The sequence below is a fragment of the Pseudorca crassidens genome, chromosome 2 (assembly GCF_039906515.1).
Source record: "Pseudorca crassidens isolate mPseCra1 chromosome 2, mPseCra1.hap1, whole genome shotgun sequence".
NCBI lineage: Eukaryota > Metazoa > Chordata > Mammalia > Artiodactyla > Delphinidae > Pseudorca > Pseudorca crassidens.
Window position 1 is genome coordinate 47,738,016 of NC_090297.1, and position 144,179 is coordinate 47,882,194.

General features: G+C 43.7%; 2 protein-coding genes across 3 annotated transcripts; one reads left to right on the plus strand and one right to left on the minus strand.

Annotated features, from left to right (window-relative positions):
• Positions 1–2,394: 2,394 nt before the first annotated feature.
• On the plus strand, positions 2,395–67,803 carry C8A (complement C8 alpha chain). Of its 2 annotated transcripts, XM_067726311.1 has the most exons (11): positions 2,395–2,581; positions 21,345–21,447; positions 26,837–26,981; positions 27,966–28,113; positions 33,460–33,649; positions 36,061–36,261; positions 38,289–38,529; positions 57,736–57,867; positions 59,002–59,159; positions 63,477–63,699; positions 67,386–67,803. In XM_067726311.1, exons 1-11 carry the CDS (start codon positions 2,505–2,507, stop codon positions 67,535–67,537), a joined length of 1,770 nt encoding a protein of 589 aa, XP_067582412.1. In that variant the 5' UTR covers positions 2,395–2,504; the 3' UTR covers positions 67,538–67,803. The 2 variants fall into 2 exon arrangements, with proteins under 2 accessions (XP_067582412.1, XP_067582413.1); XM_067726312.1 differs by lacking the exons at positions 2,395–2,581; positions 21,345–21,447 and adding an exon at positions 26,187–26,276.
• A 10,823-nt stretch (positions 67,804–78,626) lies between these two features.
• Positions 78,627–119,273, minus strand: C8B (complement C8 beta chain). Its single transcript, XM_067726313.1, has 12 exons — positions 119,063–119,273; positions 112,712–112,868; positions 109,623–109,764; positions 107,262–107,403; positions 104,267–104,399; positions 101,539–101,736; positions 97,183–97,423; positions 94,795–94,923; positions 92,350–92,513; positions 83,364–83,517; positions 81,094–81,162; positions 78,627–78,941 (listed from the first exon to the last, which is right to left on the minus strand). The coding sequence occupies exons 1-12, from the start codon at positions 119,152–119,154 to the stop codon at positions 78,790–78,792; spliced, it is 1,773 nt and encodes a 590-aa protein (XP_067582414.1). The 5' UTR covers positions 119,155–119,273; the 3' UTR covers positions 78,627–78,789.
• Between the last annotated feature and the right edge of the window lie 24,906 nt (positions 119,274–144,179).

A 144,179-nucleotide genomic window follows, 5' to 3' on the forward strand; every position in this document is an offset into this window, starting at 1 on the left:
GTATGGGGGATTATTGGAGGGTTGTGGCTGATAAGGTTGCAAAGATGGGTTGGGACCTATTTCTGGAGGAATTTGGACTTCTAATCTTTTTTTTTTTTTTTTTTTTTTTTTTTGCGGTACGCGGGCCTCTCACTGTTGTGGCCTCTCCCGCTGCGGAGCACAGGCTCCGGACGCGCAGGCTCAGCGGCCATGGCTCACGGGCCCAGCCACTCCGCGGCATGTGGGATCTTCCCGAACCGGGGCACGAACCCGTGTCCCCTGCATCGGCAGGCACTCTCAACCACTGCGCCACCAGGGAAGCCCTTGGACTTCTAATCTTATAGAATATGGAGGATCCGTGGAACATCTTTGAGCAGGAGAGTGATATTTTCAGAGCCAGCTTTCCTGGCGATGAATCCAGCTGTAATGTACAGGGAGGTTTGGAGTGAGGACAAACAGAGGCTCCCTAGGAGTCCGTTAGGAGAGTTTCGGAGAGAGCCGAGGCCTTGAAATGGATCAAAGGGTGCGAATGAAGGCGGGAAGCTTGGAGGGAAAATATTACAGAGGAAAAATGACAGAATTTAAGGGATCAAGTTGTGGGTGTGGAGGGTAAGAGGGGTCCTGAGTGCCACTGAAGTCTTGGGTGAGGAGAAAAGGCATCAGAGAAATCTCAAGAAGGAACTGGTCTAAGGAGGAAGATAATATTGCCTATATGTAAGAAGAAAAATAATTCATCAGAATTCCAGGGGTCAGGGAAAGGCAGACCAGCCTTTTGGTGGTGTTTCCCAACCTTGGCACTATTGACGTTTGGAGCCAGAGAATTCCTTGTTTGGGGAGCTGTCCTGTGCATTGTAGGACATTTAGCACCCACTAGATGCCAGCAACACAACCCCCAAAGTTATGAGAACTTTGTGATAAATGTCCCAGGAAATTTTCAAATGTCCCCTGAGAGGCAAAATCATCCCCACTTGAGATCCCTGTTGTAGCGAGAAGTCTGCTCCCCATGAGAAACACTGTCGAAGTGCTGAAGAAAAACCTGAGTTACACTCCCCAGGGGGCCGATAGACCTGTGTCAGGAACTTGGACTTTGGATGGAACGAGGAGGTAGAAGGGAGGCGGCTAGGGAGCTGGTGGAAAGAAGTGGGTTCCAGATGTGCCACCCTGAGCTGCCCCAAGGGTGTCCAGACATAACCCCCCCCCCGTCACACCCACAATTCAATAAAAGCACTGTGAGTTACTGGATTACTTGTGGATAAAGGAAAAAGGACAGTTTTCCAAATGGGTCAGAAGGATTGTAAAACTGCGGCCAAGAGGACCCAGGAGTCAAAACAAAGAGAGGGAGGGACGAAGAGACACACAGAAATCAGGGGCTGGAAGGGCTTCCTGGGACCTGGAATGGGTGTTCACTTTTGTCAAATTTTACCTAAATCTCTGAAGAAATGGAGACAATAACAAATGAGTGCCTTATTTAAATCTCCATAATTCAACCGGGTACACATTCCTTACACAGGCAAGTTATTCGGTACATTTTTTTTCATAACTTTGAGATTAATAAGGATAGTACTGGCCAATCCTGCTAATGAGAGAATTTAAGTATTGCCAAGGACATCAAGATAGCTGTCCATTCCTGAGCAACTTAGTTAATTTTTCTGGACCTTCATTTCTTCAACTGCAAAATGAATTGAATCATTTTCATCTCATAGACTTGTGGTGAGGATTAAGTAAAATAAGACAAATGAAATGCCTGCCACATGTTCAATTATTATCTGTCTTTCGATCTATCCAACTCTCTTTAATTTATGACTATGTCATAATTTATGACTATCAATTATGACTAAGAGAATGTATGTAGATATGGGTGTGGTTGTTATTACAATTCTAGAGGATGCTTCTGGAGATGTCCATTTAAGGCATGTGGTTCCCTGAAGACACAAATATGCTAGATGGTAATGATACCCAATGTCTGGACGAGAAGCGGAACGTTCATTCAATTACCCCCATTTCTCGGGCTCCAGATGTTTGACAATACATTGGAGAACTTCCCCATGTAACTATTAGCATTTCCTATATTTTCCTGGCTGTTTACGGCAGAGCTGAAACACCAGTAGGAGCCTCGTTTCAGTCTTGCAAAACAAATTGATCTAACCTCAGAAGTTCCAAGAGCTACTCCAAAAGACCATGAATTCTGGAGCTATATCTTGGTTTGGCTTTTGCCTCGTTCTGAAAATACGATCCCTTTGCTTAGCTGAAATTGGTTAAATATCCTCCTTTCCTCAACCATATGGATATTTTGCTTTTCCAAAGGTCTGAAGGACAGTGGCCTTTGGTGTCTGGGATTTTAGGGCGTTTGGCTAATCAATACCCCGGTAAGTAATTAACCACATCTGAATGAGAATCGAGCGAGTTCTGTTCATTTCAAACATTAGGTAGATCTTATAGATCCCAGCCCGTAGATTCTTTTACTCCAACTCCCTGAATAGTTTTATTCCTCTCTAGGTAATATAGGGTGGTGGCTTCTGGATGAGATGTTTGCTGTTGCTTTTTTCCTCTTGTCTTTGATGACTTGTCAGCCTGGGGTAGCCATACAGGAGAAGGTGAACTGGTGAGTTGGCCAAAAGTTTCTGCAAAATTTGCAGTGAGGGGTTACTTGGTGGGGAACTGAGACACTCTCATGTTTGCAACAGGCTGTTTTAGGATGGAATGTGACCTCTTTCCACATTATTACTAATTCAGTGAAGGAGTCCAGGCCAGTGACAAGAGCGTTCACTTGGTGTCAGAGGGACCTGTGTGCAAATCTCAGCTCCAAGACTTAGGAGCTGGGTGATCTGCAGTAAATCAGCTAATCGCTTTGTGCTTGCTTCCCGATCTGTAAAATGAGAATAATAATGCCTCTTCTATAAGAGTTAATGAACATGAAATAAAATCTTGGATATAAAGTATACTCAACTTAGTAAATAATAGTTCTCTTGAGTTATATTGGACAATTAACCTCTGCTTATCCATTTGTGTGTAAGAATACCCATCTCATAGTGTTTTGGGAAGGATAAAATTAGGTAATGTATATAAAATTATCTTGGGAAAAGCAAGAGACTGTGAAGATGCTGAGTCATTTCATTCTAGAAAAGACGTAACCTTTTGCTATGGAGTAACGAATAGAAGTGATATTTTCATATGTACATTGCATTTTACCCATTCCATTTCCTTGAATATCCCAAACTGGCTTCACGGTCGTCTTTTTTTAAAATCTTAACACTAAGTATTTTGTGGTGCTTAAACAGCCTCTTATTTTGCCTTTGTGATAGCTTTAAAGAAGTCCCTCTCTCCGAAACATTGAAGATTTTAAGTAGAGTTATTTTATTCAAATTCTTGTTGGATGATTCAATCTTGAATCATTATTGCTTTTCAATGCTAGACTAGAGATTTCCTTTAAGTAACAGTTAAGAAGGGGGAAAGGCATTTTTCTAAGCAGTTAATTTGCAACTTGTATTTAAAGCGAATACAATTTTGAAAAATCAGAAAATTCATCTCTAATAATTAGAAGATAAAGGCAAGAGAACTGTGGCAAAGGAAATCTCTGCTGAGATACTCTTAATTATAAAAGCTTATCATCGTAATCCTTTTTGAAAATGAACAAAGAGTCTTGATGTTTGAACTTATCAAATAAGAAAGACCAGTGAAGAGGCAAATTTGAAGTCAGGGCAAAAGAGAACCAATTAAATACGTTACAAAGTGCTGAAGTAGGAAGTCACAAGGTCTTTTTGTCTAATGCCAGCTTGCCTGACCCTGGCTTTGCAAATGCTAAACTACATGGTGAAATAACTTTACTGGGTTCAGATTCTGGCCCTGGCATTTCCTATTTGTGTAATCTTAGGCAAGTTATTTAAGTCTTCTGGACTGTAAAGTGGGAGGCAAGTAAGAGGAAGAATTAAATGCATAAAAAGTATTTAGAACAATGCCTGGTACTTAGTAAGTTTTCAGTGAAAGCTGTTGCCAGTAGTGGTGTGTGATTGTCACGGTCGTTTTTTGGGTATTTTTCATCTCTCTGATGGTTGATAAAAACTAGAATAAATTTGTAATGTGCCTACACATTATTGATACAATGTATAAAATAGACAACTGATGGGAACATACTGTATAGCACAGGGAACTCTACCTAATGCACTGTGGTAACCTAAATGGGAGGGAAGCCCAAAAGGGTGGGGATATCTGTATGTGTATGGCTGATTCATTTTGCTGTACAGTGGAAGCTAAAACAACATTGTAAAGCAACCAGACTCCAATAAAAATCAATGTAAAAAACTAAAATAAAATTTAACAACGAAAAAAAATTGCAATGTGCCAGTCAGCATGGATCTTTTGGATTAGCCTCACTTCAAACTTTAAAAAAAATTAACAATGGCAAAATAACTAACAATTTTTTTTCTCAAATAAAATATAAACACTAACATTGAAAACAGATGATATACATTTACATTTTTAATGGTATACATTTATTTTTATAAGCTCATATTTACCATTATTATAAAGTATATTGCCTGTGTGTTATTATACCATTACTATAAATTCTTAGAAAAGTGTGGTTGTTTGAGAAAAGTATTTTAAGACGATGTTGATGAAAAGACGTTATATTCAGCCTTAAAAAGCAATGACTTGCTCTTATGTGTTTTATACAAATAATACATTTTAGCATGTGTGTTGCTTTAAAAAGTTAAAAAAAATTTCAATCCTTTTAATTTATTGAGATTCGTTTTATGACAAAGAATATATCTTAGTGAATATGTCACAGGCACTTCAAAGTGTGTATTCGTCTGTTGTGTGTAGTTCTAAGTCATTAAGTTGGTTATTAATGCTGCTCAAGTTTTCACCTCCTTGTCTATCAAATACTGAGGGGGGAATGTTGCATCCCCAAGTATATTTGTGGATTTGTCTATTTCTCCTTTCAGTTCTATCAGTTTTTGTTTCATGTATTTTGAAGCTGTTATTATCTGTTTATCTACTTGTCTTTCTATGTCTATCTATCTATCTATCTACATACAGATTTGTAGATGATCTGCCCCTTTATCATTATGAAAGGCTTTCATGGTCAATTTTTTTCCCCAATATTTTATTTTAACCTATCTGACTCTTTATATTTTAAAGTATGCCTCATATAGATTGCATATAGATGGGTCTTACTTTATTACCTAGTCTAATAATCTCTGTCTTTTAATCATAGTATTTATACAACTTATATAAGATGTAATTACTGATATGCATGGGTTTGGGTTTGCCATCCTTCTATTTGTCCCATCTGTTCTTTGTTTCTCTTTTTCTCCTTTTTTTGGTCATCTTTTGCATTTCATATTTTTTCTAATTCCAAATAATTTGTTAGCAATTCTACTTTGTTTATTTATTTATTTTGGTTGTTACTCTAAGCTTTGCAACATTCATCATTAACTTATCACAGCCTACCTTCCAATGATATCATACCACTTCTGACACCATTTTTATTCTTCCTGAGTAACTTCTTCTGACCTTTCTTATAGTGCAGAATGAATTTTGGTGAGGGAGTTATCCATTTTTGTTAGTCTGAAGAACTCTTTATTTTGCCTTTATTTTGAAGGGTATCTTTGATGAATATAAAATTCTAAGTGGAAATCTTCCTTTTTTCCTCCCACATCGCTTTGCAGACATTAATATCATTCCATTATCTTCAGCTTGTATAGTCTTTGAGGAGAGATCCACTTTGTTATGGACTCCTTTACTATTTTATCATTGATTTCTAGCAGTTTGATTATGATGTACCTAGGTGTGCTTCTGTGGGTTTATAGTTCTCATCAAATTTGGGGAAAAAAAATTTGCCACTATTAATTCAAACATGTTTTCTGCCACATACTTTCTCCTCTGCTTCTTATCGCAGGTATGCCCGACTCCCTGCTATTATTCCACAGGTCACTGAGGCTCTGTTCTTTTTTTATTGTTTTTGGCAGTATTTTTTCTCTGTTTCATTTTGGATAGTTTCTATATCTTTAAGTTTACTGGTCTTTTCTTTTGCAGTAGTTAATCTGTTTCTTAGCCCATCCAATGGATCTTTCATATTGGTTTTTATAATTTTTCAGCTTCAAAACTTTCATCTGGTACTTTTTTATATCTTTCACTTCTCATCATGTCCATGATTGCCCTTACTTTAATGTACTTAAAATAACTCAAAATCCTTGTTTGCTACTTCCATCACTTTTATTTCATAGGTCTTTAGAATTAGGAAGGACTTTGACATCTAATTTAATCCACTCATGTTACAGATAAGGAAATTGAGTCCCAGAAAGAGAAGGGGAATATTAAATAACAACCAGACCACTCCTCTAGGCATTTTATGAATATTGACCAATTTAAACCTCATTATGTCCCTCTAAGACTGTTGTAATCATTATCCCCTCCAGTTGAGAGCCAGAGAGGAAACAAAGCAATTTGATATGTCAGTCACCCAGTTTCCTAGTTGTACAGTCAGGCCTTCTAATCCCCAGATCAGTGTTATTACACCATTACTGCTACCCTCACCCACCAGAAAAAAAAAAATCTTTTCAAAACTGAGCACCCATTTTGATAAGCACTATTTACAACAGCCAGGACATGGAAGCAACCAAAATGTCCATCAATGGCTAGAGGAATGGCTAAAGGAATGGCTAAAGAAGATATGGTACATGTATACAATGGAATATTACCCAGCCATAAAAAAGAATGGAATCATGCTATTTGCAGCAACATGGATGCAGCTAGAGATTATCATACTGAGTGAAGTAAGTCAGACAAAGGCAAATACCATATGATATCGCTTATATGTGGAATCCAAAAAAATGGTACAAATGAACTTATTTACAAAACAGAAATAGAGTCACAGATGTAGAAAACAAACTTATGGTTACCAGGTGGGTAAGGGGAAGGAGGGTAAATTGGGAGATTGGGGTTGACATATACACACTACTATATATAAAATAGATAACTAATAACGACCTACTGTATAGCACAGGGAACTTACGCAATACTCTGTAATGACCTATATGGGAAAAGAATCTAAAAAAGAGTGGATATATGTATATGCATAACTGATTCACTTTACTGTATACCTGAAACTAACAAAACATTGTAAATCAACTATACTCCAATGAATTTGTTTTTTAAAAAAGCAAAACAAATATTTAATTTGGAATTAGGACACCCAAAGGTTTTGTGGGGTTTTTTGTTGTTGTTGTTGTTGTTTTTTGCGGTACGCGGGCCTCTCACTGTTGTGGCCTCTCCCGTTGCGGAGCACAGGCTCCGGTCTCGCAGGCCCAGCAGCCATGGCTCACGGGCCCAGCCGCTCCGCGGCATGTGGGATCTTCCCGGACCAGGGCACGAACCCGTGTCCCCTGCATCGGCAGGCGGACTCTCAACCACTGCGCCACCAGGGAAGCCCCCCTCAAGGTTTTTATAACATTTCCAACCCAACATTTCCACTGATGAAGAATGAACAAAATACCTTAGGGGGGATTAAAGAAATATGAGTAAAGACCTCAAACGTAGAAGATAATCACAGGGATCTGTTTGCTTCTTTAAATAGGTCATACAGGCAGTGGATCCTAAGGAAACTTAAATCACTATCTTCCTTTGTATTTTATTGTTTCATGGGCCTCAGAGTGTTCACCAAAGTAACCCAGGCCAGGGCCGTGCGAGTATTTTCTATAGCTGTCCAGATGCCTGGAAATGAACATGAATTCAGGCTGCATGAAATTTCAGCTAATATAAACAGAGTAGTGGATGTGACTCAGAGCGAGTCACAGGACTATGGACACTTTTTTTTTCGGGGTAACTAATCTTTAGCTATACTTCAAGCAGCATTGGGTGTGGGCTTTGATGTGAGATCAAGCTGGGTTTAAATCCTGTCTTCACCACTTAGTGGCTATGGAACTTGGGTAAGTTACTTAAACTCTCTAAGGCTTAACTTTCTCATCTATAAAACAGAGACAATACATATTTCATAGAGTGCTTGTCAGGAGTTAAGACAGTTAATATAAAGCAACGAGCATAGAAACTGGCACATGGTACGCTTTTAGAAAATTACTTTTATTACTCTATTTCCCTTTTGTCAGAAATCCTTCATAGTATTTCTTGGAATGTGTTTTTATTTTTTATTTTATTTTATTTTTTTGCGGTACGCGGGCCTCTCACTGCTATGGCCTATCCCGTTGCGGAGCACAGGCTCCGGACGCGCAGGCTCAGCGGCCACGGCTCACGGGCCCAGCCGCTCCGCGGCATGTGGGATCCTCCCAGGCCGGGGCACGAACCCGTGTCCCCTGCATCGGCAGGCGGACTCTCAACCACTGCGCCACCAGGGAAGCCCCTTGAATTCTTGCTTTACCTCTTACTATCTATATAACCTTAACCACATTATTTCATCTTCCTCTGAATCTGTTTTACTTATCTATAAAATACGTATAATAATTCCTACTCCACAGGGGTCTAGTAAAATTTAAATTATATAACATAAGATCAAATGAGATAATATATTCATACAAAAGTTTTTATTGAGCTCCCACTGTATCCCAGGTACTGTGCTCAGGGGACTGTGGTGATCAGCAGAGTCATGACCCCTGCCTTGCAGAACTTGGAGTCTAAGGGTGGGAATAAAGTGTAGGAGGCTCTACATATGTGGCATTTGTTAGCATAGGGCAAGGCAAACCGTCTGGAGGACATGAGACTTAACTGAACTGGGAAGGTCTGACCAGATGGATGAGGTGTGATTATTCAGTGTGGAGGAAAGAGCATTATGCGTATATTGGAGGAGAGCCTGGAACATGCTTAGAACCAGAAGTTCTGTGTGGAATTCTATGTGTACCTGGAACACAGGAGACACTTTTTTTTCATTTGTTCATTCATTCCTTCATTCCTTTTGTTCATTCATTCAATACATATTCCAGGTATGCTACGTGATGAGCAAAACAGATAACGTCCTTACCCCCCTGGAATTTACAGTGTAGTGATGGAATCAGTCAATAAACATGTAAACCAAACATTTCAGTAAAAATTGTGATAAATAGTATGAAGGAAGCAAACAGGGTCCTTTGATAGAGGCTATCGAGCAATCCAAAAATAGGCAGGTTGGGGCCTTCTCTACGGAGGCGGATTTAAGCTGAGATACGAAGGATGGTGAGGAGAAACCAAGTGAAGGGTAGGGAGAGTGGAGAGGTCAGCACATGCTAAGATCCCCCTGCAGGAAATGGCTCATCACATTTGAGGACCTGCAGGATGGGAGCAGCGTGAGACCAGGGGATCGAGTCCTAAGAGGATGTCAGAAAGGTGGGCAGGGGCCAGACCACAGAGAACCTTGGGCACCATGGTGAGGAATTTTGATTTTAGTCTATGTGTAGTAAAACAAACAAACAAACAAACAAAAATAACTGGAGGATCTTATACAGGAGGGATATTATCTGATTTCTAATTTTAAAAAATCATCCTGTTGTCTGTGCAGAGAAGGGATTGGAGGAAATTGAAGTGGAATGTCTTGGACCATAGGAGGCCATAGCAATTATCTGGGTGAGAGATAACGGTGCCTTAAATTAGGACGGGGGCAGCTGAGGCAGGCACAAGGGAAGATATTTGAGATATATCTTGAAAGCAAAATTGACAGAAATTTCCAAAGGACTGGATATGGGGGTGAGGGCAAGGAAGGAATTAAAGACCACTGTCAGGTATCTGGCTTAAGCAGCTGTGTGTTAGGGTAGTTCCACTTACTGATGTGGATAAAATTGAGAGAGGAACAGTTAAAAGGAGAAAATTAAGAGTTTCGATTCAGAGCCATTAAGTTTGCCATGCCTGACAGGCACCTAGTGGAGATATAAAACGGGGCAGTTGGATAAACAAAACAGGATTTCTGAGCAGTGGTCCAGGTTGAAGATCTAAATCTAGGAGGCATTAGAATAGGTGGTATGTGAAACCCAGGAAATGGGTATCACCTTCTTAAGAGTGAGAAAAGCAAAAAAAGAAAGGCAAGACTACACCCTGAGGAATTCTAGTTTTCAGACACATCAAAGAGAACTGGCCACAGAGGTGGGAAGGGGGCAAGGAAGTGTGGTGCGAGGAAAGATTTCAAGAAGGAGCAATGGTTAACAGAGGGGAATTAAGACCAAGCTGGAAAACTTTGCACTGGATTTAGCAACATGGAGGTCACTAGAGACTCAGCACTTTCAAGGTCAAATTTTAAATACGTTTCATGATGTCATTCCCATGTAACTGAATGGGAGTAGCTCCAGGTTATATAATTAGTGACAATCAGTCTTGAATATAAGCTGAGCCTATTAATTAGGATGACCCACTGGAAATAATCAGTGTTGGGCCTTCGGACCTAGCCTGGGATGGGTAGCTAATTAATTATTTTGTGATCTAAATTGCTGAGGTGGCCACATTCTATGGTCAAGCATTTGACTCACAGGTTACATGTTCAAGTCTAGGTTTTAGGCCATTTGAGGCCTTTTGCCCAAAATGCCACCCTATCTAAAAAGGCAGATGGAAAGCATCTCACTAGTCCCCAGCCCTCCACAGCACAGGCATTCAATATGTTTTTGATGAAGATGGAGAGGTTTAATGCGCATGTCTGGGGTTGAGATGGTTAGAGAGAAGAAACTAACATGTATGTCAGGCTGATGCTTGGGGCTTTCCATGCTTTGCATATGTAATCTCACTCCATATTCAAAACAGTCTCACAAGTTATTATTATCTCTGTTTTTTAGCTATAAATAGCAGAAACTGGATTTAAATACATGGAAAGCCCTTTCTGTTACATCAGTGCTTCTTCAACTGTGTTAAATAGTCTTACAGATATTACATGAAAGAAAAAAATGACCTATAGTCACAAATTGGGTAAATGCTCTGTTAAGTAAATTAAAATGCAGAACTTTTCAGAGCCTTAATGTGTTGTTGGGCATTTTAAATCTCCAAGAGCAGTATGTTGTATACAATTTATCCAAATGTATTTGACCAGGTAACTTTACTTCTTTTCCTCCTCACCTCTGGTGCATATCTCAGGAACTAGTACTCCACAGAGCATACTTTGAGAACCCTGCACATAGCACTATATTCCCTTGTGGTGATTCTACAGATGAAAAACTTAATAGCCAGACAGTTAAAGAAACTTGCTCATAGTGGCACAGCAAGGTAGATGCCAGCTGAAGACTAGAATCAAAGACTCCTGAATCTTACTGCTCTACATTAACTCTCTCCCTGCTTGAGTAAATTTTCAGTAGCTGGAAGATGCTTTCAAACTATTTGCCAAGATTTACTAGGCCACAGATTTATTAAATGTTCCTGAAGTAATTGAAAAATTGATGCGGTTCTTTTGGAAAGCCATTTGGCCGTATGTGTCATAAGCTTTGAAACCATTTGTATCCTTCAACCCAGCCATCCTATTCTACAGGAAGTATCTTCAGTAAGTAACTTAGAATACAGAAAAACTGGGTGCTCAGTACTCTAATTGTTTAATGTTAGTGGAATGGAACAATGTGCAGTCATCATAAAAAGTTTACATTTCTCTGATAATATTAAATGGAAAAATAAAGATATAAAAATGTAATAGTATGACCTCAACTATGTTATAAAAATTAAGAATGAAAGGAAATATAACAAAGTATTAATGGTGGTGGAATGTGGGGCAATTTTTTTCTTTTATAATCTTTTCGATGTTCTCTTTAGGAGAATGTATGACTTTTATAATCAACAAAAAATAAACTACCTTAAAAAATGCATTGGAACGATAAGAGAAGATGCCCGTCATACGGATATTGGCTAAAAGGTTGGAGCCCTGTAATGACTTAATGAATGGTCCTTGTGTACCTTCTGTAGCCTTGCTTCAGTGATAGCATGACTGTGTGTTCCTCTGTCTAGACATCACGTCACAAAGCTTTTAAAACTACAGCAACACAGCGCTGCTCTAAGCTTTTGCTTCCATCTATTAACACTGTTTCCTTCCATTTTGACACCATAATGCAGTCTCTATGGGCTTACAATGATATTATCTTGACAATTCTACAGTGAGACGCAGAACTAACACTAGAGTCATTTTCTGCTCCCAAACCTCCTCCCTGTAACTTCTCTCCCACGTTTTAGTGATCAGAACTCTTGTTTTTCTCCGTGTTTCTATGCTTCACACTTTTATTATTAGGACAATCTATCAGAAAAATGACATATGGACCAAACCTTGAGCCATCTGAATGTCTAGACACCAGGATAATTTAATTAGATTCTAACTGGAAATTAGGTTCAAATAAATTTCTAAACAATGTCATTCTATTTCCCATACATTGGTTTCATTCCTTCTATCCTCTTTTTATCCTTTCTTCCTTCCTTCGTTCCTTCCTTCCTCCCTTCCTTCCTTCCCCCCTCTCCCTCCCTCACTTTCTCCCTCCTTTTCTCCCTTATTTTCTTTCCTCTCCTAAATATTTACTGACCACCTTCCTTGGGTCTGGCACCATGATAAGTGCCAGGAGTTCAGTAGCAAACATATGAACAGTACAAGTACCTGCCTCCATAGAGATTATGATCTGGTGGAGAAGGCAGAAATTATACAAACATTATAAGTATGAAAATTAAGTGTTGAGAAGAAGATGTGCAGAGATTGACAAATCATATGAAGGGAGATATCTATCAGTCTGGGTGCTGAGAAATGTTTTCCTAAGGAACCGATGTTTATGATGAGACTGAAAAATACCTAGGAGTCGCCCAGGAGAAAGGTAGTTGGATTCTTTCACGATTGGGTTTTACAGGTAGTTGTGATCAAGGGAACAGTGGGGTCCAGGAATTCAGGACATAATTAAAATTTTAAAATGATGGATCATGAAATCAAAACTGATTATAAAGGAAAATGAAGATAGGAGAGGTCTTACTGATAGAGAGAAAGCTTAGGTGTCAATGGAGGCCACAATGAGGTCCAAGAAAAGTGCATGGGAATCCTTGAGCATATAGATATAGAAGGAGATGAGGCTGTGGAGCCCCAGATAACTATTTGCAGGTGACTCATGAATTAGTGATTTGGAGGAGAAGCTGTTTCAGACAGTAAGAAAGTCCAGGATGAAAACATGGAAGATAATAGAGTGAAGAAAAGGGTCATTGGAGAGGAAGAAAAGGAGCAACTGAGAGTGCAGAGCATTGGATGGTTCATTTGTAGGGATGCTGAGGTCTCCCAGCATGATGAGAGGAACTGGAGTAGAGAGGAAGATGGTGAGCTGAGCACTGAAGTTTTTTTGAAGGGATAATAGGGCTGGCGCTCTATACTAGCATCATTTTATAGATCAGATTTTCTCAAAGTGTGGTCTACAGACTCCAGGGAGTCCCCAAGATCTTTTCAGGGTGATGCCTGAGTGTTCAAAACAATTTTACAATAATACTAAGACATTATTCGCTCTTTTCACTGTGTTTATGTTTGCACTGACAGTGTAAAAGTAATGGTGGACCAGTCCCTCCCATCAGGAAACTTGCACAAGCCTCTTAGATAGCCTCATCCACCAGAGGGCAGGCAGCAGAAGCAAGAACTCCAATCCTGCAGCCTGTAGAACAAAAGCCACATTCACAGAAAGATAGACAAGAAGAAAAGGCAGAGGGCTATGTACCAGATGAAGGAACAAGATAAAACCCCAGAAAACAACTAAATGAAGTGGAGACAGGCAACCTTCCAGGAAAAGAATTCAGAATAATGATAGTGAAGATGATCCAGGACCTTGGAAAATGAATGGAGGCAAAGATCGAGAAGATGCAAGAAATGTTTAACAAAGACCTAGAAGAACTAAAGTACAAACAAACAGAGATGAACAATACAATAACTGAAATGAAAACTACACTAGAAGGAAACAATAGCAGAATAACTGAGGCAGAAGAACGGATAAGTGACCTGGAAGACAGAATGGTGGAATTCACTGCCACAGAACAGAATAAAGAAAAAAGAATGAAAAGAAATGAAGACAGCCTAAGAGACCCCTGGGACAACATTAAACGCAACAACATTCACATTATAGGGGTCCCAGAAGAAGAAGAGAGAGAGAAAGGACCCAAGAAAATATTTGAAGAGATTATAGTCGAAAACTTCCCTAACACGGGAAAGGAAATAGCCACTCAAGTTCAGGAAGCGCAGTGAGTCCCATAGACGATAAACCCAAGGAGAAACACGCCAAGACATATAGTAATCAAATTGGCAAAAATTAAAGACAAAAATTATTGAAAGCAGCAAGGGAAAACTGACAAATAACATAAAAGGGAGCTCCCATAAGGTTAAGAGCTGATTTCTCAGCAGAAACTCTACAAGCCAGAAGGGAGTGGCATGATATACTTAAAGTGATGAAAGAGAAGAACCTACAACTAAGATTACTCTACCCAGCAAGGATCTCAGATTCGATGGAGAAATCAAAAGCCTTACAGACAAGCAAAAGCTAAGAGAATTCAGCACTACCAAACCAGCTCTACAACAAATGCTGAAGAAACTTCTCTAAGTGGGAAACACAAGAGAAGAAAAGGACCTAAAAAAAAAAACCCAAAACAATTAAGAAAATGGTCATAGGAACAAACATATCGATAATTACCTTCAACGTGAATGGATTAAATGCTCCAACCAAAAGACACAGGCTTGCTGAATGGCTACAAAAACAAGACCCATATATATGCTGTCTACAAGAGACCCACTTCAGACTTAGGGACACAACAGACTGAAAGTGAGGGGATGGAAAAAGATATTCCATGCAAATGGAAATCAAAAGAAAGCTGCAGCAGCAATACTCATATCAGATAAAATAGACTTTAAAATAAAGAATGTTACAAGAGACAAGGAAAGACACTACATAATGATCAAGGGATCCAAGAAGAAGATATAACAATTATAAATATATATGCACCCAACATAGGAGCACCTCAATACATAAGGCAATTGCTAACAGCTATAAAAGAGGAAATCGACAGTAACACAATAATAGTCGGGGACTTTAACACCTCACTTACACCAATGGACAGATCATCCAAAATGAAAATAAATAAGGAAACAGAAGCTTTAAATGACACAATAGACCAGATAGATTTAACTGATAATTATAGGACATTCCATCCAAAAACAACAGATTACACATTCTTCTCAAGTGCGCACAGAATATTCTCCAGGAGAGATCATATCTTGGGTCACAAATCAAGCCTCAGTAAATTTAAGAAAATTGAAATCATATCAAGCATCTTTTCTGACCACAACGCTATGAGATTAGAAACGAATTACAGGGAAAAAAATGTAAAAAACACAAACACATGGAGGCTAAACAATACGTTACTAAATAACCAAGATATCAGTGAAGAAATCAAAGAGGAAATCAAAAAATACCTAGAGACAAATGACAATGAAAACACGATGCTCCAAAACCTATGGGATGCAGGAAAAGCAGTTCTAAGAGGGAAGTTTATAGCTATACAAGCCTACCTCAAGAAACAAGAAAAATCTCAAATAAACAATCTAACCTTACACTTAAAGGAACTAGAGAAAGAAGAACAAACAAAACCCAAAGTTAGTAGAAGGAAAGAAATCATAAAGATCAGAGCAGAAATAAATGAAATAGAAACAAAGGAAACAATAGCAAAGATCAATAAAACTAAAAGCTGGTTCTTTGAGAAGATAAACAAAATTGATAAACCACTAGCCAGACTCATCAAGGAAAAGAGGGAGAGAAGTCAAATCAATGAAATTAGAAATGAAAAAGGAGAAGTTACAACAGACACCATAGAAATACAAAGCATCCTAAGAGACTACTACAAGCAACTCTATGCCAATAAAATGGACAACCTGGAAGAAATGGACAAATTCTTAGAAAGGTATAACCTTCCAAGACTGAACCAGGAAGAAACAGAAAATATGAACAGACCAATTACAAGTAATGAAATTGAAACTGTGATTAAAAATCTTCCAACAAACAAAAGTCCAGGACCAGATGGCTTCACAGGTGAATTCTATCAAACATTTACAGAAGAACTAACACCCATCCTTCTCAAACTCTTCCAAAAAATTGCAGAGGAAGGAACACTCCCAAACTCATTCTACAAGGCCACCAGCACCCTGATACCAAAAGCAGACAAAGGTACTACAAAAAAAGAAAATTACAGACCAATATCACTGATGAATATAGATGCAAAATTCCTCAACAAAATACTAGCAAACAGAATCCAACAATACATTAAAAGGGTCATACACCATGATCAAGTGGGATTTATCCTAGGGATGCAAGGATTCTTCAATATATGCAAATCAATCAATGTGATACACCATATTAACAAACTGAAGAATAAAAACCATATGATCATGTCAATAGATGCAGAAAAAGCTTTTGACAAAATTCAACACCTATTTATGATAAAAACCCTCCAGAAAGTGGGCATAGAGGGAACCTACCTCAACATAATAAAGGCCATATATGACAAACCCACAGCAAACATCATTCTCAGTGGTGAAAAACTGAAAGCATTTCCTCTAAGATCAGGAACAAGACAAGGATGTCCACTCTCACCACTACTACTAAACATAGTTTTGGAAGTCCTAGCCATGGCAATCAGAGAAGGAAAAGAAATAAAAGGAATACAAATTGGAAAAGAAGAAGTAAAACTGTCACTGTTTGCAGATGACATGATACTATACATAGAGAATCCTAAAGACGCCACCAGAAAACTACTAGTGCTAATCAATGAATATGGTAAAGTTGCAGGATACAAAATTAAGGCACAGAAATCTCTTGCATTCCTATACACTAATGATGAAAAATCTGAAAGAGAAATTAAGGAAACACTCCCATTTACCACTGCAACGAAAAGAATAAAATACCTAGGAATAAACCTACCTTGGGAGACAAAAGACCTGTATGCAGAAAACTATAAGACAGTGATGAAAGACATTAAAGATGAAACGAACAGATGGAGAGATATACTGTGTTCTTGGATTGGAATAATCAATATTGTGAAAATGACTATACTACTCAAAGCAATCTAAAGATTCAGTGCAATCCCTATGAAATTACCAATGGCATGTTTTACGGAACTAGAACAAAAAAATCTTAAAATTTGTATGGAGACACAAAAGACCCCTAATAGCTAAAGCAGTCTTGAGGGGAAAAAAACGGAGCTGGAGGAATCAGACTCTCTGACTTCAGACTATACTACAAAACTACAGTAATTAAGACAGTATGGTACTGGCACAAAAACAGAAACATAGATCAATGGAACAAGATAGAAAGCCCAGAGATAAACCCACGCACCTATGGTCAACTAATCTATGACAAAGGAGGCAAGGATATACAATGGAGAAAAGAAAGTCTCTTCAATAAGTGTTGCTGGGAAAACTGGACAGCTACATGTAAAAGAATGAAATTAGAACACTCCCTAACACCATACAAAAAAATACACTCAAAATGGGTTAGAGACCTACATTTAAGACCGGACACTCTAAAACTCTTAGAGGAAAATATAGGAAGAACACTCTTTGACATAAATCACAGCAAGATCTTTTTTCATCCACCTCCTAATGGAAATAGAAACAAAAAACCATAAATGGGACCTAATGAAACTTCAAAGCTTTTGCACAGCAAAGGAAACCATAAACAAGACGAAAAGACATCCCTCAGAATGGGAGAAAATATTTGCAAACGAATCGACGGACAAAGGATTAATCTCCTAAATATATAAACAGCTCATGCATCTCAATACTAAAAAAACAAACAACCCAATTCAATAATGGGTAGAAGACCTAAATAGACATTTTCCAAAGAAGACATACAGATGGCCAAGAGGCACATGAAAAGCTGCTCAACATCATTAATTATTAGAGAAATGCAAATCAAAACTACAATGAGGTATCACCTCACACCGGTTAAAATGGGCATCATCAGAAAATCTACAAACAACAAATGCTGGAGAGGGTGTGGAGAAAAGGGAACCCTCTTGCACTGTTGGTGGGAATGTAAATTGATACAGCTACTCTGGAGAACAGTATGGAGGTTCCTTAAAAAACTAAAAATAGAATTAACATATGATCCAGCAATCCTACCACTGGGCATATACCCAGAGAAAACCATAATTCAAAAAGAAACATGCACCCCAATGTTCATTGCAGCACTATTTACAGTAGCTAGGTCATGGAAGCAACCTAAATGCCCATCGACAGATGAATGGATAAAGAAGTTGTGGTACATATATACAATGGAATATTACTCAGTCATAAAAAGGAACGAAATTGGGTCATTTGTTGAGACGTGGATGGATCTAGAGACTGTCATACAGAGTGAAGTAAGTCAAAAAGAGAAAAACAAATATCATATATTAATACATATATGTGGAACCTAGAAGATGGCACAGATGAACTGGTTTTCACGGCAGAAATAGAGACACAGATGTAGAGAACAAACGTATGGACACCAAGGGGGTAAAGCAGCGGGGGCAGGGGGTGGAGATGTGATGAATTGGGAGATTGGGATTGACATGTATACACTGATGTGTATAAAATGGATGACTAATAAGAACCTGCTGTATAAAAAAATAAATTAAATAAAATTCAAAAACTAAAAAGAAAAAAAAAAAGTAATGGTGGCTAAAACTACTGTAACCTTGATGCAAATCAAGGCATTGACACCAAACTCACAGGAAAGAAATTGTTTCACTTAGAAAAGTCCTGAAAATAGTTTAAATTGTTAATTTTATTAAAACCCAATCTTTGAATACATGTTACTTAAATATTATTTGTGGCAAAATGGAAAAGATGCATAAAGAACTTCTACTGTACCTAAGTATGAGGGTACGGTACATGTTTTTTCTTGAGAAAAAACAATTGTTTGAGTTGTAAGTCAGTGTTGATGCCTTTTTCCTGGAACACTGTTTTTACTTGACAGATTAACTGCCAAACAAACTATGGTTATTCAGGCTAAGATACTTGGCAGACACTGTCTCAAAAATGAGCAGAGGGCCTATTACTTCCAGGAAAACAAACGGCATTATTTGTTACCAATGACAAAATTTGGGCTTTCAAATGAAAATTAAAATTTTGGAAAACATATTCACTACCATGAACTTGAGATCACTGGTAATATTAATAAATTTGACTTATTAATATGTTATAGTGAAATGTGTGAGTATTTTTAAGATATGTACACTCAGAGAACCATTGTTTTGTAAATTTCCAATGTCTGATGTTATAAAAATCATGTATGGGTACCAGATACATTTAAAGGATACATAGATCAATGGGTTTTAATGTAACAGGGTATAAAAAATTCACTGATAGGATTTCAGGTTCCAAGTGCAATTAACATTTAAGAAATGACTGCTTTTCAAGATTTGGTGTAGCGTCAAAGAACATCCAAAATTATCTGAGAAGACTATTATAACACTCCTCAACTACATAATTTTTTTCAACTACATAACTGTATGAGGCTGGAGTTTCTTCATAGATTTCAACCAAAGCAACATAAAGCAACGTACTGAATGAAGAAGCAGAAATGAGAATCTAGCTGCTTTCTACTAAACCAGACATCAAAAGAGATTTGCAAAAACATAAAACAGTAACACTCTTTTCAATAATTATGTTTCTTGGAAATGGATTTTTAAATAAACATATATGGTAACATGTAATGGTTTTGTTGTAATTTTAAATGGATAAATAAATATTTCGAAATTTCTCAGTTTTGATGTTTGGATTCTGTGACTGTCGATCGACCCAGTCCCGTTAAACAAAAGCTCTTCAGAGTCCTCAATAGTTTGTTAGAGTATAAAATGTTCCTGGGACCAAAGTCTGAGAACCAGTGATAAAGGTGAACATCACTTTCCTGATGATCCTAGAGCTTCCTGTTTGGGGTTTCAGCATAGGGGGCATCATTCATCGCGTGCAGCAGTTCACAGCATAATTAGCATGAGTTCTGAAGTACTACAGCATCATCCCTGCATACAGTAGAGGCACAATAGATTTTTATTCTTCATTTCTTTTTTTTTTTTTTTTTTGCGGTACGCGGGCCTCTCACTGTTGTGGCCTCTCCCATTGCGGAGCACAGGCTCTGGACGCGCAGGCTCAGCGTCCGTGGCTCATGGGCCCAGCCGGATCTTCCCGGACCGGGGCACGAACCCGTGTCCCCTGCATCGGCAGGCGGACTCTCAACCACTGAGCCACCAGGGAAGCCCTATTCTTCATTTCTTAAAACTGGAAATGATCGGAGGGAAAACGTGCACAACTCTTTTGCTGTTGTTGCTTAAATTTTACATCTCAAAATTGATGCAGGGAAAGGAAAAGAGTTCTGAAGATGGAAACTGGTGATGGTTGCACAACAATATGAATGTACTTAATGCCACTGAACTGTAAGCCTCAAAATGGTTACGGTAAAATGTAAATTTTATGTTACATGTATTTTGCCACAATAAAATATTGGGGAAGAAAAGAGCATTAGGCCATCTAACTTTTGTTTTAAAAACAGCACATGCAATTCTTAAGAAGGAAGATAGAATCATTCTAGTATTAGAAGTACCCTTACAGCCCAGTGTTCCAAGTAAAAATAACTGCATTTATGGACGTTCCTCTCCTTTCCCTGCTCCATCCCCACTCCCACTTCCAGATAACTTTAAGGCTAAGGGAATATATATTGTGATATTGCTTCATGTTCTACAGCTACAGGTACCAAGATGCCCAAATCAAGGGGTAACCTTTATAAATTAAAAAATTAAGCATCCATAAAAAAAGAAAATCCTTCCATCTGTGACAACGTTAATGAACCTGGAGGACATTATGCTAAGTGAAATAAGCCAGACAGGAAAAGACAATACTGCATGATCTCACTTATATGTGGAATCTAAAAAAGTCTAACTCATAAAGCCAGATAGTAGAATAGTGGTTACAAGGGGCTTGCGGGGTCAGGAACATGGGGAGAGGCTGGTCATAGGATATAAACTTTCTGTCATAAGCTGAAAAAGTTCTGGGGTTCTGATGCACAGCACAGTGACTATAGTTAGTAATAGTGTATTGTACACTTGGAATTTGCTAGGAGAGTAGATCTGAAGTGTTTTTACCACACACACAAAAAAAAAAAGAAAGAAAAAAAAGGCAACTATGGGAGGTGATGGATGTGTTTCCCTTGGTTGTGATAATCATGTCACAAAGTATATGTATGTCAAACCATCACGTTGGTCATCCTAAATATACCATACGATTGTTGTCAATTATGCCTCAATAGAGCTGGAGAAAAATTCAGCACCTGTTTTCATATTATTAAGATACTGTCATGTTAAAAGACATTTTTGAATGTATAATTACAAAAATTAAAATGATCATGATAAAAAGTTTAAAAATTGAAGCAAGGGGTCTCTTCTCTCTTTAGGAGAGTCAGTCGGGCTGTTCAGAGTTCTACTCCCACAGCTGTTTCCTGCCAGCTGGGCAACTGGGGAGAGTGGACAGATTGCTTTCCATGCCAGGAGAAAAAGGTGAGACATTTATGACCAATTTTGGAGCATTTAACATTTAAATTGTGTACTAGGCATTCAAATGGAGATAAACAGTCACGTCTATAAATCTAGAGGCCTGGGGAGAAAAGGGTATTCAGAAGCCATATGCATGTGGCTGGTGGAACTTATTTCTGCCTCTTCTGATTTTGTTTGTAAGGCATTTGGATGAGGTTGCAAAAGATGTGTATGTTACGGCTTAGATGCAGAAAAGTGGCACTCCGGACATGGGCACACTGATCCCCACTGGCCACTCTGGGTCCTGGCCTATGTATTACCTTCCAATGAGGGTCATCTGGAGGGACCAATTGCTTAGGAACAAAATGCCAAGCTGTCCATGACCTATGAGGAACTGAGATAAACCAAAGCGTGTCACACAGGGTGTTCCTGAGGATTTCACTTTCATGCACTGAAAAGGCTGACATGCCCAATGAACAGATGTGTATCTATCTTGCCCATCTAAGTGGTTTTAATTGGTCCAAGATGATCGCTAAACTCAGTGGCATAAGGGGGATGTTGAGAGCACTTGGCTCTGTCAGGGAGGAGTATTACAATTCTGTCTTTGTTCGGAATCACTGGCTCATGGTGACAATAGAAAGAAGAATAACTTCTATTCTGTTTTCTTAGTATTTTATCTTTTTTTTTTTTTTTTTTTTTGGAGTATGCGGGCCTCTCACTGCTGTGGCCTCTCCCGTTGCGGAGCACAGGCTCTGGACGCGCAGGCTCAGCGGCCATGGCTCATGGGCCCAGCCGCTCCACGGCATGTGGGATCTTCCCGGACCGGGGCACGAACCCGTGTCCCCTGCATCGGCAGGCAGACTCTCAACCACTGCACCACCAGGGAAGCCCTGCTTTCTTAGTATTTTAAAATCTCTGCAGACGACACATGCCTTCACTGGATGCACCCAGGGTGGGTGCAGCCCAGACGTGGTACACCACTGCCGAACCTTGTCTATTAGCCTATTGCTGTCAAGCCTGTTTTTTAGCTTCGATTCTGCAGCTTAGATTCTGGCTTGCACCTTATTTGCTGTGTTACTCTGGACATAATTTTTTACCTTCTCTGTGCCTCTGATTCCTAATCTATAAATGGGAGTAGAAACAGTACTTACACCATAGAGCTATTGAGAGCGTTAAATGAGTAATGCATGCAAAGTGCTTTTCATGGCATCTGGCACAAAGTAAGTGTTCAATAAATGTGAGCTGTTTCTATACTTCCTATCTGTGCCCTCCTCTCCAACCCCACTCCCACTGCCTTGAATCAAGCCCTGCTCTTCTCTCACTGATAGTCCTCCTGCCTCCAGACCCCCTCCTCAGTTAAATGCAAAAGTGCCCTGTGGGGCTTCCCTGGTGGTGCGGTGGTTGGGAGTCCGCCAGCCGATGCAGGGGACATGGGTTCGTGCCCCGGTCCGGGAAGATCCCACATGCCGCAGAGCGGCTGGGTACGTGAGCCATGGCCGCTGAGCCTGCGCGTCGGAGCCTGTGTTCCGCAATGGGAGAGGCCACAACAGTGAGAGGCCTGTGTACCGCAAAAAAAAAAAAAAAAAAGTGCCCTGTGAAGTTTTGATGACACTGGCAGAACACCATTTGGAGCTCGTTTATTCAACTTTGAAGGCTAAAATTTATGATTTTGCCTCTCCCATCTCTAGGATATGCCAAAGAATCTTAGACGTCCCAGTTTAAAAATATCTGGCCCCCAATTCTCATTCTGCTTTGACATCCTGGATTCGTTTTCTGAGCCTGCTGTAACAAATGCCAAAAACTGGTTGGCTCAGAACAACAGAAATGTATCCTCTCAGAGTTCTGCAATCAAGGTGTCAGCTCGGCCAGGCTCTCTCTGGAAGCTCTAGGGGAGAAGCCGTTCTTGGCTCCTTCCAGCTTTTGGTGGCTGCCTTGCTCCAATCTCTGCTCCTGTCTGCATCCCCCCTTCCCTTCTCTGTGTCTCCTTTATGTGTCTATGTGAAATCTCCCTCTGCTTTCCTCTTATAAGGACACTGTGATGGCATTTAGGGTCCTCCTGGATAAGCCAGAGTAATTTCTCCAAATTAATGATGTCTGCAAAGATCCTTTTTCCAAATAAGATAACATTTACAACTTTCAAGAATTAGGACTTAATTTCTTTGCATGGCCTTTAGTCAACCTATTATACATTTAAACAGCATCCTAAAGCTACGTTTTTCCCTTGTGCTGCAGTTTAGATAGCAGAGAGCACAGGTGAATGACTTACAGTTTAAATCAACGTTTATTACTTTCTTAGGGACTCAAAAAGACATGTGTCTTTAAAGTAATCCTTAAAATAATTAAATTCTGTTAATTTTTTAACTGAAAGGCCATCTGAGTTTCTTTCTATTAATATTTTTCTTCCTCTCAAAATCACGCAATCAATGACGTGCACTTCTGGAAAGAAACATTTTCTACTAGCTAGAAAAGAAAATTATGTCTTAATGATACCAACCACGGGTAATGGCATGGAGAGGTCCCTAGGGACGTATCCTTACCAACCTTTCTGCAATACAATGTCTTCCTTATTTGATAACAACCTAGAAAATAAGGAGCGGGTGGGAATGAACCTCATGTCTGCACCATCATTCCAAGTACAGAAACCACAGGAAGGATGATAATGACAATATATAGTCGCCATTATTAAATAATTTCTGTATACCAAGGACTGTGCTAATGCTTTAAATAAATCATCTTCTTATTTGACTTCCACAGCCAACAGTAGGTGACAGACACCACTCAATCCCTTTGCTTAGTTTGCCCAGTAAGAATGTGGCAGAGCCTCGATTTAAAACTCGGTCTGTCTGATTCCAAAATGCCCGTGAACCTGAGCTATATGCCTCTCCTGCCTCTCCCGGAGCTATATGGAGAGTAGTAAGTGATATTAGAGGTCACCTAATCCAATTCCCACTCAGTCATAATCCTTCCAGAGTAGCCCAACAGCTGGCTACGAGGATGATGACGACGTTGATAACTATTATTACTAAGCGCATACCAGAACCACGCAGAATGCTGATGTCTTTACCTGTGTTATCACTAATCTTCAGAACACTCTCATCTCTCTCATCTTACAGATGAGAAAACCGAGGGTCAGAGACGTTAAGTAATTTACCCAGTGACACATATACCGTAAGTGGCAGAACTGAAATTCTAACCCAGCTTAAAATGGGATCATTAATAGTACTTAACCCCCTAGACTTGTGAGGATTAACTGACATAAAGAATGTAAAGGGTTTGGGCCATAATAAGCACTCAATAACTGGTAGCTACCATCACCATCATCACCATGATGGTAACTTCAGGTCTTATAACTGATGAATGTTTTCAAGGTTGAGAAAGAGAATTGGCTATACATTTGTATGATGAGCTCTCTTTTATTTACTGCATTGTAGGGCAAGAGAGTGGGTAGAAAATGAAAATATCCTCCTATTCCCACACTGATCACTAATTATAATCTCTTCTCACCTAGTTTACAAATCTTTTATTGCTGTTATTAACTAAAAGTCAGGGAAGGTAAATGGGCAGGTTGGATCCTCACTTCTTTTTGCTACCTCTGCCTCTTTGCTAAGAGGCAGTTAAGTAGGCAGAAGTGGGCAGGAGGAAAGGGAGGGGAAGCTTCACACTCAGCCCTGGAAGCATCTGGAAAAGGCTGCACTGATAATGATGTGGAAACCACTTCCATTTATTGAGCACCAGTGATATGCCAGGCCCAGGGCTAGGTGTGTCCTCAGACCTTCTCTCACTTAGTTCTCACAAAACCCTTTTGAGGTAAGGTCCCATCATACCCATTTTACATACTAGACAGTGGTCGCTCAGAAAAGATAAGTGACTTGCTCATGGGCAGTTGGTCAGTGAATCCAGGATTTGGCCCTAAATTGGTCTAATCTCATGCCTGTGCTCTTTCAACTATAGGACACAGGTGAAGGAATCATAAGTAATTGTGATTAGTGAGGTCAACGAAGCCACCTCATTTTATAGATTTGGAAAGTGAGGCAGAAAGTGCCAGGCTCTGATAACTTTACCCAGCAAGTAATAAATAGATTCAGGTCAGGAACTCAATTCGCTTACTTCTCAAATCATTGCCTTCCTATTTACTTATTAACAGTTTTGAAGCTAGGGCCTATGGGCTAAGAGACGGCAGAAAATATGGTGCTGACTGACACTCCGTGTGAAGCTCTTCATACAGCATGTTTTATATTGTTATATTTTTTATCTCCTCAACCATCTCTAAGCTTCTTAAAGACAGGGATGGAACTTCAATTTCTTGGAATATCTTACTGTTCAGCTTCTTCCTGATACTCTAGTATCTAACACTGTACACCCTAGAGAAGACAGTGTCATAAAAACATTGAGCCCAAGACTGGTATGCATTTTTTATTCTTTCGCTCCTTCTTTCAGTAAGTATTTATTCATCTGCAGTCAGAGCTGGACACAGGGTCTCAGATGATGTCTTCAGAGCTCTTTTTGTCTCTCTAATTGTTGGATGGGCTCTTTCTATAATAGGCAAGATGACCACTTGATACCCACAATTCCCAGCAACTTCAGCTAAAAAGAAACTATCTTTTCCAATAGTTCTGAAAGAAACTTCCCAGAGATGACTATGATTGCCCTAAGGTTGAGTCATGAACCAATCATTGCAACTTGGCAGATGACTGGTACTCTGGTTGCCCTGCCTCGTTCACATCCACACGTCCTGTGACTGAGGGGGTGACGTCACCCCCACCTGAACCATACGAGACATGCCACAAGGAAAGAGGAAATGCCATGACCAGAAGAAATTCTTCAAAGGAAAAGTGATAAACATCTTTTTAAAGGTGACTACCATGTAACTGACCATAGATCAAGTGCCAAGTATATGAAGCCAAATAAGACGTGGCCTCCCTTTGCTGACCCTAACCTTATGTGCAAATTGTTCCCAAACTAGTGAGAAACGTAAACAAAGAAGTGGACAATCAATCACAACCTTATATGACAAGTGCTAGGAGAGAGGGTACATAGGGAACTGAGAATATATTACTTAGTTAGGGAAGTCTGTTCCCGTGGAGGTAAACCGTGAGTCTTGAAAGATGAATAGGTACTAACTGGCTTCAGAAGGGGGAGACAGAGGTTGTTTCTAGCAAGTAGGAAGACCCTAGAAATAACTAGTCCAAACCTCTCATTTGATGTTTGGAGGTCCTACTCAATATTCCAGCTGGTGACAGTGCCACCTCTGGTTGAACACCGCCATTTATGATCACTCATCCCCGCAAAAGACAGCTTTGCAGGCAGCTCTCAATCATTAGACAGTCATTCCTTATGTTAAGCTGAGACCTGCCTGCACCAATCTCAGTTGATTGATAGACAATGAATGTGTCTGGTTCCAAATCTGATTTAGTACAGATACCGGAGCCTCCTGCAGCCTAACAAGTTCGGGGGAACCATCTGCAGTGGGACTGTCTGGGACCAAGCCAGCTGTCACAGTCCCACAGCTTGTGTGAAGCAAGCACAGTGTGGACAGGATTTCCAGTGTAAGGAGACAGGTGAGTAGCATCTCAGAAGGATAACAGCTGTGCCTGTCAAACTTAATATGCAAAACAGTTCTCCAGGAGCTTGTTAGAATGCAGGCTCTTGAGCCCTTCCCCTAGAAGTTGTCGTTCTGGGGTTTGGGATGGGACCCAGGAAGCTGAATTTTAAGCCAAGTCAGCAGCCCAAGTAAATTTGAGGCAACTTTGCTGGAACACCCGTTGAGTTGGAAAAGGTACAATTCACTCATCCATCCATTCATTGAGTAAATGCTGATTGGATACGTATGATGGCCAGACAATGTGCTACCTGCTGGTGATGCAGAGGTGAAAAGTCCTTGTGCCTGATCTCAGAGTACTCCTAGTCTCTTTGGGAGACAGACCTATAAGGAATCAATGACAGTGTCCTGTGATAGCCAGTGTAATGGGTGTATGTACAGGGTCCAATGTACGGAGTCTGGCAGGGGGTGCCTAAATCTGCTTTGGGCAGTCAGGGCAGGATTCAAAATGGTACTTGAGCTGAGACTTAGAAAATGAAAAAGAGTTTGCTAGGAGACAGAATGTGCAAAAACGCAGAGATTTAGGGACTCACAACGAGCCCAGAATAAGTGCTTTGGGAAGAGAGGCAGGGGATGGGCCAGGTAGGTTACCGGGGGCCAGACAGTGACATTTGGAAGCAGAGGAATGGGGAGATCCGGAAGGATGCAGAGCAAGGGATGACATGGCCAGACTGGAATTTTAGAAAGATCCCTGGGGCTGCAATGTGGAGACTGAATTAGAAAGAGCAGGCCTGGGGCAGGGTCTGAGCTGGGGGGCTACAGGTGAGAGACATGGGGGCTGGAGGGAGGGCAGAGGCAGTGAGGATGGAAGGAGGATGGAACAGGACTGGGAGGAGCGAAGGGCTATTTCAGGGGTGGAACAGACATGGTGACTATGGATGCAGGTCATGAGGGAGGGGGAGGAGTCCCGGACACTCTAGAAGCATCCACGGCCTCTCCTCAGGTCGCTGCCTGAAACGCCACCTGGTGTGTAATGGAGAAAATGACTGCCTGGATGGCTCTGATGAGGACAACTGTGAAGACATCAGGGTCTTGGAAGATGACTGCAGCCAGTATGACCCGATTCCAGGATCAGAGAGGGTGGCCTCGGGGTGAGTCGCTGCCGGCTGGCTGTCGGGAGCAGGGCACGATTTCTCTCCAATCATGAGTATTAGTTTCAGGGAAAGAAGAGGGTCTTTGGGGGGAATCTCTCTGGAGTGTATCCTGTGAGGCCGTCCTCACCATCCCTCTAAGTGGCTTGGTCCATCTGGGCTGCTCTAACAAAATACCACACACTGGGTGGCTTATCTACAACAGAAATGTATTTCTCACAGTTCTGAGGCTGGTAGTCTGAGATCAGGGTGTTAGCCTGGTCAGGTGAGGGTGTTCTTTCAGGCCGCAGACTTCTCGTTGTGCCCTCACACGGTGGAAGGGGCTAGGGAGCTCTATGGGGTCTCCTTGATAAGAGCACTGATGTCATTCACGAGGGCTCCACTCTCATGACCTAAGCGCCTCCCAAAGGTCTCCCTCCAAATACCACCACATGAGGGGTTAGAGTTTCAACATATGAATTTTACAGGACATAGCTCATGTTTTCCCCTTTATGTCTCTGCCCAAGGGTCCTCCTTTCACCCTTTCCCACTCTACTGCTCATTCCTCCTGCCCCAGTTCCATTTCCAAGGCCCTTTTAAGAGGCTACACCTTCCATGAAGGCTTCCAATATCCCCAAAAGACAGCACTTCTCTGGCCCAAGTGCACTTTCCAGTAGCCCTGTTCTTACTCTGCTTTGCACAGTGGTTGCTGATATAACCAAGGCTTTAGGGTGAGATGGGGTGGGGCTTGAATCTCCACTTTGCCATTGCTGGCTTATAACTCTCAGGCCAGTTTCTTTATCTGTTGAGATTCAATCAGCCTCAATTCTAACTTTACTTCACTGTGCACCTTATGTTCATGTTTAGTCCCTTGCACACATAATACTCTTTTCTTCTCACTTCATAAAGTTAGTTCCTTCTTTCTGAAATGTCCTTCCCTGTATTCCTAACTGGTTAACTTTTTGCCTAGTGTTGTGCCCTGAACTGTATCCCCCTAAAACTTGTATGTTGAAGCCCTAACCCCCAATATGGTCGTATTTAGAGATAGGGCCTTTACAGAGGTAATTAAGGTCAAATGAGCTCATAAGGGTGGGGCCCTAATCCAATAGGACTGGTGTCCTTGTAAGAAGAAGAAGAGACACCAGAGAGCTCTCTCTCACCTCTCACCATGTGCACAGAGAAGGGGCCATGTGACACTATGGCGAGAAGGTGGCCATCTGCAACCCGGGAAGAGAGGCCTCACCAAAACCAACCCTGATGGCACCTTTCTCTTAGACTTCTAGCCTCCAGGACTGAGAGAACATAAATGTCTATTCTTCGAGTCATCCAGACTTGGGTATTGTATTGGGTATGGTACTTTGCTATGACAGCCCAGCTAAGACACCTAGGCATCACTTCCTCTAGCTGGTCTTTTTTGACACCCCCTCCCCTCCTCTCAACACTGTCTAGGCTGGCTTAGTCCCCTCCTACTGTTCCCAGCGTCCCTGTGTGTCCTACTCTCCCAGGATTTATCCAACAGGGCAGAGACATCTGTTCCCCAGGCTAAGGGGTCCTCATCATTTTCTGCTTCTCCAGCATCCAGCACAGGGCCACACTCATAGTGACACATGGTATTGTTAGTTCCCTGACACTTTGCTTTGAGCCTTGTCCCCTGACTTGAGTATAAACTCTTTGAGGGCCGAGGTTGCTCTGATTCATCTTTTTCATCTCCTCAGCCCTTATGTCAGAGCTTTCCCCATAACAGCCTCTCACTGAGTATTGATTGCAGTGAAACAAATCAATATGACCAACTGGACCTTTACAGATGAGGAAACAGAGAGAGACAGTACTCATCACCCAGTGACCCAGCCACATGGCAGCCCACTCTGGGTCAGGTGTGGGTGCTGTAAAATGCAGCTCTCATTCATTGAGGTTTAATTACGTTCAGATCACAGCCCACAAGGCCCAAAGTATTTACTATCTGGCCCTTTGTAAAAAATAAAATAAGATTTTAAATTAAAAAAAATAAAATAAGATTTCCTACAAGGTAGGACAGAATCCTGTAAATGCATGTAGACACACACGTATGAAAAGATGATCAAATTCCTGTTTCTTTTAGACCAATAATATTAGTTTTCTTGGACTGCCATAACAAAGTGCCACAAACTAAGTGGCTTAATCAATAGAAATTTATTTTCTCAGGAGGCTAGAAGTCTCAGAATCAGGTCTCAGCAGGATTGCTTTTTCTGAGGCCTCTCTCCTTGGCTTGTGAATGGCCGTCTTCTCCCTTTGTCGTCACATGGTCTTCCCGCTGTACATGGCTGTGTCCTAACTTCCTCTTCTTAGAAGGATACAAGTCCTACTGGATTAGGGCCCTCCCTAATAACTTCATTTTAACTTAATTACCTCTTTAAGCATCCTATCACCAAAACACAGTCAAATTCTGAGGTTTTGGGAGTTAGGACTTCAACATACAAATATTGGGAGAACATATTTCAGCCTCTAACACCAATAAAAGGGGATTCTTGTTGATTTTGAAAGTGACTGTGGGATAAACAGACTACAAGCATGAAATATTGAGGTTTTGACTTGAAAAACAATTCCCTCATAATTGACAAAAATATCACAGACCATGACCCTGCTCTCATATGATTCAATCAGGAGATTTCAAAGGTACTTGCTGATCCGTGTGCTTTGCCACACCTAACACTGAAACCAGTAGAATGGGCCCAGCTCCACTCCCAGCAGCTGACATTATGGTGGTTTCTTCATTCATCTCAAGATCTCAGAGGCCTTTCCTGATATCTTATTTTTTCTAATTTAGGCATTTCCCAGTTTTTAATTTTTATTTATTGTTACAGAAGTAATGCCTATTTGAGGTAAAAACTGAAATTCTTCCTTCACTATCCCTCACCTGCTCCCACCCACTCACCCTCTCTCTCTTCCCTCCCTAGAGCTGACCCCTGTTACATGATTTCGCAATCATGTAAAAATGCATTGACAACATACACTGTATGGAAGGTATGCCTATCAGGTGTATTGTGCATTACAGACATAAGTGTATTTTACATAAATGTGATCAGACTACATATTGTCCATAACTTGCTTTTTTCACTTAATAATATATTTTGAAGATTTTCCTCCCATATCTTCTATTGTCTTTTTCTAGGCAGCATAGTGTTCCTTAACAGGGGTCAGCAGACTATGGCCTGAACACTAAATTCAGCCTGCTGTCTATTTTTAAATAAAGTTTTATTGAAACACAGGCTTCTGCCCTACAGTGGAAGAGTTCAGTAGTTGCAACAGAAACCTACGTAGCCTACAAGGCCTAAAGTATTTACTATCTGGCCCTTTGTAAAAAATAAAATAAGATTTCCCAATTCTCCTATAGTATAACTATATAATTTATTTAACTACCTCCTATTGAAAGATAGATTGTTTTCCATTTTTCTCTTATAGACAGTGCTGCAATGAACATTCTTACATACATAATTTTATACCCATGTGTGAATATTTCTAAATTCCGAAAAGTAGAATGTCTTTCTGTATTTTCACTGGGGCTTCTGCAATCACATTTTTAAAATATACATAGGATTTACTTACGGTTAGAGGTTACATTACAATCTTAGGGCTTATTGTTCTTTAGAGTTTTTCTTTGGCCCATTAGAGGGCCTGTATTCATCAGCTACAGGCAGAAACATGTTCCACAGGGGGAAAGATAGAAACTGCAGGGTAAAGACTAAGAACCCAGATTGTAGTGCCCAAAAAAATCTAGGAAAAAAATCCAGCTATGACTATAGGCAAGGTACTTAATTTTTCTGAGCTTCAATTTTTGCATTTGCAAAATTGTCATGAGGTTGAAAGTTAATGTATGCTAAATGTCTGGTGTAGTGTGTATTCAATTCATCAAGGCTATTATTACATCACTTCCACTAATGTGAAGAAAGAGATGGGGAAAGGAAGAGAAGAAGGAAGTGAACTTACACTGAATTTCTACTATATGCCAGGTGCTCTACAATTATCCATTTATTCCTTTGAAGTAGGTTTTATTCACAGTTTTTCCCCTGCTCATCTGCCTTTGTGCCCTTTCACAGAGGACATAAATGAACATGACAAATGCCATGCCAGAGGCGATCACTGAATGCCATGGGAACACAGAGGAAGGACAATCGTCTGTCCAGGATAATCAAAGAAGGCAATACAGAGGACGCAACATTTGAGTTGGGTCTTAAAGGCTGAGTAGGAGTTTGAGAGGCAAAGACATGCAATCATTTTATTATCCACAACATATGAGGCTTAGATTGTTAGGTCTTATAACTCTTAGCCAACTTTCAATGATTTGTTCGGTTAACTTTCTCTTTGTATGAGATTAAAGCAGATTTTCACCTGTTTCACATGATTTTTACCTAAATATGGTTAAGCCATCCATGACCTAAAACAGAGAACTTGGGCAGATAGATTTGAAATAGCCCAGAGAGGAAAGTATGGGAAATATTTCTGGAAAGGTATTGGGCTAGGGGAAAAGAAGTATTACTATCAACTGTACTTCTGTTTTATTCTGATACTCTCATTTAGACTTCACAAAACCCAGGAGAGGTAGTTTTACTATGTCTGTGTTTCAAATGAGGAAAATGAGCTTCAGGAAGTTTCTAGAATGTGTCCAAAGTCACACAGCTAGTAAATGACAGAGCTGGAAATTAAGCAGGCGTCTCCCTGACCTCCACACTGTGCCTCCTCCACGCCAAGGCCTTTCTGAGGATTAGATCCTCAGCTTACCACTATGAACTACACCCAATATTTCAAACCTATTTTTTAGCAGCAAAACCTTTTCTGAAATCATACTAACAAAAACAACAGCGACATTTATTTAACACTTCATATATGCTAAGTACTGTTACTTGTTTTAACTCATTGTTTAACTCTGTGAGGGCAGTAGTATTAGCTGCTTTTTACAAATGATTAAACTGAGGCACAGAGAGGTTAAATGATCTGCCCGAGGTCACACAGCTAGATGTGGCAGAGATAGGAAACGGGTCCAGACTGTCTGGTTCCTGTGCTTGGACTCTTGATAATCATGCATATTCTTCTTCAATTTACTCAACAAATATTTAGAGGTGCCTCCCATGTGGGAGCACTGTTATAGATGCTGAACGGAGTTGTCTGGCTGATCTGGTCTAAGGGAACCTGGGGGCCCAGGCCCAGTCCACTCAGTCTCCCATTGTTGCCCAAAGTGGCCCTTAAGGTACTTCAAGGAAATCTGGGGTTCCACAGAACACAGTTTGAGAAATGCTGCTCAGCCCACCAGCTACTCATGGTCCAGAGGATATTTTGTGCTATCTCTGCTCTTCCAATGCTCTCTCCCAGAAGCTGCTTGCCTTTTCAATTTAGGTATAATGTCCTGACCCAGAAAGAAACTCAGAGCGTATACGATGTCAGGTATTATGGGGGCCAGTGTGAGACCGTATACAACGGGGAATGGAGAGAGCTTCGGTACGACCCCACCTGTGAGCGTCTCTACTATGGAGATGATGAGAAGTACTTCCGGAAACCCTACAATTTCCTGAAGTACCACTTTGAGGTAAGTCTGAACAGGGGTGCTCACAGGCCACTGGGTGGGTGCAGGGAGGGGAAGCTGTTGGTGGAGATAGCTGCCTTGCTTTGGAAGACCTTATTTCCTGTGGGGTTTGCTGGTGGCTGAAGGTCCCACTGCACTTGCCCTCACGCATGCTTAGTGCTGAAGAGGCAACGGCAGGGCCAGTGAGCCGCATACTGTAAATGGGACCAGCCCCTGCTAGATCTCGGCTCCAGTCCTAAGTCAATAAAATAGATTCGGGGCCTGATTTTCTAGGCTGCTTGTCAGAAGACCTATTTCCAGGTTTTGACTCTATTAGAATAGATGTATATCCGACCTTGAGCAGCTCACTGCCCCTCCACGGGCCCAGGTTATTAAGATGTAAAGTGGGGGCAGGAGAGGAGGTGGCTGGGGGTTCTGAGAACTGTGCTCCTGCTTCATCGGGAGCTGGTCCTCACTGGTGACCTTCATCTCTTGACTTTCTGTCCATGATTTTGTTGGAAGAAAGGGTTCCGCTATTGCAAAGTGCTTGCAAACTGTTGATGATCCCTAAGAGTCTCTCTCTTTAAAATTCTGCAGTCTCCTGGTCACCCTGTAGCTCACAACAAGCTCCAGAGCCTGGCCATTCCTTTCTTCACCCCTCACCCTCTGGGTAAGCCGTCTACACAGCAAACCTCACTGGAGGCTTACCATGTGTCAGCTCTTCTATTTTCACACAAATTCTCCCACCGAACCCTCATCACAAGACGATGCGTCAGATATTATTATTGGCCCATTTTAGATATTAAAAACCCCAGAGACTTAGAGGGATAAAGCGCCAGGCTCAGTAGGTAAGCCCAGACAAGATTTAAATCCAGATCTATCTGAACTAAGCCTGGCTATACATCTTTTAGAAGGGAGGCTAGATTATGCAAATTCTATCTATGAGTCATCCACATTCTATCTATAGAGAGAGATGATAGGATGCCAGTACTCTGAACAGTTATCTAGTCACATCCTCCCTCCCCCAAGTTTCTCAAGAGAAAAATATTGACAGAGGATAAGGCCAGGCTTATTGAGTCTGTTTTTAAGAAACCGGCTCTCACTATTCACAAGAGCCAAGACATGGAAGCAACCTAAAGGTCCATCATAAAGAAGATGTGTTGAATATATACAAAGGAATGTTGCTCAGCCATAAAAAAGAATGAAATGTTGTCATTTGTAGCAACATGGATGGACCTGGAGATTATCGCACAAGTGAAGTAAGCCAGACAGAGAAAGACAAATACTATATGATATCACTTATATGTGGAACCTAAAAAAATAATACCAATCAACTTATTTACAAAACAGAAACAGACTCATAGACATAGAAAACAAACTTAGGGCTACCAAAGGGGAAAGGGGGTGGGAGGGATAAATCAGGAGTATGGGATTAACAGATACACACTACTATATATAAAATAAACAAGAATTTACTGTATAGCACAGGCAACTATATTCAATACTTTGTAATAACCTATAATAGAAAAGAATCTGAAGCTGTATACCTGAAACTAACACAATATTGTAAGTCAACTACAGTTTAAAAAAAAGAAATTGGCTCTCCCCACCCCACTTCCACCTCTGCCATCAGGCTCCGTCTACGAGCTGGAAGGCATAGACGGTGTCATTTTTCTAAATTGGAGGACAGTCTAGGGCCTACGTGTCAGGCAAGAGAGACTAGGTTATGCTGTGGCAAAAAGGATTCTGAAATCTCAGTGCTTTAAAGCATCAATGCCCTACTTATTCTACTCATCCTTCCTAAGGTGGAAAAGAAACTCTCATCATCACAGACTCTCAGGACCCAAACTGATGGAGCCTCCAACTCAACACATGCTCTCGTGATTACAGAGCAAACCCCTCATAGGCTCCTATCCCTCATTTCCTTGGCTCACGAGACCACGCCTCAGGTCAAGCTAGCAGAGAAATGCAATCCTGGAATGAAATAATCAAACACTTGTGGGTGGTCCCTAAGCATACCTCTGCTTAGAACTATCTCCACCTGCATGCCTTTGCCCCTTTCCTCCCAGGTCCACGCCTAGACATGGCTTTCTGTATCTCTCCACTGCAGAGCCAAGCAACCATCTGTTCAAGAAGGATAAGCCCGCTGGAAAGAAATGCATGCTCAGAACAATATAGCATTTTATCAGAATCGTGTGTGTGTGTGTGTGTGTGTGTGTGTGTGTGTGTTTAAATAAATATTTTAGCAGTACCACTAAATACTAAGCACTGCTGAATTTTCTGTATTTTCGTATCAATTTGGAATAGCCTTTTAAAAGAGTTATTTATAATAATCTGAAACTTCGGATATTTTACAAAGCAAAGATTTAAATATTAAGTATGAACTGGAATATAATGCTAGTGCACAAGGCTAACATCTATGTGATGCTTTTCAGGCCCTGGCAGATACTACAGTCTCCTCAGAGTTCTACGATGATGCAAATCACCTTTACTCTAAAGTGAAAAATGACAAGTTTGTGTCGGCTGGAGTGACCATTGGTGTGGGCCCTGTACGCAGCCCATTTACTGTGACTGCAGGTGTATCTGGGTCACGAGGCAGTTCGGTCTTGAATATGTTAAGCAAGTATAATCAGAAGGTATTAAAACATAATGCCCGTGTCACACAGTATTCCATAATCTATGCTGAACACGTATTACCTTAACTGCATTGAAAAGTACAGTAGTAATTGAACCTTCATTTGCTTGTGTAATTGGACATGTCTGATCAGTAGTAATCATGTTTGTTTTTCTTCTTACGCTTTCCCACGCAGAATCATCACAAAGGGAATAAAATTGCACCATAAGACTAGTACTCTTATCACTTTGCCCATCCTTTTTCATGGTTACCTGGAGCACAGAGGGAAATACTTAGAAGGGTAATGTCTTAAAGAGAAACAGCCAAGCCCTCTAAACCAGACTTGGAAGAATTCTAAAGCAAGCCCGGCTTTTCCAAGTAGATGGGAGGGCTGGCCTGCTTAATGAATCTTTCATTTCTTCATCAAACATTTACCATTAACTGCCTATTATCCGGAGAGGTCAGACAGTGCACCCTTGAGGAAGTTAGGAAGTCTGTCTAAACTGAGATCTAAAGACTAGTTCCAGTTGTCCAGATGAAAGGGGGCAGAAGTTAACAGAAGGCTGCTCTAGGTCTGGGAAACAGCACGTGCAAAGGCCTGGAGACGAGAGACTGCCTCACACAAATGTGGGATTGAAAGGACTTCCGCTGGCTGAAGTGCAGGTGGGAAGGGAAAGGAGGGAGTGATGAGGATGGAGAGGTAATCAGGAGCTGGAGAAATATTCACTGAATTGATCAGAAATTTACCAAAAGCCTCAAGACACTGATACCAGAACTGGGGATTTAGTTAGGGCTCAAAACATTATTTTGGATGATGAAAATACAGTTATAAAAATTAACTTCCTCAACAAATATAAATGACAGGGCTTCCCTGGTGGCGCAGTGGTTGGGAGCCCGCCTGCCAATGCAGGGGTCACGGGTTCGAGCCCCGGTCCGGGAAGATCCCACATGCCGCAGGGCAACTAAGCCCGGGCGCCACAACTATTGAGCCTGTGCTCTAGAGCGTGTGAGCCACAACAACTGAGCCTGTGTGCCACAACTACTGAAGCCCGCATGCCTAGAGCCCGTGCTCCACAACAAGAGAACCCACCTCAATGAGAAGCCCCGCACCTCAAAGAAGAGTAATCCCTGCTCACTGTAACTAGAGAAAGCCCATGCACAGCAACAAAGACCCAATGCAACCAAAAATAAATAATAAATTTAAAAAATTTATATATATAAATTACATTCTGGAGCTTTGCCATGAATAAGCTACTGATCTGAAGGGAAAGTACTGTTCTGAGATCTGACTGTCACAGATTCATGTGGACTTTTCTAAAAGCAGGTGGCTTCTTCCAACTTTCACTATCACTTTGGATCAAGGTTTACATTCCCTGCAAGTAAGGCTCGTACATGACCCCCTTCCTCTTAAACCAATCCAACCTCACCCTGTCCAGTGGATCCTGCTTTTCTTGATTACCGAACAGTACAAGACTACCACTAGAATGTAATCTCCATGAGGGCAGGGGCCTATCTCATTCAAGATCATGTCCTGTGCACCTAGCATAATGCATGTGACCGTAGGCACTGAAAGGTATTTGTTTAATAAATTAAGTGATATTGGCATTTCCTCATGTCATCAAAATATTCCTAAGCCTAATTTTTAATGGATACCTAACACTTGTGTAGCAGGTTGCATAATGCAGTGCTTTAATTAGAGCAGGGAGAAATGTGGAGGTGAGAATGGACTGGGGGCCGGACAGAGGAGAGGAGCACAGTGAAACACATTGTAGTCACCAACCCAGCGAAAGTTGATGAGAACTTGACCTGGACAGGGGCAGTGGGAACAGAGATGCAGACGCGGGAGAAGAAGCCAGGCTGGTGTCTAATATGTGTTTGCAAAATGTAATAATACTCTGTTATATGTATTTATGTTCATACAGTTACATGTGAATATATTTATATTTCCCACAGGTACTAAATACTGCCCTTTTGCATGATCTCATGTAGTAAAATGTATACTCTCTTTGTTCTCTTCCTTCATTCAATGGCGGTTGTTGTTACTGGCAGAAATATACCTTCATGAGAATTTTCACAAAGGTGCAGACTGCTCATTTCAAGATGAGGAGGGAGAATATCATGTTGGATGAAGTTATGCTGCAGTCATTACTGGAACTTCCAGAGCAGTACCATTACGGCATGTACGCCAAGTTCATCGATGACTACGGCACCCATTACATAACGTCTGGAACGATGGGTGGCATTTATGAATATATCCTGGTGCTTAACAAAGAAAGAATGGAAACAGTTGGTAAGTAGAGCGGATGCTTGATGCACGCAGTGTTCGATGCGTACGCCAGACATGGTTTGCAATTTTCTAGGCACTGACTGTCAGCCACGCATGAACTCATTTAGCCTCCATGACAACTCTATAAGGTAGCATTAGTATTATTATTTACAGGGACTTGAGGTTCAAAAGGGTGAAATGACTTGCTAGTAAGCACTACAAACAGAATTTGAACTCAGACTTGTCTGGTTCTCCAGAACCACGTGTTTTCTATTGCACCATAGTTACCTCTTCAGTAATAAAGGATCTCTGGGGTTTTGCTATTTAAAATGTTAAAACATTTTAAATATAGATTCTTGGTTAATGGAACTGCCATCCAATCAGTCAGTGATGACAGAAACTTGGAGTCATCCCTTCTTCCCTTTCACCCCTGTAGATCTCTAAGACCCTTCAGTTCTCTCTCCTGAGCAGCTCTTGTCAACATCCCTTCTTCTGCATCCCCTCCTACAATGGTAGGCTGGGTTCCCATCTTTCACTTACTACTGCATCATCTCCTAAATGGTCTCTAAGGGAAGATTCACCCCTTCCAATCCATTCTCAACAACTGCCACTAGAAGGATCCTCTGCTTCACAGATCTTATGACATCACCTCCTTGCTTAATATCCTGACTGGCTAAACTAAAGTCTAAACTCCTTAACACTGACATCAACAATCTTCATGGTCTCACTCCAAACTGCTAGAACAGTGGTTCTCAACACGTGGACTCCAACACACAGTATTAGTGTCACCTGGGAACGTGTTAGAAATGCAAATTCTCAGGCTCCCATCCCAAATCTGCTAAATCAGAAACTCTGGGAGTGGGCCCAGCAGTGTGTTTGGACAAGCCCTCCAGGTGATTCTGATGCTTAATACAGTTTGAGAACCACAGATCCAGACAACGACTGAGTAGAAGGGTGAGAGGTGTATCCATATTTCAAAGCCAAGTTCAACTTCCAAGTTTCAAGAAGTCTCCCTGACTCCACCAGCCCAGGCTGGCCACTTCCTTCCTTCAACACATTCATATCCATTCCACACTGCTTAGTCTTTAAAAACAACTTTCCAAATGTTAATATTTCTCTCCTAATCTAGACAGCAAGATCCTTGAAAGCAAGCATCATGTCTGACAACTTTCCACCTCTTTAGCACTCAATGCAGGGTGAGCGGACAAAACAAGACATGGAGTTTGAAAGCGGGCATTAGCTGAGATTCCTGGCTAGGGTCATTCATTAACTCATCCATCTATTCATGTATCCATTCTTTTATAATTCAAATATCTATTGGGTATCTATTATGTGTTTGTGCTAGGGATACAAAGGTGAGCAAATCTAAATACGGTCCTTAACATCTTGTAGCACAATACAAACTGCAGATTGAAACCCAAGAGTAGGTCTTTTTTTTTTGAGTGGGAGAACTTTACGGGGTTTTTTTCTTGAATTTTATTTTATTTATTTATTTATTATATAGCAGGTTCTTATTAGTTATCTATTTCATACATATTGTGTATATATGTCAGTCCCAATCTCCCAATTCATCCCAGCACCACATCCACACCCCCTTCTTCCCCCCTTGGTGTCCATACATTTGTTCTCTACATCTGTGTCTCTCCAATAGTAGGTCTTGATATCAATGTATGGAACACAAACATTTTGAACAACACAGAACAGAATAAAAAATATCATAGTGGGCTGTAGGTAGTGAAGATAAATTATTGCTTCAAGAAAATGTTGCCAGTTAAAGACATGTACACATGGACAGGGTCATGATACAAAATAAATAGTTCAGGAGAGATCAGTGTAAAAAGAGTTTGAAAAAGTTAATTCAAGTGGATCTTTTTAGAGTCACTCAAAAACATGAGGAAGGAAAAAGAGCTAACGTTTGCTGAGTACTTACTAAGTTCCAGGACTGTTGTATACATTCTCATTTAATTTTCTTGACAACATTTGGAGGTTAGTGTAATTCTAGTTTTAGCCCCAGAAATGCTGAGGCTCCTTAGGGAAGTTAATTACTTGGCCCAGGGCGGCAGGAAGCTGGCGTCAGAGCCCTGGACATGGGGTCTTTCCACCACATGGCTGTGGTAGACCCTTTCATTTAGGCTCCGTCTTTGGTGGTGGATTACTAATTAATTGCCTGGGGTATCTCGAGCCCCTCCTCTTTAAAATCTGTGAGGCAGAAATGGGCTTCCAATGTGGTTAATATTCAAAAGGAGCCCACTAACGAATTGTCCCAGGGATAATTACCTCAGCTCTGTTTATAGAAAACCATATGTCGATAATAGCACAATTTGCTATTTGGGAAGAGCTGATTTTCTATAAATCCGGAAGGTTAGTGTTGCTTTTCTATAAATATGGAAATGTGCTAATCATCACCTCATCTGCTGGAGACTGCTAATAAATCAGAATGTCATTTACATATTAACCTACAAAGAACAAAAACATCTACCTTCTTTCCCTTTGACAAATAATAGAATCATGCACACCCTTCTCTCTATGTTTGATGTTTGTCTAATTTTCTCTTTGTCGCTTTTTCATCCTCTCTCTCACTCCCTTTCCCCTCTCCCTCTCTCTCTCCTCTTTTTCAATGTCTTTTTTCTCTCTGTGTATCTTTGATCTAATGACTTTAACAATATTTATATTCTATCAAGTGCTTGTTTCTAAGAAATACCCCGTGTGGTATACATTCATGTCCTCAAAGAGCTGAGCTTGGAATGGAATGATTTAAGTGAACACATGGGCTGGTTTGCTCTGGGGGGATCTTTTGTCCTTGGGTTTGCCTCAGATTCTCTATGGGTTCATCCCAGAGGACGCACAAGGCTGTTTTCTTCTAATGTGTTCTTTAGATAAAATGCTTCTCCCCCAAAGAGAGCATGAAACCATCCATCAAAAATCAGGGGATGTCTTGGATGTTGGGGAGGTGATGTTAGACTTCAGTGGGACCCTAGACTTTCCTCAAGGGCTGCTGCTAAGAGCTTTCTACCTTCTACAGGAAACAGTATGGATTGGGGCTTGAATTTCTGGATTTAGATTTTTTTTCTCCTTCATCCCTTCTTTGGATCTCCTATTATTTGTCTTTGTATAAAGATCTGACAAAGAGAATAGTGCATTCACCATCTGGCTGCTCTGGAGTCTGGCCCTATTACAGAGCTGATAATTTACCTAGGACAGGGCAAGTACTTCAGTGACACCATTCTATTCATGTACGTTTCCTGCCTTCTTTGGCACATGCTGTGCTGTCAGCCTCCAAAGCACTTTCCTGTCTTGCCAACCTGACAGATTCCAACTCATTCTTTTGAACTTGTATGGGCAGCCCCACCTCCCTGAAACCTGCCCTGATATTCCTCTGCACATTCTTCCATAGTTTTGTTCGTTCAGACATGCATTCATCAACCATGTTAACTGAGTTTGTATCATGTGCCAGGTGAACAAAATCGACATGGTTCCGGTTCTTGCAAAGCTCACAGTCTAGGGGAGGAAACTAAATAAACAGCCAGAACCCCAGATGTCATCCTTGGTTCCTCCTTTACTTCTTGCCCCTCATCAGTGAGACCTGTCATCTTTACTTCTAAAGCATACGTGGCATCTGTCCACATCTCTATTACCATCTAACTGGTCCAAACAACTATGACCTCTCATCTGGCCACTGCTAGAATATGATGGCTTTTTTTCTTTTCTTTCTCTTTTTTCTCTTTCCTTTCTTTCTTTCTCTGTGTTCTTTTCTTGTTGTTGTCATCGTTGCTGTCCCGCTCACACTCTAACACAGCAAGCTTATTTTAGCCTACAGCCTTGGTACTAGCTATTCTCTCTGTCTGGGCTATCCTTCTCTCTGATGTTTGCATAGCTGTACTCTAATCATTCAGATCTCAACTTAAATGCCCCCTCTTCAGAAAGGCCTTTTCTGACCATGTGGCAAGTCCCTCTTTGTTATAGCACCCTATTTTAATTCTCAGAACATCACTATATATTCTGTAATTACCACGCTCACATGCCTTTTTGTTTATTGTCAACCTCCTCCTTCTAGTATGCATGTTCCATGAAAGCAGGGGTCTCATATGTTTTGTTCACTGTTATGTATTCATCTCCTAGAACAGTGCCTGGACTTAATAACTTCTGTTGAGTCAGCTAATGAATAGATACATATAAAATTGCAAACTGTGATAAGAGCTGGCTAGAAAATGAACAGGTCGTAGAAATAGAGAATAACTGTGAGAGGAGAAGGAGAAGACAATCACTTAGTTTAGGATTATCTGGGAAAGTGTCTGGGATTAACTGGGATAAGGTCCAAAAGATTCAGAAGGAGACTCCAAAGACAAGAAAGAGGGAGGATGTCCTGGGCAGAGTGGACAGCCTGCCATGTTTGAGAACTGAAATAAGCAACGTGTGGCTAAAGCCCGCAGGTGAGGGGAGGATGGAGGGAGCTGAGGTTGGAAGAAGCTGCAGAGCGTCTTGCTGGTCATGGTAAGAAGTATGGACCATGTCTGCAGTGAAACGGGAAACCACTGCAGGGTTATCAGCAGGGCACTGCCAGGGTCTAATCTCTGTGTCAGCAGGTCGTTCCAATACTATACAGAGTACAGATTACATGCGTTGAGAGTGGACTCAGGGAGCACAGTTAGAAGACTCTTGTTGACATCCAGGTAGGGAATAAAGAATGGAGATGAAAGAATATGATTGATTAGGGACATATTTTGAAAGCAGAGTTTAGATAATTTGCAGATGGCCTGGGTGTGAATTGTGAGGTGTACTCCTTCTACATTACATTACATTATATTTACATTACATTATATTACATTACATTACATTATATTTACATTACATTATATTACATTACATTACATTATATTTACATTACATTATATTACATTACATTACATTATTTTCGTTCTACATTATATTTCTAACACACACACACACACACACACATTAGGGCAAGAAGAACATGATGAGTTTGCCTGGGAGGGCCAGCTTCCTGGGAGAGATGTCTCTCAACATGCAACATGAAGTAGAGTTTCTTAGCAGTTAAGGAATCTAAGTAAATCTGATAAGATACCTCCATCAGGGATGCTGTAATAGAAACCATGCATGGAATAGAAAGTAAACTAATAGCCCTCAAGGCTCTAAAAGTTCATGATTCTATAGTTTGGGGCCATATTGAAAGGGCTCTGCAAAGACCTTAACAAAACATGACTTCTATTGATGCTCTGCTGGTGAGAAGCCAGTAGCATTTCATGGCCCCATATAAAAGCCATTAGGCAACGCGGTAGTAAAAAGAGTTCTTTTTACAAAGATGTCTTTGCTTTTCATGTAGGTCCTGCCATTTAAAAGCTAAAACTTTGAATCTCTGAGTCTCAGTTTTCCCATAACTAATGTGTGGATAATAAACTACTGCAAAAGGCTCTTATGAGAATTGACTCTAAAAAGCACGTGATAAATAAAACACGGTCTAAACGGTAGTTACTATTATGGTTTACAGTTTTAGGTGGGATTGTAAGTAGCAAATATCATTTGATCAAGGACTGTGGAATGAAAAAATATGCCGGCAGATGGTAGCAAGGAATCCAGATTTTGGAGTCAGACACATCTGGGTGGGGATCTTGGTTCTACTAGTTAACAGTTGTATGACCTTGATCAGGGTACTTGATTTCTCTGAACCTTAGTTTTTTCAAGACCCAAATAGGAATGATAACAAGGATTTGTTTGAGAATAATTCCAAGTACATCTTGCATGATAAGTGTTTAAGCAGATAGCTTTCCCTTTAATGCAGGATATTAGGATAGCTTAGTGTTTGAAAATATGGGTTCTGTCACTTATTAGCTGTGTGATTACCAGCAGATTATTTAATCATTTTAAGTCTCAATTTTCTCACCTGTTAAGCTGGAGGTATTAATGGCATTTAACTGATAGAGTAATTGTGAGGAATAAGTGAACTTATCTACAGAAAATATTTAGTGTAATGCTCAGGCTCTAATGAGCACTCGATAAGCATCAATTGCTGAACAAGGTTCTAATTTAGATTCCTTGGGCTCAAATCTCATCTCCATCACTTATCAACCATGTGACCCTCAGGCAAATTAACCTCTTCATGCCTCAGTTTCCTGTTTCCCTAAATGAGACAATGACAGTAATACTTCATAGGATTGTTATGAATATGAAATGAAACAGTCTGTGTGATCAGGTGGCCCAGGGCCTGGCATAGAGTAAGAGTTTAAAAATGGTACCTATTATTGCTGCACTATGTTGATGTTACTATTACCATATTTATTATTCCCTGCTTTCCAGTTATTAACTCTATAATGTTAACTGTCCTCTCATCTGTAAAGTGGGGACAATAAGACAACATATCTCATAGGGCTCTGCAATTGGTCAGCTCTGAAACACTGTTCAAATGGAAGGGAAATCATTATCATCATGTCCAGCCTGCAGTGGGCAATATTTCCGCTGTAGACTTGGAGACTCATCAATCATGCCTCCTCCCCCACCTGCCCATTTTTTAAATCAAAGTCATTCATTTCTTTCTCTAGAGCTTCATCCCGTTTTGGAGGGACTGCTCCTCCCATTGATCAAGGTCAATTTGAATTCTCATCACTATCTTTCAAGGTGGTAACAACTCTGCCTAAATCAGTGCCTGCATTCCATTATGCCTCCCCTTGATGGCTGCCAGATAACAGTGACGCTGGAAAAGATCCTTCTAGTGAGAGTACAGTACGTTCAGCCAGTTACTGGTCATTGCCCTCTAGCTGGGGTCCTTGGCCAACTGGTCTACCACCTAACACACTGGGTAGAAAAAGTCACAGCGACATGACTAAAATCTCACTAAAGCTGATATCAATTATACTTCTACATTCTCTTCCTCCATCTTCCTTTTCTCTATTTATTCATTCCTTCAGTTTTTCATTCAACATTTATTAAGCCCACATAACATGGTAAGCACTGTCTAGTTACCAACATGGGTCCTCTTATCTCATATAGAAGGTAATGGGGTTTCTCTGTTATAATCATCTGATTATAGTCAGGATGACTTATTAAAGGACAACCAAATTGATTACTACCTAAAATGGATTAACAAATTATCTTTTTATTCACTGTACTTAGAATTAACTGGTTCTAATAAAATATATTTACATATAAAAACTCCTAAGGTTGGTAAAATGTAATCATTCACATCTGGTATTGAAGATGATCTTCATAATAGCTTCTGAGGAATTATATTATTATTTTTCCCAATTTTATAGAGAGAAAGCTGAGGTCCAAAGCCCCAAAGTAAATGGCTCAACATGATTCAGTTAGTTTTTAACTAAGGTCTTCTGATGTAGAGCTTGTGTATTGTCCCACACCATTTCCCCACACTTCTGTCATTCATTCTGATACTATATTCCAGGGGCTTAGACTCTAGCAGCACTGGTAAGATGGCCAACAGTTAATGAACATTTCATTATGTGGCAGACACTGAGTTAGGCACTTTAAATGCACTATCTCATTTAATCCTCAGGAAAGACTGGGGAAGAGGATACTATAATCCCCAATTTACAAATGAAGAACTGAAACTCAGCAATGTTAAATAACTTGTGCAAGGTCGAGGTCATCTTGTTGTTATGGGTGGAGCCAGACGTCCACGTGAGAACCTGTGATGTAAACCAACACGCTGTAATGCCTCAGAGATGTTTTACCTAGGATTTTTCAAACTGCCGGCCACAGTCCATTAGCAGATTGTAAGAGAAATTTAGTGGGTCATGACCAGCATTCAACAAAATGAAATAGAATACACTAAGAGGGAAATCCTCAGAGAGCATCACACAAAGCATGGTTAAGTATTGCAACTTATTTCAGCTGGATGTCAGTGGGCTGGGTCATGATCTAAAATGTATTGCTTACTTTTGGGGGTAGTCAAAAACGCATTAGACACACTGTCTGAACCCAGTGTGCTCCACGGACTGTGGACATGTATCTAATCACTTTAAATAAAGGGAAAATCATCAATAGCCATAATGAAGGCATTAGGAAGTATATTAGCTGGGGTTCTCCATACACTTTACATATATATGTAAAGAGATTTATTATTAAAAAAAATTAGCTCACATAACTGTGGAGCCTGACAAGTCCCAAGATCTGCATTTGGCAAGCTGTGGACCCAGGGGAGTTGATGGTTTAGCTCCAGTCTGATTTCGAAGGCCTGAGAATCAGGGGAGCTGAGGGTGTAGTCCCAGTCTGAAGGTTGGCAGGCTTGAGACCCAGAAAGAGCTGACGTTTTAGTGTGAGTCCGAAGGCAAGAAAAAAGCCAATTTTCCAGCTCAAGGCAGTCAGGCAGGAAGAATCCTCTCTTACGCGGGGGACGGTAAGATTTCTGTCTATTCAGAACTTCTGCTGGTTGAATGAGGTCCACCCACTTTAGGGAGGGCAATCTGCTTTGCTCAGGTTACCGATTTAAATGTTAATCTCATCCAAAAACACCCTCACAGGAACACCCAGAATAATGTTGACCAAGTATCTGGACACCCTGGCCCAGTCAAACTGACACATAAAATTAACCATCACAGGAAGGTGGTCAAGGGGGAAAGGTAGAGGCAGATGTGAGTAATAACTGCCAAGGTAGGTGTGTGAAGTCTCATGTAATGAAACAGCTTATCTAAATGAAGATGAAAAAAACAAGCATTCACTGAGTTCTAACTCTGTGGCAGGCGGCATACTGAGTTCTTACATGCATCTCATTCCATTTAAGCTTCCTGGCAATGCTTTGAGCTGTGTTTTATGGCTGTACCCATTTTACAAATGATGAAAACCAGGCACTGAAAGATAAATGACACATCCAAGGTGACACCACTGGTTAGAAGCAGAGTAAGGTTTGAAATGAGGATTTCTAATTCCAACTTCAGTGCTTCTTGTGGTACCCCTGGATATTTATTTCACTTATTTTCTTTTTTAAAAAAACTATTAAACTGCTTGTGATAGCTTTGAAAGTGGATAAATCAGGTTTTAAAAATACCTAACGGAGTATTATACTCAATATTCACTCCTAAGGGCAATATTGGGTCAGCTTGACCCTTGACTGGGAATTGTCACAGAGAACTGTTAAAGGTTAAACTGACCAGCTTGTGACGGTCTGTTCCGAAGCTTAGGTACATTCACAGAGCCAAGAACAAGCATGGTGTGCTGGCACCCAAGGCACTCAATAAAGCGAAACTTAAAGACCTATAGGCCAGAAAATGTATCTAAGCCACCAATGGCAGGTGGTTTCAATAGCAAATGCTACCGGGACCACTGAGTTGAGGACCGTGACACCAGATATGGGCTCAGGCGGAAAGAACTGATCAATTAGTGATGTCTAGCCGAGGCAGAGGCTGACCCATGGTAGAGCCTCAGTATCTTTCCGGCTGGGGTAATTCAGAATCCAAGCCCATCAATCCTGGGCATCCTCTGGAGATTTCCTTACACTCTGGAGAGTCGTGGATTCCTAATGGGTCTGAGCAGGGATTAAGGGCCCCTGAGCTATGTGTTTTCTATTCCTTTAGTAGAATGAGACAAAGGCAGCCCAGATGATTAAGCTGTGTATGGACAGTAACTGGGATGAGATGGGTGTATAAATTAAGTCCCTCAAATTTTTCATACATTCCATCACATTTATATATTATTGATGTTGTTTGCTGACAATTCCCTTTCAGGAAGGTTCTAAGCAGAGCATTTTCCCTTCTTACCCAAAGTAGCAGGCAGGAAACAATCTCCGAGGAAAACCCTTCTCATAATCTAATCTCCACCCATCCATCCATCCATCCACTCACCTAGTAAATACTCAGAGAGAACCTATGATTTCCAGGGACACAGGAGTGAAACACACAGATTCCCATCCTGGAGAAATGTGCAGTCAGTTGGGGGCTAAGAATAATACAATGCGATAAATGCTTGACTAGAAATAAATACAGTAGAAGCACAAAGGAGGGAGCAACCCACCCTTTCTTCCCCTCCCATTTTCTAGACTCCAGAGACATTCACACCTGATCTTCTGACGTTAGTAGGAATGGGAGCTTGCCTGGTGGAGAACGCAGCTGGAGCTTTCTAAGAGGAGAGAGTTGCATGGGAGTGGCTGAAGCAGCAAGTGGTGAGGGTCAGTAGTAGGAGATGAGTGATTCACCCAAAGGCCAGACTCTTTGTAGAGGGCTTGCCCCTGAGGCCGGTGCATACGTGAGAACAATCCAGTGGCTGGGTTATGGCAGGACGAGTGCTGATATCAGTAACCTGGAAACGGAGTCAGTGTTGGCCTCCAGGGAGCCACAGAGAGGATGACAAGCTGCAGAACGGCAAGCTGCTCGAGCCACGCAAAGGTGAACATTGAGACAGGAGGGTCCCTGCCACCGGACCAGATGCGCAGCCTTCAAGGGAGCGTGCACTGGCCCTGCTCTACCCTCCAGCCCACTGCTTACTGCGGGGCTAGGCTGTACTGAGCTAAATGCTGGTCCCTTGACTTAATCATACTCACTTTCTTCTTGCTGCTGTTCCTTCTACCTAGAACACTGCTCCCCTCTCCTCCCCACCCTCTCTTCTTCACCTGCCTAATGCTTATTCATCTTTGGTCTCTGCTTAAACAGGGTTTTCCAGACAGTCTTTCTGTCTCCCCAGTTCCAGGTTGGGAACATGTCTTAGGTATTGGGTCGGCCAAAAATTTCATTTGGGTTTTTCCATAACATCTTATGGAAAAACTCGAACGTACCTTTTGGCTGACCCAATACTTCCGTGTACCCAGGACACAGCTCTCTGTATATCACACTATTACAACTGCCTGTTTCCATAGTGCATCTTGTGAATGATGTGTTTCTGGAGTTTTGTCCACAGGCTGAGGCTGACTCACAGTAGAGGCTCAGTGTCTTTCTGGCAGGGCTGGTTCAGAATCTAAACCCATAGGTGCTGGGCGTCCTCTGGAGCTTCTCTTACACTCTGAAGAATCAAGGGTGGATTTCTAAACAGTCTCAGCTGGACTGAACAGTGAGGATGGTGAGGTGGGCAGGAACCTGATTGTGAAGAGTCTTATACTCATGGCTAAGTAGTCTGGGCTGGCCCAAAATGTCTTTTGCTGTGTCTGCTAACCAACCAATTATCCTGAACAGACAGGCACTAGATTCTAACAAGCTCCAGGCTTTACCCCAGTTACCATGACAACCAGGCTTCGCGGCGATGGATGGTATTGAATGACTGACAGACTCCTGGTGTCTTGGCTCTGTCCCCACCCCCCTTAAGTCACTTGCATACACATGGAACTGAGACTCTCAGCACCCTCCTCCTGAATTTGTCCTGATTTTGACTTTCCACCTCTATCACTGAAAACAGCCTCAGCCTGAAAGGAGAAAAAGGTGTGATAATGTCAAAATTACTCCCAGGACCACCCTTAGCTCCCTCTCCCCAACTGATATAATGTGGCAAGAAGAAAATGGGCTTTGGACACAGACCTTGGTTCAATCCCATTCTACTATTTACTTATTGTATCGTTTTGGGCAAGTGACTGAAACTACCTAAGCCTTGATTTGCTCATCTCTAAAATGGGAATAATTGTACTTGCTGTGGAACGATGTGTGAATATTAAATAACGCCTGGAAAATCTTTGCCCAGCACATGATGTGGACATTGTTCCCTCCATCTTCTTCATTCACTCCCTCTCAGTTAATAGAACAGTTTATCCTGCAGAGAAGTTGATTAAGAAAATTGGTGTTCACAGACTCCTCAGCCTCCCGTATTCTCCAATTTTTCCAGTTCAGAATCAGGAAACAACAGCCCAGTCTAGGGATGCTGTGGCCTTTCTGGCAGCAGTAATGATAGTAATACTTGACCATTATTGCTAGTTTCAAGCCAGGGAGTATCCTAAGCACTGTACATGGCATGGATTAACTCATTTAACCCTCAGAGCAACCCTATGAGGTAGACAGTGTTAAAATCCCCATGTCATAGATGAGATAACTGTGATACAGGGAGGTTCAGACAGTAAGTGAGCATGGAAATTTCCACCTCAGGCAGTTTCCATTTCACAGCCTGGCCCTCAGCTATACTGCTGCCTCCCATCATGACCAAAATCATCTAGCGGGTCAGAGTCCCTGAAGGTAGCCCTTTATCAGGTGGAGGGAGACCTGAGACCGCAGCCCCAGCATTGCCCATTGGGAGCATGGATTCCTTTTTCTGAGCTGCTTTGTGGAATGAGGGGTTTGGGGAGGCCACTGCTACTCATGGCCCATGATGAACAGTTTCCTGCAGAGTAAGACTGGCTTGATGAGATGGCGCGGGCCCCGAGTTTGGATACGGCGCACCTGGCATCAAACCCCGATTCCTGGCTTGTTAGTCATGGAACTTTGGGCAAGTTACCTAACAATCATAGCAACAACTAATAAGATTTGTTGAACACTTAATTGTACCAGACACCAGTTTTAGAGATTCATGTATAGAAACCATTTTCATCTCCATTTTCAAATGGGGAACATGAGGCACAAAGAGGTTCGGTCACTCATCCAAAGCCACACTCCCAGTGAAGGGTAGAACTCTGGCTCCAGAGTTCACACACTTAACCACCACAGCTCCTGCCTTCTCCAACCCCAGATTGCCTGCAAAAGGAGTAAATCCTCCCAGCCCCATTGTGAGCTTCCAATGAGATAATGCAGATGAAAGAGCTTTATAAAATATCAACTCTTAATCAAGCATGAGATATTACAAGGATATGATTTATACTGTCACCCAAAAGAAGATCTGTGACTCTCAAAACATTTTAGAGGTACTGTCTAGATGGGTTGGAATCAGCCCATCCCTGAGCACTTCTGGGGGCTTGTTACATGCCGAGCCTTGCAAACCCAAGAGATGACTTCATAAGTTTGCAGGATAATTGGAAGAACAGACCAAGAAATTGACAATTACTATAGTGTGCTAAATACTGTGCTATAGGGAAGCATGCGGATACCATGAAGGACACACAGGGATACTGTGGGGACACAGATATAGGGCCCTTGTGAGTGAGGGAATGTTTTCTAGAGCTGAGTGGGAGAAACTCAGTGAAGGAGGTAAGGGAACTTTCTAGTCAGAGGGAACAGCACATGCAAAGGCACAGAGGTACCTGTACTATTATTCTCAGGTGGTTGGGAAAAAACATGCATTTTTTTAACATTTTTATTGGAGTATAATTGCTTTACAATGTTGAGTTAGTTTCTGCTGTATAACAAAGTGAATCAGTTATATGTATACGTATATCCCCATATCCCCTCCCTCTTGAATCTCCCTCCCACCCTCCCTATCCCCCCCTTCTAGGTGGAGAAGCATGTGTTTTAATGGATACACAGAAGCACCTGGGGGCAGGGAAGTTAGCCAACGCTTCCCAGCTCATCCAGTCACAGATTAAACAATCATCTTTTCCAATGTTATGGCATGAAATAGGCTATATGATTCTTCCTCTCCCTTGAGGGCAACCAACATAGCAAAGCAACATAGCACACAGATCACAGCAGCAACCTAAATGGCATCTGTTTGCTGCACAGAGATAAATAATGCATCACACCTGCTCTTTTCCACCTGATGCTTGTCATCTGAGGAACGGCAGAGACTTGCTGATTCTGGCACCTCAGAAATAAGGCTGCTTGGCTCTGCCTTAGAGCCACATGGATGCAGTATCTCCACGGAGGTGTGAAGACAGCTCTCACACCTGCACCACAGCCCAGACCAGGTGTGAAACAAGCAGTAGACATGGTGGCCAGAGACGTGTCCCCCGGGCTCCTGGCCTGCCAGGCGGGCACAACAGCTCCTCTGGGGACCACACTAGAGTGGGAAGGACCCCAAGGGTCTCCCAGTACTTCCCTGGCTGATTTGCACCTCCTTCCTTTCCACTCTGGAGTTCAGACCATGTTGGCCTTTCTGAGCAGACTCTTGCTGCTGGGGGCACAAGGCCTTCACGTGGCCTCCCTTTGCTCTCAATGTTCTCCACTTTGTCTGGCTAATCCCTACTCATCCTTTCACACTTGCCTCTGGTATCCTTCCTCTGACCCCCTAAGGAAGATTGCCCCGAGCTTGCTGCCTTCTTTCAAAGTCCTCAACACACAGTACAACAACTATCAGCTTACCTGTCCATGTCTCCACACTTGGCTGTAAGCTCACTGACAGCAAACACTCCCCTTAGCCCTCTTCACTTCCCAGATACCTGGAACACAATAAGAAATCATTAAGGACGTAACCAAGTGATCTCAAATGCTCCTCAAGTGTTCCGGTGTGTTTCTTAAAGTTTCAGAATCTTGGCTTTAGAGGAGCTCTTAAAAGACATCTCGTGAATTCTGCAAATGCTTCTACTCACAGGCAAACAGCTAACTTCTGCTTGGGACCCTCCAGATACGGGGAGCTCACTGCCTCCTGAAACAACTCCTATCTCCTTGGCCTCTGAGTGTTGCGGTGATTTACCTTAAGCTGAGCCTCAATCTATCTCCCTGTAGTATCTGCCCTTTTGGTCCTAGTTCTTGCCCTTGTGACCACACAAACAAGCCTAATTCCTCTTCCTCAAGACAACCCTCTGGAGGGCTGAATCTAATCCTACTGACCTCTCTTAAAGAGAAACCTCTCCTTTCTTGTTCAGGTAAACATCCTGCATCCCCTCAAACATTCCCCAAAGGATTTGGCTTTACATTTGTTCACCCTCATGCTCATTCTCATTCAATCATTCCCCATTTTCTTCTTTTATTAAATCTTATTGTGGTAAAAACACTTAACATGAGATCTAATCTTGTGACAAATGTTTAAGGGTACAATACCGAATCCTTCACTATAGGGACAATGTTCTGGCAGATCTCCAGAACTTACTCATCTTGCATAGTGGAGATTTTATGCCCGTTGATTAGCAATTCCTCGTCCTCCCCCAACCCCCGGCAACCACAATTCTATGCTCTGCTTCCATGAGTTCGGCTACTTCACATACTTCATATAAGTGGAATCATGCAGTATTTGACCTTCTGTGACTGGCTTCTTTCACTTAGCATGATGTCCGCCAGGTTCATCCACGTTGTTGCACGTGGCATGATTTCCTTCTTCTCAGAGGCTGGATGATGTCCAGTGAATGTTCTGTTTTCTTATTTCCTTTTAAAAGTGTGGCTCCCAGAACTCGGCACCAGGTTCTGGGTTTCTCTAACCTGCGCAGAGGGAATGAGATTATCCCCGCCTTTACTTTATTGATCATAATTTTCACCTGGCTTCATTGCCCTCCGGAGCTGAAAGTGATCTAAAACCCTTGGGCCTTTTCTCTTGTTCTCCGGCTAAGCTGGCTCTCTTCCTTACTGTGCTCATGCACTTGGTATTTTATCCCCAGGACAGGATGTTACAACTTTTCCAACTGAGTCCCATTTTGCTATGCTTGGTCTGTCTGTCCATCAGCCCTTTGAGGGCTTTTTGGACCCTGATTCTTTTTCTTCCTCTGGGTAGATACAGTGAGCGTGGCTGCTCAGTCCATATCCAAGGCATTGACAAAGGCACCGACTAGGTTAGTATGGAGGCCGGCTTTGTGACAGGCCACCAGAGGTTCTCTGTAGGACCGTGGTACTCAGTATCTCATCCCAGATGCACTGCATAGGCTTCATCTGGGATAGTTATTTAAAATACAGATTGCTGATTACTCAGAAATACAGAATCAGAATTGACAGAGGTGGGGCTCAGGAACCTGTGTTTTTAATAAGCCCTCCAGATGATCTCAATATGTAGCCAGGTTCGGCAAACATCAACTCCTGTTTACTGAGCACGAAAGTCTAAAACAAACGGCAGTTTGATCTGGTCCAAAGCTGACTCTAAGGAGCTGATGGGATGGGGTGGAGCCCTGGCAGAGCACCACCTGGTCCTATAGTCCAGGGATCCCCAACTCCCGGGCCATGGACTGGTAGCGGTCCATGGCCCGTTAGGAACCAGGCCGCACAGCAGGAGCTGAGCGGTGGGCGAGGGACTGAAGCTTCATCTGTATTTACAGCCGTTCCCCATCACTAGCATTACTGCCTGAGCTCTGCCTCCTGTCAGCATTATGGTGAGTTGTGTAATTATTTCATTATATATTACAATGTAATAATGATAGAAATAAAGTGCACAATAAAGGTAATGCGTTTGAATCATCCCGAAACCATCCCCCCACTCCATCCGTGGAAAAATTGTCTTCCACGAAATAAGCAACTCTCAGGACCCAAATCCGTCTCCATTTACTATGTTGCCCCACACCTGCTAGCTTCTCAAGGCCAGAACCTTGTAATTTAGATTTGCATCATATTCATACCAGTTTTATTCTCACTGTGTCTACCTTGTCCAACACACGGTATGCCTGGGATGGTACATAGTAGATGCTTACTAAATTTTTCAGCAGAATTTAGTCTGATGCAATAAATAGAATTAGCTAATTCTTCTAAGCAAGAAAGATGAGTTTGAATCTCAGCTCCACTGTTCTTTTTAGCTATATGGTTTTGGGCAAGATAATTAATCTTTATGAACCAAGGGCATCACAAGTAAACATAAGAAGTATGGGGTAGGTGACTAAGGATAATTTAGCCCTCATGCTGTATGATTCTCAGGTCACAGACCTCCCCTTGCTGGCTGGTACCCTCCTTCAGGGTCCTCGGGAGGCGATCCTTTGCAGTCAAGCCGTGCTGCTGAGATCAAGCTGGAATTCTCTTCTCCAAGCAGCGCGTGGCAGGCTGTCTGCAGACCCCTCATGAGTATAATCACTCCACAGGCATCCTCCAGCCCCCACTAATCGGCCCGGCCCGTCACTTTAATTGGGCAGCACTACACCACTCACCTAAGTAATCACTCTGGCTTCTGCCCATGAATTCCTTTCATCCACTTTTGTTTATCACGGTTGAAGCGTTTTTTAATCAAAACAATTAAATATGCTAAATCTTCCTCAATTAGTAGTGCACTAAAAATTAAAAGTACTTGAACGGAAATGGCAGAAGAAACCCTGTGCTCGGCGCTGAGTGCTGATGCTTAAAGCATCACTTCTCCCAGGCACTCTCACCTCGGAGTTATCCAGAAGCTGCTGTGCACAGAGGCACAGAGGGCTGCAGCCGAAAGGGGACTCAGGACGAGCAAGTCCAACCCTTTCTCTCCATAAATGGGAAACTGAGGCCCAGTGAGATCATGGGCCTTTTCTAAGCTCATACAGGGTGTCAGGGACTGGGACGCGTTTTGTTTTACTTTTTAAGAAAAATAAAATGTGTATATATTTAAGGTATATAGCACGATGATTTGATACAAATAAAGTGAAATGATTATTACAGTCAAGCTAATTAACATATCTCTCGTTACGTGCGTATGACGAGAGTACCTGCAATCTACTCCCTTGGCAAATTTCCAGTATTCAGTACAATATTATTGATATTAACTGTAGACATCAAGCTGTCCATTAGATCTCTAGGCTTATTCCTCCTACGTAACTACAAGTTTGTGCAGCATCTCCCCTTTTCCCCCACCTCCTCACCCCGGGCAGCCACCGTTCTCCTCTCTGCTTCTATATATCGGACTTTTGTAGAGTTCACGTATAAGTAAGATCAGGCGTTTTTTTTTTCCTTATGGGTATGGCTTATTTCACTTAGCATAATGTCTTCGAGTTTCACCCATGTTGTCGCAAATGGCAGGATCTCTTTATGTTTTAAGGCTGAATAATTATTTTATATATAAATGGGATCTATGCGATATATATATAGGGTATATATGTGGAATATATATATATGGTATATATGTGGGATATATAGAGAGTATATACATATATACACACAATTGTATATATAATAATTATATATTTGTTATATATAATTATTATATATTTATTTATATTACATATAATAATTATGTATTAAAATTATATATAATTATATCTATAATAATTTCTTTATCCATTCATCTGAGTGACTGGGACTTAAATTCACGATTCCTGACTTGTAAGATTCTTTCCATTAGAAGCCCTTACCAAAGGACTCTTGGCATTCATTTATTCACTCATTTTTCTCATTCATCAATCATTTACTCTGAGAATACTCACTGAGCTCCTCCCCCATGGCAGACATCGTGCTGCTAGGTTGACAAGAGAGTGGTGAATAAGATGCCAGTCCTTGACCCCATAGAGTCTGCAGTTTCATGCAAAGGCTGGCAGGTAAACTTGCTGCCTGATACTCCCTTAAAAATATTGAATCTAATCCTTAGCTTAACTGAATTACAACCTAAATTATTTTTCCTTTGTGGTTGCCAGAATAAGACACTGACTGGTCATAATTATTGTATAGTTGCAGTGAAAAGTAATGACATGTTGCCAATGCAAACTCCAGTTCACAACCTTCAGAAGACTTCAGCTACTGAGGGAGCTGAACTCTGCAGCAATGGTCAATATCTTGCTCCAGTCTGCTTTTGTAGCCTTATCTTGCCAGCTGACCAAGGGTTGGAAACCTAGTTCTGTTCACCTACAGGCTGTGGGATCGGGGAAAAATGATGTTATGCCTTTGAGAATTATGTTCCTCATCTGCAAAATGCAGATTCCTCAGCAACTCCTCAGATAGAGACAGAGACAACTAATGTAGGCCTCACAGTTCTCATGGGGCCAGAAGCCAAGCAGCCTCCCCAGGGAGATCTATCCACCTTCTGACAGCACTCTGGCCTCTCTGGGGTGCAAAGAGGACCTGGGCAAAAAGAACTGGGACACATATGATCATTCAGACCTAAACAAAGCACATGGGTAGCTCTGAAGAAAGAGGGAAGTGTTCTGATCCAAAAATGCTTCATGGAAGAAATGATATTTGAATTGGAGCTTGAGTAGACTTTAGAAAGATGGTGAAAAAGGAGAGAGGAAGGGGCAGCAAATGCAAAATTGGTGCCAATCTTGGGCCAGGCACTGTGCTAGGCACAGGGGTATATGGAGATGGATGAGATAGAATCACTGTCTCAAGGAGGCTCCGTGGAGAATGTGCAAAGGAAAGGGAACAAGCACTTTTCACCAACTAGTGTGTGCAATACATATTCCTTCTCATTTCAAGAATATTTGCACTGGAACCAGACAGAAGAGAACACTGAAACTGGGTTAAAGAACTGGGACTTCAACCCAGACCTCTTAGACTGCAAAATACAAGCTAGCTTTTACTACTGTGAGCTAGTGAGCTGTGAGCTACTACTATGAGCTGGTTGTACATATTCATGGTCTTTCAGCGTCTCAGCATTCTGTTTCTCTGCTCCCTGTTGCAGGTGTTTCCAGCAATGATATCAAGACATGCTTTGGAGGCTCTTTTGGCATCGACTATGAGTACACAGATACAACACAAATTGGAGGACGTTTATCAGGAGAAGATTGTAAAAAATTTGGAGGGGGCAAAATAGGCAAGTATTTAGTAATGGGCTTCCCAAAAAAGAGAAGCCAGATTTTCCCTTGGACACAAAATCGGGGCATGTACGCTATTCCCCCCACCACCACCAACTGATTCCATTTCAGTCAATGGTCACACTGCACATCTGCTGAATACCCCAAACCAATGACCTGTAGTGGGCTTATTTTGAATTCTGCATAGGCTGAGATCACCTTAGAAATACTTGACTTCATATGGTGCACCCTCCTAGATTTCAAGCACTAGACAAAGATCTAAGTAAGAGCTGGGTTGAAAGGAATGTGCAGATGGAACTTGGAAAGTCGACTGTTGGATAAAGTCCCATCAGGTACAGTCCCGAGGGAGGAAACAAGTTTGCTGAGAGAGAAAAATGGGTTATCAAGTCCAAGCCCAAAGAATAATTATTAGAGAAAGATTGTACAAGAATATTCTGTAACATCTCCCACACAGGTCACTACGAGTGTTCATTCATTCATTCAACCTGTATTGAGTAATTTTTTCCAGGTGGGAGACACAGAGGATGCAGGGATGACGAAATAGTTTATAGTACAGTGGATGAGTAGATGAGGTTCAAGTTACTCCCATTGCATTGGGCTACTCATGTCTCAGGGCCTTAAGTCAAATCCTTCTTCTCTCTGATGCCCTTCCCTCCTCCTTCCAATTACCTGCCAAGATTTATCCATTCTTCTAGATAACTCACCTTTTTTCCTGACCACCTCCCCACTGCTACTATAGATCTGACCACATCTCTCTCTGCACCCCTACTGAGAGAGAAATCTGTTACAGCACTTACAATATTCGATTGCACTTATTTGGCATGTAGCAGGCACCAAGTAAACATCTGACATAAATATTTGAATAAATGAATGAATGAGCCATCATCCACTTTCCCATCTTCTCCCTCCTCCATGTTGGGTTGGGCTGTCTTCCCAGCGTCTGCTCTAATCCAAAGGATGGATCTGTTTCCAAGTCTCGGTGCTTCTTTTCTGCCTTGTCCTGCTAGTTAACCGAGCAAAGTAGAAGGGTGGGAGACAGCTCTAAGGAGAGCACTTACACTTTGTTCCAAATCTCATTAGCAGAGCTTGGCGTTTTAGGAAATGAGCTAATGTGGTTATTCTCTCGATGGCAGACGATTACAACAAGACAGTGGGTGTGGAAGACATCATTCCTCTGGTGCAAGGTGGCAGCCCTGGCTGGGCAGGTGGCTTGACACATGACAGGAGCATCATTACATATCGTTCCTGGGGGAGGTCATTAAAGTATAACCCTGTTGTTATTGATTTTGAGGTAAGTCTTTTCGCAGTTGAAGAAACTCTACGTTCACGAGGAATGAAAGTGAAGCAGACCAGATCATTTCATATTTCTTATTATAAGCCCATCAGAGAACAAGATTAAATGTAACGGCACGCTGAACTGGTGGCCTTCCCCGTCTGACTACGGGGATACGTGACTCTAGACTCAGGCCACAGGAGAGCTGGGATCACAAGCTTACTATCCGGCCAGGGCCTAGATTTACACTCGTAGTCCCAGAATTTCTTCGGGATTAAGCCACCTTAGAAAAATAACAACTCACATACATAAAAGACTTTAAAAATCACATCTGTTAAGTTGGAAGTTGGCAAACTTTTTCTGTAAAGGACCAGATAGTAAATATTTTAGGCTCTGTGGGCCACATACAGTCCCTTTCATACAAGTTCTTCTTCTACTTTTTTTTTTTTTTGCAATCTTGTAAAAATGTAAACATCATTCTTAGCTCAAAGGGCATACAGAAACAAGCGTGGGCTGAGTATGATTTCAAGCTATAGTTTGCTGCCCCTCCCTGCTCTACGTGGTCTCATCACAATGACCTCTGGCACAGATGGGATTCTCCCCATCGAAAAATTAGGAAACTGAGGCTCCAAGTCATCAAGTGAATCGTTTCAGGTCACAGAGCTCATATGTGGCAGTACCTGGATCCCAGACCTTTGGACTTAATGTCCAGTTCTCTCTTCCCTGTAACCTAGCACCTGCCTTAAAGCCATGGTTCCCAGCCACCGGGGTCAATTTTGCTCCCCTAGGAGACATTTGGCAATGTCTGAAGACATTTTTTTTTTTTTTTTTTTTGCGGTACGCGGGCCTCTCACTGCTGTGGCCTCTCCCGTTGCGGAGCACAGGCTCCGGACGTGCAGGCTCAGCGGCCATGGCTCACGGGCCCAGCCGCTCTGCGGCACGTGAGATCTTTCCGGACCAGGGCACGAACCCGTGTCCCCTGCATCGGCAGGCGGACTCTCAACCACTACGCCACCAGGGAAGCCCTGAGGACATTTTTGATTGTCACAACTGAGAAGATGCTACTGGCATCTAGTGGGTAGAGGCCAGGGATGCTGCCAAACATCCCCTAATCCACAGGATAGCTGCCCACAGCAAAGAAATATCTGGCCCCTAGTGTCAACAGTGCCAAAGTTGAGAAAGCTTGCCTTAAATCTCTAACCCCACAAAGGAAGTAAAATTGTATTCAAACTGCAAAGGAAGTGGATTGTTCTACCAGTATTGTCACACTATTCAATTCATATGCAAGCGTAGTTCATTAGAAAAAAGAGTTATATTTTGGGCTTTTAAATAAAATATTATTGTTTTCTTGGCCATTTTCCCTGACGTTGCTCATTTTCTATAGAGAGTTAAAAATTCCAGGTGTGGATACATTCCTTCTCTTAAAATATATACCAACAGTTAAACCTAAAAATCTATTATAACACCCTCTTCTCTATGAAGAAAGAGGTCAGATGGATTAACCCTGATTGCATTTCTTCTCCATGCATTAAGGGACCATTTTCACACACCTGTAATTCACATAGGGTCTAAAAATTGCTATCATCAAGCTATTAGTGATTTGGGCAAAACTGTAAAATTGCTATCAGGAGTAACATATAAACTTTCATGGTCAAGACGTGAGCTCTTTGTTTGCCTTGAGCAAAACTTCCAAGGGGAAGACTGACATTCGTGACTTGGAGAAGACCCAATTCTGTCTTTTGGGAGAGCCTGGGCATGAGGTGAACAAGATATAGTTTGGCTCATGGGTCAGCCACCTTTTTGATGTGTGACCTTGGATGAGTTACTTCATTTTCTGAGCTCCCGTTTTCTGCTCTGTAATATGGGCATAATAAAATGTTACATCCCAAGGTCAGGGAGAGAGAAGTGAGTACTTAGTAAATGTCAGTTGAGGAAGCAGGTTTGTGGAGGTTGCGTTAGCTGGCCAAATCTCAGAGCCGGGAAATGGTACAGCCCAACTGGAGCCAAGACTGACTGACGCTAACGTTCATGATCTCTTTGCAACCCATGATGCCCCCTGGAAGGCTGGCTTCGAATCATGAGGCTGTTGGCAGGTCATAGAGCAGGGGAGTGACACAGATAGAGCTGTGCTTTGAAAGGAAAATGCTCACAGAGGTATGAAGGATGAAGGAGAGACAGACAGACAGACTATGGCCATGGAGAGGAAGCCAGTTAGGGAGTTATTTGGAACCTGGTGCTCGGAGTGGAGTCTTATTCATTTGCCTATTCCAGAGCTCAGCAGTGCCTATTTATGGCAGGTGCTTAGATTGAGTGAATATAGGAATCATGCTGTGTGATGATGCTGTTATGGTATATATTATTATATGTTATATGTTATGTTATAGTGTGTTGATATCACACTACTTGCCTTCTCTGAATCTTTCCTCTCATTTGTAAAATGGGAACGAGACCGTTGCCAATATCTTTTCAAGCTCTAACATTTTAAGAATCATTTCTCCATCCCTCTTCCCTCTTTAAGTTCCACAGCCCTTCACAATCCTCTGCATGAGGATTTGGGGAAGAGAAAGGAGAGATGGGGGTCTGAGTGCTGACCTCCCCTGGAAGGTCAAAGGGAAGTTGCCCGTTGGTCCTGGCCTTCTCTGGAACTAAGAGTCATCTTTAACCGGGGCAGCCCTTTCTGTACTGATTTCCTAACAATGGGGCCAAATTCCCTGAACTTCCAGTAATGGTCTTCTCCCCTTGGCTGGGGGCCCAGCCAGTCCTGACAAGAGCAGCCTGGTGACCTCAGGCACAGCCCCCTGGCCACAGGTCAAGGTTTGTTTGCCATGGGTCTTTCTGTACACATCTCCAGGAACCCATTCAAAGCATGGCGAGTGCCCTACTGACCTCTGATTCTTGAGAAGTGAGTTTGCTCCAGTGGGGCTCAGTCCCATCTCTGAATGGCTCTGTGACCTTGGCAAATCCCTCCCCTCTCAGAGCCTCAGGTTACTCTCCTGCAAAATGAGAGATCTGGAAAAGAGATTTCATTTGATGGTTATGTGTTAAAATACATAGCCTTATAAGCATGCTGAAGACAACCATATATACATGCAATTTGAAAAATATAGGCTTTTTTTTTTTACTATCATCACATCTAACTAATAAAAATGGTGCTTTATTTTATACTGTTCTTCCTCTTTGCAGTGATATCTCACACTCATTACTTTTTTAGATCCTCACGTGAATTCTAAGAAGTAGGTTATTATACCCATTTTATAGAAAACAGGGCTCAGGCTTGGGGGCGAAAGTTACGAGTTCTGGGCCACACAGCTGGGAAGCGAGCAGCATTGATTTAGCTTTGACTATGTGACAGGTCTTCCCCATCTCTCAGCTTTAATCCTCACAGTAAACCTGGAGTGTAGGACTATTGTTCTCACTTTCCAGATGAGGAAGGAAGGCTTCATGTGTAACGGGACAGAGATCACACAGCTACAATTACAGAGCTGGGACCTGAAGCCAGATTTTCTAGCTGCAGAGTCAATGCTCTTTGCTACATCTACTACTTGCCAAGCAGGGGTTGACTCCCCCACACCCCCGCCCAAGGGGACATCTGGTGTCAGGAGACAGTTCTGGTTTTCACGACTAGGAGGTTCTACTGGCATCTAGTGCGTAGAGGCCAGCGATGCTGGTAAACACCCTACAATGCACAGGCCAGCCTGCCCCTGTCAACAAAGAATTGTCCAGCAGGAAATGCAATAGTGCCAAGGTTAAGAAACCCTAGACTACAGTCCTGCCTCGAATGGGCATATGTGAATGACTCCGCCACCATCATCCCCCCAACACCCTCAAATACACACAGGCAAACACCACATTCACACCATTAGGGGCGGTGCTCAGCAGTGGCAACATAACTGCATTAAGGACTTTACTAATTCCTGCAATGAAGGTTGACAATAAAAGACACACACATACACACACACACACACACACACACAAATATATAAATACTTTATACTCTTCCTGATTCCTAAAAGTGCTGGAGGGGGGCAGATGAGTTGGCACAGATAGCTTCTGGGCTCTTGTCTTCCTCTGGGACCACAGGTTTCAAAGTTAAGTAGGTTGGTGTTCAGCATGGTCCACTGTGTGGTCCTGAGCTGGTCACTCAAACACTCTGAGCCTCTGCTTCTTCATCCATGGGTTGGGGGATTCAGGATCCAATACAACTGGATAAAGTTGAGTGTCTGGCTCTGTGCCTGGCATGTAGCAGGCCTTCCAGAAGCTTGAAGGCCAGTTCTTGGGCTCTGGGAAGCTGGACAGAGCCCAGGGAGGGGCCCTCTGTTCTTTCTGTGCCCACAGTTGCAGCCCATCCATGAGATACTGCGGCACACGAACCTGGGGCCTCTGGAGACCAAGCGTCAGAACCTGCGGCGAGCCTTGGACCAGTACCTGATGGAATTCAATGACTGCCGCTGTGGGCCCTGCTTCAACAACGGGAAGCCCATCCTCGATGGTACCAGCTGCACATGTCAGTGCCCCCTGGGTCGCCAGGGCCTTGCCTGTGAGCAAATGGAGTCAGAGGGTAAGACCCGCACATCCTCACTCAAGTTCTAGCCTATCTCGGCTTAGAGGGGCCAGCACAGAAGGGACCTTTGGGGTTCCCAGCCTCTCTGTTCTATGCCCTCTTGCCCATTGCTCTAGGAACCCACATTCTGAGCTTTATGGCTGACCCCCTACATTTACTGGGTTTTATGCTTTCTCCTTGCCATTAGGACCCTCTCAGATGACGACTGTTTTTTACCAAGGTGTATATGGACAACAGGATTCATTTCCGGAGGGATGTATTCGTTTCCTAGGGCTGCCATAACAAATTACCAAAAGCTGGGTGGCTTAAAGCAATGGAAATGTATTGTCTCACACTTTTGGAGATTAGAAATCCCAAATCCAGGTGTACTGGCTAGGTGGCTTTCTTCTGGAGGCTCTGTGGGAGAATCTGGTCTCTCTCCTAGCCTCTGGCATGAGTCAGCAATGCCCGACATTCCTTGGCTTGTAGGTGCGCCATTCCAGTCTCTGCCTCTGTCTTCACATGGTGTTCTCCACTCTACGTCTCTGTTTTCTCTCTTATAAGAATACTAGTCATTGGATCAGGACCTATCCTGATCCAGCATGACATCATCTTAAGTTGAGTTTATCTGCAAAGATCTTATATCCAAATAAGGTAACATTCACAGGTAATGGAGTTTGAACTTCAACCTATCTTTTGGGGGACACAATACAACCCATTACAAGGGATAAGTAAGTTGTCATTATAGCACAAGGAGTCATGACTAAAAACAAGGTTGGGGCAAGTAACATAAAGCTTAATGTTTCAACGTTTAAACATATTAAGCTGCAGCACAAACCAACGGGTATCAGAAAAGAAGGTTCTCAAACGAGGGTTAGAAATCCATGTCCCTTAAAGATGAAGAAGTCTAGAGACCTGGGTGTGAATCTCAGCTATTTCACTAACTTACTGAGATACCAGTTAATTGTTTCTTCTTTCTGAGGCCTTTCTCATCTATGTTTCCCTTTGAGCTCCAAGAATCTCTACGCATGTTCTAATCCCTAAGCTTCCAATTTTCATGCATACTTGGTACATAGAATGATGGCAAAAATATGGGCTACCAAATCAATGTATAAATCAATCTCATTTGGCAACTGCGATGAAGAAAATGTAAAGAAAAAAAAAGTCTGGAAAACAAACAGCTGAAGCACAGTGTAGATGGGATAGGAGGCTGATTTTAAAATGAGATGACGGTGGGTTAAGATTTTCTCATTGGGAGAGTCGTTCTAAATGGGAGGCAGGATAGCATAGCTCTGGTGTCAAATAGGCCTTCACATCCCAGTGCTGCCAGTTTGCATGTTGGGTGGGCCTCCCCTGTAAAATGGGGATGATATCAGTACCTCCATCACAGGTTGCGTTGAGGGTTAAACTAGCTAACTTGTGTGGCGAGCTCAATTCTAATAAGTAAGAAGAAGATAGAGCCCTATTGGTAGAAGATCTGTCCTGGGTTGGGGCCACATCTAAATCCCTCCTTTGTGAGGTGAAGGGAGTACAAATTGGGTCCCAAAAAGATGCCTGGTATCCTGTAGGAGGAATTCTGAAAGGGGTGAGCCAGGATGGTGAGTGAATTCCAGAGTCCTTATGAAGGAGGATGCAGAGAACAAAAACCAAGCAGAACAATGACCAGGGCCAAGCCTGGTACAGTTTCCTCATGTGAATTGAAAAAAGGAACTGCCTGTTAGGTGGGTACATTGGGAGGAACAAAGAAAACCACTCGGGGTTGATACTGCCCAGCTCCAGACCCAGGGATTTCTTGACTTTTCAAGCAGAGTTTGGACTGGGTTTCAGCCCCATTTGCCTCATTGGCCAGGCAACTTTCTAGAGGGACCAAAGGTCAATGAACAGAAAGAACAACAAATTCTGTACCAGGCACTGTTGCAACACTTTATGGGCACGAACTCCTTTATTCCCCCAAGAATGTGATGAGATAAATATCAATACTATTATCTCCCCAATTCACAGATGAGGACACAGGGGCAGGAGGAAGGGGAGATAACCCGCTGAGTCATCTAGCTGGGGAGCGTCAAAGCCAGGATTTGGACCCAGGTGGTCTGATGTTAGAACCCAAGCTCTTAACTGTTACATTCTACCAATTGACATCCTAAGAGTCTGGAAATTTGGGGAATGGGGGTAGAGGGTCTGAGATGATTGCACTGACTATCATTTTGGGGAGTGGAGAGGGAGGGTATGGCCCAGGTCCTGGTTATCGGGCTGACCTGGCTTAAAGGGACAGACATGAGCTCTGCCTGGGTAATTAGAATTAGAGCATGTCAAGGGCCCTCAGAGCCAGTGACTTGCTTGGATCCCTGTTCACACAGCATAGAGCAAAGTGAACAGGGAGTGTGGACTACCTAGAGGTGCCTCTCCAATGATCCAGTGCTGGGCTTGGTGGTGGCCATGCTAAGTCATATGTACACATGATGGGCACTGGAGAAGGGGGACACAATGTCAATGATCAAGGGGGGTGGCAGGGCGCAGAGGGCTGGGTCGTCCTCACAGTCCCATTTCTCCTGCATGACTACAGTCAGCTGCAGGCAGCTCCCGGGTGTTCCATTAACCTTGTTCCATGCCCGAGGGGTATGGACCTCAGGTGGCCTTGGGACTATCAGACTAAACTTTCAGCCAGACAGAGATGGATCTGACAAGGAAGTCTAAGGTGGGGGAGTCAGCCACCATGGAGACCCATTGTCGTAGGTCCCGAGGGATTTTCCCCGCAAATCTTTGCCTGTGGGGACTGAGCCACAGAGGTGGGAGAAATAGAGAACCCCTCTGTGGCTGCCCCACCAGGGAGTGTAATGACAGAGCTGGAAGGGACTTGAAGATAATCTAATCCAATGATATTCACACTGAGATCTGAGGAACCTTGGGGTCTCCTAGGGGCTGCCCCAGAGGAGCAGGGCAAACCTGATAGACACCCACCTTCAAATAGAACAGCTTCACTTTCATCTGACTTCCATGCTGGGGCCCACATAAGAAGATTTCATTTAAGAAAAAAAAAAAACAGTAATGAAAAAAATAATGATGGAAAACCCTACTGGATCAGTCCACCCTTTTCCTTTACAGAGGTGAAAGCTCAGGCTGAGAGAGGAGATGGGATGGTCCAAAGGCACAGAGTCAGTAGGAGGCAGCAGCCCCAGGCTAGAGGGATTGTATCAACTGGATTTCTAGAGACAGCCCATGGTCAGTGCATGTGTTCTGATACTCTGTGCAGAGCATCTGTCACCCACCGTGGCCCCATCGTTGGAGTCTGAGTGGGGTTGATTTGCAAACCTTCATTTAAAAGCCCAGCTATCCTTTGCATAGGGTGTCTGGCTGGCCTTTGTGAAGCTCCAGCTGGGGTGAGTTCCCTGTCTGTACACTCACCACTGGCTCAGCGTCATTCTTCCAGAGATGCACGCCTCCCTGCCTCCCTCCGCTATCCATCTTCTGTGGAACCGCAGGTTCTAATTTCATGAGATGGGCTCCCAGCGGCCTCTTCTCACTCCATCCAGAGTTTCAAATTAAGTGCGAGGCAGTGAGCACAGAGGTCTGGGTTGGCTACGCGGAGGCATTTCCCCAAGGAGAGATTGCAGACCACTCTAGGGCAGCGGCATGGGCCTCACTCAACCAGCCAAGCTGCCGCTTGTATGCTAACCTCCTTGTGCCCTGGGAAATTATCCATGCAGGAGACAAGGCGGATGGTCACTGGGGCTGCTGGAGCTCATGGTCTGCTTGCAAATCGGGCACCCGGGAAAGGAGGAGAGAGTGTAACAATCCTGCACCCCAGAACGGAGGTACCTTGTGTCCGGGCCACAGAGTGCAAACCCAGGCATGCTGAGAGCTCTGGGCACAGGCTGCAGCTGAGGCAGCGGATGTCACTGCCTGAGCTGACCACTGGATACCGACCGACTTCACTCAGCTGACAGAAGACGCCAATCAACATGGACTTCTTCTTTGTCCTGGACCAGGCCATGCCATCAACAACCAACTGTTCTATTACCCACAAAACTCAGTCACAATTGGGTGTTGAGTGTTAATGGCTCATAGAGCTTTGGATCATCTAAAAAATAAATAAATAAAAGAAAGAAGAAAGAAAAGAAGAAATCTCGATTCATGTCTTAGAGGAACTTATAGGATGGTAGAGGCATAAGGCAGGCAGACGCTCTTGAAACTATCCGTAGCCAACAAAACAAAGTACCGTGAGAACGATCTCAGTTATTTGATAACAATATTTGCTCATTTGTAGAAAACGATTATTAGTTTGTAAGATAAGCAGACATACTGAAACAAGGAGAAAAATTAAAGATTGCCTTGAGTTCCTTCACTTTTCCTTCACTGGGACTCAACATATTCTCGTATTCCTTCAATTAATCTCTCTTGTTTGCTTGAGTTCTTATCACAAATATCACCGTTCTCCCAATTAAATAACTGGCACACTAATAATTGGCTCACAGCACACTATTCTTTTCCTTCATCGCCTTCTTCGTAATTAGCAATTACATATTGGGTCCCACACCTCCTGTGACTATTTATGACTTGTCTCCCCATGGACGGCAATCTTGAGGGCAGCGATCAGCTTCGTCTGGTTCAGCACTGCATCCCCAGAGGTGAGGGCTGTGCCTTGAATTGGAGGGAATGAACAAGCATCTGTGCGAGAAGTGAGGGAATGAACTCAAGAGTCAGTTCAAAAATGTGGTCCTTCTTAGTCAGCCTCCCAGAGTAGAATGTGGATCTGGGGGGCCGACCAGTTCATGTGCCCGGGCCCACCTGTGGGAGAGCTAGTCACATCTGCCTGCCTCAGTGTCCCCACAGCACTCCAATCAGGCCTCAAAGAGAGAATGTGTGTGTTGCACTGACTTTTCTGTTGACCCATAGGTTTCCCCTATAGATTGTGAGCTCCTTGAAGGTGGAATCTGCCGTCCCAGTTGGTATAAGAAACATATGTTGACTGATATATGTGTATCAGTCAACACTCCCTATCCTTCCAGAATCCTCAATCTTTTTTGGGTGATAATGAGACATAAACACACACACACACGCACGCACGCACGCGCGCGCGCGCACACACATGAAACAATTAGAAGCAGTTTTAGGGACACAGGAAGTGAATTGCTGAGTTAATGCCAAAATACGTGGCACACAAAGGAGGCCAGGTGGAAGAGAGGTTTACCTTTCTTTGCCTGTATTAAATATACAGAATGGGGGTTGACCTAGACCTTGAGGGATTTTTGAACTAGGCAGAGAGGGAAGAGAACTTTAGATAGGAAAACAGCATGTCACAAAGTTTGAACCTCAGAAAGAATATTAGGGGTGTATGTAGGTGTATATGTGTTGGAAGAGGGAGTGGGAATAAAATAAGTTATATAAAATACTTAGCACAATACCTGTCACGTGCAAAATTATTAGCATCACTCTTATTGTTACTATTATTAATTAAAGCTTATAGTTTAGAAGTTTGTTTCTGAACTCTTTAGATCTGAGAGAAGGAAAAAGGACTCCCATATTCCTTCTCATCCTGTCATTAATTTACTTTTTAATGTCCATGAATAATTAATTTCCATTCGTTATTTACTGTGGAGCAGTAGTTACATCCTAGGAAGTGTTGAGAGGCAGATTGGCCAGGCCAAGTGGACAGTTTACAGAGGACATTCAAGCTTGATCTAAAAGCGGTAGTTCTCAGCCTAGGTTGAGCATGAGAATCACGTGGGCAGTTTTAAAAACACTGATGTCCAGAGGCTGAACCCCATACCAATTCAATCCAAATTTCTGGAGATGAGAGCCAGACATCAGTAGTTTACTATCTTCAGTACCTTGTAATAACCTGTAATGGAAAAGAATCTGAAAAAGAATACATGTGTATGTGCGTGTGTACGTATATAAAACTGAATCACTTTGCTGCATACTTGAAACTAACACAACATTGTAAATCAACTATACTTCAATAAATAAATAAAAGCTTCCCAGGCGATTCCAATGCAGCCAAGGCTGAGAATTCCTGAGAGCTACACGTTCACGGGTGTGTAACAAAAGGGCACCACGGTAAGGTTTATCTGCGTACCTTATCTCATCTTAACAAGGATCTCTAAGATTTGTTTTCTGAGTCCCATTTTACAGATGAGGAAACAGAGTCTCTGCGAGGCTGAGCCTGGTGGGTCACAGAGCTGGCAGGCTGGCCAGGGTGTGAATGCAGTCCATCAAGCACGTGCACCCCCACCTCTGCTCTGGGCTGTCAGCCAGTGGAGGGATTTTGTGTGTGGGGCGCAGAGGAGAGGGAAGAAACCAGAGGCCAGGAAGCTCATGGAAGTACGTGTAGTCCTTTAGATGCGAGATGAGAACGCTGGGATTAAACAATGGCCTGGATCAGCTGTGAGCCAAAACAACCAGCCGAGCAATGCCATCTTCCCATCGTCTGAGCCACAGAACCAAGGCCAGTGTCCGCCCCGCTCCTCTGAGGACGCTGCATCCCCAGCAGCTTTAGAAATGACAGTACAGCGGCAGTAGCAGTTTCCGCAGCAGCCACCCTTCACCAGATCAGCGCCTCTCCCTCTTCAAGGATGCCTGGCTCTCACCCCGCAAAAGGCATAAAACCCACCAAATGTATTCTCCCTCAGGACTTTTCAGGAGATCTATAATTCCGGTTTTATAGGTAGTGGATGTAAAAACACGGTTTAACGATATAATCTTCAGCTTGACAAGGTGTCTTTTGAAAAGTAAATTAATGACAGAATGAAAAGCATTAAGAAGAGGCTTTTTTCTTTTTTTCTGCTTTGAGATAGAGGAAGATCTAAAGAGTTCAGCACTCAATGAATCTCTTCTGAACTGGATGGCTTTAGGGTGAAGAAAATGGACAGAAAGGGTAGCCTTCAAAACCACAGTGCAGAAATGAGAGACGGCAGAGGGAGGCCACCGGGTACTGTTTGAGGAAAGGTATGTGACATAGGTTAGCAGAAGCACGCTTCTCCGTGAAGAAAACGGGGGCTTCTATCCCCTGGCTTGGGAAATGGGTGAGCACTCTGGGGAGCCCTGTGCTGGGCCCCGGGCTGGGTGCTGGGGGGCCGGGAATGAATCAGACACAGTCCCAGCGCTGGAAGATTGCCTGACCTGATGGAGGAGGCCTGTGAACCATGCCCCAGGTCCCATACCAGCAGGAAGCCAGGCTGGGGAGAAGGAAGACAGCTTGGATAGGAGAGGAGACGAGGCCAGCAGAGTCTAGGAAATGAGTGGGAGTTTAAGAAGCAGACAAAGGGGAAGAAGGGCCTGGACATCGCAGAGGAAACAGTATGTGCAGAGTCGAGAGGTGGGAAACCACGAGGTGGGTGGAAAGTAATTACTGCTCAGCTCCTGGGGGTGGTCGCTGGTGCCCCTCAGGCTGGGGAGAGCTGGGTTTGGAGCATTGGTTTGGTCACTGGGCCTTTCCTGAGGGCAGCAGTATGTGGTCCTGGGGAGATTTCCACAGATGGTCACTTTCCACCCACGTCCCTGCTCTCCTTGGGAGCTCCTGGTGCTTCAACCGTCCACAGCCATTATTTTAAAGCACAAGAATCTTAACCTGGATTCACAAGGTTTGCTCTGGTCTGAGGTCAGCGTACCACTCCATCTTTATTTCCCTCTGCAGACTTTATGAGCCAGTATACTAAAAACCTGTCCTAACAGGACAACAAAGCCCTGAATGCCTAGCTCTCACCTCTCTCTGACGTCATTTCCTCCCATTTACTCTTCCTACTGTCACGCTGCTCCAGCCATGGAAGCCTTTTTGCTATTCCTCACACATGCCAAACTCTCATGCCTCAGGACCTTTGCACCTGCTTTCTCGTCCACCTGAAATGTTCATCCTCTAAAGGAGTTCATCCAAGAATCACTCCCTTGTTTCATTCACATCTCTGCTCAAATAATACCCCTCCAAAGACCTTACCCTCATTTATTTTTTCTGGTATAGCACTTATCACTACCTGAGATTATAGATTTTTTTTCTTGGTATGCCTCCCCCCCATTAATATGCAAGCTTTTTCATGGCTTGATCCCCAGTATCTAGAACAGTATTTGGCCTTAGGAGGCCTTAGGAGGGGGTACTTCTAATTCAATCCCTCAAATAGGTCTTTTGTCCCCTCCAGGCCTTTGTACACACTACCTTAGAAGCACCCGCACCTGCCAGCCCCCATCTTCTCCCAGCTCTTCACCAGCCCTCTGCAGGGTATGGATTAGGTATCCATTCACCCAGAAAGCCAACCCTGACCCCTCCCGCTCCCCCATACTTCATCAGGCGCTACTCCCTGATACGGAGCATTGTCCATACCCTATCACTGTAGGCACCTTATTCTGTCACTATAGTCTCCCCCACCCGGTGACACCTTGCAGGGCAGATGGGGACTCAGATTTACTTTCGGAGCCTCAGTACCTAGCATAGCACTTTAAATACCTAGGAGTTTCCCAGTAAAAGGATGCTGTTCTCTCTCTGGGCCCTCCGTGCTAGAGGCAAAGGCTCTGAAACAGTCTTTGCACAGAGTACGTAGGAACTCGTGAGAGACAACCCCATGGAAGAGGTTTTTACAGGACTCCCAGGTCCTACAACCTTCCTGGTACATCAGAGGGCAGCGCGTGCTACTCTTAGAGACTGTATACATTTAAGAGAGAGCCCACTGTTTCCACCTTAGTGAAGGAAAGCCCAGCAAATTGAGTTAAAAATTCTACATTCGTAGCCCAGGGGTTTTCCGCGCTCCTCAGGGAGAGAGAAAGGAAAATATGTTTCCCTTCTATATTAACAGCTTAAAATGTGAGATAAATCCTCCCATCCTAACCTCTTTTTCACGAACGGACTTGGCTGTCCAGTGGCATGATACATGTCTGACGGATCTATTTCTCCATTCTATTTCTTTAGAGGTAGCAGCTAAGAAGTTTCATCTATTATTTGTCTCTCTCTCTCATTCCCATTTTCCTAACCAAGCATGTAGAGCAGGCAGCTGATGGATGGATGGTGTTTGGGATAAAAGGGGCCAGAATCAGATAGGTTTCAGGATCTGAACAAACTGGCTTATTAACAAGGAGGCCCCTTCGGCGGGAGGTGGTGGGGGAAGGAGGGCTGGATACCAGACAATGGCCAGTGACGGATGAAGGAGCGCCTGGGGTTGCAAGGCGTAGACGCGAGGTAACTGGTGGCCGCAGCCTCCGATAATGGGAGCGCCTGGGCTCCGGAGCAGCCTCCTGCACAGAGGTGAATGTCACACCAGCCTCTTGACTTCCTTCGACAATCCTCCAAGATTCACTGCTGCAAAGGCAAGTCCGATTCCCTCTCGTCTTCCTTTCCGTAAAATACAATCTCCACGCTCAACAAGGGAGAGCTGCTAGGCAGGGTACCAAGGGCCAGATGTCAGGCAGGGCTGGTTCAGCATCCACGCCTGGGAAGGCAGTTGAGCATCGCCATGTGCCAGGCACTCTGGGGTGAGAGCAGTCCCTCTACGTATGACGTGTCATTCAAGCCTCGTGCTTGGGCCATCGATTATTGGCCCTATATTCTGATGAGGACACTGAGGCATGGAGAGGATAAGGGACATCATCAAGGCTTCTCAGCTAGGAAGTGGTGGTGTGGGGTCTGATCCCTCGGTTCCTCTGCCGCAAAGCCTTCTAAACGGCTCTGCTTCTCCGCTGCAGGGACGTGCCAGACTAGAGGCCTTTCTCTCTCTTCTGTGCAAGCGGGCAGGTGGGCATGCACCCACCCTACAATGAAACTGGACCCGCTCCTGTGGCAGCAGGACGTTGGGGAGCCCCGTGGCAGCCACCCTCGGACTGAGGCAGTTCTGCCACTTTCGAGCTGGGTGGTCTTGGGCAAATTGCTCAGTCTCTCCGAGGCTCTGTCTCATCACCTGTCAAAGGCAGATAATAAATCCTTCCTCTTTCAGGCATTGAGAGGATTAAGCTGGATTAGGTATGTGAAAGTTCTTTATAACTGGTAATGCCCTCTGCAAATATTAGTTATTACGCTGTTACATTTTCCCTTAATAACCCAGAGCTCGGGATATAAAAGCCTTCCATGTCCTTTATTAAGACACGTCCTAGGGGCTAAGCTATCTTATGTCTTTCTTGTTCTCATGTGTTATAGTGGGTTTAGTACCGAAATGTACTAAACCAGTTGAAAGCGGTCTTAAACGACTTTAGAAAACCAAACACGCCAACCATAGCTCTCGTCGATGTTTTGAGGAATCCCCAGGAGCGGTGATGTCAGCGATACTGTGGGGTGCTGACTGTCCCAGGTACTCTCCTGGGCGTGGTTAATTCACATCCTCCCGAACCCCAGGAGGACGCCGCTGTCACCATCCCCATCTTACAGATGAGAAAACGAGGCACACAGGGGTACGGAACGTGTGTTAAGGTCACGAAGCTAGTAAGTCACGGAGCCAGGCGAGGCCACAAAGGCGGAAGCAGGGCACCAGGGCACACACGTCTAAGCACAGTACCACTCAGCCTCTCTTCATCTGTTTCCAGTTCTACCTGAGAGGTCGTGATGCTTCCCCCACCCCTGAGGTTCTGAATCCCTCATCCCTCAATATTGGAATTAACATTCCAGAAAGACAACTCAAAGAGGAAGACACCATACAGAAAAATCTGATTTCATGACAGGCACTCAATAAGGAGGGATTCTCAAAGATGTAAAGTGTACTATTCCAGTGTGCTCTCGTTAGGGTTTAGGTGGTCGTAGTAGGTTTAAAATGAATCCACAAATGAGAAAATGAGGTGAAGGTGGAATGTTGGAAGGCATTTTTTCCCCTAAGTTTTTCTTTATTCATAGCCTACCTCTACTGCACACTGGGCAGGCTTTGTTTTTTTTTTCTTTAAAGCTGTGGTTTTCTTTTTTTTTGAAGATGTTGGGGGTAGGAGTTTATTAATTAATTTATTTATTTTTGCTGTGTTGGGTCTTCGTTTCTGTGCGAGGGCTTTCTCTAGTTGCGGCAAGCGGGGGCCACTCTTCAACGCAGTGTGCGGGCCTCTCACTATCGTGGCCTCTCTTATTGTGGAGCACAGGCTCCAGACGCGCAGGCTCAGTAGTTGTGGCTCACGAGCCTAGTTGCTCTGCAGCACGTGGGATCCTCCCAGACCAGGGCTCGAACCCGTGTCCCCTGCATTAGCAGGCAGATTCTCAACCGCTGCGCCACCAGGGAAGTCCTGGGCAGACTTTTTAACCCTCTTGAGACTTGATTTCTTCCTCAACCTATAAATATGCTTCTCAGGTTTACCCCACCAAAGATGACAGAGTTTTCTTCTCCCTTCCTCTGTAAAGTTTCCCTGGAGATTTCTGGTGGTCCCCAGTTGGTGTCACCAAGTCCCCTAACAAGTACTGTACTTTCAGCCCCTACCTGACATCAGCTATTTTTCTGCCTCTTTCGTTTTACTCTTTTTTGCACTGCTGCCCACCAAGCAGGCTGAACACGCCTCGCGCAGCCAGTGCTGTGTGGCTGCCCTCATCTCAAGGTCGCTGTATCCCAAATTTCATGATGCCACCATCATGTACCACCGATTCACTAAAGTTTCTCCCTGGCCTGGGATGGCTCTGCCCTTGGCTGCACTCACCTCCCTTTTCATTAGTTCGTTAATTCATGCAACAATGATTTCTTGTTGCCTGCTCGTGCCAGGCCCTGTATTGGGCCCTGGCAGTGAGGGCAGTGGACAGACACTACCTCTGCCTTCAGGAACGCGATATTTGAGCAGGAATAGGAGACAGTAAACAAATAGATTATAATACAGTGTCCGCAGAGCCTGGAAACATTGGCAAACAGTCATATTGTCATTAAGGACATCTTCAATCTGTAAAACAAAAATATGTCCATCAAGATGCTAATCACGAAGGTCCCCAGGGAGGCCTGGCCAGAGTCCTGAGGGCTTTCTGCTCCAGCCCCACTCTCTCCAGAGGGCTTTTTATATGAGTGCCTGGGAGCAGGCCAGAGTTCTCTCCTTTAAAACAAAGATGGTATTTTCCTCTGGATTCTCTGCCAGCAGATGCTCTTCTCCCAGCCTCAGCGTCCCACCTTGATTTCCAGAGTCAGCCCATGCGTGGCAAGGACGAAGTTTCCCTTGGAAGCCTTCCCTACGTGTCACCTGCTGACTGTATTAATATCTACCCCATCAAATTCAAATAAAGATTAAATGAGATAACGCAGGTTAAAAGACTTCATAAACTGAGAAGCACTCTATAATTGGCAGCTATGACTATTACTATTGTGAAAATAATTATAATACTTATTAGAAGTTATATTATTATCCTAAGGTCGCACAGGAAGGGGTTGGTAGACACAGAACTCCCGGCCCAGACATCAAGCAGACGGCAGAGCTCCCAGCATTTCAGAGATTCATGCTCTCAGACACAAAACCCTCCCACACCCAGGTATCCTGCGCTGTGTTCAAGCTTCCAGGACCACTGCCAAACGACACTGCCTGGCCCGCGCCCCACGGATGCCGCAGCTCCTTCACGGGGACACCGGTGCAAGCTACAGTTGCCGAGGTTTTCCAAAAGCACAGTTTGCATTTATTTTGTTTAATCCTTACACTGTGTTTCAGCCTCCTCCTAAATGCATTTGTTTTCAAAAAGAGCCACGAGGGGACGTTCAGCCCACAAATAAGAATATAATTATTACACAGTTTAGCCATGCCTGGACGTCACCCCGGTATTCACTGGTGCTCGGCAATTCAATTGTCTCTCCTTCAAGACCATATTTAATAGGATAAACAATTTCTGCTAAACGCAATAAACATGAACCTGCATTGTCATCTCCATAATCAACTTAAATTTCCCATTAGAAGCGGTGGCCGTGATTGAGATTCAGAATTTAATTTGGCGGCGCAGGCTTCGACGTGCTCGTGTCGGCTTCACGGGAGCCTCCCATCAACCCGAGACAGAACCTCTCTTCCCCATCTCTGGGGAATCTTAAAAGAAGATAGATTATAACATAAGAAAATTATATGGCCTCGGTATAATGAAAGAGATAAAACATGATTGCATTAGCCTATTGAAATAACAGCGATGGCAAAGCAATAATATTAATACAAACAAGGGCCCGGACCCGTCTGCTCAATTGCAGGGGACAAGGGGATGAAGGAAGGAAGACAGAATCGCCACGCTGGCTGCAGCAACCCCTAAGCAGTAAAGAATCAGCTCCTTCCATGGTTGTTCTATTGACTCAATTCCAGAGAGATGGGCGGCCAGACTGGTGGGTGTTGGTGACCTGTGCTTTGGTGTCATGGATGTGTTATGGTCTTAGGTCTCAGCACCCAGCTCAGCGGCAAACTTACAGCAGGTGACGTGGCCGAAAACAAATCGGTTGAAAATTCATAGGATGAATCAATTCACCTTCAACCAACTGGTTTTTTTCCCCACCAGTCTGATTTCAACAAATTCACATGAAGTTATGCAATCCGACAGGAAGTGCCCAAGAGCAAAGAAAATATTCAGGGATGTTTTAATGAGAAGGAATGAATGAGAGCAACAAAGCTTAAATGATCACTTGACTCAATCTAAAAAATAAAAATAGTTTGGATTTTAGTAACGTAAAGATCAACTGCCCTCTTGTTCTCATCTTTCAGTACCTCCCGCCCTGAATGGGATTTGCACAAAAGCATGAGTGAGTGGAGCACAACGTACAGAGGTAGGGAAGGTTTACATTGCCCACTGATCCACAGCCATCAGCTTGATCATCTCCTGATATGCTTCCTCTTCCAGCCACCACAACCCCTGCTCTTTTTCTTTCTTTCTTTTTAAACTGTTTCTCATTCAGTGATCAATTTCCGTGGCTCTAGTCTCCAGCTCAGCATCTCCTCTGGGCACCCACTCATGTCACAATAATTCAGCTCTGCACCAGAACAACCACTTGCTTCCTGTGCTCAGCATCGAAAGAAGCTGAGGAACCCAGATCCACTCTCTGTGATGCAGTGGGTAGGGATTTGTCAATCTCTCTCTCTCTCTCACACACACACACACACACACACACACACACACACACACACACACACACACACACTACCTTCTACATTTTATGTCATAAAAAGTTCTTTGTTGATCCAAGGTCCAATTTTGAGAGGAAGGGAGCATCACAGTTAAGAGTTTAAAACCCTGGGGGCTTCCCTGGTGGCGCAGTGGTTAAGAATCCGCCTGTCAATGCAGGGGACACAGGGTTTGATCCCTGGTCCGGGAAGATCCCACATGCCACGGAGCAACTAGCCCAATGCGCCACAACTACTGAGCCTGTGCCCTAGAGCCCGCAAGCTACAACTACTGATACCACACGCCTAGAGCCCGTGCTCTGCAACAAGAGAAGCCACCGCAGTGAGAAGCCCACGCGCCGCAACAAAGAGTAGCCCCCGTTTGCAGCAACTAGAGAAAGCCCATGCATAGCAATGAAGACCCAACGCAGCCAAAAATAAACAAACAAGCAAATAAATAAATAAAATTTTAAAAGAAAAGCGTTTAAAACCCTAGAGCTTGAATGCCCAGGTTTGCAGCCCAGCCCCCCCACTCCTTAGCTGCGTAACTTTGGACAAGTCACTTAACGCTTCTAAGCCGATTCTCCTGCTGTTTAATAGGCTAATAAAGCATCCACCTTATAAGGTTGTCATGAGGATGGAATGAATGAATGAATGCACTGGGAGCACTGTGGCTGGCACGCTAATCATTCAATAAGTATGAACTGCCCATTGCCATTGAATGAGACAGTGTGCTCCTCAAGGCAGGAACAGTTTAGTATCTATTCATGGATTCATGGTTGGGCACCTACTATGCGCAGGTCAGTGGTGGACTGTGCGACTTTCACACGGACAGCTCCCAACACAGTTCCTGGCTGGTAGTAAATGCGAGTGAAATAAAATTGTAGAGATGAGCGAAGTGAAGATTACCAGGATGGCTAAGCCCTTCAGGAGACTCTAATTATCGTTTAACTTACTATCTGTCCGAGTCAGCGTGCATTTTACAAATAATGTCTTTATTTTAAGCATTCTGAATGGCACAGCCCTCCGCCTTGGGCCCCAGATGGGAGCGGGCATGGGGGTGAGCTGGCCTGATTCCTTGCTGTGTGCCGCCCACAGTAGCATCACCTGCTAGATGCTTTCCCCTCCTTAACAGTTAAGTGTTTCAGAAGCAGGGCCCAAGCAGGGGCTGCCCCTATTTTGAGGAGGTGGATTGTTGCACTGCCTTTGTCTTGTTTTATGTCCTCCAGAACATGGAGACCAGTTTGACCAGCAATTCCACTTCCCATCAATGGGGACATCTATAAGAAAGAAGGTAATGAACATTAATTAGCCTTTATGACACTCTCGTGCCCTGTAGGAGGGGTAGGGTGTATAAACCCTAGGGTTCTGAGAGTCTGAATCTCTGATCTCCCAACTCCAGTCCACTGTCCTTCCTTCAGGCCATTGGCTCACCATGCTCCCTTCTACCACAGGGCCTTTACACACACTGTTCCCCTTGCCCTAAATACTCTTCCCTCCTCTATTCATCTGGTCAATCCTATTCACCCTCCAGATCTCAGCTTAAGTGTTATTTCTGCAAGGAAACCTTCCCTGATCCCCAACTCCCCATCACTACTTCATACTTTAAGCTCCCAGAGCATTTTGTAGCACTCACAGTTGAAACTTTAAATGTATTTCTGGGACAAGTCAAATGATGTTGGTCTGTCTTTCCAAAGAGCAATCTCCATGATGACAGGAACTATAATCTGATTTGCTCACCACTGAACCCCAGCACCTAAACTGGCACACGGGAGTCCCTGAGTCCATATTAGTGGAATAAATGAATAGTTTCCAGCTTAGATGCTTCCCAGCTATAGGATGCTGGATAGTTTACTTCTTCTCAGTGTATCAAGCGGGAGCTCTGTTATCTATGTGGCCGTTGTGCGTTTTAAATGAAGTAATCACACTGTGCTCTACCCTCCCTGACATTTGCCTTTCCCTTGAGGATTTCTGGTTGTTGACGAGACTGGCAAATAATCAATTACATCCACCATGATAGATCAGGCGGCTGGCTGAGCCTCTAACTTGCAGTGTAGCTCTGGGTACATTACTTAATATCTCTGGGTCTCCCCACTGATAACATGAGATAGCTGGAGTGGGAGGTTTCCAAGGTCTCCTCCAACCAGTGGAAATCCTGTGGCTGTGCCGTTACACTCTTACTGGGCAGGTCACTGTGGGGGGCCTGGTTTAGACGTAGTAGGAGAGGGAGTGGAGACACCCTTGAGCACTTTACTGAGGAGGGGAGCAGAGCAGGCCCCAAGAGCAAAGGCTACAGAGTCAGACTCACTGGACCTGAATCTGGGTCCCTACACCTACTAGCTGTGTGACCATTGGGCAAGTTAGCTAGCCACCCCCGAACCTCAGTTTCCTCTATAAAATGGGGGTATTGACAGTTTCTACTTCATGAGGTTGTTGTGAGGATGAAAGGATTTAATATATGTGAAATATAAAGTAACACTATTTATTTTGCTCTAAAACCAACTAACCAATATTTATTTTGCTCTTACGATGGGTTAGGCATCCTTCCAAGTGCTTTATATGCCTTATGAGAAACTTAAGACAACTCTATGAGGTAGTTAATATCATCATCTCCATTTTATAGATGAGGAAATTGAGGCACGAAGAGGTCAAGTAATTCGCTATTAAATGATGGAGATGGAATTTGAACCCACACTGAGTCCAAGCCCTCAGCAAGGTGCCTGGTACATAGTGGACCGCTTAATAAATGTTTGGTGTTTTTATTGGACGTGCCATTTCCTTTAACGGTATCACCAAAAAAAGTCACAGAAAGGAAAAGAAAGGGGAGGAGCTGGGGGTGGGGGGAGGCAGTGCTAAGAATTCTTAAAAAATAAACCAGCTAAAGAATCTGAGAACTGGAAGAGATCTTCATCGTAGTCCAGTCGTTCAGTTATTAATTCAACTGCAGCAACTGTGTGGGAACCTGAGGACCCATAGGTAAATGGGACATGATCCCTAATCACAGACACAGGGGAGGTAGACACACACAACCCAAAACAGAATGTGCTAAGAGCTGTAACAGATACATGTCCGAAGTCCTATGGGATCCCACAGGAGAAATTAATTCTTCTTGGATGAGAATAATTTTTACAGAAGGGGCATCTATGTTGGATTTTGAGGGCTGAATAGGAGTTCACTAAATAAACAAAATGATAAACATTCCAGAATGATTCAAAGAGATGACTCGAAGAGGCCATGCATTAGCAGTCCTGTAACATGGAGCACTCTCAGTTGTGAAAATAATAAAATATAAAATCAGGAGTCAAGATGGATCTCAAGCGTCATAGTGTCCAGCTCCCTAGCCCACTCCCCGACTTTGCTCTTGCTCTTTTGAATTATTCTCTGGACTTCCCTAGACTTCCCTTTCCCAACCAACTCTCACAGACTCCTTACTTTTCCGATTGGTGATCTCACAGGCAGGGCCTTGGAATCCAGCAGGACAGATGCAGTCACAGCGTGTTCCTGAGAAGATGCAGAGACGGTATGAATCATACCACATGAAGTAAGAGCTCCTAGACTTCACCCGTCCCTCCACATCACGGCTTTTCCATTAGGTTAAAACAGGGCAAACGTTTAATTGAATGGTTTGAAATAAGAAGGTTCAGTGCCAAGAATACCCACTCCTTTCTTGAGGGTCCTTTGCTCATGAAAGGGTGTTTATTCCACCACAGGGAATGATGCCGAGTTGTTGAGGAAAATTACCCATTAGCTGACCTTTGACCTAGACATTGGTGTTGGGGGTCAGAAGCTACATTATTGAAGTTCCTGGGGCCAGTGGTCATTGATGCTCAATTTCACCACAAGTAATTGTCTAGTCTCTGCTTGAACATCTCTAGTGATGGGGAGCTCACTACCCTTAGATGTTTCATGCTACCTTAGGCCACTTCTGACATTTTGGAGGTTACTCCTTATGTTAATTTGTCACATGTCACCCTGGAGCTTCTCTCACCTGAATCACACGAACTCTCTTTACAGGACTGTCCTTTATAGGCTGGGCCCTGTCGGCATTCCAGCCTCTGGCTTCCTTTTCTCCATCACCTCCAAAGTAAAGCCTCCAGTGGGTCCCAGTCTCTAGGTCCAAGTTACACACAAGGCAAGGGGGATTTCAGCACCCCTAGATCAAAACCTGGTGCCGGTGAATGGATCCCACCTCCTGCTGAACTGACCCTCACTTACAGGTCCTGGTCCTCAGGCAGAATTTCCCATTCTTAGGCTGTCACTTACATCTGCTTTGCTCATTTCCATCCCATCTGAGAAGCTAGACACACATCCCTCCATCTCAGCTGGGCAGGTGGAACCTTTCTCCCTGAGAACAGATCTTCTGTCGTGTCCCCTCTGTTGAGTTTGCTCCAACCATGTGAGTTCTGCCTCGAGTCCTGCTGGCTCCCTGGGCTGGGATATACACTACCCAGCTGCTCTTGATGCCCTGTTTTGGCATCATGCTGGACCGGACTCCTTCTTAGCCCATCACAACAGGAACAGAAGATCCCAGGCCCCAGCCTCTCTCACGTTTGCCCTGCCCCATGCAGTGACCCCGGATGTGACCCTCAAGTTAGCAGTCAAGTTCTAGTGGCCATCCATGCCACCCCCCATCCCCCAATCGTCTCACGATGTATTGGTCAGGATATGCACAAGGTGTCTCCCCTGCTCAGCCCAGGGAGGGCCTCTTCTTTGACCAGCACAGAGTCCCAGAGTCCATCCCCACTCCTTGTTACAGACCACACAGTCTCAGCCTGCTCCTGCCTTCAGTTTAATGCTGCTGTCACCCATGGGTCCCTTGTGGCTAGAAGCTAGGTATCCCGACAGCCAGAGCAGCCTGTTCTAGCTGCCTGCATTCTGACTTCCTGGGAGATAGACTAACACTGCTTCTAACACTGGTGCATTTCGGTGCAACCCTCGGGTCAAGGCTAGCTCTCCTGCTAGTCTAAAAGCTGGGCAAAATCATGGATCCTGTCTGTCAGTGAATTCAGCTGTAGAACAGCTTCCCAGCCCTCACTCAACAACGAATGATCTGCTAGGCTTTTTTTTTTCAGAGGCCAATCCCAGTGATTCGCTTTAACTATTTTGGGCTGAGGCCCAGGGCTTCGTGTTTGTGCAAAGCTCCCTGGGTGATTCTCAGGTGCAGCCTGAGAGGACATCAGGCGCCTTGCCATAAGTAGTACCTGAGTGCAGCCATCTCCTTGGTCCAACCCTACTTCACTGTGCTCCAGGGAGGTGGTGCTCCATGGCGAGTCACAGCCCAGCCACAGGTTAGAACTACCCGGAGAGAAGAGGGTTTAGCCATCCTGATGAAGTTCTCTTCTCTAGAGAGTCTCACGTAATGATTACATCTGGGGACTGAGCATCAGCCGTTCTAAAGATCTCCAGTGGTTCTAATGCCCAGTCAAGGTGGAGCAGCTCATCTTTAAGAGGCTCCAAATGGCCAGGGGCGGGGGGGTGGGCGCTCACATTTTTTCCTCTGAGAAAAAGAAGGGAGCTTTATGACAGTCCCTGGGGCCTGAGGCAGAGGACTGGGGAATGACCTGGAAATTCCCCTGGATATACACAGGAAACCCCGACCTAGAAACACACCTCTGGAGGGTGTGTGGGTTTGATCACGTGTTCCGGCCCCAGAGCCAGCCCCTCCAGATGACGTCTGCCACAAGCGACACTGGAAATGGTACCTTTCAGGACAGGGACTCCGTTCCCCTGGCAGGGAGCACACTGGCAGGAGCTGACTTCCTTCTGAAACTCCTCCAGGGCCCGCTTCATGTTCTGCCTCACTGTGCTGGAATAGGCGAAGTCTGTGGCTGTCACCAGTTCGTACAGAGGCTCTGCCTGGGAAGGGAGCAAAGGCGCTTATTTCAACAGAAAACATTCATCACGTAGAAACATGAAGCAAGGCTCTACAGGAATGCGCAGGTTTGCTGCATGCAGACCACAGTGGATTCATAGGCAACTGGATAGAGGCCCTTCCCTTTCTCGTTCCCACCCCACCCAACATCCACAAATAAGCTCACTAGAGTTCAGGTCAACAAACACTTGCTGAATACCTTCTAAGTGTCAGGCATGAAGCATAAGTAATGAGTAAGATAAAATCCCCACTCCCAAGAAACTCAGAATCTAGAGACAGACACAAAAGTACTAACAGATACACAGGGGTTACAGGTAACAGTGGTAACTTGTAATGGGTAGAGAGCAGCGGCTAGTTAATCTGTTTTTGGTTGGGGAGGGGTGGTGGTTTGCAAGCTACTCTTTGAAAGTATCATGGGAGCATTGTTCCAGCGTCACTCTCCATCCCCACCCCCAACCAAACCTGTGAAAATCCTTCGTGGCATGCAAGAGCCTCCATTAGGGAGCCATTCCCGAGCTCCAAAGAATACCTTCCCACCACGAGATGCTCAGAATACTGTCTATACTACCTCATCTGATGCAAATTCTACCTCTTCGCTCCTTTGTGGTCAGCGTCTCGGGTTGAAGTCCTTTTTCCTTCTTCTCTAATTAGATTGTAAGCTCCTGGAGATCAGACCTGTATACTGCTCAGCTGTGTCTCCGGGGTCCCGCCCAAAGCTTAGTGAGAGCCGCTAATAAAAGTGGGTGTAAGGGGCTTCCCTGGTGGCGCAGTGGTTGAGAGTCCGCCTGCCGATGCAGGGGACACGGCTTTGTGCCCCAGTCTGGGAAGATCCCACATGCCGCGGAGCGGCTGGGCCCGTGAGCCATGGCCGCTGAGCCTGCGCGTCCGGAGCCTGTGCTCCGCAACGGGAGTGGCCACAACCATGAGAGGCCCACGTACCGGAAAAAAAAAAAAAAAAAGTGGGTGGAAGAATGAAACGGGGATGGGAGGCCTCATTAGGGCAACAGCAGCTGGCATGGAGGCGAGGGTGTGGCGAGCAGGGTTAGTGATGCTCTCAGTGGGCACAGCAGTGTTTGAGAGCTGGAAGCCACAGAGAGATGTGGTAGTGTTCGTGGGCTTGGAAAAACAGAGGCAAAGTCCAAAGAGGTAGTTAAACATGTTCAGAGCCTCTTGGCTCGAGTTTCAGCTCCAGGGCCGTGTTTGTCTCCAGATTTTGTTTGCGATCCTGCCCTAATCTGGCCCTGGAGCGTTTAGGGTCTGTCTAAATGCAAGCAATCACGCCTAATAGAAGCCTTCAGTGGGAAGAAAACTGCTTCCATTTCTTAATGCATCCGATGCAGACCTTCACTCCAGAGGGCAAAGAAAGGCCCCTTGGTGGCCCCACTGTCTGACCGTCTTGTGGTCACTGAATTGATCCAGAGGCTGTCTGCAGAATGGCCCGGCCTGCCGGCCACACATGGGAGGGCGGGGCTCCATGGGGGATTGTTGTACCCCCACGATGAGCTCCTCCAACAGCCTGCTCTCCCTGCCAGAGCACCTTGAGAGTCTGCCTTTAACCTGCCTTTAACCCCCCAAGCATTTTTCTACCAGTACCGAGATCTGCTCCAGGAAACAGAGTAGATCAGTGGCAGAACCGGAATAAACCGTCCACGTGTACTGTGTGCCAGGAGCTGTGCTGGCGACTTACTCATATGATCCCACTTCATCCTCACACAGGAGCAATTACTAGCCCCATTTCAGGTGAGCGTTAAGTAACTTGAACAAAGTCAAGGAACTCATAAAAGCGCATTGCCAGGATTCTAACCCCAAATCTGTCGGTTTTTTCCTACTAACTAACCCAAATCTGTGTTTTTTTCATCACATGATGACTGGCGATAGAAATGGCCATTATTCCCATTTCCAAGCTCTCTCCCAGGGTTCTCTACGATGGCTGGCCTTGGAACGTGGCAGCAATTCTGCAGGGTTCCCTCCACAGCTCCATTTTTAACTTATGGCTCATTTGTCCTTTTCTGGGTTCGCTGGTTCTTTTTTTCCTGTTTTTCTCTCTTTTGTCCTCTTCTTCTTCCCTCCCTCTCCCCCTCCTTTCCTTCCTCCTCCTTCCTTCCCCATCTTTCCCCAAAACACAAAATCCCAACTACTCACATTGATCATTGGGTCCCTAGCACACCTGACCTTGTGGAAATTTTATTGGTCATATTGCTGCACAGAGATGGTGGGTGCTGTCTGTGAAACTCCATGCAGTTCTCTATAATGGACCCTGGTGACTGCTGTTCTTAATGATAACAAATAATTATTGCCATAGCTACCATTTATTAGGGGCTGAACCAAATACGTATGTTATCTCACTTAATCTTCACAACAATCTTATGAGTCAGGTAGACTTCTGTATCCCCACTTTACAGATGGCAAAGCTGAGGCACAGAAAAGTTAATGAGATTGGCCAGAGTCACAGTGAGTAAGCGGAGGGCGGAAGATCTGAATTGTTACCATCGTGGTTTGTATCCTTTCAGTATATATTTTTGGATAGGTAGATGGACAGATATTTACACCAAATTGGTGGCATAAGAAAAGTGAAGTTTTACATTTCACTTTTTTCACTTAACGTCATATATTATCGAATGGCATTTGCCCATGCCATTCAATAATCCTTGATAAAATGATTTTCTGTGGTTACTGAGTATCCTGTTGTATTGGTGAACTACAGTGTATTCAACTCTACCCGTTATTGAATCTTTAGGTTGTTTCCATTTTCCTTTTTCCTTTTGCTACGACAAATATGGTTGTCCTCCTTTATCAGCTGGGATACTTTCCAAAACCACCAGTGAATGCCCAAAACCATGAATAGTACCAAACTCAACATATACTACGTTTTTTCCCATACACATATACTATGATAAAGTTTAATTTATAAATTAGGCATAGTAAGAGATTAACAACGATAACTAAAAATAAAATAGAACAATTATAACAATACACTGTAATAAAAGTTATGTGAATGTGCTCTCTCGTCTCTGTCTCTCTGTTTCTCTGTCTCTCTCAAAATATCTGACTGTACTATACTTACCCTTCTACTTGTGATGACGTGAGAGCATAAAGTGCTTAGGTGATGAGATGAAGTGAGGTGAATGACGTAGGATTTGTGACATAGTGTTAGGCTACTGTTGATGTATCATCAAAAGGATCATCTGCTTTGGGTGGTGCTAGATCACTGAAGCACGATCATGTCAATGGTTGGATGTCAGAAGCAGATGATGTTGACGGTTGGGGATCCCAGGTGGGGATGGAGCAGGACAGTGTGACATTTCATCACGCTACTCAGAATGGCATGCAATTAAAAACGTAAGTTGTTTCTTTCTGGAGGTTTCCATTTAATATTTTCAGACCGCAGTTGACCATGAGTAACGGAAACTTCGGATAAGGATTACAGTAACATAGAATGAGGCATGTCTTTATAGATACATCTTTACCAACTTTTTAAATGATTTCTTTAGTCGATTCTTCCATTTAGGGATATTGGATCAAAAGCTATAAACATTCTGAATGTGTTGGATATATACAGTTAAATTCTTTTCCTAAAGGGTTGTACCAATTTATATTCCCGTTTCATCATATAAAAGTTCCCATCTCATTGCTCCCAAGGACACTGAGTATTACAGATTTTAATCATCATTAATTTGACAGGTAAAAAAGAATACTGGGGACTTCCCTGGTGGCACAGTGGTTAAGAATCCGCCTGCCAAGAGTGGAGAGTGGCATGGACATATATACACTACCAAATGTAAAACAGGTAGCTAGTGGGAAGCAGCTGCATAGCACAGGGAGATCAGCTTGGTGCTTTGTGACCACCTAGAGGGGTGGGATAGGGAGGGTGGGAGGGAGACGCAAGAGGGAGGGGATATGGGGATATATGTATATGTATAGCTGATTCACTTTATTATAAAGCAGAAACTAACACACCATTGCAAAGCAATTATACCCCAATAAAGATGTTAAAAAAAAAAAAAGAATCCGCCTGCCAATGCAGGGGACACGGGTTCGAGCCCTGGTCCAGGAAGATCCCATGTGCTGCAGAGCAGCTAAGCCTGTGCACCACAACTATTGAGCCTGTGCTCTAGAGCCCACAAGCCACAACTACTGAGCCCGTGTACCATAATTACTGAAGCCCGTGTGCCTAGAGCCCGTGCTCCACAACAAGAGAAGCCACCACAATGAGAAACCCACGCAACCAAGAGTAGCCCCTGCTCGCCACAACTAGAGAAAGCCCGCGCGCAGGAAAGAAGACCCAAACGCAGCCAAATAAATAAATAAATGTTAAAAAAATTAAAAAAAAAAGAATACTGTATTTTTACTTTAATTATCCTTTTCCTAGAGAAGTTAAAATTTTGCATATTTATCATCTGAGTTCTTCTGAGAGTTGTCTATTTCCTTTAAGATATGTTTCTTATAAATTGTATCATTCCTTACACATGAAAGATTTCATGTGTGGCAAAATTGTTTTGTTGTTGTGTTATTTCCATTTAATTACACTTATGGGTTTCCTTATTTAGAATTCAGAATTTATTTTTTCCAGTGAGATCTGGCAGTCTAAGTCTGACATTATCTTACCAGGTTATGCTACCAAAGCATCTGCATTATAACTGAATCACTCTGCTGTACACCTGAAACTAACACAACATTGTTAATCCACTATACTCCAATATAAAATAAAAAGTTAAAGAAAAACACAAAACCTTCTCTTAATCAGAGTAATTTGCTTTTAGGGAATCTTTAAATAAGTTGCTTTAGTAAGGTGTGATGGTCATTATCACTGTTTACCAAATATATCAGCTTCTTTTCCTTCTGGGCACTCGGCAGGGCTGTTTTTCCCTGAACCATCCTTAAGGGCAGGTTTGCAATGCGACTTTTTCTGAGCAGTGAAAGGTGAGCAGAGGGAACGCCCCTTCCAGGTTGAAGCTTTGGGAGCAGAGTGTGGTGACTTTTCCCATTCCCTTACCACTGCTCTGGTGCTCTTGGGAGCACAGGACAAGACAAAGCCTCCATCACCTGGATCCCTGAGAGACATTCAGAAAAGGTCCCTCACCAACACACTCTGGACATGATGTGTGATTGAGCAATAAACTTTTGTTGAACTAAGTCATTGAGATTTGGGGGTGTTTCACTGCTGCATAACCTAGGCTCTCCTGACCTCTAGGTGAACCACTCACTACTGTATTTTCCCTTCTATGCTTAACCATGCCAAGCTCCTTACCATGGCTTCTCCATCAGCCTGAATCCCAGACCACAACCTAGCACCTCGACCACTATAGAAATGTACATGGAAGGTAGGCTTTGTGACAAGGGTTGCCAGTCAAATACAGAACGCCCAGTAAAAATGGAATTTCAGATAAACAACAAATAATTTTTTAGTATATATCCCATGAAATATCTGAAAGATGCTTATCCTAAAAAAAACATTCCTTATCTGTCTGAAGTTCAGAATTAACTGGACATCCTGCATTTTCGAGTGCTAAATCTGGCGATCCTCTATGTGACTCCTTTAATATCTCAGAATGTCTTGGGAACTTTTTCATCCCTTAATGACCATTTCACTGGGCCACAAGCTTTTTCCTTCAAGATCTTGTGGTTGTCACTCCATAATCTTTAGGCATTGAGCACTGCGAAGAATTCTAAGCCCAGTGCGACTTTTATTTTTGTAGGATCTATTTGTTCCTCCAAGTCAAAAATTTCACCCCCATGTGTCTCAGTATTGTTTTATCTTCAGTACTTTTACCTCCTTTTCAATGAGCCGTTCATTTTGCATTATCAGCTCAGGGAAGTTTCCCTTTCTATGTGCTTGATTAATGCATCTTCACATGTAATCCTGGATCTTTCTCAGGAAGAAGTCTTTGGTTTTTAGATTTCCACTTCTGTACTCTCTGTCCATCATATTTCTTTTATATCATTGTTTTAATCTCTTTGTCTTTTGCTTCTGCATTAAAGAAACATTTTTATAGCACCTTCTACATCACTGACTCAATTTCCGGCAGCGTCAATTCTGTTCTTTATAGTTTCCAATGTAGTTTCTGATTCTACTACTGTGCTTTTGGCTCCCTACATTCAGCCATTTCCCCTTTCATCTGATTAGTGTCTACACATCTCAGCTTCTATTTTTTATTTCATAAATTCCTTATTTTCCTTAATTGTATTATAACCACAGAGCAAATACATTCTAAAATTGACTTCTATTTTTAGATGTATGCTTGTCTTGATCTTTTTAAAATTAAGAAAAAGTTTTTATTCTATTTATTTATTTTTGGTTGTGTTGGGTCTTCATTGCTGCGCGCAGGCTTTCTCTAGTTGCGTTGAGCAGGGGCTACTCTTTGTTGCGGTGCGTGGGCTTCTCACCGTGGTGGCTTCTCTTGTTGTGGAGCATGGGCTTTAGACACATGGGCTTCAGTAGTTGTGGCACACGGGCTCAGTAGTTGTGGCTCACAGGCTCTAGAGCACAGGCTCAGTAGTTGTGTGCACGGGCTTAGTTGTTCCGCGGCATGTGGGATCTTCCCAGACCGATCGAACCCACGTCCCCTGCATTGGCAGGCGGATTCTTAACCACTGCGCCACCAGGGAAGTCCCTCGTCTTCTTTATCTTGAATGTAATTTCAATCTTTTGTGTTCAAAGTTCTCTTTATATATGTCCCTTGCTTTCTCTACCTCTTCGTTGAACAAAGAGCCGTCTCTCTGTAACCAAAGTTCACCACTAAATACTGTGAATGGGCTCTTCTGTGGTCTCCCTTTCTGCCTACCCGGCTCCTATAGGAACTGTGTTTTCAGATCTTGATCTTCAAGACTCGTGGCCAACACTCTGTGTCTAGGAATTCCTTATCGAGTGGTCTCTGCCCTCCTGGAAGGCAACTGCTGCTCCAACAACCTGGTAAGCTCACTCTGCCGAGAATTATTTTGAGATAATGTGAAGTCATATGCAGTTTTCTCTTGCCAGAAAGAGTCCATGCCCACAATAGATGTTTCCACCTCAGGTTACCGATGTACAGAAGAGGTGCATAAAACCTTCAACAAATTCACCTCCTCCAGCGCTGGAAACATCTCTCATTCTCTAATCTCTTTCCTCTTTAGATTCTCTAATGTCTTTCCCCTTTCAGCCTCCACAGCCCTTCACAACACTACACTGATAGTGGATGTGATACTTTCCAGGGTATCACATACATGCTGGGAAGCCTCTCTGTGCCTTCAGTAAAGTGCTATATCTCTGAGAATGGTGGCAGGTCTGTTTGAGATGCTTAGCACGCTAACATGTGTGTGCTCTCTCTCTCTCTCCCTCTCCCTCCCTCTCTCCCTCCCTCCTTCTATCTCTCTCTCACACACACACATACAAACACACACGTGCACACAAAACACACATCCCATATCATATCACATGCTGCTGCACTTCCAACCTATTTAGATAGGTAACCAGGGCAATCCATTAACTGTAAGTTTAAAAAAAGATTCAGGTAAGATATAAGTAAAAAGCAAAGACCAGGGATCTATTTTCTCATGAACTCTGTTCTCTCCCATTTTCTCATGAACTCTGTTCTCTCCCATGCCCGTCTGTGATACCAACCAATGTCACCGTGCCATCAGCCAATCCCAGATTTCTCTGGAGCTGCCTGCAAGCTATGGCTGACTTTGTCCTTCCCGATGCTTGCCAGCAACTGTACCCTAAGTGTCCCTACTGAATAAGTGGCAGAGGAAAGGAATGAATGGCAGCCTTCTTGTTCTGCAGAAACTGTGCATTTGACATATAAATAAAGACATTGGAAAACTGCCAGGGTTGGTAACTGCAGAGCCCCTCATCAGAGCTCCAGCCTCTTAACTCCTCTCCTTGGCTGCAAGAGTAAATCGCTGGGAGGGTGGATGTTGGACCAGCAATGACTGTACAGACAAGGGCAAGAAGAGGACAGTGTAAGATGTGACATGGACACCGTGCTGAAGTCCCCACGGGCAAGGACCTACCACTGCTGATTGGTATGACAGTCTTGTTCTAGCAAACGTCTTTTTAGTTTAAGGCTGCAAAACTGCTGTTGTTTGGGTGACAGGTGGTTGGGATCATTATCTTCTATTTACCAAACCCACAGGAGGGGAGGGAAGAGGTAAAATTCTCAGGTCTGGACCTAATAGAGACTCGAGCAGTCACAGATGGATGCAACCTCTGTGACCTTGATTTTTATCAGCCACAAAATTAAGCATACTTAATTTGCAGACTCATGAGAATTAGATGAAATAACATTCCTGACGTCCTTGGCAGAAGTATCATGAACATAGTAGGTGCCCAAAACACGTTAGTGATTACCCTGATGTATTATGCTGTCCTGTAAGATAACAATGCACGCAAGCACCTTACTGTTCAGCACAGACTGTATTTTTCATCCTTGCACCCTCCTCTGTTTTCCTCCAGTGCCTGAGTTCCTATCACATCACAGGAACTTAGCTACAATTTGTTGGTTGCGTGAATGAATGTTTAAATGAAAAAATAACTGAATGAGTGATTCCCAGATGAAATGGAAACAATCTTGATTTAAGAATGCTGGAATTAGAAGCTGATGGTTAATTTCCTTTAGCAACTTGGGGGCCCAAGTGAGAGGGAGTCAGCGTTCTCTAGCTGGTGTTGAGCATTGTATTACAATTGGTTCACTCCAGATATATTTTCCAGTATAAGGTATGTGCCTCAAGATTAGGGCTTGGGTCTTATTGAGCTCTGTATTCCATACCCTGGCTCAGAGCAATCCTTCAGACGCTGTTTTCTGAACAGAGAGAAGGAGGGGTAGGGCAGTTGCACGTACCTTAATTTTGACGATGGCCGGGTTGTACTGCACCGCCTCTCCCCATTCCTGCATCAGCTCTGCTGTCGGCAGCTCACTGTATGCCAGGGCAGTGATGTACTCACTTGCCCCTCCTCGCACAAGGACAACCAAGTCATCCACCATGGTGTTTCTCTTGTTTCTCTCTGGAATGGACATGGAGACCTGGCATGTCAGGGGATCCATTTTCACACCTTGGAATTTACTGCAACGTAACTGACAACCTGGTTACCATGATATTTATGGAGCTTGCCTAGGAGATGTAGGTGGACAGTGTGAGTCCCTGCCAGCAAGGGAGTCACAGTGCAAGGGGCAAAAGGGCAGTTCAATCATATATGACACAAGCTGGGGACAGGACAAGAAAGGGACATTTATTTTTAGCATCTGTAAGTGCCAGTTGCTAAATGAGTCTATGGAAGACAGATAGCTGATAGATACATACATACATACATACATAGGGACAGATGAACAGATCATAGGTAAATAGATTGGTAGGTAGAGAGATAGATTATTAATCATTTACATGTCATTCACTAATTTAACGTTGTACATGTATGAACTCAACTAATCTTCACTATGAAATAGGAACTATATAATCCTTACTTTGCAGATAAGAAATCTTAGGCACTAGGGTGAAGGAATTTACCCACATAACCCTGTGCAAGCTCTAAGTGAAATCATTTCTTTGTCTCAGATGACAAAGGTGGGAAAATTTGTGAAGGGTGAGCACGGGATGTAACAGATACTCACTAAACAGTGTCTACCATTATTATTTTGACTTCTCATGGAGTTTGCCAGAAAGCCCCCAATCCTATCAGTGAGTCATTCCTATTCTAATTTTTCCATGTGTCCAATGCCAAAGGAACTGATGGAAAGTGACTATTCCATTCCACTCTGAGTTTGCAACACCTGAGCATCATAAAAAGGGGGTCTTGTATACTACTGGTCGGACTGTAAATTGATATAACCATTTCAGAAGAACTCGGCATTACCTAGTCTGGAAGAAGTACATACTCTACAACCCGACAATTTCACTCCTGGGTATATTCCCTGGAGAACCCCTAGCACATGTGCACCAGATGACTGTGTGAGAATGTTCACAGCAGCATTGATTATAATTGCTTGGCACAGGAAATAACCCCAATTTAACAACAGGATGAACGAAGTGTTATATTCATACAATAAAATACTATGCAGCAGTGGAAATGAACTATAGTTATATATAAAAACAGGGTGTTGAATGAAAAAAAAACTGAAAAGATTACATTCCATTCACACAAAGTTCAAAACCAAGCAGCTCTAAGCCATATTGGTTAGCAATACATGTAAGTGGTAAAACTATCATGAAAGGAAGGAGGTGTTTAACATGGAAGTCAGGATGGTGTTATCTCCAAAGGGAGGGTGGGGTTGTAATTGTCAAGGGTCTTGGGGCGCTGGGCAGTGCTCTATCTAGTAACTTGGATGGGGGCGTTACTTTACAAGTTTCCTTTAAAGAGCACCTATGTTTTCTGCGTGCCTCCCTATGTAAGATGCGTGCTCCAACCCAGCCCCACCAAAATAACCAACAGTATCCACCATGTATCAGTCACAAGAAAGTGTTCTAGACCTGCAGGTCATTTCGTTGTTGTTTCATTTTGTTTTGCCTTGGCTGTGGAACTCTTTCTTCACGTATGGTCACACATACAGGGATAAGCTTAGTAAGTACAGCAGGTGAAGGAGAGCTGCTCAGGGTGCAGAAGGGGTCAGGATTGGAGCTCTGCTGACCAGCCTCTCTTTCCTACTCCACTCGCTGTGTCGATTCCCAACTCCCTTGTGTGGTCTCCAAATTCTCTGCTCCCAGACACCTGGTTCTACACACTGGCTTCAGCACTCACGTCCTGGTCTAACCCACCATGTGGACTCTGCTCCATGATCTGTGGCTTAGCCTGTCCGTCTAGTTTCCATCTCCCCCATTGTTTCAGGTAAGGACTAGCTGCCTCACCTGTCTCCCCCACTGCCTCCACCTGGCTCCTACCCCTCCAGCCTAGAGCATCCTTTCTCTAGCCAGGCCAACTCCTGGCCCCCAGAGAAAATTTTCATTGTTAGATTATTTTCTTGCCTGGAAACAACCTCAAGTTGCAATTCAAATGATCCCTGCCCTAGGAAGCCTGTCCTGATGCTCCAGACCGGGTTTGGTCCTTATCACTGCCTTGTCCTCGCTTCTTTGTTTGCCTAGTTCACGTGAGTACCATGAGGATAGGAAGACCATCTCATTCATTTCTGTATACCCAACACATAGGAGGCGCTAGGTAGATTTTTATTGAATGAATGATTATTTTAATTGAAATGCCTTGGAACACCCCGTCTTTAGCTTAAAGAGCGACTGGCTCTGGGGTTCCAGAGAGGGAAGGATGATAAGCAGAGAAGTCACATGCCCTTGCTACTCACCTGTTATCTCATTGAGAATGCCTTTGCACTTGGCCACCGACACACCCAGCTTGATGTAGACCACTTTTATGGCACCGCCAAGTTTAAAATCATGTTTGGCACAGGCCTGGACATCCTTAAGAGAATAATCTGAAGGAAGCAAGCAAAGAGGCTCATGACCTAGAAGGTAATTTGTCCTGTGCCTTTTCCTGTGATTGATTCCAGAGGCCTAACCCTTCCTGGAGGCCCACAGGGACTCAGGTGTAAATTAATGGGTGGCCAGCCTGATGGCAAGAAATGCAGGCAGCTCCTAGCACCAGGGTAGAGACCTCGTTAGAGATCAGCATCGACGTCCCCTTTCAGCCTCTTCAAAGACTCTGAGGGTTTTTGCTGCTCTCCAAAGACAGGACATGCTCAGAGTCACTTTCTAAAAATGTGGCTCCTTATCAGACCTCTAGGGATGAATCCAGTGAGTAGAGCCTGCTGCAGGCTGTCCCCCTTCCCCTGACCCTTCCCACTCTACTCTTTGATATAGTAGAAAGAATTTGTTAATTGATTAGTTGAGTTAATGCTTACGAAGTGTCGGGTATAGTGCCTGGCAAAGAAAAGGAGCTGATTTCCCTTATTTCTTCTCCGTTTTTGGACCATTGCCCATCTGTCCCTTTCTAATTCTCCCCAAGGCATCTTCCTATCCTGGGCTTGCTGAAGTCTTCGGTATGACTTGTAAACACCTTTCTGTAGCACTGTGAGGCCAGGGAAAGGAGAGGAGAACAGCTTTGGTACCTGGGATTGTCTAGAAATGTTGGTGCAGATCAGTTTTCCCCAAAGCATGTTCCTTGAAACATGAATTCCATGATGATATCTCTTATAATTCTTGTAACAGTAAGAATGACAAGAAACCAGGCTTTTGCAGTCAAGCCAGTGTGACAAATGTTGTATCAAAAGAGGTGGAGTGGTCACTTGACTTCAGCACACCTGTGAAACTCTAAAAGTGGGATCTATTATATGTTTATCCAAGTTGATCACAGAACCTTTCTGTAGGAAGCAATCTGAGGAACTATGAAAAGTGCTTTTGAAACCTCTGGTATGGAGGACAGATCTTGGCAAGACTGAGGCCACACTGATCTAGATTTACCTTGTACACCATGTGTCCTCTTGCAAGTACACTGGACCTGTAACCAAGCCCTGGTGCTGCCACTGTAAACTGTGTGACCTAGGGCAGGTCACTTAACCTGACAAATGCCATGTTGGAGGAAAGAATACTGGATTGGGAGGAAGAAGTCATACCTTGGACTTGAAGTTGATTGCAAGTGGGAAGACCTGTAATATCTGCACGGAGAATGGATTGTAGAAAGGGAATGGGAGTTGAGTGTTAATTTGGAGGCTCTGATAATAATCTGGAACATTGCTGCGCAAAGCGTGGTCTAGGGACCAACGGCACTGATATTACCTCAAAGCTGGTTAGAAATGCAGAATCTTGGGTCTCAACTCAAACTTACTGAATGAGAATCTACCTCCTACAAGATTTATAGATAATTCACATTCATATTAAATTTTGAGAAACACTGGTCTTGGCGTGAGCATAAGGTGGTAACAGTCAAGACAGAAAGAGAAGATAATTTGGGGGGTAGAGCTGATGGGACTTACTAATAGATTGGGAAGAAAGAAAAATAATCAAGGTTGACGCCTAGGTTTTTGCCTTGAGCCACTGACTGAATGGTGGAACCATTCTGAGATGCGGATGACTGCAAAGAAACATATGCAAAAGTTCTCTTTGGGGCATGTTAAGTTTCTGATGGTCATTAGACATTCAAATGAAGATATCTCAGAGGCATTTCCACATGAGCTCTTGGGTGCACAGAAGAGATTCAGGATAGACATATGCATTGGGAATAATCTGCAAGTTCAAGGCATTTAAAGCCAGGAGATTGGATGCTATTGTCTAGAGGGAGTTATGTAGAAAAGAGGACTGCCCAGAGAGAGGGCTGGCAAAGGAGGACCAACATCAACCAATTCAGAAAACGACGAGGGGGGTTTCCCTGGTGGCGCAGTGGTTGAGAGTCCGCCTGCCGATGCAGGGGACACGGGTTCGTGCCCCGGTCCGGGAAGATCCCACATGCCGCGGAGCGGCTGGGCCCGTGAGCCATGGCCGCTGACCCTGCGCGTCCGGAGCCTGTGCTCCGCAACGGGAGGGGCCACAGCAGTGAGAGGCCCGCGTAACTCAAAAAAAAAAGAAAAGAAACGATGAGGAATCTGTCAATGAAACTGTGAAAGTACAGCCAGGGAGGGATGAGGAAAACTCAGAGCATAATTCCTAACGCCTCCCCCAACAAGGAATAGGAGCCTCTCCCTGTTAACTCACACTTCCATGTGCCCCATCAGTAAAGCCATGGTCCTTGGGCAGCGTACCTGCTCTCTCCATGGCCTCTTTGTTCATGATGAGCGTGTATTCATAAATGCCCCCGAGCACGGCCTCTGTGATGTAGTGGGTCCCGAAATCACGAAAGAGATCTCTGTACTCCCCATAGCTGTACTCCAGGGGCAGCCGCTTGACTCTCTGAAGGAATTCGTAATGCAGCATGAGGTTCCTGGGTTTCAGCTTGTAACGCGCTACTTCAAGGTCAGAGCGTGCATGCAGAAATGCGCTTTTCTAAATGAAAGACCAACAAGGGAAAAGCAGACCTTTAAAGTCAGGAATCTGGAATAAGAAGATGAACTTTCCAAATACCATCCCATGTTCTTGGCCAGGAGTCATCACTCATGATTCCTTTAGGAGACTTGAGGGAAGATGGCCTCTTTGACAAGCCTTCATTTCTCAGAAATATTCTGATGTACTTTTCAGCTTGGAAGAGCTTGTTCTTCGCTCACTTCCTTACAGTAGCAAATAAGGACCAAGGAGAAAGGGAAGCAGAAGCAGACAAGGCAGGGAGCAGCAGGTGCCCGTGGACCACTGAGGGGAGACGGGGTTTGCGGACCTGCAAAGGCAACTTCTTGGTTGACGCTTTTTTTTTTTTTTTTAAAGAGAAAGAAGGTTTATTCAGGGAGATACACACTCCACAGCCAGAGTGTGGGCCATCTTGGAAGGCGAGAGAGGCCAGTTGATGCTTTTTAAACTCTGAAGAAAAGGCACTCAAGAAAGAGTAGAAGTGGTGCTTTAGGAAGGCTGGACACCGTAGCACATGGCAACGGTCAGCAAACCTCAGCCTGCACTCAGGATCCGGTGCTTGGTTTTGTAAATCCAGTTTTTTGCAGTGCAGCCATGCCTACTTGTTTATGCGTTGTCTATCACTGCTGTCACCCTATGATGGCAGAGCTCAGCGGTTGCCACAGAGACCCTATGGCCCCGCAAAGCCTGAAATATTTACTCTCTGGCCCTTTACAGAAAAAGTTTCGTGACCCCTGGTGTGTGGGAAAGACTGAAACATGGTAATGCTAGATGAAGGTCAAGCATCCAGGAATGTTACTGTAACCCAAAGCGAGAGGTTCCTACACTGCAGTGAAGGCTGAGGAAAAGGTGAATGTGTGGGAAGTACACATTCTCCCCTCATCTTAAAACTCTCAGCCAGCTTGACCCGTCAGCTCTATAAGCCATGCCACCTCTGCTCCCTGCCCTGCTCTCCCCCACCCTAGTCCTGCCCCAGTGACTCATGACTCCCTTCTTCCCATCCTTCCAACCTAAGCAGTCACTAGGTGCTCTGTTCATGACTTTTCTAAATATTTTAGCCTTCTTCCTCTGCCTGGGTTATGATAAAAGCTTCCCCATTGCTTTCCTTTCTCCCTCTGGCTGCCCTCAATGCTCCAGTCAGAGTTGACGTCCTAAAACTGTTATTACAATGCTCTTCTGGGCTTAAAACAAAACCCTGCGTTGGCTCTCTACTGCCTGCAGAATAAAATCAACTCCCTTACTCTGAATGTAAGAACTTCACAATCTGTCCCCCAGTAGCCTCCTGGCTTCATCTTCTACAACCCTGAAGTTTTCCCCACCCTACCCCGCATACCTTACTATTCTCCACTGCCCACACCGTACCTCAGCATCCGTTTAACGTTTCATTCTTCCCCACATCTCTTTCATAATATAATTTTGCACATGTTGTTCCTTCTGCCAGAAATGCTCTTCCCTCCCTTTTCTGCCTGACACACACCGACTTATATTTTAAATCCCTGCTTACCTGTTGCTGCCTATGTGATGCCATCCCTGAATTTCCCTGACACACACTCCATCTCCCAGGATTGCCCTGCGTGTTGCTCCTATTTCCTTTGTAGTATAGACCATGCTATATTACAACTGATAGCAAAATCAGGACTAGGTTATCTGCAAACGTGTTTACCTCTCCTACTAGACTGTGAGCTTGAAGGCAAGAATCGTGTTATATTTGTCTCTAGGTCCCAAGTGTCTAGTTTAGTGCCTAGCACGATGTAACCATTCTATAACTGGCTGTTTGAATCAGGGAGGTGGGAGGGAGGGAGGGAGAGAGAGAAGGTGCAAAGGATGGTACCCCTCTCTTTCTCTCCTAACAAGGCAAGGTCCTTTTAATCATCCTGTCCTTCATCACTATATTTTAGTCTTGAGCACCTACCGAGCGCCATCCTGGATCTAAAGATGAAAGAAACAGTCTCTGTCCCCAAGTTGTTCACAGCCGAGAAGATGAAGGAAAATAAGCAGAGACAGTTACAGTCTAGTTCACGTTTACGACTCATTTTCTGCTGGTTAATATTTTGGCAGCAGAGAACTTTCTGAGCCCCTCACCACTCCCTTTTTCTCACATAAATCGCTGTAGACTTTTAATTTCCTCCACGCTCCTCTCAGATTAGTTTGCTACCACATCATGCTCATGTTGCAAACTCTCAGCGACCAGAGAATAAATGCACCTCGTTCACTCTGGAATCCAAGATTCTTCAAGTCCACCTGCCTGTCACCTTACTTCACACTCCAGTTGCTCCTCTTCCACTAAGTCATGGGCTTTGATCTTCACCTTATGGGCAACAGGGAGCAGCTGATACGATTAGATTAGTATCATAAAAACATTTTTCTGGAAGCACATAAATTTGAAGGGGCAAGTTGGAAGACAGGAGACCCGTTAGGAGGGCTGAAGCCAGAGATGAAAGGGCCTGGGCTAGTGAAGATGTAATCAGAGTCTGATTAAGAAATACTGGATGGCCAAGACATGGAAACAACCTAAATGTCCATCGACAGACGAATGGATAGAGAAGATGTGGTATATATATACGATGGAATGTTACTCAGCCATGAAAAGAATGAAATAACGCCATTTGCAGCAACACGGAGGCAACTAGAGATTATCATACTAAGTGAAGTAAGTCGGACAGAGAAAGACAAATACCATATGACATCACTTACATGTGGAATTTAAAATATGACACAAATGAATTTATCTATGAAACAGAAACAGACTCACAGACATAGAGAACAGACTTGTGGGTGCCAAGGCCAGGACAGGGGGAGGGATGGAGTGGGAGTTTGGGGTTAGCAGATGCAAACTATTATGCATAGAATGGATAACCAACGAGGTCCTACCGTACAGCATAGGGAACTATATTCACGATGGAAAATAACACAAAAAGGAATGTATATATTTATGTATACCTGAACCACTTTTCTGTAGAGCAGAAGTTAACGCAACATTGTAAATCAACTATACTTTAATTTAAAAAAAATGAAGAAATACTGGAGAGTGAACCTAAAGGATTTGGTGGCCAACAAATGTGGGAATGAAGAGAAAAGAGAGCCAAATATGATTCTGACATTCCTAGCCTGGAAAGGCAGAAGGAAAAGAATGCTATTTAACACAGACAGCTTGGCGGGAAGCACTTGCTTTGGAGTGTCCATAAGACATCTAAGTAGTGATAACTAGAGGAATGGGTGGTGCGGGTCTGAGCTTCACAGAAAGGGGAGAAGCGGTGGTGAAGGCTCATGCTTGCCCTGGGAGAGGAGCGGGGTGAACAGAAGAGTCACCTGCAGCAGCTGTAGAGTAAGAAGGGAAGAGGGCCACAAATGAAAATAGAGAACAGGTGGGGCTGTTAGAACCCAGGAAGGAAAGTAACTGATACGGACCAGAAAGCAAGCAGGAGAAACAGGCATGTGACCACAACAACACCCCCAAGAAATTGGAGGTGACCCCAGAAGAGGTCTTGGGTGACAATCTGGAGAGGAATTTCATCTGAATATTTGGAACAGAAGTCAAATTGCTGGGAGTCGAAAAGTCTCCAGAGATGATTTAGTCTTGCAAAGCTATGTTCTTAGCTTAATGAAAACCAAGGGAAAAGCTCATTAGAAAATGAGAGTACACAGAGAACTATATTCAATAACCTATGGTAAACCATAATGGAAAAGAATATTAAAAAAAGAATGTCTTTATATGTATACATGAATCACTTTGCTGTACAGCAGAAATGAACACACTGTGAATCAATTATACTTCAATAAAAAAATTAAAACTGAGAAAATAACATTGTAAATCAACTATACGCCAATAAAATTAAAATAGTAAAAAAAGACAAAAACAAAAACAATGCCATACTAAAAAAAAAAAAAAAAGAAAGTAAATAATTATAGAAGGCCACCCCGTCTGGCCTTTCTGAAAAGTAAGTTAATGTAAGGCCAAGGTATTTTTTGTGAAAAGCTTTTTGAGATAGCAAATATAATTGGCTGCCATTACTAGTAGCAATACAGAATACAGACACATCTGTGGGCATGAAAATTCAAATGAATACATAGAAATGGAAGAGCACCCGAAGGGTACTTACCGTATGAGAGAATCGTTTGGTCCTGCTAATAAAACGTTTGCCGTTATCACTTGCACTGCTAATGCCAAGTTCAAATATCCCAGGTATTTTAAAACCAAAGCTGAAACTAAACTTGCTAATTGTTGTCCTTGAGACATTATGTTCGAAATCTGAGTATGATTCATATTCTGTCAGTGCAAATTCATATTTGCCTTGGGTCTGAAGGAAGAAAAAAGAAAATGTTCCTTATGTCATTTGACTTACATCAGTTCAAGTCAACAGATATCCACTGTACTCTTACTATGTTCCAGGTACTAGACTAAGTGCTCCGGACACAAAATACTCAGAGGCGCCCACATCTCCACCCCCAGGGCTCTTGATCCAGCAGGAGAAACAGATGTGTCCAAGCTGATACTCAGAGGTGGGCGCTTGATTTGGACGTCAACTGACAGAAACGTAGGAGAACATTCTGGGCTGTAGGCAGAGACGTGGAGGTGGGCAAGGGCAGGGTGTGGTCCAGAAACTGTAGGGATGCTAGTGCAGTTGTATCAGAAGATACAAGAGTGAGGGGAAGACAAAGGTGCTATGAGAGGGTGTGCTGGCATCCAGACGCTGAGGCTCTGAATGACCTGTCAAAATGTGAGCTCAATCCAAGAACGAGCCAACCGAGGAAGCAGCTGAGCATCAGGAAGCTCGTGACGGGATGGAAGCGCGGTTGGGTTGGAAGGGATGAATCTGGGGTCAGAGAGACAAGCCAATGCGGAGGCCGTAAGAGGAGCTCAGTGAAGAAAGGCAGTGCAGGGGCGATGCAGGGACAGGGCAGCCAAGCGCCTTTGAGAACTTAGAGGAGCTGTTTGCTCGAAAATCAGTGCTCGTGGTGCTGTGCACAGGGAACTGCCAAGGGCGCTGCCTCGGTGGCCTCCGAGTAACCAGCCCCAAAGCGTCTCCGCCCACACCCCACCGGCTTCTGGATACTTGCAGTCCCCATAACACCTCAGCTTCCGAGGAAGAAAAGCAGGTGTGATTCTGAGCGTGGCGGGGAGTAAGGCACCCAAGGTGGGAGGCACCATTTTCTCGTTGGGTAACCCTGGACATTGGCCTTAACCTCTCTGTGCCCCGGTTTCTTCATGTGTAAAATGGATATGATAACAGGTCCTTCATTGGGCTTGTTCTGAGGGTTGATTTTATGTGGGTGAAACACTGTACAGCGCCTGGCACAGGGCTCAAAACACAGCTATGGAGAGAGGAAGCTCTATATCCTGCCTGGGCCAGGAGCTGTCTTTACCAGGAGGATAAACGGCTACTCTGAGATCCTCCCTTGAAAGCGGAGGCCACAGGGATGGAGCTGGACACCACGGGGGAGGGTGTGTTTGTCCCAAGGCGCATTTTGTCTTTTTCAGCCAATAACTATGTGTGGGGAGGGGAGCAGGAAAGGAGAGGGAGGAGGAGTAGCCGTCTAACCTCAGGACTGCACAATTTTAGATGTGAAAACTACCATCCACGTCATCCAGTCCAGCCCCCTCCTTTTACAGATGAGGAAACTGAGGCACAGAGAAGAGCAGGAACTTAGCCTAAAGAACAACTGGGACCTGTGACAGAGCCAGGCCTGGCACCCAAGTCTCTCCCTCAGTCTCAGGTGTGTGTGTCACACTGTAACACAGTCTATTCTAAACCCCACTTCCTGTGAGTTTGCTTTTAAGTCTGCTTGTTAATAACACAGGCTTATCTTGGTAGAGCATTTTATAACTTAAAAAAATGCTTAGAACAAAGCCTGGTTCTAATAGGCAAGGACTTGATAATAAGAGTTAGCACTTCCTGTCATCTGGCTGTCTCTGGACGCTAGGATTCTTGCATGTCTGTCACGATGATTCTAGTATCACCTGGCATCTGAAACTTCTATCTCTTTGCCACTCAATTGACTACATTTATTCAAACCACTGACTCATGATTCCAGTCACAAGGTTAAGTCGCTTGTGTCACTTCCTACCCCACTGACCGTTTGCTCTTCCATCACTGATATAATTCTTTGTCTGTAATGTCTATATAAACTCTGGAAGTCTAGGTAGGGTGTCCCAGCTGTCATACCAATGTTTATATGTGAAAGTCTGTGAAATTTTCCAAAGGCAAAATAAAGTATGGACCTTACAGTGTCTGTATTTGCTTTTGCTACAAATATGAAACTGAAGCTACCAGTCTTCTCTATCTATGGCTATAAATAAAAAACAAAAATAGCCTTTTTATCATCCCCCCCAAAAAAGAAGAGTTAGCGCTTCCTGAGACTCACCAATTAAACCAGGTGTTGTGTGTGCTAAGCACTTACACTCACTAATCACCTCACTAATCCTCTGCGTGCAGGTAGAAGATTTATAACTCCCATTTTAAAGACAGGAAAACGGAGGCGCAGAGCCTTTAAGATGATACAGATGGTAAGTTGCAAAGGCATCTGTGAGACTCCAAATCCTAAGCTATGCCCGTCTCTTCACGGGAGCTTTTGTTATTACCGTTAGTATGATTACGGCTACTACATCTCTGTACTGCCTTTACTATACATGGCATGTCAGCCTCACCACTGTGTCCAGAGGAAGGGACCACCCATTTTACGTATGAAGAATTGACGCTCAGAGAGAAAAAGCGATGCGTCGGCGCTCGCCCAGCAGGCAGGCTGTAGGCCGGGTCTGGATCCATGCTACTGGCTGCTCTGCCAGTGTCCCTGCCATGGCCCTGTGGTGGCTTCCTGGCCGGCACATACCTGTGGGATGAAGTTTTCCACATTGTATGGCTTCCGAAACCTCGTGTTGAGTATGTAATGGGGGGAGCAGGCACCGGCGTAATACCTGTGATCGAGAACTGGGCCCTCCAAGTTGTTTGTGAACAAATTTATCCTGCAGGGAAGGGGCGGAGAAGGGTAAGAGGTGAGGGTGTAATCCCAACTGGTAGACCTACTAAAGGACAGCCAAATTCCTTGGTACGGCACTCAAGGCCCTCAATATCTGGATGAAACCAGCTTTCCGGCTTCATCTCTGGACACTCCCAGCCACAGTCACAAAGCCAGTCCCTTACTACTTGGGGGTGTTCTTCCTCCAGTCTGCTTTGCTCCTCTTCTGTGTAAGGGCTGTTCCCTACGCCTAAATGCCCTTCCAGCCATTCACTGTTTTATCTCTCACTTACCTCTCAAGAATGGGTTCCGTCGTTGTCTGTCGTGGGCAGCCTTCACTGACACTTGTACCAAGCTGCGTGCATTAGAGGTCCTCATTAGACCCCGTGCTTGCCCCATTCATGTATTTATTGTCTGCACCCACTGCAGTTGCCTTCTAAGAATGGTCTAGCATGGGAGGCAAGAACATAGACTCTGCAGCCAGATGCCTGGGGTCAAATTCCTGCTCTGCCATTTACGAGTTCTGTAACCTTGGGTACACCAGTTAACCTCTCTGTACCTCAGTCTCCTCATTCGTAAAATGGGAACAAAGAAAATCTTATCTCTTGGAGTGGCTGTGAGGATTACACGTGTCCATATTTGTTAAGTGCTTAGAACACTACTTGGTCTGTGATAAAGGCTTGTTATTATTTATGTGTCTGTTGTCTCCCCTAGATTCTGTGCTCCTTGGGATGGTGGTTTTCTTCTTAATTTCTGTATGACCCCCATCACAAGACACTAAATTAATTCCCATTTACTGAGGGTCTAACTGGAAACAGACACAGTCACAGATGGCTCAGGGCATCACCTTACTCAATGTCCCTGAAGTCCTGGATGCCGTTATGTCCATTTAGAAAGAATGAAAATACTGTCTCTAATTTGACATTCTTTCTCACCGCCTCCTAAGAAGCCTCCATTCCTGGAGGCTTGTTCTTGCCGACCATGCTAGACCATTCTTGGAAGTCTGCTTTGACTACTACCGACAGCCATTTTTTTGTTCAAAGGAGCTCTGTCTCCTTTTAGCTTCTGCCTGTTGGCCTGTTCTGCTCTACCAGAATTGTCTTAGGCTCTCCTGTGACAGAGTTTCTTGTAGCATAATAATGTATATTCTTTTTTTTTTTGTGTGGTACGCGGGCCTCTCACTGTTTTGGCCTCTCCCGTTGCGGAGCACAGGCTCCGGACGCGCAGGCTTAGCGGCCATGGCTCACGGGCCCAGCTGATCCGTGGCATGTGGGATCCTCCTGGACCGGGGCACGAACCCACGCCCCCTGCATCGGCAGGCGGACTCCCAACCACCGCGCCACCAGAGAAGCCCCATTTATTTTTTTAATACTGTAATAATCAATTACACATATTGGCTCACTGAATCCATGGGTATTATTATTATACCCATTTAACAGATGAGGAAAGCGAGGCACAGAGAGGGCAACTGAACTGCCCAGCAGCTGGCAGGGCCAGGACTCAAAGTCTGAGTGTCTTAAGTCAAGAGCAGAGTCTGCTTTCTTCCCACCACACGCACACCTGCTGCCTCTTGTGTATTAGTTTATTACCACGGCATTAGCTTATGCATCCCTCACAGATTGGAAAGAAGGGTATTACTAACTTCCGTCTACAAACGACAAAACTAAGGCACCGCACAGACAAGTGCCTCAGCCAGGGTCCCGTGGCCTGTGAGCCGTATTTCTGCCCCTCCCGCAGGGTCCAGTCAGCCTCTGCTACTGGCTCTGAATGTCCACTCTGTCACCCTCTTTGCCGTGTGACTTCTGAGAACTCTCTTAACTTTCCAGGCCTCAGTTTCCTTATCGAGGAGATGGGGCTTATAGTCACTAGTTTCTAAGGTGGTCCTGAGAGGAGGTTTTCCCCACCTGAGGCGTCTGTATCTCTAATGACAACCTTTCAGGATGGAGGTCTGACGTTCATTTAGGAAGAGGGAGAACCCCATCCAGAGCCACTCTGCTCCCCACACTGCGTCACACACGCTGATTTGTGAGGCGTCTGAAGGGAGGCCCTCCTCTTCCCCTGGAGGCTGAGAGGCTGCAGTGCACAGCAGGAAGGGAGGGTGGGCACCAGGGCAGTCTGGTCCCTTCTGACCCCTCACCTCCCCAGAGGATTTAACCAACTCAGAGGCCCTCAGATTGGCTGCACACAGAGTGGCTGCAGAGCCGTGCTGGAAATGCGCTCCTTCACCGGCTAATTACTTAGCACCTTCTCCTCTGGGCCAGCCCGATGAGAAACAGATAAACCTCCCTCGCAGCTGTCAAGGGGATTCAAAGGTAATCCTTCCCACTAGCTATCTATTTTACCTTTGGTAGTGTATATATGTCCATGCCACTCTCTCGCTTTGTCACAGCTCACCCTTCCCACTCTCTGTATCCTCAAGTCCATTCTCTAGTAGGTCTGTGTCTTTATTCCTGTCTTACCTCTACTTTGTTATACAGCAGAAACTAACACACCATTGTAAAGCAATTATACTCCAATAAAGATGTAAAAAAAAAGAAAGGTAATGCTTAGAAAGTACCTAACACAGTCACAGAGCAGGTGTCAAATAACCCTTCCCCCAGCCCTCGCGTGGAGCCTCCGCGGCCCCAACACACAGCTCTGCCCTCAATGCTCCCTCCCTGCAGCTGCGTAGGTCCATCTCTCTGTGGGATGTGCTCCCGGAGGCCCTGGGTCTGTCCTCCGGGAGTAGCCGCAAGCATCCGCGTACACCCCTGCCTTTTTCAGAAAGGAAAACGGAGCCACTCTGTTTACAGGTCCATCCCTGGTTCTTCTCCAGAATCACATTTAACTGTGTGCCCTTCCAACTCTACAACAGAAGGCGGTAACTTACCCACTGGCCAGGCTGCCAATGGCCCAGTATTGGTCCATTTCCTGCTGACATTTTTTATAAATCCTTCTACAGTTCCCCTCATCTGACTGGTCTCCACAGTCGTTGTCCCCGTTACAAAGAAGTCTGCGGTTTACACACCTCCCTGGAATGCAGAAAGGGGGTTACCCACGGTCCGAGGCCAGTAAGATGGGGGGGGGACTCACATGGTTTGAGACCCACTGTGGGCCGGACACTTTGCTGCGCCTTTAATGCTCTGTTTGCATTAGTCCTCATGTATCGGGGTGGGTGGGTAATGGAATCCACAGTTTAACCCCCCAAAGAAGCCAGTGTTATATTTCTGAAAGTACTTGAGGGCAGATCCACTAGGCAGGGGTCGAGTGGCCAGACAGGAAGGAAGGCTGGACTCCTCTGCTTGGCACTGGTGAGAGGTGGTGGGTTCGGTGGGCCCTATAATAGTACTAGTCGTGGGACCTTCCAAATGTTACCTGACCCCACCCCCCGCCTCAATGTACTCATCTGTAAAATAGAGACTCCATCATACCTACCCCCTAGGGTTGCTGGGGATTTAAATGAATGAAACAGTACTGGCTCATGGTAAGTGCTGGATGTGTGTTGTTATTACTATTATTAGTGTTTGGATGGTCCAAATGCACATTGCTGGTAAGTACTGGCAGGAGGATTGGAACCTATAGCTTTCTTATCACAAACTCTCCCCACTAAACCACACTGCCTTCAACACCAGAGCCATTCGGACTACTTTTATTTTTTTTGCGGTACGCGGGCCTCTCACTGCTGTGGCCTCTCCCGTTGCGGAGCACAGGCTCCGGACGCGCAGGCTCAGCGGCCATGGCTCACGGGCCCAGCCGCTCCGCGGCATGTGGGATCTTCCCGGACCGGGACACGAACCTGTGTCCCCTGCCTTGGCGGACTCTCAACCACTGCGCCACCAGGGAAGCGCCGGACTACTTTTAGATGATAAAATTATTTGGACTGTATGTTTAAAATTATTTGCTTCCTTGAAACTCTTTTCCCCATTGACTTGACTTCCTTTCTTATTTGTATATTCTTGCGGGATAAAGCCCATAAGACAGGTAACCTTTTTTCCTCAGATGTGTCTGGTCATTTTTAACCAATGTTTTGGGGTATTAAAGGCAGAAGAGTAACAATCTGGTTTTCATGTGTTCCTTACAAGGCATTTAAACTAAAGCCTGCCCAAATAACCATTGTGGCTTTGGTCAGAATCATGGAACACTGGTCATAATTAGTCCATGGACACCCTGTAAAAGTCTTTCAGATTTATTGGATGGAGTTTCGCCTTTGTAATAAGCCCTAGAAATTGCTCTAATTCTTTCTGAGAAGATCCCTAAGCACAGTCCACATGGTTACAGAGAATGTAGAGAGTTGCAACTCCCATCTAGATAATTTGGGTCAAAATACTCTGATTTTTGCTGGAGCCTTGGAGAAACAGAGAGGCATACGTTTGCCTGAATGAGCCAGAGGAATGAATTGAAAAGACAAGTGTTTTCTTAGCTCTGCCACTGATGATTATTCGTTTGTGTGCGCCTTCCTCCCTTCCTTCCCTCTGTCTGCCCGTTCTTCTGTCTTTTCTTTTTTTCCCTTGCTTCCTTTAATCGAAAATGTTTTATGACTATCTCGTGGGTTAAGGGTTATGCTGTACTTGGTGATACAGAAGTGCAGGGACCATCTCACCAAAGAGCTTTCAGAGATAAACGATGCTACCCACCCTACCCACGTGGGTCCTCGTCACACGAGCAAAGGTGCGTAGGAAGAGGACTGTTGCAGGTGGCTTTGCTACATTGCACTTAGCCTCAAACCTCTGAGAAAGCCAGCAGAACTCAGGGTCTGCAAAGAGCTTTCACATCCATTGTGTCACTTGATGTTTATAGCAAACTTGTAAGGTATTAACATCACTTCTGATTTTCTGTTTAGAGAACCAACAAGTGAGGAGGTTAAGTGATTTCTCTAAATTACAAAGTCAAAGTAAGATTTAACTCGGGAGTTCTTATTCTAGCACACATAATTTTGGCGTCCATAATGTCAGTGAATGTAATTTGAATTCCCCGATTCCTAATTGTACCTCCTCCACTTACCTGCTATATGATCTTGCGTGAGTAACTTCTCCGAGTCTCAATTTCTCAATTTGTAAAATGGGGGTAATATTAACACCTACAGGGTAGGGTTGTTTTTATGAAATAATACGTGTAAAAAGAGGTCAAGGAGGCCTCCTGACCTGACACAGGACCGTGATCTTGAGCACCAGGCAATGGCCAGTCCTCCCACCATCATGTGCCATTGGCTCACTTGATAGCTTTCCCCTCCCGCTCCTGCGTCCCTTTATACCTGTCTGCGCACACACAAAGCCTTCACAGCGCACTTGACTTCTGCATGGCCTGTTGGAAACACAGTCTTCAACTTCCTTGTCAGAGAAGGTGCACGGTTCCCCATGGAACTGAGAGGGCTGGAGCAAGTAGGCATGTCTGTACTGTAGCAGAGAGGAGCAAGGTGAACCAAGGGCAGAGCCTTGGAGACCTGGGGAGCTAAGGGGTACACTTAGGGATCTATGTTGCCATTGGCTGGTTGTCTATTTCAAATAGACTGGGAGCCCTCTGAGGGCAGGGATCTTATCTTCAGTTTCTGCATCCACAGTGATCAGTAAAGATTTGCTAAATGTGGGGAAAGCGTGGGCTTTGGACTCAAAGGTATAAGTGCCTTGATGCAGCCAGTTCAGTCTTTCAGCTTGATTAATCCAATGGGTTGATTCAAGTATTCTCATTTACTAAGTAGCTTATAACACAAAAGCATGCACTTTGGAGCCACTGACTCTGATACTTTTTAGTTATGTGATATCAGGTAAGCTACTTAAGCACTGTGATCTCAATTTACTCATCTATAAAATGGGGATAATGAATTACCTAAATACACAGTTATGGAGTTTCAATTATATGTGTGAGATATATATGAAACCTCACGTTGTCTGGTACACAGGAGGCACTCAATTGCTTGTGCTCATTTTTCTTTTTAATTATTAATAATTTTTAGCGGTCAATGTTTCTCTATCTCTAGATTGTTTATTCCAGAAATATGGATTGGATTTTCAAACTTTTGATTGAGCCACCCAATGTTAGGTGCTACTTATGCTTGTTTGGTTTTGATCATAATCGTGCCCTCTGGGCTGCCCTCGAGAAGGCTGCAGATGGTGGTGGTGGTGATGATGGTCAACACCAGGCAGTGACAACACAGTGCGACGGGTGCCACGAGAGGGGCAGTACTGAGCGCTCTGTAAACGCAGAGGGGGATCCGCAGTGCAGCCTTAGGAGACAGTGAAGCGACATCTAAGCTAAGCCCCAGAGGGTGAGTAGACACGTCAGGCAAACACGGAGAGCTGGCTGAGGAGGAGAGAGAAGGGCGATCTGCGTGGAGGGAACTGCTGTGCCAAAGCTGAGAGACTAGACAGTATGCACCTTGTTCCAGGAAACAAGAAGAAATCCATCACAGCTGGAGTGAAGAGTGAGGGAGGGAGAGTGGCAAGAGATGGAGGGAGACGTAGCCAGGAGCAGGTGAGGCAGGGCCTCCCAGGCCTCAGGAAGGCTGGATTTAGTACTTCATTATGGGGAAATGAGAAACCACTGCAGAGGAAGGAAATGATCAGATTTGGGTGGCATCCAAATGGTAGTCAAGATTTTGGTACCACCAAAGGGGGCAAAGCAGGACAGCAGCCCCTTTACAGACTGACATGTTAAGCAGCCACACTTATCACGTGCATGGTATCTGGAAATCTAGAAAAGAAACACAGACAAGCATCCACCCATGGTCCTTTGCTTTCCCAGAGTCTTTCTTCCTGGAAGGCAGAGGCTAGCAGGACAGGGATAAGGTCTGCAAAGAAGATGCCAGAAGACTAGCCCCAGGCACCAGAGACAAAATGGGTTTGAGGAGTGTGGAGATGACGGAGGAAAGACATCTCCCAATTCCAGTCGAAAGGTTTTGATGAACTCCCAGCCACTGACCCGGCAGACAGCAGTGATGTACACTGAGGGACCACGTGTGGCAAAGTCTGAGTGCAGAGCTCTGTCTGGCTGAGTGCGTGGATGGATGGACGGCTCATGCTGGGTCTTCCTGGTTTACGGTGCAGATGAAGCAATTATCCAGATAACTGGATCAATGTTGATCACATCAGCAATAATGCCTACTTTGGGAACTGAATAAGCCTGCAGGGCTCTCCATATTGATCCAGTTAAGCGTGCAATTGTCCTGGGCCTACTTCCACAGCCTCTTTAGAGTCCTAGCCCATGGCTGGCTCAGTTTCCCAAGGAGCCGGGGAAATGAGAACCGTTCCCTTTTCTCTGACACATCCTGTTCTTAGAGCTGGCTCCTGGGTCAGCCCTCCTGTGACGACGAAGATCGAAGAACAAATACTGCAGAGACTGTGTGTTTTGACTGGTAGAATGCTAGACAAGGAGGCCAGTGGCCTGAGTTCAAGGTCTGTTTTTGCTACTGGGTGAACGCAAGAAATCACTTACCTGCTCTGGGTCTCTATCTATCTGCCTAACAGAAAGTGTAACAATTATCCTCCCTTCCTTATAGAGATGTCAAGAAATATGATGAGATCAAACAACACATGTTTATGGAGCACCTCTTACATGTCAGACATTGGCCTATACACTGAAGATACAGTATTGAATACGTTTTTAAGCGCTCATCATTTAATGGAAAGACCAATGATAAAAGAAAAGTAAATGATAAGTGTTAGGATACAGGAGGAATAAGGAGCTATTGTAGTTCATAAAAGGGTATCTATCTAAGGGCAAGGGGGGCTGAGAAGTCAGGGAAAGCTTCTCAAAAGAGGCGGCCGCTAAGCAGTTTCAAATCATGAGTAGGTGTTAGCTGGTGAAGGAGGGGGGAAGGTCACTCCAGCCTAAGAAAGCGGCATGAATAAGGGAACAGACAGAGTGTGAAATGTGCAGGAAAATACACGTGTCCTGTGTGCTGGCATGGGGGCTGTTCTATGGAGACGTAGGCCCGGACTAAGGCATGGGGGGCCTTGAACACCATGAGTCTGGACTTGATCCTAAGGGCCATGCAGAGACTTTGGACGTCCAAGCTGGGGACAGACTGGCCAGACTTTCATTTTCAATAGCTCCCCTGGCTGCACCATGAAAGATGGATTGAAAGAGCAAGGTTGGAGGTAGGAAGTCTAATTAAGAAGCTGCTAATGGGAGCAAGGACAGATATGCTTGGAAAAAATCTGAAAGATCAAAGAAAGGATCTGACTGCTCCTTGGAAACTCAGAGGAATAAAATCCATTAATTAAATCAGCCAACATTTACCCAGGTCCCACTATGATGCAGGCGCTGTCAGTAATGCCTCAGACGACCTTGCTGAGGATTAGGGCTCCTGGAAGTTCAGAGGTCTCCCAAGGCCTGGGTACCTACCCTTTTCTTCTGACAAGGATCACACGTGGTCCAGGAGGACCAGCTGGACAGTTCGCAATCAATAAGCATTGAGGTGACATCCACACTCCGCGTCTGTCTAGTCCTGGCGAGGCTCTCGTTGACTGCATTTGACTCAAGAGAGGGTGGCCTTTCACCCCTAAAAGGTCATCATAGAGAAGAGAGTCAAGTATCAGAAGGGAATTAAATATACCTCCAACCACCTGTCTGTCCATTCAATAAATATATATTTGCTCATTTGTGCAAGGCTATTCCTTTATCAGTCAAGTAGAGGTTAATTCACTCAACAAGTGTTTTGGAACCCCCAGTTACTGCCTGACATTACGGCTAGCTAGGGTCAGAAGAGTGCTGAACTCTGATCAGAAGACAGTCCATCAGGAGCTGGATGATCTTGGTCTGGTTTTTCAACCTCTGTGAGCTGCCCTTTTCTCACCTATATGATATAATGAGAGAATCATACCTAGCTCATTAGGCTATTTGTAGGATTAAATAAGAAAGTATATGTGAAAGCACTTTATCAACTCTAAAGTGCTTTAGATATGCAGGGATTACAACCACAGCTAGATGTATGACCTCAAGCAATACCCTCCCCATCTTGGGGCCTCTGTTTTACACCCTGGAAAATGAGAAGTTTGGACGAGGTGGTCTTTAAGTTGCCCTCTCACATTAAGAGTCTACGAAATTTGGTCTGAGAACAAACCATGTTCAGGATACCATGCTAAAGAGGATACAGAGAATTATAAGACACAGGTTTTTCCTTCTGGAACTCACAGTTTCGCTTAGGATAGGAAAAGAGAAACATGCCTCACGCCTTAGCTCTTCCAGACATTATCCGGTAGGCAAGGTTTTTAAGCATGCAGGCTCCACGGTCAGAGCTGAGCTTTAGGACATCACTGTGGCTGCAGAATGGAGGCTGGGTGGAGGTGGGAAGAGCCCTGAGGCAGGAAATGCAGGTAGGAGGCTCGAGCAGTGGTACCAATGAGTGATGTGAGGCTGCACCATTGCAGCATCCAGGGGAGACAGAATGGGGAAGACAGACTTACTAGAGATTCTCGGGGGAATGGATAGAGTGATGGGTAATAGGATGGGGGTGTGGGTTAGAGAGAGGAACAGGTTTAGGCTGATGCTGGTTTCTAGTTTGAGTGGATGGGTGAGTGGGGAACTCGGGAGCAAAGGAATCTGTCGAGGATGATGGAGTTGGGACAAGCGGAGTTCCAAGTGTCTGTGGAACACCTACGTAGAGTCATTTGATAAATAGTCCCTACGTAGTTTTGGAACTCAGGAGAGGGGTTTGTACTAGGGATACAGATCTGATCATGAAAAGCTTTGGGAGAGGATAAGACTGTTCTTGAGAGACGCCGGCAGGACAAGACCGTGGGAAACATAAGCACAACCAGCAGACAAGGAGAGACTGGTTTCTGCCAGGCCAGGGCGAGGACAGTACATAGGGGTGGGTAGGGGATAGGGTGAGGCCAGTGGGGCGGGGGGATGGGAGAGGCAGATGGTGTCACATCTGCAGAGCCGTCAAGCAATACGAGATCTGAAATCTGTCTAGAAGATAAGGCAACACTTTTTGTTGAGTTCCTGGCAGTCTTGGGACATCGAGTAAAAGAGGGAATGAACGGGCATGTTATTTAATCTGCCTAGGCCTCTGGTTTCCCCATGTGTAATACGATGGATATAGTATGGTTTCTCTTTTGCTTCCATCTGAAAGAATGTATAACACTGCAAGATTCTTTGTAATTTGCGTTTCTTTTCAAGGTAAAAAGGGACACGAGAAGAGAAAGAGAATTAAGATTTGCTGAGAGCCCAGGACATGTCAGATCCTGCCTGAGATGTTTCACCCATGCCATCTCATCTAATCCTGACAGCAATGCTAGAAGGCAGCAACCTTCCAGAGAGATGAGGGAAATGGCCGAGAGCCATGCAGCTGGTATGTGGTCATGCTGGGGTCTGAGCCGAGGTCTGCTCAACTCTAGTCTCTGTTAGGTCCATTTCTCTATGCTGCCCGTAGGGGAACCAGGCCAGCATCCACTCTGCCAGTCCCCTCCATCTCCATGCAAGGCCTCTTGCATCCCTGTGTCCAAGATTCATTCATTACAGAGCATCACATAGTTTCCACTGTCTCGAAATTTTAACATATCACTCCAGACAAGGTCATTAACGATACATTCTCACTTGGCAACAGTCCTAAAAAAGAGGATGATATTAACTACAGTGAAATGTATCTCCACGACCACCCCAGAGATCAGCAAAAATCAATTGCCTAGTAAAGCTGGATCTTTAATGAAAGGTCAAAGACTAGCGGGAACCACAGGTGTAGAGTCTTTAAAATGGTTACTCGAGGCAGGATGCTGCCCAGCGGCTGGGGGCTTCAGAACGTGCTCTTATCTACTAATCTGCCAGGTTTGACAAAACAATACTGTCTGTGATTTGTCTTCTCCTAAGTACGAATTTGACAGCTCTGCAGGGTATCCTCTTTCTGTTGCCCCTAAGAAATAGTTACATTGTGTTTTTAGCAACTTTCCACCCAATTCAGGCCACAGTGGAGACTGAGTAGATAAATAATGTGCACGCTTGCCATTAAGAGTCACAATTATTCTCCCCTCTGAGATGTGAAAGCCTGTTAATGGGCAAGATGATCACTTACAGAAGGAACTTGGTAAAAAGTGGTAACAACCACCAGATCTCTTTTCATTATGGAGGTGGCAATACAATGACGTGATCAGCTGAATAAACAGCATGTTTGTAAATTACATTGGATAAATGTGTGTGGTTTATTAGTACTATAAAATGCAAATCGGAAAGCAAGGCTAGCATTAAATTGCATCTTTAATTCCTGGGACTAGCATGGACCCAACAGAGGACAGGGGGCAGTCAGGACCTCTGTGTATGGTTATTATAACATGTGCCTTCACGCTGTGAATTTACAGAGATGAACCAGATGGACGTTCTGACCAACTGCCTTGACTTCTGTCATTCAAAATCCTCCGTGTATTTTTAATGTTGAAAAATTAAACATGCCCAGAGAAGTACAGAAAACAAAATAATAAATACTCAGGTATTCACAAAACAGGATTGGCAATTGTTAACATTTTGGTACACTTCTTTCAAGTCTTTTTTTTTTTTACATAAAAAATAACCTTATAAATTTGACGTCTGTGGTTTACACCAGCCCCAGTTCACTTTCCTCTCTTCTTCAGAGGATACTACTGTCATGAATTTGCTGTACATCCTTCCAGTTTTTTAAATGTTTACATACATACACACACAACACACAGCGTTGCTTTTGTGAGCTGCACTCATACTGGACATAGTATTCTATAACTTGCTTTTGTCAATCAACATTGTATTTCTGGCCTATCCATGTTGATTCATAAAGAGGTCTTGTTTCTTTCTTTTATCTACATGTTCCATCATAAGACATACACTGCATTCAACTTATTCTTTCTGAAGGATGTTTATATATTTTTTTCATGTTTTGCAATTGCAAACAATGCTACAGCAAACACCCTTCTACAAGTCCTTGGAACGTATCCTCTACATAAGGACTGGCAAGGAGGTACCTGCCATTCCTCGAGGTGCATGGAATGCAGCTGCCAGCAGGAGGACATATTTCACTTGGTTCCTGTCTCCTACTCTCTTTCTAACAGGAGTCTCTGATCAAAATAAAGATGGACCCATCACGTACGGCAGGATTAGGTCAGCAGTAAATTGCGAGCCATAAGCTTACATAGACAGGGTGCATCAATACATTTTGGCTTTCTGTAGAAACGCCCTGACACAACAACTTTCTTGTCACACACAATTTGTTAGGCAGCTGCATCCTTTGCAAATAGCATCCTTCCTCTTTGCTGGAAGGGGCAGCTTCTGGGTGGTGGATTTTCAATTTCTCTTCTCTGTGTCATTTGCTATTGTAGAAATGAAATTTTAAGCAAACTCTCAAGGCAACAAATGTGTGGTCCAGAGATAAGAGAAATGGCCTGGGAGTCCAGAAAGTCAGATCCACAATGCAGGTGGAGAAGAGATAATGCATTAGCAAGAGGCAGAAAGATACAGGGGCTCTGGAACCAGAAAAAAAAACAGATATGAATCCATATTCTGTTATATTGATATCCTCTAGGTGAGGAACCTAGAGATAGTTCTCTCTCCAAATCTCAGTTTCCCTCTCTATAAACTATAAACAATAGCACTTATCTCAAATAGCTTTGAGAATTAGACTTAATATACCTCAGTGCCTGGCACAGAGTGGCAATAAGCAAACGTAAGTCTTAAGATGACATAATGAGTATTTCATTTGACTTGATTACAAGAGTAACTAAAAACGGAAACCTTTCTTAGCTAGTACAAAGGAGGTCTCAGCATTTCCTGTTGCAGAACTGAAGGCTATTTCTCCACTTCGTGTATGGAATTCAAACACATGCCACGTTCAAGACTGCTCCATGGAATCGTGGGTAGAGGCCAGAGCACTAAACCTGGACTCAGGTGAGGGTTTGAGACTCATGAGATATGAATGAATCTCTTCTCTTCTCTGAGGACCCGTCTGCTCTTCTACATAGTGAGTAAGGATAACACCCCATCTCATGACATCGCTGGATGATTAAGCAAGGTTTCCCAACCTGTTGTCTATACTCACCCACTCACATCTCCACTTCCTACCTCTGGGTGAACTTCCTATATATAAATCTGACTGTGTCGATCGATCCTTTGCTTAAAACCCTTCCATGGCTCCCCATTGCCTAGAGGATAAGGTTCAAGCTCCTCGGCTGGTGTACAGGCACCAACCCCTGCCCCAGCTCCACCCAGGATCTGACTCCTGCTGACTCTTCCTTGGTCCCATCTCTGGCAGCTCCCACTTTGACCTGTGCTCAAGGCTTACTGAAGCAGATGTGTGGCTTCAGGAACAAGCCAGGCTCTCTCATCTCCCTGCTCTTGTCTATGCTGCTTCCTCTGCCTGGAACACCCTTCACCTCCGTGGCCGTCTGGCAAATACCTATTTCTATGTAAAGGTTCAGCTCAAGCATCCTCTCTTCCAGAAGCCTTGCCAGACTCCATCTCCGGTAAAGCCAATCACTCCTCTCTTGTTTCCCACCTGCCCCTGTGCTATTTATTGCAACAGCACACATAGTCTGTGCTCACATGTTGGTTTCCTCCATGAGAACATGAGCCCTTTGTGTCCTATTCACTTCTGTAGCCTCAGAACCTGACAAGGGCCTCACATAGGGGTCCATATGTAGGGCTGCTATGATCCCTTTAAACCCTCCATTCCAGACACATTTCCTTGGATCCTGATGGACACACAGTACACACAAGGAAAGCCTTGGCTTCTTTTTTCTTCTCAGGGCCAAGCTGAGATTCTTGATAATCATAATACCTACTATTCATTGAGTGCCCAATGGGTAGCAAACACTCATCACCCTAGTCTCGGGGTGGTGCCCAATGGGGGCTGAACGCTCAACAGAGCTGACACCGGGGGTGCGTACAGGTACCAGGTGCTCCCCCCGTGGGAGACTGTGCGCACACAGCTTTTATGGAATGAGTAAGAGGAATGGCATTAACAGTCCTTCTTCCCACGGGATGGCTCACAAGGAGCCTAGGACAGCTGACAGCTTAGCCTCTGATGGTAGCGGCTTCTCCTGTACCAGAAGGATCCCCCAATTGCCATGTCACTGGTGCTTCTTTCAGTGGAGCCCACGTTTGAACTTTCACTCAGATTAAGTTTGAGCTTTCAACTCAGATATTTGTTTTTAGTCTGTTTTGCAGCCTAGTAACAAATACCAAAAAAAGTATGAAATAAATTAGCTAGCATTTAACTGCGGCGAACATCTGGAATGTGCACGTGTATGTGTGAGAAAGAGAGAGGGAGAGCGAGACCAAGCGAGAGAGAGAGAGAGAGAGAGAGAGAGAGAGAGAGAGAGAGAGAGAGAGAAAATGCAGGAGCCTGAGAACAAAGAGTTTAGGTTGATGAGCAGGTAGGGTAGGTCACTCTCATATTAAAATCATTGTTATGAATTGCCTTTTTTCCCCATACATAACAACACTTCTGCATAAAGAATCATGCCAAGGTTTTGTTTAGAATACAGAACAAGTATTCTCAGCATGACAAAATACATTTAAACATGTCAGTTTCCTACAAGAACTTTTGTTGAAGTTGGTCGCTGGGTTCCACAACAATTTGAAGAGTTGTTGATATTATTTTATCAGACGCATGCAAACTGCTTCAGGAGATGTTCCTTATTTAATAGGCATGTGACAAGGAGAGGGTCACTATGATGTTGCTTTATGTTCCCCGTCATATTAGTGATCAGGGAATCATTTGGAACCGTCACTTACCTGGAACCCGGCAAACCGAGACATGCCAGGGCAGCACAGAGGAGAAACAGGTCTGCCGGTGCCCTCCAAGCCCACGCCCTGGATGTCTTCATTTTCTCTATGCGACAGGAGATCTGACTGAGGCTCCTGGATCCATGAAGAGCCTGCCCAGGGAGTGCTACTGTCAGCTTCTGTCCCCAGAGAGCAAACAGTCGGGCAAAGTAAACAGAACGCCACCAGTAACCAGAAATGCCTTAGACTTTGCACGGACAGAAGACTTATCTGTGACTCCAGAAACCAATGAGAATGATGGGAAAATGTGCTGCAGCTTGGTTTTTATTCATGTGTAACAGACTCTGGGGTAAGCAGCTGAGAGGACAGACGGTTAGTGAGGCGAAAAGGTCTGGGCTCTAGGTCCGGACTGCCTGGGTTCAAATCCTTTCTCTGCCACAGCTTTGGGACCTTGGGCAAGTCACTTTACTCCTATGCCTCAGTTTCCTCACTTGGAAAGTGGTGAGGATCAAATAAGTGCACACAAATAAAGCGCTTAGAACAGGCCCGTGCTGGGCACTCAGACACGTGGGCTATTGTTACTAAGTAAATACAGGGTCTGGAGTCAGACAGGCCAGGCTTCGAATTCCAGTTTGCCTCTTTCCAGCTACGTGATTCTGAGCAAGTCAGTAAGAGGCTGTAGAGCTTTAGAGCCCATCTACCTGAGTTCAAATTCTCTCTGTATCTTTCACCAGCTGTGGACCCAGGGCAAATTATGAACCTCTCTGGGCCCAAATCTCTTCATCTACAAAACAGGGATAAAATAGTACCCACCTCACAGGATTGTGGTGAACATTAGATAAATTGAAAGTTTTAAAGCACTTTGAACAGTGCCGGCACATACTATGTTCTCTCTCTGTAAGTGAGATGATATATATATTTTTTTGAGCTGACATTTTTATTGACTCTCTTTGATTCTGTTTCCTCATATGTATATAACCTGGGAGGGCTCTGCCTACCTATCACTTAGGGTCAGGAGGGTTCAGATGAGATGCTAAGTGTGGAAATGTTTCACAAATAGGCATTATAAAAATGATAACTGTATGAGGCTAGTTAACCAAATACGTGTTGTTCTCATTGTAGAACTTCTGTAGGACTTTATTGTATTTAGGGAGAAATAGATGGCTGCCCTGACCTTGTTGGGAAGTGAAGTATAGTAGATGATCGGTATCAGATTTAACATTTGTCTCCAGTATTTGCTGATAACCCTGAGAGCCATGGTGATAGTCACACATGGAAAATACTCAAACACCTTCACCCTTCACCTATCACTTCTCCCACGTTCAAAGTCAGAGGACTTTCCTTAGGGGTGAGCACGGCAAAGGCAGGTACCACTCATGTAGGGTGGGTCAGACTTGTTTTATTTGAGACTGGGGAAGTGCTTTCCCTTCATCTTTTCATCACTCTGAATAGCACGCTGATTGCCTTGTCGTTTCGATGGGGCCTCACCATTAAACTGGATGAAAGAAAAATGTGACTCTAAGGGTCTCTTGAAATGGCATAATTCAAGCAAATGTTCACTTCGATAACTCTAGAAATTCCTAGAAATGACTCCCAGGTTGCCTGTGACCAGATGTGGGGTGGGTGTCTTCACATTTTCAGTTCCACTGCCGACACAGCGTCAGCCCCGAATCCCAACCTGGAGATGGTACCAACCCTGCCTCTGGTGGGGAGCACGGAAGTGCAGTGTAAAAGAGGCCTGGTGCAAACTCGAAGGCCATGTACAAATGGCCTGGGCTCTCAGATGTACCCCCATCACTGACTCCTTAGAAGCAACAGTTAAAGTACAGACTGCACTGACCCGGCATTTACAAAACTCATCTGCAGCCCATGAAGAGATGGAGGAACGTGGTCGATGACCGTCTTGTCTCTGTTGATCTGGCAGGTGTAGGTGAGCGGCCTTGGAGGGGAGAGGCAGCGGGCAACTTGAGGGTGGGCTGGTAGAAGGAACACAGCCTGGATTTGATTTCCCTGACCAAGCCACCTAATTTCTCTGAGACTGTTTTTTTCATCTGGAAAATGGGGATCATAATTCATTATTACCTACTTCATAAGGTTATTTTAAGGCTTGACTATATAAAACATTAAGCCCTTAACTTACTTTCTGATGCAGGCTGGAAGCGCCCGCCTGCTCCCATCCTGGCCTGTCTGCTGACGTAGCTGGGCTGCGGTTGGGAGTGCAAATAGGGAAGAGTAGCAAGGGGATGAATGGAAAGCCACAGAAGGCGGAAGACCCTTCGCATTAACTGTGCCCAGAGCACAGAACACAAGTTCTGCTCAGGCCATCCTGTGTGCATTCCAGTTATTATTATCCCAAGCACAAGGCATTTTCTCATCGCTGTCCCAAAGGATGCAGTGACCTGAACTTTGACACAATGGATTGTGGTGGTTAATCATTTGTAAAGAAGCAGAAAATTGCATTTCAAGAAAGATCCATGTCCTTTCTCGTGTCTACCTGCATTTAAGAGAAGCCACATCCTTACAAGATAGGGTCCTTTTTTCACCTCCTAAACCTAAGGGACTCATGGAGGAAGCCACGGATTTTAGAGAGGGCAGTTACACGAATGAATCGTGTGCTCACTCATCTCCAGATTTTTTGTGCATGCTGTTCTCTCTGCCCAGAATATGTGCCACGTGGCTAAATAGGACGCATTCTTTATGTTCCGTATTAATGTCACTTTCTCAAGAAAGCCTTCTCAATGGACTCTCCCGGGTTTGACTCCAGGCTCCAATGGGTTTCCTGGAATTCCAACCTCATAGCGCCCCCTGGTGGCATTAGGTGCCGCTCACCTGAGGTCATGCCAGGAGGATGGCAGCCTCAGGCTGTGCTGATAGTACACATATTTTTCATGGACAGTTCTTAGCAATTGAACAGTTTTCCCCATATATCATCTTGTTTGATCTTGACAATAAAAACAAAGTATCGTCTTCCATGCCTCCGAGATGACGTTCCACAATTGGTTCTACAGTTGCTAAGTAGTCAATCTATGACTAGAGTCAAGTTTCTTCTGACTCCTAACCTCTTCTTTTTGTAATTTCAAGGCTTTACCCTCTTCTTAGGAATTTCCAGGACTGATGAAGGTCTAGCACAATTATCACAACTCACCATTCTCTGGCCATAGCTCTCTTCTCTGGCCAGGAAAGAGTTTTTGAAAACAATCATGTGCCTTCAGGCTTTTAAATTATATGTAGGAATTCATAGCTCTAGGTCTATGGATCCACTGACAGTGTTGTTCTTCCAGACTTTGAGAACTAATTTTCTAGCCTCCAGTTCCATAATCAATGCTACACGTTTTAGGGTTTTTTTTTTATAGCAGCACTCTGGTACCAGTTTTGTAGTAGTTAGCTTTTGCTGCATAATAAATAATCCCCAAATTCAGTCGCTTAAAATAATAGTCATTTATTAGCTCAAAACTTCTTTGGGTCATCAAGTAAGTCTGGGCTAAGCTGGGCAGTTCTGCTGGTCTTGCCTGGGTTCACTCATGCAACCTCAGCCAGCTAAGATGTTCAGCAGGGGGCTGGCTGATACAGGATGGCCTTACTCACCTGCTTGAGGATTTATTCTGTTGGTCTGTAGGTGCTGGCTATTGGCCGACGTGATGGGGTAACTAAGCCGCATGTCTCCAAAAAGACTAAGGTTTTTTCATGGTGATCTCATGGTCCCAAAGAGCAGCAAGAAAGCATAGGCTCCAATGCACAAGCGCTTTTAAAGTCTCTGACTGCAGTATGTTTCTTATGTCCCGTTGGCCAGAGAAATGGCCAAGCCCACATTCAAGAGACAGAGACAGATAATACCTGTTGATAGGAGGAAAAGCAGAGTCACTTTGTAAAGGGGTGTGCATGCAACGTGGGAAGGAATTTGTGGACATCTTGCAATTATCCCAGACATGTGCCACTTTCATGCTGAAGCAGTTAAAAGCCTGTGTACCTTTTCTATTTCTCTCTTCTTCTGTCCTGATGATTTGAAAGCATGTGTTGAGATAACAGTGTCTTATGATGGAGGGAGCCTACAGCCCTGACACACTAGTTGAGGAGAGTCCCTGCTGACCCATAAAGAACTTTCTATGAGTGAGAATTAAACTTTGATTGTGCTATTTCATTGAGATTTTGTGGTCTATATGTTACTGCAGTAACAGCTACCTTAGCCTGGCTAATACACTCTTCTTTTACATACAAAATTTGGTGTGTATGTGCATTTTTCTGGAGAAAAAGTCCATAGCCTTCCTCAGATTCTCAAAAGGATCTGAGATTCAAAAGAAGTAAAAACAAAATGAAATAAGAAGGAAGAATTCCTTTAAGAGATAGAACTTTTTCAGCTCACAAAGTTATCTGTGGTCTCTTTGAAGGCAGTGCGGAGTACTCTGAAGTGTTTGGGACATCAGACGGACCTAGATTGGCATTTCATTTCTCTCATTTATTAGTTTATATCCTGGACAAATCCCTTAAGCCCTCTGAGCACTGGTTTCCCTAGTTTCAAATGTAGGCTTGTGAATTAATGCTTCAATAATCATTTATTGAGAGCTACTAGATGGCAGGTCCAATGCTAGGTGCCTGGATATAAAGATGAATATGTAATAGACCTTCCTGTAAGAGCTGACACCCTGGTGAGAGGGACAGACATAGTAATACAGCAGGGCAGTACCGTGTGATGAGTGCAGTGCTGGAGACATGCATTAGTATGGTTTGGATGTAGCCAGATGTGCACGTGTGTGCGTGTGCATGTGGTCACTGAGAAACATTTCTCAAAAGTGATGCTTGAGCTGGCCCCTAAGGGTCGAGGAGGAGGTAGCAAACCAAGCACCAAAGGGAGGGCACGTGGCAGTACAGGGAGAGGCCAGAAAAATCAAGATGCAAAGGTAAGAAATCGCACAGGGTTTGTGCGGAACCAAAGCCACTCAGTGTTGCTGGAGTCTGAAGTTCAGCTTGAGCGGTGGAAAGAAATGAAACCAGAGAGGCAGGCAGGAGGGGCCTGATGGGCAGGATTAATGACATGGATTTTATCCTAAGTGCAATGCGGCGCTCTTGATGGGTTTCAGGAGGGAAGGAAGGGGGCAGCTTTCTTTGTGAGAGAGATTACTCGGCTGCAGTGTAGAGAATGGATTAGAGGGAGGCAAATTGGAGCAGAGAGACGGTTAGGAGGCTGTTATAATAGTCTGCCGAGAGATGATGAGGGCCTGAATTAGGGCGGTGGTGGCACAGAAGGAGAAGAAGGCATAAACGTAATATCTGTCTCCTGTCGTTGATAGAAGCCCTTTGTGAAGGGCCTTGTAAACAATGCAGCTGTGCACAGAGGTGGGGTTATTATGACGGAGATTACGGTTCTCTGTTAAGGAAGGTATATTAAGTCCCCAGGGCTGAGTTTGGCAGGTGTTCCGAGCAGCCCCCCTCATGTTTCCTTCTTGGTTACCTGGTCCTGTGGATTGATGTGCCCAGGCTCGTCTCTCTTAAGTTGAGTTCCTGGTTTTCTAGGCTCACCTTCCCTGGATCCCGGAGGGAACGCGTTATGCCCCTCTTACTGTTTGAGTCCTAATCAGTGTCTGTGAGCCCCTCGTCTCCAAGGTTTCTGCTGTTGATTCGTCCTTGAGTCCTGGAGAACCTGATTTAAAAGAGCCCTTGGCAGATCACTGTGATAACCGCATCACCAGAAGTGGCGATGCACAATGGAGCTCCTCATCCACGGCAGGGGTGTTATCACCAGGGTGGTGCAAAATGGGGCCAGAAAGAAGTGTGCGTGGACCGAGTGGGCAGCGAGATCTTTGGAGGACTAGTTGGCGAAACAATAACCCACAGGAGAAAAGGAAATGGATCTATTATGAACTAGAAAAATGAGAAGGGGGAAAAAAAAGATAGCCGGGAAAATGAATGAAGAGTCCCATCTTTTCATGGGGAAGAGACTAGCTGTTCACGGAACCCCATCCTCTTCCTCTGAGGCAGTCAGTTACACTACATTCCCCAGCGCACCCACAATTCGACTTGGCCCTATGACTAAAGTCACGTGGAATACAGGGAGAAGCGACGCGTGCCATTTTACCCTCCCTTGTGCCACTCCACACTCTTTTCCCTCATCAGCCTGCGAAATGCGGATACCCAGGGTGACCCTGGAAGCCAGTGTTGGAGAGGGTGGAACCTCTGGCAGCCTCGATCCCTGCACGACTGAGTGGAGCAGAATCCTCCCCACTCCCTGTTGACTAGTCTATGCCTGAGTAAGAAAGAAACTTCTATTGTGTTGAGCTAGTGAGATTATATACAATGGAATGCTACTCAGCCATGAAAAAGGAAATGACATTTTGCCATTCACAGCAACAAGGATAGACTTGGAGGGCATTATGCTCAGTGAAAGAAATCAGACAGAGAAAGATAAATACTGTATGCTATCCCCTATATGTGGAATCTAAAATGTACAACAAACTAGTGAATATAACAAAAAAGAAGAAGACTCACAGATATAGAGAACAAACTAGTGGTCACCAGTGGGGAGGGGGGGGAGGGGCAATACAGGGGTCAGGGAGTGGGAGCTGTAAGATAGGCTCAAGGATGTATTGTACAACATGGGGAATAGAGCCTATATTTTGTTATAACTGTAAGTGGAAAGTAACCTTTAAAAATTGTATAAAAATTTTTTAAATTAAAAACAATTTTAGTTAAAAAAATAAAAATTAAAAATAAAGAAATGCAAATTAAAAGAAAGAAATTTCTATTGTGTTGAGCTGCTGAGATTTCAGGGGTTTTCTGTTGTGGCTACCATTACCTAAACTAATACACCCTCCTTCCTACAATTCCCATTCCCCACTTCATGGAATTGGCAAGCGTCCCTTGGAAAGGAGTCATGGGTTCACAGCAGTGATCTCAGTAGCCAATGTCTATGACACAGCTCTGGTGGTGGCAGAAAAGCAGCATCTGCTTAGCAGAGGAGGCCCCCTATCTATGCCATGGTTTGGTTTGTCTTTTGTGTTGAATTCTGTGTCCTCGACTATGTATATCTCTGTATATAAGTTTGGATGTGTGTTTCTCTATGGAATACATAGGTGCCCTGTTTCTTCTATTGTAGATGGTCCATAAAGGGTAGATACCTATTTCTCTCTGGTTGTAAGTAGAAAGGAATAGCTATAGGACACTGGGCATAAGCCAGACAGTTCAGGAAAACAGAGTAGGTGCGCCAAGAATAGGGGATCAACCCCGATGGGGGTGGTCAGCACTGTAAAGACCAGGTAGATGGGAGAGGCCAGCAGTGGGCTCCAAGGTGAGGGCTGGCCAGAGTGCTGAGGGAAGAGGCAGCTGTGCAGGCTCTGCCTCCATCATCTGGGATGTACTTGCCAAATGCAATTAGGAAGATTGGGAAAGCCCTCTAGGTACAAATGGATTTGATGCTAGTGATTCGGGGCTGGAGAGGGCACACTGCTCGGCTCCTGGTCATTGGCAAGGGTGCTGATCAGAGAGGACTCTACAGTATATGTGAGGAGAAGAGGTAAAGAAGAAACACTAGAAGACAGGTGGGCCATGACAGTGGTGAAAATCACACTTTTAACGCAGTCCCTAAACTGGAGAAAACTTTTAGACATAGATCGTGAAGCAGCAGTGTGTCCGGGATTCACACGTGGGCAAGGTCACCCAGTGGTTCTCAGAGTCTATACATAATTGTATGTTTAATACTGGAGCATAGTACATCATATTTTCTATTAAACACACTTTTGGTTCCCAAACTCTGAGGATATTTCACTGACCCCATAAAGCCCGTTGACATTACTGGCATTGGCAATGAAACACCTCGAGTTCAACCCAGAGCAACAAGTTTTTGTAAATGTTTTTAGATTAAAGTACAGGCAATTGCTTAAAAATAAAATATTGAGTACTCATTTTCTATTTCAGAGATTTCCAGGAATGCTAGAAATGTGTAAAGAGGGGAAATGGGATTCCACCTGGCAATGTGCCAGGAAACTAATTACCTGGGGTACTTGAAATGACTCAGTGAATTATGTAGTTACATTGATTTTGTGGATTGACTGTGGCAAATGGTGAAATTTAAGCTACCCCGTTCATCTGTTCATTCACTCACTAGTGGATCAAGTTCAAACTTTACTTAGCCTGGCAAATGAATAATTTCTCAATCTTTGCCTTAGCTACTCTGACCTTCATACCAATCTGAACTTTGCACCAATGTATTTATTCATTCAAATATTTAGATACTTTTGATGTCTACTGTGCAGGGAACCCTGTGCTAAACTGGGGGCTGCAGCAGTAAATATCACCCTTGCTCCATGCCCACACGGATCTTCCAGATTCCTAGAGGAAATAAACTCGAGTAATTGCACACATCTACGATGATGACCCGAGTAAGTGTAAAGAGTAGAATCATATACTTTCCTGATGTCATCGGGGTGGTGGCTTGGGGCAGGCAAGGAACTCTGGGAAACCTCACCTGTGCTTGGAAACCCCAAACCAAAGAGTGAAGTGGCTGAATGGTCAGATTTTTGAATTACTGATGCAATTACTGATGTTACATTGTATGACCCAGAGTTTCTGTTATCTGGTGTTTCCACAAAGAATCATCCCAATGAACCCTCCTACGCTGTTGGTGGAAATGTAAGTTGGTGCAGCCACTATGGAGAACAGTACGGAGGTTCCTCAAAAAAACTAAAAATAGAGTTGCCATATGACCCAGCAATCCCACTACTGGGCATATATCCAGAGAAAACCATAATTCGAAAAGATACATGCACCCCAGTGTTCATTGCAGCACTATTCACAATAGCCAGGACATGAAAAAAACCTAAATGTCCACTGACAGATGAATGGATAAAGAAGATGTGGCACATATACACAATGGAATACTATTCAGCCGTAAAAAGAATGAAACAATGCCATTTGCAGCAACATGGATGGACCTAGAAATTACCATACTAAGTGAAGTAAGTCAGAAAGAGAAAGACAAAAACTGTATAATATCACTTATATGGAATATAAAATACAACACAAATGAACTTATCTATAGAAATAGACTCACAGACATAGAGAACAGACCTGTGGTTGCCAAGGGAGTGGGGGAGGGATGGATTAGGAGTTTGGGATTAGCAGATGCAAACTATTACATATAGAGTGGATTACAACAAGGTCCTACTGTATAGCACAGGGAACTATATACAATATCCTGTGATAAACCATAATGGAAAAGAATATATAGAGATGTATAACTGAATCACTTTGCTGTACAGCAGAAATTAACACAATATTGTAAGTCAACTATACTTCAATAAAATAAATTTTAAAAAAATCATCCCTTCCGGAGCCTGTGCTCTGCGACGGGAGAGGCCACAACAGTGAGAGGCCCGCGTACAGCAAAAAAAAAAAAAAAAAAAATCATCCCCAAACTGAGTGGCTTAAAACATCAATTATTTTATTATAACTCACAATTCTGAAGGTCAAGAATTTGAACAGTGCCCAGCAGGAGTGGCCATCTCTGTTCCATATGACGTCTGCTGGGACTGGAACATTCCAAATGGCTTCTCCACTCAGATGTTTGTTGACCTGGCTGGGAAGCTGGACAGCTCAGGATTGGCAGGGACGGCTTGACTGGGGCCTCTGACCTCCTCGGGGCCTCTGTCCTCCTTGGGGCCTCTTTCTCAGGTGGCCACTCCACAGGGGCTTTTTACATGGCAGCTCAGTCAGGGCTCCAAGAAGCTGCCAGACCAAGGCTTTAGCCTGGAACTGGTGCTACCTTGCTTCTGTCTCATTGTATTGGTTAAAGTGAGTCACAGGGCCAGCCCTTGTGGGAGGGAGCAACACAAGGGTGTGAATACAGAGAGGTGTGATTCATTGGGAACCATCTTTGGAGACCAGCTACCACATTCAGGAAGTAGCATTGTTGAATGAAGTTGTTGCTGTTTTTAAATGTAAGTCTTAATCAGGAAGAGCCTCTTTCTCTCCCCAGAGAGTCTACAAATACCTTTCTTTAGCCACTGCTTCTAGAAAGTATGGCTCACAGAGGGGGGTAGAGGTTTTCGATTAGAGACCTAGGTATGCCACTGTCCCGCCACCAGGGGGAAACATCATCTCCAGACTCACAGGCGAAGCAGCAATTCTCTGATCAGGACTCAAGACTTAACTCCGACTTTGAGAAATGGCAGGTGTAAAGACCAAGGTCTTCCTCCAAAGGATTTAAAGCCTCCTGATACATGGAAGTGACACAATGCAGAGAGAGACAGAAGTGCAGGGACACTCAGAAGAGGATCAACAGACCTTACAAGCAAAACAAAGCAGGAGGCAAGGTCCAACCTGGACAGAGGCTATACCCTTAGCTGACGACGACGTCAACATCAGGACCCCATAGTGTACTCTACGTATTTCTGCTTAACTGGCTCATAAATCAGACATATGACACTAGGCTTGCCTTGCATACGTGTTAAGAGAACATTCTCTGAGGTCAGAATGTCTGGTTGTAAAGCCTGCCTCTTCCACTCACTGGATGAGTGGCCCTGGGTCAAGTTACTTGAGTTTTTTGTTCAGGCTGGTGAAGGCACTTGGCACAGTACCAGGTATACCAAGATTTCAAGCAACTTTAACAATGTCATTATTGATATTGTCTTGATGGTTAATTTCATAATTTCCAATGTATGTGTCCCTCCAGCTGGATACCCGATTTGGATGGGCTCCTGTATCTGTCTACTGATGTGAGAATTGTAGCTCCCAGGGTGGGCAAAAGCAGAATGATAGCCCTCTCGGCACAGGGAACATTAATGTCTGTCTAAGTGCAGCCGGTACCCAACCTTGCAGCATGTGCTGGGGAGGAAAGCCATTGGCCTTGCAAGCCTGACTCCTGCACAGGGTCGATAAACAGCAGAGTTAATATCCAGGCCGAATCACCTGGGCACCTAAATCATACTGACTCATCAGCCCAAGAAAGATTTTTTTAAAAATTGCTTGATGTACAAACCAAGTTACTTTAGGAGTCTTATGTGGATTTAAATATGGTTTTGATTTTTATGCAAAATATTAGTTTACTAGTTTCTATTTATCCTGAATATACTATTCTATGGATTCTGGACCCACGTTTGAATGACTGCATTTGTCAAAGTGTACCATTGCTCTTCCTCAGAGGCTCTCTTCACCTTGGAAATTGACACCACAGTCTCCGTACATGAGCCAGACATGGAGAAATTCCCTGTCTCCTGAGAGGGTAATATGGGACCGTGGGTATGCACAGACTCTGTAGCCCTGCTGCAGGGTGCAAAAGTGGGTGTCTTTGTCTGTTTGGGCTGCTATCACAAAACACCAGACTGGGTGGCTAATAAACAACCAGACATTTATTTCTCAGAGTTCTAGAGGTCGGAAGTCCAAGATCACTGTGCCAACAGATTCGATGTCTGGCGAGAAGGGATGAGGGAGCTCTCTGGGGTCTCTTTTATAAGGGCACTAATCCCATTTATGACGACTCTGCCCTCATGACCTAATCACCTCCCAAAGGCTCCATCTCCAAACACCATCACATTGGGGATTAGGTTTCAACATATGAACTTTGGGGGGACACAAACATTCAGTCTATAGCAGGGGACTTCTGCACTTACTAGCTATGCTTCTTACCTTCAGTTTTCCTGTCTGGAAAATGCAGTTAATTGTACCCACCTCACAGGGCTCTTGTGAAGGTTAACAAGTTAACATTACATAAAATATTTAGAACAATTCATGGCACGTGATGAATATACTTCATAAGTATCAGCCATTATTATCCAGCTTCTATATCAAGCGTGGAGGTTTATTCCTGTCCTCAGGCTTCCCCTGTCTGGACCTGGCTCTCAACTCCAAGGACTTCCTTGAACAAGCATGAAAAGGGGCAGAGAGATGCCCTTTTCCAGAGGTAGAGTTCTGCCTGACACCTAGCACCTGGCCTGGGCTTTGAGATTCTTCTAAGAGGCAGAAAAGACTGGGAGGGAAAGCTCTGGGTTCACACAAGAGAACAGAGTGTGAGACCCATTCATGCCACCTGCATACCATCTGCATGTGTCCTTGGGAAAGTCACATCTCACACAGTAAGACACTCCCTGTGGACATTTCAGATCCAGGCAGACTCACTGAGAACGGGCAAGCCTGTGTGTCCTGTGTTCCAGCCAGAGTCACCTGAATTTCTTTAGGGACCAGAAAGCAGATGACGGCTGCAGCCAGCCTCCTGGAAATGGCCACAAGGACCCCAAGAGGCTGGCTCCTGGCTGGCTTGTATTCAGATGCTTGCAGAGTGAGTGGCTCTCTTCTACCCCCAAATCTGACAACCTGTGACCTCAGAGGCTGAAAGAAAGCCAGCCTGTGAGTGCGTTCTGTGGGCTACTAAATGGCCCCGAGTCTGCTCTGTCCTTCCCAGGCAGGCCTTGCTGGCAGGGCTTCTCTCCAAACCTTCTAGAATCAGCTCAGGCCTCTCCAGTAGCTCTGACCCTCCGCTCCTTTTTGCTACCTTTTCCTCTTACTTCCACCACCCTGGGGTTCATCTATTTGGTTTTCTATTTGGTGGGAGGGCAGCTCTGCCCTTCATCAACAGCCCAGACACAGTGCTTACTTCTGTTTTGAGGATTTACACTTTTGAGAGGGAGTTGCCAAGAAGCGGGCAGTGTGGACACTGGAGGAGCAATGGGCTGAGTTTGAATCTCAATTCTGATCCTTACTAACTCTGTGACTTTGGGCAAGTTTCTTTGCTTCTCTGAGCCTCTACACTATAAAGTAGAGAGGATAGTACTTAGTATGAAGTATAAAGAATGTCTAGAACTATGGCAGGAGGGTCACACAGATGTGGACCCGTGTGCCACGAAGATGAGTCAAAAGGTCATTCCATCTTAGGGCACCCTAGGGCCAGACTTTAATCCTACATTTAGCCCCATCTCAGGCTTTTGACCAAAAGCCCAACCACAACACTCACCAGAACTCTTTCTCTGACATCTCCACGCATCCCTTTCCAGCTGGGCAGGAAGAATAAAGGCCCCAAGGAGGACTCGCTGCTTTGAGTTTTCAGCTTTGGTGTCAATCACACAGGTGTCCAGGAAGAGAGTTGGCATCCTCTAAATACTGAATGAGAACCACAGTGATAATGACCATCATAGCACAGGGATAATCACAGAAGGTTTTATAAAAATGGGCTTTATATTGGCCATGGATAAGTGTAATCACATGCTCCCCACGGTGCTACTTAGGCTAACGTTTTTTCCAGGCAGCTCTGACCCAACTGCAGAAACATAAATTCTGCAGAACTCTGGAAGAAGGAAAAGTGCCCCTCTCTTCAGCCCCCTCACCGCTCCATGTCTTAGAGTGTGAGTCTCTGTTTGCCAGGAGGATGCTGGAGTGAGGCAGGCAGCAGCTAAGCCTTGGCCAAGGCTGCCTTGCCAGGTTTCTTGTCAATACCTGTTGACATTTCCAGGCGCCTCTGGTATATTTCTTCATAACATCCGGTGGATTACAGGGGCTGTATTGATTTTGTGGTTTCATGTGTGAAAGATCTAATCTTAATCCTCCATTGTTCATTTTCCTTAACCTTTTAATAACATGATAGGGAGGCAACCCATCAGAATGGAAACTGTTTCTGAGTCATGTTGTCATAAATATATGCCACAGACTGTTTTATTTTATGGGAGCAGCCATATGTTTTTGAAATAATAATAATGATAAAATTTGTATGGTGTATTGCAGTTTACAACGCACTTTCCCCTGTCAACTCATTTAATCCTGATGGCAATCCTGATAGGTACGAGTTATTTTATTTATTTTGATTTGTTTATTCTGCGAGTCTTCCCACAACATGAATTTTTATTATTATTTGCCGGGTCACAGATGAGGAACCTGCATTGCTCAAGGTCACACAGCTCTTAAAAGTAAGATTTGGAGTCAGGGTGATGCACTCAAATCCTGAGACTGCCAGAAGTTGTCACTGGGTGACCTTGGATGAGGGGTTTAAGCTCCCCATGGTTTATTTCTTTACCAAAAACACTGGGATGATGAAACCTTCCTGGGATTTTGTAAGGATTAAAGCTGATGTAGGTACACCACCTGTACAGTACCTGGAACCAAGGAGAGGACCAATAAATGTTCTCTATTATAATTAATATTATTATTTAATAAAGGTAGGATTTGAGCCAAGGACTCTCACGTCAAATCTCAGTTCTCCTTCGCTGGAGAGAAATGGAGAGAAATCACAATCTGGCTTCTCTCTCTCCTTCCCTCCTTCTCATTTCTTTCCGTAACTTTTAAAACCCCAGTGAACGAGAGTGGGTCACAGATGCTGGCTAATGTTCCTTCAGTCCTCACTAGCACTGAGCTGCCTCACGCCCTTGACTCCGAACCCTTCACTCTGCCCTCCGCCCTTGACAGCTGTCTCTACCCACATTCTGCCCCCTGCTCACCTCTGTTTGGAGTTCGTCTGACTCTTCCTCCTGGCATTTTATCCTCAGGCTCTCTTTCGTGACCTTGAGGCTCTTTTCAATCCAGCTCTTGCTTTCTTGATAAAGACTCCCGGCTCTAGTTCCCAGCCCCACAAAAACCGACTGCGACCCTCCTCGATATTCCTCAGGTTAGTCCCATCATGCAGTGCAATTAACTTGAATCCGGCAGAATTACAGAGACACTTCCATTGGCCAACTTTTCTTGTGTCTCTGGCATGTCAGTTTTCTTCCAGCGGAAAAGAAATCTGCTAAATCCCATCTTCCTTGAAATGATGGTTTCCAGTGCAGCCCTCGGTTTGCAAATTACAGCACCACTTGCAAAAATCCAATTCTTGCTCTACTTAAAACGCCATCAGCACAAAGCATGGATGGCTTTGCAGAATATTACTTTTTGAGTAAGCTCATGTGAAGTTTGATAAATCCTTTTCCTCGTGATCCATAAACCAGATGTTTCCACTGAGATAACATGGCATTATTCCTGGCAAATCTCATGCATTAATGTAACAGATATTAACTAAGCTCTTTCCATCTTCCGTTCAGGTAAATATAGAAAGAGCTGGAGAAAGGTATCACAGCCAACCATGGTCCAGCAGCTTCCTGAAAGCAGGGTGTATCCCAAGCTGAAGTGAAAAGACAGTCACCTCACTCTCATTGTTCCCAGGAAGCACGGAGTAGTGAAAGAGCGAGGGGTGGGGAGTCCGTCTGTCAGGGTTCAAATTCTGGTCACACCATTTATCTGGAGAGCATGTTTCCTGATCTGAAGTTCAGTTACTTCTTTTATAAAATGCGAGTTAGAACACTCATCTCATAGGGTTGTTGTGCGAAAAAAAAAAAAAATGCAGATATGCTTCATCTCAGATACCATCCTCTATAAAAAAGGTTGTAAGGAGGAGGTGGGGGAAGAAGGGCCTGGTGAAAATGGGAAAGCTTGAATGTGGGGATAAGTAATGAGCTGCTAAGGGACAGAGTCCTGGACTAGCTGTTTGGGGGTGAAAAGGTAGAAGGGGCTGGGGGTCACAGGTCAAAGAGCCTCATCTAAAGGGAGTGGACAACTGGGTCTGCGCCAGCTTAGCAACGAGGCAGAGGGAGATTCTGGGAGACTGAGGATAGACTTGAAGCAGCACTCCAGACTGGTAAGACAGGAAGTGATCCAGGGAGAATAAGGGACTTGGCTCAAGAAACTGTGTCAGACCCTGTGGTAGGACACCCATCCCCCACTCTGAAAGTGTGTGAGACCCTGGTGGGACACCCATCCCCCACTCTGAGCGGACAGCAAAGTCAGCTCCAAACCCCACTTGCTGGTGGTGCTCACCAGCTCCCTCCGTGATCAGAACTGACTCAGTGCTGAGCAGGGAGGGGCTGCCATTGAAGCTTCTGGGACATCTAAGGAGGAGAGTCAACAAATGCTCAGGATGTAACTTTATGATGGAATTCCAGAAACGTGGCCACTCATGTCATTTTAATTCCTCCTTGTCTCTTGGAAAGCCTGGGTGGAAATATTAGACTCACCCAGACTTCAGTCTACAGGTAAAACGGAGCCGTGTAAGTTCTTAGAAGAAGCGAGTAAATAGGCAGAGCCATGCTTAGGAATATTTAGCATACACTGTTTAAGAGGAAAGACAAGGTTATCACTTAGGAGGCTTGTACGGCAGTGGTAGTGGGATGGAGAAGGGGGGATAGATGGACATGCGTGATCAAGGTGGAACTGTCAGAATCCTTCTGTAAAGGCTGGAGAAGGACGTGTGGGTGGTGGTGGATCAGGTAACACTTTTTCCCTGGCCCCTTGAGGGTACCCTGTCTCTATAGGAGAAAGGCTGGATACCTTACCTACCACACTCTCCCTTGCAATGGAGCAGCTCAGGAAGTTATAAAGGGTGAGGCTGAGAGTCCAACCGTGTGGGGTGGCCCAGGCAAAGCTTTGGAAGAGAGAACATGAGGATCACAGCAGCTCACTCCATAGCCTAATGTCGAGTCACTTCTCTGCTGGGCCTCCGCTTTCCACTGGAAGTGTGGGGATCAGTGGTTACTCCTGCTTCCAAGAGAGGATCATGATGGAGTGTACGGTGCACCAGCAGCCACGTGGGCCTGCAAGACCAGACCTACCTCCACTCTTTACCAGCTGTGGACCTCAGATAATCTATTCATATTTAACAGACACGAACATAGGGTTTACACGTGCCAGGCACTTTACAAATGCCAGCTCATTTTTTCCTCATTACAATGATATTCTCATCTCTATTGTACAGATGAGGATATGATAGCTCAGAGAGGTTAACTCACCCAACATCATACAGCTACTATGTGACAGAGGTGGGCAGCTGGAATTTGAATTGTATAATGAAGATCTGTGTACTTTACAGTAAGAATTCTGTTCCTCCGTTTCATACACACACATGTACACACACATTTATCTGTATTGATTTATGCATACACGAGAGATAATATTCCACACTCATGGTTCTGTGAAGAAAAACAAATTCTATACATAGCATACTACTTATATATTAAAAAAGCATACTCCTATAACAGGGGTCCCCGACCCCTGGGCCATGGACCGGAGCTGGTCCGTGGCCTGTTTGGAACCAGGCTGCATAGCAGGAGGTGAGTGGTGGGTAAGCAAGCCAAGCTTCATCTGTATTTACAGCCGCTCCCCATCGCTCACGTTACAGCCTGAGCTCCGCCTCCTGTCAGATCAGCGGCGGCATGAGATTCTCATAGGAGCGAGAACCCTACTGTGAATTGCACATGCGAGGGATCTAGGTTGCGCGCTCCTTATGAGAATCTAATGCCTGATGATCTGAGGTGGAGCTGAGGCGGTGATGCCAGCGCTGGGGAGCGGCTGCAAATACAGATTATCATCAACAGAGAGGTTTGTCTGCACAGAGACCATAGTAAATCAATTGCTCGCAGACATATCAAAACCCTATTAGTGAGTGGGAAGTGACAATTAAGCTACATCTGGTGGCAGGCTTTAGAGTGGCAAGTGAGTTGATGTACTTCAGTTGTACAGCTGCATCTGGTGGCAGGATTTAAGTCAGAATCTGACACTTAGTTTGTGTGTGGCCCGCCCATTATTCTATTTACCACTTCCATCCTCGCCTCTTTCCCGCACTGCGCACGTGTCTCAGTCACGGTTTTGGTAAGCCCACAAGCTAACCCTAGCCAAAATGAGTAAAAAACAGATGTCGCTGGAGAGCTTCTTTGAAAAGGGGGAAAGACCCAATGATGAGACAGCAGAAAACTCTATGACTGCCAACAAAAAGAAAGTTGCATTTAAAAGAAAATACCAAGAGTCCTACTTAAATTACAGGTTCATTGCAACAGGCGATTCACATTCTCCAAGCCCACTTGTATAATACGTGGCAACTGGCTATCCAGCGAAGCCATGAAACCTTCAAAACTGCTTTGCCACACGGAGACCAAGCAACCTGCATTAAAAGACAAGTCTTTGGAGTTTTTCAAAAGAAAAAAACGTGAACACGAAGGACAGAAGCAGTTATTGAAGGCCACCACTTCATCAAATGTGTCTGCACTGACAGCGTCATTCTTAGTGTCTAGCTGCATTGCTAAAGCTAAGAAGCCCTTTACTATTGGTGAAGAGTTGATCCTGCCTGCTGCTAAGGACATCTGTTGTGAACTTTTAGGAGAGGCTGCAGTTCAAAAGGTGGCACGTGTTCCTCTCTCGGCTAGCATCATAAGTAGACGAATTGATGAAATAGCAGAGTATATTGCGGCACAATTGTGAGAGAGGATTAATGAGTCACCGTGGTATGCAATACAGGTTGACAAGTCTGCCAATGTTGACAACAAGGCAACAATGCTTGTTTTTGTGTGATATATTTTTCAGGAGGATATGCATGAGGATATGTTATGTGCACTTTCGTTGCCAACCAACACCACAGCTGCAGAAGTGTTCAAGTCTTTGAATGATTACATATCAGGAAAACTGAATGAGTCATTTTGTGTTGGTATATGCATGGGCGGCGCAGCTGCCGTGACCGGACGGCTTTCTGGTTTCACTACTCGGGTCAAAGAGGTCACTTCTGCGTGTGAGTCTACGCACTGTGTCATCCATAGAGAAATGCTGGCTAGCTGAAAAATGTCACCTGAAGTTAACGTTTTGCAGGATGTCATTAAAATTATCAACCACACTAAGGTACGTGCCCTTAACTCACGTCTGTTTGCGCAGCTCTGTGAGGAGATGGGTGCAGAGCACACACGTCTTCTCTTACACACAGAAGTGAGATGGCTTTCTAAAGGTAGATCACTGGCCAGTTTCTGAGTTACGAGAGCCGCTCCAGAGATTTCTTTTAGAGAAACAGTCACCACTGGCAGCACATTTCAGTGACATAGAATGGGTCGCAAAACTTGCTTACTCGTGTGACATATTCAATCTGCTCCACAAACTCAAACTGTCCCTTCAGGGGAGAATAACCACTGTGTCCAAGTCGGCAGATAGAGTGGCTGCATTCAAAGCCAAACTGGAATTATGGGGGTGACGAGTGAACACTGGGATTTTTGACATGTTCCAAACATTAGCAGAGATTTTGAAAGAGACTGAGCCAGGGCCTTCTTTCTCCCAGCTGGTGCACGATCACCTATCTCAGCTTTCAAAAGAGTTTGAGCATTACTTCCCAACCACAGAAGACCCCCAAACTGGGAAGGAATGGATCCCTGACCCATTTGTGAATAAGCCAGGTGAATCGACTTTGTCCGTGCTAGAAGAGGATCAACTGCTCGCGATCGCAAATGACGGTGGCCTTAAAAGTATGTTTGAGACAACTTCCAATCTCCATACGTTCTGGATGAAAGTCAAGGAGGAATATCGTGAGATTGCGACAAAAGCACTGAAAAGGCTGCTTCCATTTCCAACATCCTATCTTTGTGAAGCCGGGTTTTCTGCAGTGACAGCAACCAAAACGAGATTACCGAGTAGACTGGACATAAGCAACACACGTCGGGTGTCACTGTCTCCCATCACCCCCAGATGGGACCATCTAATTGCAGGAAAACAAGCTCAGGACTCCCACTGATTCTGCATTACAGTGAATTGTATATTTCATTATATATTACAATGTAATAATAATATAAATAAAGTGCACAATAAATGTAATGCGCTTGAATCATCCTGAAACCATCCCCCCTACCCCGGTCTGTGGAAAAATTGTCTTCCATAAAACCATCCCTGGTGCCAAAACGGTTGGGGACTGCTGTCCTATAAGGTAAAACTGTATATTTCTGTAGTGAACATTTGTGAGTGTAAATACTTAGAAGAATCTAGAAGAAGAGACAATGGATAACTGGTTTTCTCTGGGAAGGGAACAAGGAGGGTCAAGAGTTAGTTTCCTATGTAATGTTAACATTATTATATTAAGAATATATTTATGACTTCTATGTAATTCAAAAATACATAGAATTTAAATTTAATATTAAATACAAATTTACAAAACCAATGGCAAAATAAGTTGGCAGAGAGAGCAGGGTTAGGAGCAAACTTATAAGAGCTTTATAGTTATATATTTTATTTTTACTCTACTTTTAATTTTTATATTTGGGAAAACAGAAAAAATGCGCCTTCTAAATAAAGCAACACTATAATCAAGTTGTAAGTGATGAACAAGGGGTTTCATAGGTGGACTTAGATTGCTTCCCTTTGGTCACGTCATGACCTTTCGGGGCGGGGAAGGTGGGGTATGTTGGCACTGTGCCAGCAATGAGAAGGGACGCAGACTGCAGGGGCTTGGAAATAAGAATCCCTGGGCGTTCTTCTTAGCCCATCTTACCAATTGCCGTGATCCCTAAAATAGCTTTGGTTTTCGGAGTGGAATTTTGTGCCTGCTGTGTTAGCAGACTCAGTCTCTGCGCAAAAACACAACGGTCCAGCCCTCCCCAAACCATGCTCACCTCTTTTGAAGAATGCAGGCAGGGCAGGACACCTGGCCCTTCTTATGGTCCCCTTGAACCTGTTTAGAGGATGACAGTGTGTCATTTAAACCTTGTCCAAAGATCAGCTTCCTTCGAGAAGGGGACTGACGGATCTCTATCAACTGCTTCATTAGCAGGGTCTGAAGCTTAGTGAGAAATTGCTTCTGTGTCCGAGTCCGTTTTGTTGATTCTAATCTCTTTTCTCCAACCAATACTGCTCAACGTCACCAAATCACCTCTAATAACAGTTCAATGGGTACTTTTAGTCCTGATGCTAATTGAAGAATCAACTTGGTGTATTGGTGTTTTAAGAACCCAAGTTCTGGAGTTAGACTGGGTATGAATCACAGTCCTTCCAACAGCTACTTCTGTGACCTGGCTACTTTCTCTTTAAGCCTGTGTTATTATCTGTAAAATGGGAACCACAGTAGTTTAAACCTCATAGAGTGCAGTGAGGATGATGAGCTGAAATAATATAGGTAAAGCATTTCACACAGTAACTGGCACAAATTAAAAACTCAACAAACATTACCTATTATTATGACACCTGAAGAGCATTAGCACTTTTGTCTAATGGTTCTTTCTTTCTTAAAATGACATTTTTTTCTGCTTAAAATGTAATAGATATTCATTATAGAGAAACTGGAAAACAAAACCAAATATTTCAGGACAAAGGATAAAATGGAAGTCTGATTTTTGCAGGCTTTTTTCTGTGAATGTACGTGAACACATATATTTATACAACTAAATTAGATCATAATGTGCATATGACTTTACACTCTGCTATATTGAATTATTAATGAAAAAATGGCATGGGGAGCCCTGGGACAAAATATAGGTTCTACAACATTATTTTAGTGACTGCACAGTCCACATTCATAAATATATACTTACTGATACTGAAGATAAATGGGAGAGACATGGCCCTGTCTTCAAGGAGCTTATCATTGACCATGAAGGCATAGCCTCCCATTCTACAGCTATAATATGTAGACAGTCTCATAGTATGGAAATTTAGATTTCCAATATTTCTCTATTACACATAATAAGTGATGAACATGTCAATATCTATTTGTTCACTATCATGGGAATTTCCGTCTTTTAAATTTCAGTCTTAGACACGGAATTACCATGTTGAAGATTATGCAACTTTTAAAAGATTTTGATTTAAAAATATCTTTGAATCAAACGCTCAAAGTGTTTGAGGGTGTCTGTTTCCTCATATCCTCATCAACACAGGGGTAATTACCTTTTGAATCATTGCTAATCTGATAGGAAAACACAATCTTGACGAATTTTTTTGATTACAAAAATTTATGCAGTTAAAGAAATACTTTTTGGCCCTTAACAATATTGGAAACATAAGGTAGCAACATAAAATTTCAAAAAGTACCATAAAGTTTAGGTGAGAAGTTTGTTTTCTCCCTCTTGAGGCCCCCCTCTCTAGGGTTACTCACTGCAGGGTTAGTATGCGCCTCATATTGCTCCATGAAACAAGGCCTTTACTTCCCCAGCATATAGAACAATGCCTGGCACATAGCAGGCACTCAATAGATACTTATTAAATGAATGAGCAGTTTCATGAATATCATCATAATAATTTTCTATGGATATATAAACACCTACATACATACTTTTTATACTATTAATAGAAATGGGAACTTACCAAACCCACTCTTCTTATATGTCTTTGACACTGTTTCATATAAGATTACTTAGAATCATTTCATTTTTTAAAAACGCTGCATCATACTGTAATTCAGTTAATGTGCTCCCTATTGATAAAACATTTTGCTGTTTTCTACTTCTAGCTCTTACTTATGGGCCCTTTGCATTTCTTCTTTGGGAATTGTTTGTTCATGTTTAGTTATTTTTCTATAAACGTTTTCTGTAAGCTTTTAGGAGCTTTCTGTGTATTCAGGATAATAAAGCTTTGTTTATAACGTATGCTGTAAATAGTTTTCTAATTTTTCCATGGCCTTTTAATGTTGTTTATGGCATTTTTTACATAAATTTTTATGAAGTTAAATCTCTCCATATTTTTATAAGTATATATATTTTTGCATTTGGTGTTAGAAGACTTATGAGGGCCTTTTCTACCTCTACATGAATATTCATTAATTTTTTCTCATATACTTTGATGTCTACATATGATACATTTGATATTTAATTTATATGGATTAAATTAACTATATGGTGTGAAGAGTCTAACTTTTACTAAGTGTTTATTTTCCTATTTCCATTTATTGAATAGTCTTTATCCCCACTGATCTGAATACTTTCAATTATCCATTAATCAATTAGACACTCATTTCTTGAGCTAACTTCTGTAGCTTATATTGTTTCCCTGATCATGTTATTCTTTGTCCTATACCAGTAACTTTAAATTATTTTAGCTTTATGTTTTGAGATCTGATAGTACATTTATCCTCATTACATTTTCTTGAATATTCTCACATGCTGTTCTCTTCAGATATGCTTTAGAATATTATTGAATATGAATATGTTGTTGAAGATGCAGAATTGAGATTATGATTGAAATTGCACTGTTGTAAGTTGATTTGGGAGAACTGACATTTTTATAATCTTGAAATTTCCTCCCTGAATTTGTTCAGTTACTTTGTGCCTTTTGACAAGGTTTTGTAATTGAAAAAAATATCTAGATCTTACATATTCAGTATTAAATTTATTCTTGGGTATTTTATTCTTGTTATTATTAATGAAATCTATTTTCCCATTAAGTGTTCTAAAAAGTTATCTATAGTAATATAGAAAATATTGATTTTTATATATTTATTTTAAAACGAATCACCTTAATTCTTTCATTAGTTTTTACAACTTCTGGTAGATATTTCCTATTAGAAAATATTATCTGCAAACATTGATAATTTTCTCATTTTACATTAAATACCTGATTTTTCTTATATCCGTGCATTGCACTGTCTTAAATTTCAGAATGTTATATGATGGAGGTAATGGCTCACAGCCTCCATCTGATTTTAACGAGGATGCCCTCAAGTTTCACTGCTATGTTTCCTATTGGTTGGAGATTAATGTTCTTCATCATGTGAAGGAAATTCTCTAATTCTAGTTTCCAGTGTTTTTCTTGAAGAAGATAATGAATTTTATCAGATGTCTTTCCGGCATCCACTAAGATGAGACAGTCTCTCTTGACCTATGAATCGCATTCCAAGAATCAACTTTATTTGGTCATGGTTTACAGCTGTGTTTAATATGCTACTATTTAATTCAGGAATTTCTGATTAATCATTAGAAAGATTAGGCTATAACTGGTACAACTTTTTTGATGTTTTATTATTCTAGCTCTGAAATATAAACTGAGAAATTGGCTTTTCTGTGTTATTCAATAGCTTAAATAGTACATCATTTTCTCCCTTCATTTACAGCCACTCCAGGCACACCACGCTCATTGGCTGTGCCAGTTCTGCTAAAGCTTTTGCCTCTGCTGCCACTGCTTCATGATGAACTCCTACTCATTTCTTAAGACCCAACTCAATCATCAGCGCTCCCACCATTCCCATATCAGCTTGTGCCTTTCTTCCAGCACTAATCCTACTATAATTTATTCATCTATTAACCGCTTCTCCCTACTAGAATCTGAACTTCTTGAAGTGGGAATAGTCATGTACACATCTTAAAAATATTTCTGAATCTCCACTGCTTATCACAGGACCTGGTACATAGCATGTGCTTAACAACTCTTTGTTACATGAATAAATCCATGATACATTTTTGCTTTAAAGTTTGCCAGTGAAAAAATTTCAGAGATATGTGTATACTTCTTTGCCTTTCTTTGACAATAAAATAGAGATAATAATCACTTATTGCCATTCTGCACACTTGGTAGAGTTACTGGGATAATAGATGTGAAAGGATAAAGTAAAAGAATTAAACACAAAAATACACAATAGTTATCACTCTTTCTTTAGTATTAATAATAGGTAACGTGTATTGAGCACTTACTATGTTCCAGGTATGAAATTTTCAAATTTACGCCTCATAGCAGCCTTATGAGGAAGATATTATTGCCTCAGTTTTACATGTGAGTGAATTAAGTGTTAGTGAGCTTAAGTGACTTGTCTGAGGTCAAACAACTGGAAAGTCGTGGAGCCAGAACCTATGGAGACTTCCTGATAAAATCGGGTGCAGCCAGGGTGGTATGGCCGTAGACCATCAAGACTTTTCTGAATTCAGAGACAACATCTGGAAGCTACTTCTATACTGACTTGCCAGTAAAGACAGTGTGCTCCACTTTTGGAAGAAAAGAGAGAAATGATGAGCAAAGGGTGAAGATCTGGTCAAATACTCGACTTCCCAGGTTCTGCCTAAGGTTAGTGCACAATAGGAAGAAAAAACTATCGAGTATCAACCTGCTCAACTTTTGCATCACTTGTTTCTTTTCTGATGAAAGCGGACTAACCATCGACTAAGGTTTCCTTTACTTTTAGTTTATGATAGGATGTTGCTTCATTCTAAAAGAATAAACATGGACTGTGTGATCACTGACCACCTTTCTTTTATCTCCTTTGAAAGTCTGAAAGGGTACAAGACAGGTAAGAAGAAACAACTTCTCTTTAACAACTAAGTTCTAGATACTTGAGCTCATGGCCCTGAGCTATGGGTAACTGACTTCTATAATCTGAAATGAGACAGATTTCAAGGTGCCTTCCCAGGAGGCATGGTACGGTTGCTAAAAGTACAGTAGGAAGAAGGACAGCTTAGCATTTCCTCGT

What these genes read in the sequence shown, in the direction of transcription:
- C8A (XM_067726311.1), top strand. Translation starts at nt 2,505, where the DNA reads ATGTTTGCTGTTGCTTTTTTCCTCTTGTCTTTGATGACTTGTCAGCCT. An exon ending in ATACAGGAGAAGGTGAACTG is followed by an intron (nt 2,582 to 21,344) that starts GTGAGTTGGCCA and finishes TTCTCTCTTTAG; the next exon opens with GAGAGTCAGTCGGGCTGTTC. An exon ending in TTCCATGCCAGGAGAAAAAG is followed by an intron (nt 21,448 to 26,836) that starts GTGAGACATTTA and finishes AATCTGATTTAG; the next exon opens with TACAGATACCGGAGCCTCCT.
- C8B (XM_067726313.1), bottom strand. Translation starts at nt 119,154, where the DNA reads ATGAAGACATCCAGGGCGTGGGCTTGGAGGGCACCGGCAGACCTGTTT. An exon ending in CCAAACGATTCTCTCATACG is followed by an intron (nt 97,424 to 101,538) that starts GTAAGTACCCTT and finishes TCTTTCATTTAG; the next exon opens with AAAAGCGCATTTCTGCATGC. An exon ending in AGAGGCCATGGAGAGAGCAG is followed by an intron (nt 94,924 to 97,182) that starts GTACGCTGCCCA and finishes TGCTTCCTTCAG; the next exon opens with ATTATTCTCTTAAGGATGTC.